Source organism: Podarcis bocagei (assembly GCF_964188305.1).
Source record: "Podarcis bocagei genome assembly, chromosome: Z".
In the NCBI taxonomy this organism is placed as follows: Eukaryota; Metazoa; Chordata; class Lepidosauria; order Squamata; family Lacertidae; genus Podarcis; species Podarcis bocagei.
The window spans coordinates 41,313,163-41,427,932 of NC_138140.1; the positions used below are offsets into that span (position 1 = coordinate 41,313,163).

The window sequence follows — 114,770 nt, forward strand, 5'->3', positions numbered from 1 at the left end:
CAGTTTGCTTAGTAAAGTTTTATCGGGACTTTTCTATCTGAACTCAGTTTGCATTACTAAAATCTTTGCTGTGAGTGCATATATTTATATACACATTTGATCAGATTAATGTGTTACTGGTTTTTTAGGTGTACCCTGCTGGATCACATCAAGTATCCACACAATCCAGGGATCAAGAATCTAGTCACCCTTCAAAAGTTACTGGGCTACATTTCCCATAATCTTTTGACTGTTCACCATGCTTGCTTTGGTTGATGACAGCTGAAGTCCACCAATATCTACATTCATGGGTTTCCCTCCCAGATCTAACCCCACCACTAAACCATTATATGTTTCCAAGAAGCCCACAAACATGGAAGGAATATACTTCCATCATCATTTTCTCCACCACCAAATTGTTACTCAGTGGTGGAGGCTGGTCCTTTAGGGTGAGTGAGGCACCAACCTAAGTCTTCTCTCAACTGACTACCTGGACATGGCCTTGCCTGCCAGCTCCCTCTTCCTTAGTCTCAGTGTTGCCTTTGCAGATTTTAGCAGGGAGGAGGATGGTGTCAAAACTAGAATGAATTGGCTCTGCCTAACATTGCCTTTAGATCCACCTACTGTTGCTCTCTCTGCTTTCTGTCCAACTAGTTCCAATGGACACCAGCCACCAGTGGTAGTGTAGCATCTCAGAATGCAACACTCCTACCTCATAAATGTGTCCAATACCCTTGTAAAGACATCCGGGCTCCCTTTAAATATACGGGATTGTATCCAATGTCATTGACACTCAGATTCCAGAAAAGTCAGTAGGGTTAAGCAAGTCAAGATCCCTTGTTTTCAGTGTGTCTCCTCTCCTCTCCTCTCCTCTCCTCTCCTCTCCTCTCCTCTACTCTACAGGAAGCTCCTGCAGCTAATCGGAAGCTGCATCAGACGTTCAGGTTCCAAACTACGTTTGCAAACTGGAACAGTCACTTCCGGGTTTGCGGCGTTCGGGAGCCAAAATGTTTGACTCACAAGGCGTTCAGGATCTAAGATACGACTGTACTCTTATATAAGGTCTCAGACAACAAGTGTCTCTTAACTGTTTTACAGTGGACTTTTTGACCCCATTATCTTTTTTTTAAAAGAGAGAAGTACAAATGTCTCATTTTCAGTTTTCCTAGTAATCAGGGTGCCCTGAATTACATGTGCACCAAATTTCAGCTTTCTGGGTCATGTGGAAGTTCCCTAACAACTGCGATGCTCCAGGGATTGAACCATCTTTCTATGTATAGTGATATGAACTTGCTGGAGAAATGCAAAGCACTTACAATGTGGGATCAAAGTATATTATTCCATCACCATCACCGTATTCACAGAAATGCCTGGTTTATTGGTTTGTTTTTAAAGGTGGGGTTGACCTGTAGATGAATGACCTGTGGCCCTCCACACTCTGTTGGACCCCATCAACCCCTTGGCAGTGGTAAAGGGTGTTCATCGCTAGAGTCCAGCAACATCTGGAGGACCACAGGTTCCTCACTCCTGCCTCGAGAAAGCAGAAACTGTCAAGTGCCTAAATAATGGATGTGGCTGTGAATTTGCCTCCCAAGCATATTACATGCTCCTACGGCATATTTGACTCATTTTGAGTTTCCTGAGAATTGCCATGTCACCCATCACATATTCCCTGTCAGCTTCCCTCTCTGGCAAGCAATTACATTTTTCATAAATGAGTTCCCTATCCTCATGCACCATTTGCCTGTTACTTGGGGATATTGTGTCCGCATAGCTTGATTTATGATTGAATATTGGAGTTGATTGGTGCATACAATCCCCTTCTCTATTTCCAGCCAATTCCCTATATCCAAGTTGTCTTTTGTTTGAGAGATGACTTCTTTGAGAGAGAGAGAGAGAGAGAGAGAGAGAGAGAGAGAGAACATGTTATTCCTCAGCAACAATATTTTTTAGAGAAGCCCGTGGGAGCTGTGAAAATCATCTTGGCTGTTTGCTAATGTTGCCGGTCTTTGAATTAGCCCCCCCCTCCATTTCCCCGAATAACTTGTTAGGTAGAGAATGACATATTACTCTCTCTTTTGTTTGATATCCTGAATCAGAGCTCATGGAACATGTTGCTTTCAAGAATGTAACAATGGCAGCCATATAGGAGGTCTCCAGCAAGGTGGCTTAGAATCGACTTTGCAGGTGTCAGTTGGTGGAATGACAAAATAGAAAGATAATGTGCCTCGCACGGTGGAGTGAGATGGGGGGGGGAATCCCCTTGCAAATATGATACATCTTGGTTTTGCAGCCTCGGCTCCTTTTTAATTCCTATGGAATGTCCTCCAGTATTTCATACATGAAAATAGGGACAAGTGTTTAACACAAACACAGATTTCTCATGCCAAGGATTACTATCCAGATCACATTATCATTGCTGAAAGGTTTGCTCTGACTGACTTGTGCTGTGCGTGGAAGTTTATGGAAGCATCAAACTGGAAGGGACCATGGAGATCAATTAGACCAACTTGATACAGGGTCTCCAAGGCAATATGAAACTATAGCGTCCCTGACGGATGGCTTTCCAGCCTCTCAGATGCCTACTGTGAAGGAGAGCTCACCACCAACCAAAACTCTAGATTAAGGTGCCATCTGCACTATCCAATTAAAGCAGTATCGTACCACTTTGAGCAGTCATAACTTTCCCCAAAGAATCCTGGGAGCTGTAGTTTGTTAAGGATGCTGATAGTTTTTAGGAGAACCCTATTCCCCTCAAAGAGCCAAATCTTCTGGAGTTCCCTGGGAAGTGAAATAAACTACTCTGAGAATTGTAACTCTGAAGTTTCTGAAAACTTATGGCAGGAATGTATGAACAGGACTCTAAAACTGGGTCTGGGTCCATATAATCTGCAGCATTATATTCTTCCACAATGGGGTGACATTAGTGAAATGCCTATCAATTAAAAGGCACCTCCATTTTCCATCCTGGCCTCAGTGCCACAACCTTCCTCAAAACTTGTCAAAACTAGTAACAATATTGAGTATATTTTAAGCTATGTAGAAAGGCTCTGACATTCTCCTAAACAGAGTTACCAATAGTGCTTGGCATTCATCACTGTGGATCTTCATCAAATAGCATCTTTGAGCCCTGACAGAATAAGTGCACGTGCCTAAGGTCAGTCTCAGCTATGTCTTTCTTTTTCTTTATCTCAGAGGTGTTCAGTCCACTGTCAGAGTAAATAAGTCCCTCACCCAAAGGATGAAGCAATTACCAACCTCTAGCAAATGTCAGCTCCGGATGTTGCTTATGAAAGATGGGTTTTTTCCTCCTCTCTCTCTCTCCAAATCTTGGTGTAACCTGAGTAGGAATGAGGCCCAGTAAGTAACCCACTGCCATGGCAGCATTTGAACTCAGGTGTGTTTATTGCAATGCAAAGGACCTTAGCTCAGTGACGGAACACCAGCTTTACATTCAAAAGATCCCAGGTTCAGTCTCTGGTGTCTCAGGTAAGGTTGGGGAAGGACTTCTGCCTGAAGCCATCGATAGCTGCTGCCAGTCAGTGTAAGCAACACTAGGTAGATCATTGGTCTGAGCCAATATAAGGTAGTTTTCTATGACTACTCAGAGCCATGAAGACTGGAATCACTTTAGTTTTAGGTGAACGGTCATAGTTACTTGCAGAGTGCCTCATTTGCATGCCAAAGGTATCGGGTTCAATCTCTGGCATCTGCAGGTAGGACTGGGCTGAGAAAGATTCTCTGCCTGAAACCCTGGGCAGCTGGCACTAGGCAGTGTCAGCAATACTGAGGTAGATGACCCAATGATCTGACTTGGTATAAGGCAGCTTCCTATGTTCCTACAGATGTCTCTATGACCCCATCTGCACTTTACCATTTAAAGCAGTATCACACCACACTGGACAGCCATGGCTCTTTCCCCCGCCCCTGAGAGTCCCAGGAAGCATAGTTTGTTAAGGGTGCTGAGAGTTGCTAGGCAGCACCTGTCCCCTTCACAGACCTACAGTTCCCAGAGTTCATTGAGGAAAGAGTTTGATTGTTAAACCACTCTGGGAAATGTAGCTCTGTGTGGAGAATAGGGGTCTCTTAAGAACTCTTAGCACTTTCAACAAACTACAGTTCCCAGGATTGTTTGGGGGAAGCCAGTTTAAAGTGGTGTGATTCTGCTTTAAATGTATAGTGCAGATGGGGCCGTAGAGTGTACGGAAGGACCCAAGATTTTCCAAACTGTTTGGAAGAACCCAAAGTTTCAGTGCCTATCAGCAACAAATATTTTCTTCTTCTTCTGCAGGATTATCTTTTATTTGCTGGATGAGGGTTCATGTGGTGTTTTTGTCTGATTCATCCTCATCCGGTTTAAGCTTTCAGACCTATCAGGCACATAATGAAAAATAATGTTTTGGCAAAATGTGCCATTTACACTGAAAGAGATGGCAAGCTTACCTTTTCTTTTTTAATCTCAGTGTACAGGATTTAGAATTTCTCTAGCACAAATAAATTGTTCTCTTCAAAACAAATATTTTCGTCATTTAAATTCATCACAGGTTGAGTATGTTCCCAATTGCTCTTGACTGCGCAACTTGGCAACCAGAGGGCATATAAAGAGATTGTCATTCACGTCAGCAGGCCTTGTGTGGGTGGCTGTTGCCATAGCCCTGGAGCAGTTTGAATTTACCCAGGTCAGGGTCACCTCAATCTAGCAAATATTTGTTGGGAATAAAACAGCAGAGATCATTCAGTGTATGACTTAAAAGTTAATCCTTTTATCAGTAAGTCGGTTAGCCAAGAGGGGGACAGTGGAAGTGTTTCTTAGAACCCAGGCAGAGTGGCATGTTCTTCAGTGAGGTAGCTCATGCTCTATTGGCTGCAAAGTTTTGAGGGAGTTTTTCTGCTTTATCTGTTAGTTAAATGTCTTTCTGCTATGAGCAAAACCTCTCAGTGAGGGGAACAGGGGTCTCCTAACAACACTCAGCACCTTTAAGAAACTACAGCCCCCAACGTTCTTAGGGCAAGTCAAGACTATTTCAAGTGGTATGATCATGCTTTAAATGCACAGCGCAGATGGAACCTGTGTTACATTCTGGGTGTTTTACCAGCAGCAAGGTCCAACTAATAACATCTGTGTTCTTCCCAGCATCCTCAATATCAACCCCAAGGGTTTACCCAAATGAAAAAGGGAATATATTTTGATGGGACACTGAGATCAGACAGCGTTGCTCATTCCCACTTTGTTCAACAGCCTCTATGAGATGACCCCACCTGAGTCATCTTCAGTCAGCAACATTTATTTCACTGGTCCTACACCCTTCATTTCTTGGGATCATTGTACCTGTTCTGCAATTTATTTATAAACATTAGTTTTATCATCAGTTTCTGGAGTTAACTGTGAAAACATTAATGTCATTGATTCTTCGTTAATCAGGAATTTATATAGCCCTTGTGTATTATCCCCAGTTTATTCTTCTCCGCTGTCATAAATCTGTTGCATTTCAGGCTTCAGTAGATGCTCCCCAATTCATAAATCATTCCAGACATCTATTATTTCTTAATTACTTTATGAGGAATGCCTTTTTGCAGAGGTTATGCAGTAATTCAAGGTGACAGTGACTTAAAGCTTCAGGTGCATCTTCTTCTTCTCCACCACCAATCTGGCCCAACATAATCAGGATAACATAACAGCAAGTCAGTAATTCTGGGTCACATATTGAGACATTTATTATTGCCAATTAAAATTCTGGAATACTTAAAAGCATTGCTAGTATTGCAATGATGGGTGTGTGCTAGTGTATATTCTGGGTCGTATCCATTCCCAGTCCTACTCAGAGTAAATCCATGGTTCTTTCAAGGGTTCTGCTCTGCATAGAACATGGTTGGATACAGCCCTCTGTCAATAATTGGTTGTGTAAGTCCGCCTAGAATAATCTATTTTATTAATTTTTAATCACTTGGAGTTTTGTTTAACCTGTGTATTTTATTCTTACTTGGCCTGTGAAGTCAGCGGTCAGGGTGCTATTTGACTTGGCTTGACTTAAGCTGACTCTTTAAATATGTCTGTTTGTAAGTAATGGCCAGTGCTGGATTTACGTATAAGCTAAACAAGCTATAGCTTAGGGCCCCACTCTCTTGGGGGGCCCCAAAAAAATTAAAGGGGAAAAAACTGGATGTACATTTCCAAAATATAAGATAAAAAACAAATAAAATAAAACCTACATACAGCAACAGTGTTTTGTGTTGTGTAGGCAACACAAATGGCTTTAGATATCTATTAGGTCCATAAATTACCAAAAACATGTATTCAACACAAAAAACAGCGACAATTTGTTGTTGACAAAGGACAGCTGGACATATAAAGGGCCCCATTACCTTCAGTAGCTTAGGGCCTCATCAAACCTAAATCTGGCCCTGGTAATGGCATATATTTTCCATTTCATATTAACATCCAACCTAGTGTCTTTGCTATAATAACAAAAATACAAAGCAAGGGAACTATTAATTAAAAAACAAAAAGTAGTAGCCTAGTGATTTGTTATTAAATATTCTACTGCCATTTTACAATTTTCTAATATGCAAAGTAGTTCTATACAGGACCGGTCCACCCATGAAACAAGAGGAGACAACTGCTTCAGGTGGCAGGATCTACAGGGGCAACAGATCCAACCTCCTAGGAATGCATTGCTTGCTGCTTCTGCTGACAGCTGCAGCACACTCCTTGGAAGAAAGATCTATTGGCCCCTCAGCCTCCCACCTCTGTAATGGCCTCTTGGCAAATAGGAGGCACGGCTAGTCTTATCTCATCCCTAGGGATAGGCAGAGACCAGCAACAGTAGCAGCAGCACCTATTTGCTGAGAGCCCACTGGGCAATGCTGCCTCCACAGTGGCTTCTCAGTGAATAGGAGGCGCTGTTGGTCTCTTCCCCATCCCCTCTTGAGTCTCCTGGACTCTGCACCTACCCAGTGGAGGTGGTCCATTTCCCCCCTGTAACAGCCTTTGATTCCTACTTCAACCATCAGGTAAGGCTGATTTGATTCTCGCCCTTGTTCCCAACGTAGATCTTTATTCCCGCCCCCTGCCACCACCCCACTCATTCCTGATTTAAATCTTCAATCACTCCTTCTTCCCAGGCAAGAAGGCACCATTTTAAGATTCACCTTAGGAGCAAAAATGTCTTCAGCTGGCCCTGGTTCTATATGACTGGGAATATCACCTCCCCACTTGTTTTGCTCTCCCAATTTTGAGAAAAAAATGCATTCCAGGGAGTCACCCATAAGTTATTGTAATACAACAGTTTAAACACTGCAATGCCACATTGCTTGTTCCCATATATGTAAAGGTGGTAACTGATGACTTTCCCAGTGCTTAGCAGAGGCAGCCTGATTTGATCTGACCATCAATTTAGATCAGTGTTGGGGAGTGGGGGTTGGCAGGGACACCTTTTTTTTAACTCTCAGAGGAAACCATAGGCAAAAGGTGAGTGTGTCAATGGATGTGACTTTTCTTTTCTTTTTTAAACTCTGGACAGTGAGCTACCTTCTACGCAAAGTCATACTTGTCTGCAGCTGCACCCGCATCTCTCTACAAATCCTGACACAATTGCTCCAAAAAGTTGCCCTTTGGGGGGGGACAATCCATAGTTTTTGAGCTTTATTAGGGTGACTGGCAGTGGTGGATGACAGGGTGGCAAGTGGACTCCTGAAATTGTCATCTAGGAGGCTACAAGGAAGCAATCGCTGCATAGCGCTTCTGCTTCTTCCGAGGAGCAGACAAAATCCTGGACATTTACTATTAAATTGAAAGTTCTCACTGGGTGCCAATTTAGCCCCCACCCCCGGACATTACTGGAATTTTCCAGTATATATGGCGACCCTAAATTATCAGAGTTCAAGGATGCACTCCAGCCAGGTAAACTGGACAAGCAAAAGCAGTCAAGAGAGCATGGTGCAAGGCCATTGAGAGGTGTGGCCTTGGAGGGGGTGTGGCCAAGTGAGAAGGGGCTGCATTCAGGATGTTTATCTGCTGTGTCTTTATTCTCACAGAATATATTCTTCCCTCTTTTTTTCTCAATGAAGACAGGCAGTGTGAGTAGAATAATGGGAGGAAATGCATGAATGGCATTCTCTGCTGATGATCTCAGCATATGCTGATCTACTCTAGAAGCAAACTGAACCAGGGCCTCTTAAAGAACATGTAGCCCTCAATCCTCATTCATTGTATACAATACCCTTGCCTTCCTTTTACAACATCCCACAGCTTGTATATGAAGGGATATTTGGGGGGAAATGGGGGGGGGTTGATTCCAAAAGTGCTTATGCTTCTATAAGTTATCTAACACGTATGTTTGCATAAATTGTCTAATTAATGTGAAACACTACAATACACACATGTAATTAAAATAATAGAGGACAGCACCCATGAAGGCCTGCTGTAAGTGCTACCGGGGTGGTTAAATAAATAACGAATTGTTGATCTCAATTCAGCAATCTCAAGCACAGGGTGTGGTTTAGCCTAGAACACCCGAAACAAAAAATCTGGATGTCTGCAAAAGTTCAAGAAAACCACCCTATAACAAGTCAAGCTGCTCGCAATAAATAAACAATAAGATACCCCTATTCTAAATACCCTAAAAAATATTCCCAAGAAAGCTTATTTAGGGGACTTACTCTCCTTTTATCCTGCAATAACCCTGTGAGATAGACTTGGTTGCGAAAGAGTGAGATGATCCAGCGAGCTTTGTGGCTCAGTGAGATATTTGAACGTTTGACTCCCTGGTCCTAACCTACCACTCTCACCTTTGTGCTACAGTGGCAGGAAAGTTCTTGTTCCTTTTCTCTTTGATGTCACCATGTATACAACCCCCGCTCCTCTCCCCGCTCCCTTTCTTCTGAGTCATGCTGCTAAAATAGAGGACAAAAGTGTCTAGGAGGCAAAAAGTGACAGTTTGCAACACTGCATTTTAAGGAACCTAGCCATGATGTCCTGTGTCCTAAGAGGCATCAGCACTGTGTCAAAAATAGATCAGTCAATACTGGTTTGTATCAATGAATGTGAGACAGAGATGGGATAGGTCCTCGAGATATATATATATATATCTTCCTGACATTGTTGCTCTGTTTGCCAGTTGGATAATGCCCTGAAAATCACTTCTGAAATGGCATTGACTAGGACTGATGTGCAGTTTCCTGGTGGCTTCTAGGAAGAGTGTTTCAGGATGTAGCAAGACTACCCCTTTCCTCCACTTAATGGGACAGAAAACATGGGGAAAGTGATGTAGCTCAATGCATACAAAATACCCCAGATTAACACAGAAAGCCAGTGTGGTATAGCAGTTAAGAGTCTTGGACCAGGCAGATCAGGGCTGTTTCTGGGGGACAGTAGAGACAGAAGTCTCTCAGCAGAAGTTATTGAATAGGTCTGCTTACCTTCTCACCCTAGTTCTGCAGTGTTGGTCTAATAATGGGAATGCTTTAGGAATATCAGACCATTATTTGAAAACATCTGACTTATATCTGACCATCCAAATGACAGCTTTGTTATTTGTTTGTTTGTTTGTTTGTTTGTTTGTTTGTACCAGTCATCTGCCCAACCCTACTCTGTAGCTTCCCCACAACTACACACCCAAGAGGAGGAGGATGGTTCAAGAGGAGGCCAACTAAAGCTAATCTAGTGGCCATCATTGTCTCTTGTGGGAACATATCCCATGGTTTGGCAAGGTACTGTGTGAAAAAGTGCTTGCCTTCTTTTCTGTCCTGAATCTTACAACGTTCAGCTTCATTGGAAGCCCATGAGTTCTAATGTTATGAGGGGGACAAAATAATAATAATTCTCTCTTCACTTCCTGCTTGCTGTGCATAATTCTGCTCTCTTCTCTCTTATCTCCTCTTACTCACCTAAAAAGACATCCCTTGCTGCAACCTTTCCTTTCCTTTCCTTTCCTTTCCTTTCCTTTCCTTTCCTTTCCTTTCCTTTCCTTTCCTTTCCTTTCCTTTCCTTTCCTTTCCTTTCCTTCCCCTCCATCAAGCAGCACAATGTAGCAACAAGGGCACCCCCATGTTCTCTTCTTAAATCTTCAATTTAACAACAGAAAAATACAGGATACCTCTTTTCCAGATAACACTGTTTGTCTCAAATGCCCACCTCTAGACTAAACACCATCATGCAGACATTCAGTCAGCAACACATACTGATCACAGCACTCTTGGAGGAGTTGCCCAGTGTGGAACATCAATGAACCAGGGAGCTTGACAGAACTCCATGGCAACCTCTTTGCGTACTTAAACCTGGAAAACCTGTGCTCCAAATTTAATTCCCCCAGGAGAATATTTTTCACTGCTAATTTCCACTAAGGAAGGAAAGGAGTTTCAAGGCACAGTAAAGCACAGAACAAGAACTAAGAGCTGAAGCATCTTCAAGGTATGTAGCATAGGTTGAGGGTTTACTAGGGGTGGCTAACCTTGGTGAAATCAAGTCCCACATAGTTTTGCTACAATCCTTCTGGGTAAAAAAGGTAAAGGACCCCTGGACGGTTAAGTCCAGTCAAAGGCGACTATGGGGTGCGGTGCTCATCTCGCTTTCAGGCTGAGGGAACCAGCGTTTGTCCACAGACAGCTTTCCAGGTCATGTGGCCAACATGACTAAACTGCTTCTGGTGCAATGGGACACCTTGACAAGTGCCAGAGCGCACGGAAATGCCATTTACCTTCCCGCCGCAGCAGTACCTATTTATCTACTTGCACCGGTGTGCTTTCGAACTGCTAGGTTGGCAGGAGCTAGAACAGAGCAATGGGAGCTCACCCCTTCATATGTATTTGAACCACCAACCTTCCTATCAGCAAGCCCAAGAGGCTCAGTGGTTTAGACCACAGCACCACCTGTGTCCCTTCTGGATGCCACATATCAGCAGTGGGTATGGTCAAAAAAGGGCATGGTCACCCCACACTTTTACGCACATGTGTGGGCACCACACAAACACAACACAACTAACTGCAGGCAAGCAGACATACCCATGCAACCACAAGCAGAGAGAAACAAATACAGATCACCCCCCTCCTGAACTTTACAAATAAACCCACTGCTTATCCATTCTCTCTTCCCTTCTTCCCTTTCTCTTCAATTGCAGGGATTTCTAAAATGACTTCCTGTTTCTTGGTGATCCATAATTTGCCATTACCTTAGTGACACTTTGGTTGCACAAACCATAGGTTGCCCAGACACCAGAATCTGGAAGCACAGAGTGTGAACTGGGTCTGGTACGCCTCCAGGTTCCTTCAGAACAGTGGTACTTATCAATTTGGCTCTTAAGACAGGGGTAGCCAATGTGGTACCCTGCAGATGCTTTTGGATTTCAGTTTCCTTCAGCCTCAGCTAGCACAGCCAGTGGTCAGGGTGCAATAACATCTGCAGGGTACCACATTGGTGACCCCATCATAAGGACTCCCTTTTAGCTTGCATTTCTGCCTGATCACTGAGGTCTTCAGGAGATTCGCTATTGCTCAGACCTATGGCTTGCATCAAGCTGGATGTTGTTTGCATCCATCTGTCGAGAGAGGGGGGGGGGAGCATCTGGGTGGAGGCCCAGATGACAAGACCCTTCCTGGCCTCACTGTTGTGGTCAAAAGGAAAGCAGAGCAATACATTTGGCACCAGCTGGCTGCAGAAGTTGCTGGAAGGTTCCACCCAACTGTTTTAGGAAATCCAGATTTTTGTAGGGTTTACTCCTTAGCCTTTTCTTTCCTGAAAGGTATCTTGCAAGGCATCTGCAACCATGCATTCGGCATTGTAGGACTGATTATTTGGCTCTCCCTCCTGGCTGATATCAGATAAGCCCCATCTCTGTTGAATTTCTGGTGCTTGGATGAGACATCTTTTTGTTTCAGCTGCCATTTCAAATACCTTTTTTCTGATTTCATGGTTAATTCTACCTGATTTTATTATGCATGCTGTACCCCTATTAGACACTGCTTAGAAATGAAGGTAATTATATACCACATTGCTCTGCATATAGGCCATACTTTTCTCCCTTTTATAAAACCAGAGTGCAGCCTATACTCAGATTCTTATGGATGGAGAAGCCGTCATTTAAGAGATCTCATTTTAGGGGCACAGACTACATTTGGGTTCAGCTGGTATTCAGACCAATAGAGTAAATTATTAAGACAAATGCTTTAGAAAAACAATGTAGATGAATTTATAATAGTCACTCATGTTTTCACCTGTATGGAAGATAAATCATCTCCAAGTGGCCACACTGTTAGGTTTTAAACAAGTAAAAGGGGGTGGGAATGCCTGGGGGTGGTGGCAGGGGGTTGTGGCCTATATTTAGAGCAATATCTACTGAGCCACACTTAGGGATGTACTGTTTTATTTTTCATTGTGCTTTGTATCCTGAGCATGTATATTTTTACACCACAAACATATTTATATACTGAGTGGCATAGAAGTTCTGAACAAATAAACACTGTTTGCTGGAACTCAGTAGCACATTTTGGATGGGAAACTGCATTTCCTCAGAATATGATGTCATCCAGATAATATCAGCTGCCTTTTTCCTTTTAAATTTTACACTCTGGTTTAATTTCCCTGCTGTGTAGATCGCTAGTAAGGGCAGGATCGTCCATGTTTAATTAATGGTGTGTGTTGCCGTGTTTCTTTCTTTACGATCCTCTTCCTGTTTAAGAGACAAATTTTGGGACTGTGATTTCACAGCACTTGTGCCCCTTTTTTTGTTTTTTTAGCAAGATGCTCATGTCTTATTTGCTTGGTGTATAGTTGCATGCCACTTTTGTGTTACCTTACAGTAACCATTAGTACCTTACAGTAACCTTACAGTAACAGTAAGGTCTGTTGACTGAATCAATAAAGTGGTCTGTTGCTTTAAATCAGGGATGAGGAACTGTACGCCCAGGAACCAAACACATCCCTTCTGGCTCTTTAATCAACCCTCAGAACTCTCACCAGCCCACACCCCCTGGCCTTGCATGGCTGGACTGCATCCTTGAATGCTGATAATCCTTCTTGGTGGAGGATGCAGAGGAAGGTGTGCGTATGTGCAGAAACTAGTCTGCTGTACAAAGATAAAATCAGAATTTGTGCTCCACCCAGTTTTGCCTTTGGACCCACCCACAACTACTGGCATTTGGCCCTTGGAAACCTGCCCAAAGGGAAGTGCAGCCCTTTGGCCAGAGAAGAGTCCTCACTCCTGCCTTAAATTGAAAAACAGTAGACAAAGTTGACAGAAAGGCAAAACAGGCAGTTTCCTGAGCTACATGGATTGCTGGGAAGTAGATCCCACCAGTGAAGTAATACAGATGTCTGTCCAAAGGTTTAAGGAGAGAGAGAGGGAGAGGGGGGAGAGAGAGAGGGAGAAATTTGGAGATAAGGAATTAAAAAGAGAGGCCTCCCCCACTTCACACAAACATAATGTGAGCCCGAGTGTCTCTTGTTTTCAGGGTTCTATTCAGTACCGCTTATTATTGTGCTGCGTAATTCTGGTGGACAATGATAAAAATAAAAACTTAACTGAAAGAACTTGATTTGTTAAAATAGTAGCATTTTTTATTAGTATGATAGTCAACAATTGCTTCCCACTCTCTTTTCATTTCACTAACCAGCTTGGTAAAATAAGAATAATCATCCAAATGGAGAAATATCGTAACTTCTCTCAGAATTATTATTTTTTGTTCTCAAAGACAGATTTGTCCAAATCAGAATAAGCCTAGGTTAGGGGTAGCAGTTGGCATTGTCTTCTCCAGGTGGTTTTGGGTTACAAATGCCATTGGCCCCAGCCAACATGGTCAGTGTTTTGGGATGATGAGAGTTGTAGTCCAACAACATCTGGAAGGAACCACATGGGTTACCCCTGCTCTGGGCTCTATGACACTTTCATTCATTGGTACAGGATCTTAGTAGGTACTAGTAATGCAACTTGTACATCCTGGTTTAACATGTTCAAATACTACAAGATTATCTTGGTCAAATTGCTTGCTACCCATTGAGATTAACTCTTACCTTACTGAGGTTTAATCCGGTGACAACATTTGTTTTGGATGTCTGATTAGTCGGTGCTCCATTTCAGGGTTTACTGATGAAGTGCCATCCAAATGTTGAACTCCAGCCCCCATGATTCCTGACTATTGGCTTTGCTGGCTGGGGCTGATGGGAATTAGAGTCCAGCAACCCTGGAGGGCACCACATTGGGTACCCCTGTTTCATATTTATGTTTGTTTTTTTTTTGTGGAGCAGAAGAACTGGGGACCTTAGAGGTTATCTTTTCAAATGTCCCATTCATGTATCAGTCAAAAACAAAACGCTCTCCCAGCCACAATTAAGCAAGGAATTTTGGTTGATCTTCAAAATCAACTGTTTTTTTAGCTAACAAATAGCAAGAAGTATGACTCTTACACTTTTGTATTATTGCATGTTTCTTTGATGAGGCAATTGATTGGTTGTCAGTTGCTGCCAAGATTGCTGTAATGATAACTACATTTGAGTTTTGTTTTGTTTTCCTTTGTTTTCATCATGGCCTCTGGTAAGGTTGCCATATTTCAAAAGGTAAAAGTCCAGACACAGAAATTGTTGAGCCTTTTTTGGCAAAGTTGTTGGGTTTTTTTGGTGTTTTTTTTGCAAAATCTATGTTTAAAAGGGACGTTTTTCAGCTACGTTTAAGGAAATTCACCAAAATTGATTCTCCCAGACATTTCTACGATTTTCGCCCAGACACAGCTTTTGACTATATGCTGCCTTTCCACAGTTCACACAATGCTCAAGGTGGCTTATAACATGAACGAAATGCATTACTGCAACATAACAAAGGTAGTCATAAACAATAAATAAAGCATTACAAAATACAAAACCAAACAGAACAATTTCCACATAAAGCACAACAAAATATAAAATCAATGGAAAATACCATCAGCAACAACAGCAACAGCCTCCCATGTGCCAACAAAAAGAAAACACCAAACAACACAATGAGCAATGGTTATTTTACTCACCGTAGTAAATGAGGCTGAAAGGTTATAAATGACATTGTAGTTATTTTAGCATCCTTGGCATTTCATTGTACTGATGTAGAACCATGAATCAGGCTGAGTCACAACATTGAACCAAGACAAAGGGCCGTTGCACTATTTTGCTTTGATAAGTCAACCCCAGAATCAAGAAACTGGTGTGTCATGGACTGCCCATCCTCCCCAAATACAAGGTCTTTCTGCACTTACCATTAATAGTGAGGGTTATCACAGGATGCGGGCAGAGAGTCGGGTGGGGTCAAGAGGAAGAGTTTGAGAGATTTTTTGTGCCAGCAGAGTTCGCAGAGAGCAGGGGGGGGGTTGCAGTGCGTGGGCCTGCTATGGTGGAGTCTCAGCTTTTGCACAGGTGGGTGAGTGGGTCGGAGAGTGAGAGGGGGGTTGCATGGCCCTGGTGGAGATCGGGGGGAGGAGGAGAGTTTTTGTGCAGGCAGAGGTAGGGGTGGGGGTTGGAGATGGCAACTCAAAGTCATTGTAATGGATTGCTTTCAAAGTAATTTTTAGCCCCCCAATTCCTGCCAACCTGTTCCATATTTTGCCCAACGAAATGTAGTGTCTAACTAGATACCTGACAGGGAGGTTTAGATTCTGCTAGAACTTCCTAACATGCAAGTAGAGTTGGCAGGCAAAGGGAAGGGATTGGTCTTTTGGCTCCTGGTGTCACAGCAGCCTTTAAACTGGCACCGAGAGAACCTTTTTCTTATGGCTTCACGTAGGGGTGCGAGCAGTTTGTGGAGAGGAAGTCTCTTCCTCTTGAAAGAGTACAGCAGATTTTCCCCCAACATAGATGGTTACTTTCCTCTCCTCTTCAGTTTCTGGACGTCAGTTCAGGAGGAGGAGTTGAGCACATCCTTCAACTTGCAGACATCAAGAGATGGGCTCCCATTTGCAGAAAGGTCCATTGATCTACTCTTACCTCTTGCTTTAAAAAAAGCTCTGTTGAAGAGGCACACTTAGAAATGCCATAGCTGCCTGTTCAGTTTAATTAAAGTGTCTTTGTTTGGTTTTAATTGCTGTGTTATATTTAACTGGGGGGGGGGTGAGGGGTGGAGATGTTCTGGGGTTAATATACTGAAATGCTTATTCTTACTGAAATTAATTCTCCTCCAACTGTACTATCTCAGCAGGCTATTTTTGAAAGCCAAGTAAACAAGCCTGGGACAGAACTGCATATATTATCAGCCTGTGTGACTTGGCTCTTCAAGTGTAACATTTCAAATTAGCTGCCCCCTAAAATCCGTTCCTTCTCTCCCCCCCCCCCCAATTTCCCTTCAGAATACAGTATCACTTATTTGAGTTCTCACACAGGTGCATGTTAGCAGCAGGTGGTGCAGTAGGAAAGACACACAACATAGAGAGAGAAATCTTAGTGAGAGAAATCAGGCCACAACATTACTGATAGAGAGGAGGCAAGCAGGGTTGGCACAGCAATCATGCAACGATTCCAACCAATTCCATTTTGGGCCCTTGCTGCTGGAATGGTATTACATTTGATGGGAGACACCCAGCTCTCTGGGGGAATTGGCCAGTGCTGAATTCTGGTGTGGCACAGTCCAAAGATCCAGGGTTTCTGCTGGGCAATCAGTCAAGCAGAGGGCCTTCTTGGTGGCTGCTCCCCAAACTCCCTCCCTTAGAGAAGCTAGACTGGCTGCCTCCTTGTTGTCCTTCCACCAGCAAGTCAAGACTATTTATTCTGCCCAGCTTTGTGGAATTGACTGTTCTGTTAAGGAAATTACTTTTAAGGGGTGCTGTGCTCTTTTTAATATCTGTGTTTTAGCATTCAGGTCGGTAGCCATGGTGGTCTGACGCAGTCGAAATAAATTGTCCAGTAGCACCTTAGAGACCAACTAAGTTTGTTCTGGGTATAAGCTTTTGTGTGCATGCACACTGTGTATCTGAAGAAGTGTGCATGCACACGAAAGCTTATACCCAGAACAAACTTAGTTGGTCTCTAAGGTGCTACTGGACAATTTTTTTATTTATTTTGACTGTGTTTTAGCAGATCTCTTTTTACATTGTATTAATCCTATTATAGTTTATAATAGAGATGGGGCAGGGGTGGACATTGAGGTCTCAAATCAGTGGTGCCCTGTGCAACACCAAAATTTGGTCTCCCACCTCTCTCATTCCATTCTGTATAATAGTTGTGGCATCTGTTACAGCACCCCTGTCTCATCACCCACTGGTCACACTCCCCTAAATCCACATTTGGATGGGGGGGGGGATTCTATTCAGTCCACATTTAAAGATGAGGCTATCTATTTACACGTGAACCCAAACACAACGTTGAATTTTGCGATTCATTTTCCTCAGAGAAATAATGTGTACAAACCAGGCATATATTGGGGTAAAGTGTACATAAACATTTTAGCAAATAACTTACAAAACTGGATGCCAAATTTGAGAATGTTGTGTTGGCAAAGTTGCATTTGAAAATGTGTGTATTAGGAGAAATCTGAACAAAAATGATGAATTCTCATGAGGAGAAGTGAGATGTGATATGGAAACTGAACATAAGATTGGAAGAATGAGAAACTGAAATTGATAGATTCACACATCCCTACTCTGAGATGTAAGAATGTAGCCTAAAGGGATTTTTGGACCACTTATCTAAGTGATTGATTGATTGATTGATTGATTGATTGAAATTTTCAGTTCTGCTTATAACACAGACTGTTTCTGCCTTACTTGCTTGAACTTCACTTGCAACATAAATCATTTCTCTTTCCTGCCCTCGCAGCCAGGCTTCTTGATTGCCCAGAAGAGTTTTGCAGGTGCATCAGTGCTGTTCAAATGTATTGGGAGCTTAGCGGAGCAGCAAGTTGGGGCGAGGGCAAGGTTGCCACAACAATCTTTTTAAAGGCAAAGTAGAGAACGCTGTGCTGTTTTAAAGACTGGCCATGCAATCTCTTCTAATCCACATATCAATGCTCTGCTGTGGATCAAGTGGCAGGGGGCTTGCTAATGCTGGTGTTATGCCAGGAGTTACCTTGGCAACAAGTCCCATTCTCCTTTCTGCCAGTCTTCTGATATGAGGTGCAAAAGCCGGTCTCCAACCAAGGCATTTAGCTCGACTGCCTCAAAAGTTCCGCAAGCTGTAGCTTCGCCTTCTTGGTAATCCTGACTTACAAGTAACCTTTCACATCTTTGCCTTTGAAAGCTGGCATTCTCATAGCAGGTCAGATGTTCCTGCTTCCTTTCTTCATTGCCTATTATAGAGATTTGTGGAGCAGACTTCCTTGAGAAGTGGTGTGAGCTCTCTTTCACTGGCATCATTTAAGCAGAGTGCAGACGTCAGTCTGACAGAGATGTAGTAGTTGTGCCCTGAACTGAAGGTCCTACTCAAGGCACGTGGTTTGGACTGGATGGCCTCCAAGGTCCCTTCCAACTCCATGGGTTGGCACTAACTCAAAGTCATTTATCACTATACATGTTCTGCTGATGAAATGTGTTGTGCCAACAGAACACTGTTGAGCAAGACAATGTCCTGACTTCCATCCAAGACATGCAGACAGGTGCTCTTACTTGGAAGTAAGACACAGATCTTTATTCAGGGAAGCAATGGGACAGGCTTGGCAGCAAACACAGTGCTTAGGAGTCATGAACCAGAAGCTCAAGAACAGGGCAAGAAGTTCAGAACTGGACAGAAGCAATGAAGAGGTCCCAATAGGTTTCCCTGTCCTTCTCACCATGATTTTCATGATGGGATGTGTCATGATCACTCAAACTTGTTCAGCCTCCTTCATTGACTGATCAGAACATTACCCAGCCTCCCCTGAGGCATCATGCTCTGCAGAGAGGTTGGAGAAGAGAACCACCCTCCCTACTCTCTCTTCCAAAGCGACTGAATTTGAGGTGGAGAGTTCTCTCCCCCTCCAACCTGCTGAAAAGGGGTACATAAATGCTTGCAATAAATAAATAAAAGTATGTGGTATTTAACAATTGAAGCAAACAAACAAATAAAAATAAGGAGGCAGCCGCTTTCGGGTTGCTTTTAATGCAACAACTCTGGGCGTGTGTGTGTGTGTGTTTATATTGGATGGGTTGCTGTCTCTGAGCAAACACCCCCGAGTCTTACTATACTGTTTTTTTTAACATCCATAAAAGATACACACTCTGAATTAATCCTAATGAAGTCAGCTGAGGCTATTAGTGCATCCCTTAATCAACTTCTCTCTGAATGGATGCTAAAGTTGACTTCAGGAAGTCGGTCAATGGTAATATGGTTGAATTCTCTCCTGGGTTGTATTACTCCTCCCACACCCTTTTCCACACTCCCCTCCCCCATACAGTTGACACCATTTTGTCTATCTCTTGGTCACTTATTGAATCCCGTTTGCTTTCCTAAGGCTGGGGGGGAGGGTGACTACCCCACCACCATTCAGAAATAAAAGTCCTTGTCCATTGCTGTGAGCAATTGCTGTCATTTGACATTAGATGTGTGTTGCTTGTGTTTTCTGTTTTTTTCCTAGAGGGACAAATTTGTTCTGTTTCAGTTCTTAAGATTGTTTACTTTTTAAAATGTAATTGGCTCCATCAATTGTTAAGAATATGGAGAAGTGGGGAGACAGAAAGCCCTCAAGATTGTTGCTATGAAGCTTCCCAGGCTAATTCGCATGCTAAGTCTTCTAAAACCTCTCCCCCCCCTTCTCTCTACTTCATTTTTATGATATATATTTTTGCCTTCCCCTCCAGATTCCATGGCATTTGCTTAGATGTCCTTGTCTCTTTCTAGCAGAGGCTGAAAACCTCTGGAAAAGAACATCATGTACAGAAATGCTGCAATATCTGAAGTTTCGAAATTAGTCACTAAGGAGCTGAGAACAAGGTTTTGAAAATCTGAACAATAGGTGCAAGGCTGCCAGAGATGTCACACTCTACTGCAATGGATAAAAATATCCTCCTCTCAAAAAGAAAATGAAAAGGTTTGGGTTGGATCAAAGATATGGGGTCCCCCCCCCCATCTCTTACTTTTTAAGATCAGGTCTACAACACAGTTTGCTTCCGGCATCTCAGATCTCAAGATCACAAACTTGCTGTGTGCTTTGGATGCCCCCAAGAAGAAGTCCTGGAGTTAGGTCCAAACTTAGATGTGATGGTGCCAGATTCATCTAAGCCTGCGCTGGACAAAAAAAGGCTGCCCCAGTTTTGGATAAGCCATTCATGGGCCATGAAAATGGCAAAGGCATAGGAAGCTGCCTTATAACTAGCCAGACAATTGCATCCCCTCCAACATCCTACTGATCAAAATCATAATACTTGGGGGGGGGTCCCAAGCTCTCGCAGGAGTCAGCTGACTTGTGCCTGAGTACCAGACCAAAAAAACAGGACATTCTGGGATCCAATCAGAAGCCAGGATGGTTTCTGGAATTCCAGGATATTCCTCTCCAGATGAGAGATATTGGCTCTTCCCAGGATATCCCTCTCAACAGAAAGGGCTATTGGCACTTCCTACTTATCACTGGTGGGACATGGGTGGCGCTGTGGGTTAAATGACAGAATCTAGGACTTGCCAATCAGAAGTTCGGCGGTTCGAATCCCCGCCACAGGGTGAGCTCCTGTTGCTCGTTTCCTGCTCCTGCCAACCTAGCAGTTTGAAAGCACGTCAAAGTGCAAGTAGATAAATAGGGAAGGTAAATGTGTTTCCGTGCGCTGCTCTGGTTCGCCAGAAGCGGCTTAGTCATGCTGGCCACATGACCCGGAAGCTGTACACCGGCTCCCTCGGCCAACAAAGCGAGATGAGCGCTGCAACCCCAGAGTCAGCCACGACTGGACCTAATGGTCAGGGGTCCCTTTACCTTTACCTTTACTTATCACTGGCAGCAGTTGCAGTTCCAGGGTTTTAGACACAAGCCTCTCCCAGCTCTACTGGAGAGGCCAATGACCAAAACTGGGATCTTCAGCAGCACAGTGGTGGAGGAACCCTCTCCGGCACCTGAGGCAGGATGCTGAGGGGTGAGGCAAACCACCCAGTGGCGCACGTGTGACATCCATACGTACTCTCCAGGTGTGGCATCCCATGCACAAGAGTAGCAGCCCATACAGCCCATACAGGAATATACGATAACAACAAGAAGAGAAAGAAAGTAATAAAGGACTATCTGGATTGAACTGGATAGAACTGTCTAATTAAAGCAGTAATATAAATGATGTTTGGACTCGTGCGGAGTTTTGGACTCATGCGGAGCTTGATGTATGGGTACCCCCAACAAAATTTAAAATTTGGCTGTATAATTTGGAACTAATGTGATTTGGATAATGTGATGTGATTGGCCTGTTAATAAAAATTATTTTTTTAAAAAAAGAAGCTATAACCCAGGACTATAACCTGCATGTAAGACAGATGCTGTATCACTGAGCTTTGGCCTTTACCCCATTTTGACTGATTTGTGGAGTAGGGCAGAATTTCTGAGGGCATTGTGATGTTGTGGGGTATTCTAAAGGAATGAAAAGTGGTTCAAGCAGCTGGCTGGAGCCAAAGGAGGTCCAGTGAGTTATATCCCCCGCTCTTAAGATTCACTCACCTGGTATGTGAAAGCAGTTTTAACCCTTCTGATGCTCAAGTCTTTTTCTTCCCCCGCCCAATAATTCAGTTGAAAGCTTTCATCTGAGAAGCCTATATCTGCTCCAGTCACATATTTCCCATCATTGCTCATGTACTGTAGAATTCCCTTCCCTCTGTCACAGATAAAAGAGCATGAAATGTCTTGTGGAGTCAGATCGTTTGGCCCAGGCTTCCCGTGACCAGTGGATTGGATGCTGTTATTATTGAATTTCTCCTTTTATCTGCTTTTAAAATCTGAATTACCTGCCCAAGAGCAAACTGGCCTCTCAACTCTCCGCACTCTTTTCCCTTTGGTTAGAATAAACCCTGCTGCAAGCCTGTATTAAGCACCCTACCTGTAAGTTGCATATACCCATTCAATATACCTGTTAGTTACTGAAACCTGAATGGAGCCTGAATTAGACTACAGAAAAGCATGGGAACAACCTCTGCTTGGAAAGACTGGAGAGCTTCAGGCAGCCTAAACAGGGCTAGAGATAGACCGCTGCTCTTGCTATAGAAGGCAAATCCTACTGTTCATTATACCCATTCCTGTTTCTTGCACCAAAGAGTGGGTGCTTTGTGTCATTTATAAAGGGACATGGCCCATTGCTGCCAAGAAAATGGAAGGGGTGTGTGGGTATGGGTGTACTGCTCTGAGGTAGCAACAGAGAGCAGTCTCCTGGGAAGTGTGGGTGCCTTCTTTAGTATATAAGCACTGGACTTTAGAGATGAACATAAGCCTATGGCATGTTTGCTTTGCAACCACATTGAAGGGTAGTGTGCAGGTATACTCTAGTAGCATCAACAGTGTGCAGCATGCTCCTTCTGTTCCCCCTCAGAGCAGCACCCATCAATGCATATGCAAACACGTGCCCTCCTTTTCTCAGGTGCTCCTAGGGGGCACGGCCCCTTCTCTCCCTCTTCTCCACAACTTGACTGGGAAATGGTCCTTTTTGTGTGTGTTTTTTGTGCCAGGTTAAGTTTCCAGTGAAAGAATATACACCCTAAGAAGGCGAGCAGAGTGGCTTTGCACACTCTGGCTGTTTAATCACGAGATCTCATTACTGAAGATAAACAGTGGTTATTAATAGCTAGCCCACTGATTTCGTAGCCAATCTATTATTCTAGCAGCAGAGTGTTTTCGCTTCCAGATTCTAGGAAAAGTAATTCAAATTCAGAAGGTACCGGTAATTAGAGTTCAACAAACCCTTATTGTTGTTGTTGTTATTCAGCAGCATATGATGAGATTGGAATATCCAGAAGTTCAGTGGGAAATATAAACTTCAAAGCGAGGTCCAGAAAACTCCCTGAAATCCCTTCCAGGGGCCATATCCTAGGGTAGAGGGGTAAAAGACAAAAGTAGGTAATGAATGCACATTTTAACCTTTTTATAGGAGGTTACTGCACACACACCTCTCTAACCTCCATCCAGGCACCACCAGAATTCAAAGACCCATTCCAACCAGCCAAAAACACTCAAGGGTCATGTCGACACCATACAGTCATACCTCATGTTACGTTTGCATCAGGTTGAGCGTTTTCAGGTTGCGTCCCGCGGCAACCCGGAATTACCGGAACTGGTTACTTCGAGGTTTTGTCACTCACACATGCACAGATGTGCAAAATGACGTCACATGCATGCGCAGAAGCGGCGAATCACGACCTGCATGTGCGCAGACATGCAGATGTGGGTTGCGTTCTTTTCAGGTTATGAACGGGCCTCTGGAACGGATCCCGTTCGCAACCAGATGTACCACTGTACATTTAAAGCACTTTCACAGCTATGGCATCCCCCAAAGCTACCATTCCCAGCACCCTAAACACACTTCAATCCCAGGATTATTTGGGGGAACCCATGTGCTTAAAATGTGTTTAAGGTATGGATGTGACCAAGGTGCATATGAAGGAGGGCTGGTCAGTTGGTCTGGAGAGAAGGTGTGTGGCCTGGGGAGAGTCATACATAGACACCGGGAAGGGGGGGGACACACATTGGATAGGCTTGAGGTGCCCCACTCCTGTTTTACACTGGTTTTGAATTGATGGCAGTGGTGACAAGGAGAGGATTTATTGAGGGTCACCTGCTTGCCTCCACCATTTTAAAAATCCAGGATCCATATACCGTATTTTTCGCCCTATAGGATGCACTTTTCCCCCTCCAAAAATGAAGGGGAAATGTGTGTGCGTCCTATGGGGCGAATGCAGGCTTTCACTGAAGCATGGAGAGCGAGAGGGGTCGGTGCGCACCGACCCCTCTCGCTCTCTAGGCTTCAGGAAGCTATCAGAAAGCCTGGGGAGCTTGCGGGAGTTCCCGCAGGGCTCCCTAGGCCTGCCGCCCGGAGCGTGGGGCGAGCTGAAGCAGAGCGCCCCGCGCTTTGGGCAGACATCCGCAGCCTAGGGAGCCCTGCGGGAGTTCCCACAAGGCTCCCTAGGCTGCGGATAGCAGCCTGCTTGCCCGGTGTGCTGAAGCAGAGCGCCCCGCGCTTTGGGCAGATATCCACGGCTGGGGGGGGGGAATATATTTTTTTCCTTTATTCCCCCCCCCAAAAAAAACCCTAGGTGCGTCCTATGGGCCGGTGCGTCCAATAGGGCGAAAAATACGGTATACAGCATCACATAGTGTCACTCGTAGATGGATTCCAGTTTGTGTTTTTAAATGTGGTCACCTTGCTGACTCCTGCTTCTATAATCTCCCCCTACCACCTGAAAATCTGCTCATGCTGCCCAATGATTTTGCTGCCCGTGAGTGATGAAGTGAAATGGAGAAGACTCTAGACAACATTCTCACCATCATAGAATATTTGGAATTGAAAATATCTTTAGAGGCCGTCTGATGCAACCCCCCTGTGTTCATTGTAGGGCTTGCAATGCAGGGAACAACCCCAAAAAGGATAAGAGGAGCCCTGCTAGATCAAGACTATGGCTCATCTAGTCCAGCGTCTCCTGTTCTCATTGTGGTCAACCAGATGCCTTCCAAACTGAGCTATAGTAACTCTTGCCACCTCTGGAAGGGGCATAACACTGTGGTCTAGCATCTGCTTTGCATGCAGAAGGTCCCAGTTTCAATCCTTGACATCTTCAGTTTGGCCTAGGAAGGATTCTGGTCTGAAACCCCAGAGAGCTGCTACCAGTCCATGTAGACAATACTGAGAAAGCACTTTGCCCCACTTTGGTCTGTGCGTATCCTGCCTACCAAACTAATGGCTGTGGTCCTTCTCCTTGGCTATGCTTGAATGTGAATGTCTCTATTGTTGGATAACCGTTTCTCATGTGTGATTTAGTTGAGATTCCTGCATTGCAGGGGGTTGGGCCAGATGGCCCCCAGGGTCCCGTCCAACTCTACAATTCTATGATTCTATAAATAGTCTAATAATGTAGTTTCCTGTTTTCTGGTGTTCACTAACCTATTAATGCTCTGTTGGGCAAATCTGTATTCTCCTCCATAAGAAGATTAAGCAAAGCCAGTTGCGGGGGTTTTGAGCTATTGAGTAGCTCAAACAGTAAAGGACATTTATCTTAATGTTTCCCTGAAAAGAAGCTTCCCCTGTAACTGACATCCATTAGTTCTAATCCTGCCCTTGGAGCAACAGAGGAGAAGTCCGTCCCATCTTCCACATAACTCTCATGCTCCCATCCAAAAATACAACATCAGTGACTTTTACTTGAGAGTAAGGAATATATATTGGGGTTAATAATGGTGCGGGTCCAGAAGCAGGCACTGCATCCAGAAGTCAATTATTTGAAGGTACATATGCAAGGCAAAGAGATTCAGAATTGAACAGAAGCAATGAAGATGTCCCACCAGTTGTCACACCCCTCCCACCCAACTTTTGCAGACGAGGCAGAGCAAGCTCACTTGCAAGACATTCTTGACTTTCAAGACCTCACCCCATCTATTGAGGAAATGGTTTTTGTTAGTTAGTCGAACATGCACTCAATATACAAAAGCACATCTCACACAAAAGGAAGTATTTGCGGTTCTAAGTCACCACAATATTGATACAGTGGATGCTTGGGTTGTGAACGTGATCCGTGCGGGATGCACGTTCACACCCCGCAGTGTCTGCAACCCGCAGCGGTGTACCTGCGCACGCGTGGGTTGCAATTCGGCGCTTCTGCGCATGCACAAAGCGTGATTTAGCACTTCTGCGCATGCGTGACCGATGAAACCTGGAAATAACCCGTTCCATTACTTCCAGGTTTCAGCAGTCTGCAACCTGAAAAAACACAACCTGAAGAGTATGTAACCCGAAGTATGACTGTACAGGATTGAAGGTGGTGTCACTCTATATGTCAAAGAGGACACAGAGTCCAACAAACTAGAAATCCCTAAAAGCCTAGACCCCTTCACAGAGTCAATGTGCAACAACAATGGGTCCCAAGAGTAATTTAGTACTGGGGATGTATTATTGCTCCCTCCCACGTATTAAAAATTCATTTTTTAAATGGCTGCCCAATCAATCAGGGGCATAATTTTAATCAGTCAAAAGGTTTAATTGGATTTGAAAAAAATTAATCACCCAAACTTTTCAGTCCTAATTGTAGCTCAAGTTTCAGATGAAATAATGTACATGGATGGTTCTATATGAGTCATACAATAATAGAAATAGCTATGCTGAATTCATGGTCCAGCCATTGACTAGCACTGGCACCATCAGTTCTCATTTTTCATTTTCTCTGCAGGATATAGCATTTCAAATTGCCAAAACTAACACCACTTCTCATGAATTGCAAATTTGCTCCATCAGAACGTTACTTACCTGAATAACTATCTGTAGATTGTGCTGTAAGCATTCCCACCATTCAGGGTAAAATTGTCCAGACATTCTGTATACTAATTATTCATTGTCTGCATGTGTGGGGAGTGCAGCTTACCTTTCAGAATACTAAATAGCAGAGGGGAAGGAAATGGCCGTTATCACCATTATTCTTTGGAAATTTGTATCCTCTTTCTTGTCCCCTTTATTCACTACATTGTTAGAAATGTAGGCATCTCCATTTCCTTCCTTTAGTTTCACCTGTAATTCAATGACCCTCTGAGACCTTAGCAAAGCATTGAAACCATGAGAAGAGTCGGCATATTCAGTTTTTCCAATCTTAAATTAAGTTTCCCATTTTCCCATTCCTCAATTCAGTTCTCCACATTAGTCTGTGGTTGTTATTTTTTTTTAAAGTCCTCATGAAAATTCATCAGTATTTTAGTGTGAATTTCACGTAATATACACATTTTAATGTGATCGTTGCCAAATATGCACGTTCTTACAAGCTGTGGTACGTAATACAGCGCATTTTTGTGTTATTTTTGCTAGTAGTGTATTTTGAGGCACACTTGACCTGCATAGATGCATTTTTGTACAAATTACCTGACTGAAGAACTGCATCACAAAATTCAGGAAACATCTTCAGGCCCCAAGGATGATGGGAGAGCCACGTCTTCCGCTCAGGGTAGTATAGAAGTGGGTGCTGAGGCCTTGCTCTTGAGCTGCTGGATGATGCGTCAACCAAATCAGAGTCCTCCTCAAGGTCAACACAAGGACCTTGAGGCAGGGGGCATAGCAGCAGCTAGCTTTTGTGCAACACTTCAAAATAAAAATAAGTAAATATATAAATAAAGGACCTACCCACATGATGCTGACACAAAACCCCTGCACAAACACTATGAAATAGAATGAAATATTATTATCCCCCCATCTCTCTCCTGCCCCCTCTTTTCCACTCTCTTTCCCTCCAACCATATGATGTCTATGACAACTGTGTCTCATACCAAATGTAAATGAACTATGAAAAAGACACCATGAATCATTATCTTGTTTATTTGTTTGTTCAATAAAATCTTTAATTAAAAACTATTTATATATCTATATCTAGATAGATAGATAGATAGATAGATAGATAGATAGATAGATGATAGATGATAGATAGATAGATAGATAGATAGATAGATAGATAGATAGATACGCTGCCAAATTTGTTTCTCCCTGCTGGCATATTTATTTTATTTATACTTCTTCTTATTTTTAAACGCTCTACGTGGGGCTACCTTTGAAGGTGACCTGGAAACTGCAATTAATCCAGAATGGTGACTGGGAGTGGCTGCCGAGACCACATAACACCAGTCCTGAGAGATCTTTATTGGCTCCCAGTACATTTCCAAGCTCAATGCAAAGTGTTGGTACTGACCTTTAAAGCCCTAAACGGCCTTGGTCCTGTATACCTGAAGGAGCGTCTCCACCCCCATCGTTCAGCCCGGACGCCGAGGGCCTTCTGGCAGTTCCCTCATTGTGAGAATTGAGGTTACAGGGAACCAAACAGAGGGCCTTCTCGGTTGTGGCACCCACCCTGTGGAACGCCCTCCCTTCATGTGAAGGAAATAAGCAGCTATCTTATCTTTAAAAGACATCTGAAGGCAGCCCTGTTTAGGGAAGTTTTTAATATTTAATGCTGTATTGTTTTTAACACTCGATTGGGAGCCGCCCAGAGTGTCTGGAGACACTCAGCCAGATGGGCGGGGTATAAATAATAAATTATTATAATATTATTATTATATATCCCCTCTTTCATTCCAGGAGTTCAAGATGGTTTGCATGGCTTTCCCTCACCTGCTCCCCCCCCCCCACATTTTATCCTGAGAGGCAGGTTAGACTGAGAGACAGTGTCTGGCCCAAGGTCATCTAGCAATCTTCCTGGCTGAGTTAGGATTTGAACTCTGATCTCCACTTCAACCATTACACCACACTGCCTCTCATCATCTAGCCCTTTATGTCTGTGGTTGGCAGAAAATACTGACTTTTCTTTCTTTCTTTCTTTCTTTCTTTCTTTCTTTCTTTCTTTCTTTCTTTCTTTCTTTCTTTCTTTGTTTTAACCAAGATGGAAATTCACCATCTTCACCATCACCCCTTGGTTGCCCTTGTGCCACTGTCTGCTCCCTCCCTCTGATAGGAAATAACCTCTGAAATCTGGACTGCATCACCAGCTGCTAGGGACCAAGAGAGGGTGCTCACACACGCACACAAACAATGGTGCCCCGCAAGACGAATGCCTCGCAAGACGGAAAACTCGCTAGACGAAAGAGTTTTCCGTTTTGGAGGTGCTTCGCAAAACGAATCTCCTATGGGCTTGCTTCGCAAGACGACAATGTCTTGCGAGTTCCTGCTGGTTTTTTTTCCTCCCCCCCCCTTTTCTAAGCCGCTAAGCCACTTATCAGCTGATCCAATAAGCCGATAAGCCACTAATAGCCGCTAAAAGCCGCTAATAGCGCTAATAGCGCTAATCCGCTAATCCGTCAATGGGCTTGCTTCGCAAGACGAAAAAACCGCTAGACGAAGAGAATCACAGAACGGATTCTTTTCGTCTTGCGAGGCACCACTGTACATATACAGCAATGCATTATTCTTATGATTTACAATGACCACTCCGCGCACTAAACGGGGGACGCCCTTTGCGTGGACGCGCGCAGCCCCTGGACCCGGTGCGGCTCCATCAGCACAGGCTTGGCTTCGCCTTCCCCCAGGTAGGATACCTGGAGGTCTCTGCCTACCTCAGTCAGTTGTCCAATCCCGCCTGGGGGAAGCGTTGCCAAGGAGACCAGGCCAGGTAGGGGAGGGATTACCTGCCCGCACAATAGAGGGAGGATCTATCTTCTTGAATGGGGGGGGGCATGCAGCCTCCTTCCTCTTTGCAGTGGCAATACCAGGGTTCCCTGTTAAAGGGGTTTCTGAGGGGAGGCTTTGACTGTACACCGAGAGGTCGCCATTGCTCTCCCCTGCAACGGTGGCATAACGGGGGCGGCTATCTCTGCTTGAACATATGTTCTCCAGAGCCGGCCCATCCCCCCCACACACACACACTGGATAACCCTGATGTTCCCTTGATCCCTGGCTGGGGACTGGGGAGGGATAACGCCCAATGCCTGAGCCAAGGTTTACCCACATCTGAACTATAATAAAGTTGTGGCCAATTTAATCCCATAGCACGTTATCTTGAGTTGTTATTCCACATGAGGTTGGGGGGCTCTGCCTGTCCACGCAATTTATAAGCAGTTTAAAATGTACTAACTGCTGAGCATAGATGGGGGGGGGGACATGAAAATCCTGGCCGAAAGCCTTATGAGCCAAAAGGATATGACACAAAGGGAAAAGGAAGGGGAGGGAAGAGAAAATCATGCAAGCTTGGGCACCAGTTCTTAGTTGCATTTATTGTCTATGACATTTATGCCCCACCTTTCCTCCAATGAGGTCAAGGTGGTGCCTGTGGTTCCCTCCCAATGTCACACAGTAAACATTATCACAGTACGAAAACACACATTCCAGCCTGGCATAAAGCAAGGAGTGGTGCTAGGGGAGAGGTGCTGAGGGCCAGGCACAGTGGAATGGAGGGCCTCATTTGCCCCTAGGCTTGAGGTTCCACACCCCTTATGTACAAGGACTGAGGCCTCCTCCCGACGATCTGGTTTGGTCCTCCGTCGTGCCATCTGTGCATCTGTTGAGATGAACACAAGATGCTTCAATGTACCTCTGGACTACTTTTTTCCCTTCCCCTCCTTGTTGATCCAGCTTGCAGACCCTAGAAAGTGACGGCGACTGCTTCCTGCCAGCTTGTTTTCGGCATTTTCCCTACTTCCTCTCTTTTCTTTCTCAGGACCTTGTTAGAACTATTTTGTTTAGGTGATCATGGAAACACAATGAGATTTCACCCTGCCGAGCACATTTTACAGAGCAATACATTGTTACTTCTGCTATATAAATAAGCAGGTCTGTTATCAAAAGGTAACTTTGCTGACATTTCTTTTAATGTGCCAGGTTTGGGGGAGGTATTTTTAAAGCAAACCAGAAGACATTTATTGTTCCCAGATGAGTAAAAGTTAATTGAAATCACATATTTAAAACCGTGAATGGGCTGGGGTCCAGGAAACTGCAGGTGTGCAGCTTAGTGCCACCCTCCTTAAGAACATGCCTAGCAGCTTGGGCACAGGCTTTCTTAAGCATTTCAGTGGAGATTGGTCCATTGGGATGAATGGGCCACTACCCTACCAAGCTGAACCAGTCCATACTGACTTACTTGCATACTGTTCATTGAGTGGCACTGGCTGTCAGCTTCCTCCTCATTAAGAACATAATGAGAGCCCTGAAGGATCAGGCCAATGGCCAATCTACTTCAGCTTCCTATTGCCACAGTGGCCAATCAGATGCCCATAAGTAGTTTGCAAGCTGGATGTAAAAGCAGCAGCCCTCTGCCCGCCTGCAGTTCCCAACAATGCTACTGACAGAACATAGCCATTGTGGCTGGCAGGCACTCATAGCCTGGCCATCTGCAGATTTGGCAAATCCTCTTTTAAAGCCATCCAAGCTGGTGACCCTCACTATATCCTGTGGCAATGAGTTCCATAGTTGAACCATGTGCTGTGTGAACAAGGCTTTAGTACACATATGGCAGCCGCTGTAGGTTAACCATGAAAAATTAGCTTTAGTGATGGGATGGAGGAGAAATTTGGTTTTGTTTGTTTGTTTGTTTGTTTGTTGTTTGTTTGTATACCACCATATCATAAAAGCAGAGGGCAGTGTACAGTGGAGAGGCACAAAACACTAAAGCAATACAAGAAATCGTTATTGTGCCCAGCTCATTTTTATTTTATTTTAAGAAAACTGCAAAGACCTGTCAGCATGAAATATTCTTCAAGAGATGTCTGAAAGTATGAAACATACCTTGTAGATATTTATCCACATTTTTTATGCTATTTTTGTAATATACAAATGATTTGAGAAAACCTGGTATACTTATCTGTATAATATTATTCTTGTTTATTAAACCCAGTTTTTTAAAAAATAAAAAAATGAGGATGCCTGCCAGAACCGGCTTTGACTCACCTGACAATAGGGCATAGGGATCACCTAAAGTGGGGAAGAATACTGCCCTTTTCCCTCCCCTCTCATAATACTAAAGGAACCCAGCATCTTCTAATGAACTGAAATTGTGGAAGATCCGGGACAGTCCAAAGGGAACACTTGTTCACATAGTGATGATATGCAGATGGAAGGAAGATGAAGGGTGGTGTTTCATGACTGCCTCTAGCTTTTAAAGAGAGAATGGTTCTTCCATGGCTCTTACAAGTCACAGTGCTGTTTAAAGGGGTTTAACAGAACCATGCCTCTATTTCTGTGGCTGTTTACTAGTTCGTTTTCTTAGGAGCAAGAATGTTGACCACATTTGTGGTAAAGTGTGTGGTGTTTTCTTAGAAAGCCCATTTCCTTCTTATGCATGTGAGTATGGAAGATACTGCCAGACAGCCTTCAACGTATAGCAAGAGTGCTGGAGTCCTGTCTAGTCATGTTATATGGGATCAGTTCCAATCTGTTACCTCTGAGGATGTGGACAGGCTGCTTGGATGAGTGAAACCGACCACCTGTATCCTTGAACCTTGCCCATCCTGGCTTATAAAAGCTAGCTGGGAAGGGCTGGGCAATGGACTCTGCAGGGTGGTGAATGCTTCTCTCTGTGAAGGAGCCTTCCCAGACCCACTGAAAGAGGTGGTTATCAAACCGCTTCTTAAAAAACCATCTTTAGATGCGGCCATTACGGTCAACTATCGCCCAGTCTCAAATATTCCTTTCTTGGGCAAGGTGATTGAGTGAGTGGTTGCTGAACAACAGAACAAAACTAACAGACTTTTATAAGACATCTGAAGGCAGCCCTGCTTAGGGAAGCTTTTAACGTTTGACCAACTACTGTATTTTAATATTTTGTTGGAACCTGCCCAGAGTGGCTGGGAAACCCAGCCAGATGGGCAGGGTATAAATAAATTATTATTATTATTATTATTATTATTATTATTATTATTATTATTATTATTATTTATCCCTTCAGATGGGGCAGCTGTTATTGCCTATTTTATCTGATTCTACTAATAGAATAATAATAATAATAATAATAATAATAATAATAATAATAATAATAAATTTATTATTTATATCCCCATCTGGCTGAGTTTCCCCAGCCACTCTGGGCGGTTCCCAATCAAATGTTAAAAAGAGTACAGCATTTTAAAACAGTACAGCATGTGTGTGCATGTGTCTGTGCACACACCTATAAATTAGATAGATAGAGATTAAATAGATATATTTATTGACATATGTAGTAATTATGTTAAAGGCCCCTGGCACAAAAATCCTTGCACCTCTTTGTCTGAAAATGGGCAGGCTTTATTCCTTCTGAAGCGGCTACTGCACAGTTGACTGTAGGCATAAGGTCCAATCCTGTTAATGTGGGACTTTGGTCCAAACCACATGTTCCTACCGAAGAGCTCTGTTGCTGACCATGTCGTTTGGCCCTTAGGTGAACCCATCTTCTGTTCATTTTAACAGCTACACACTCATGACCTTGGATGATACAGAGATGGCGATTTAGGAACGTTTTATGTTCTGGAAAATCTCATTGCACTGTTCTCTTTCCATTGTCAACAAAGATCACCAGCTTCCATTGTTTGATTGTGTTATTTCAGGGATGTGACCATGAAAGTGGTATTCCTATACATACATTGGAAGAGTCCTGTCATAGCCAACAACCAGTTTAGCGGCTGGTTGTGATTAGGAGAGTGAGGAGGCTTCATTCTCTCTCTCACTCTCACTCACTCTCTCTCTCTCTCTCTCTCTCTGTGTGTGTGTGTGTGTGTGTGTGTGTAGTCTTATAAAAAGAATGTATGCCTCAACATGTTTACAAGAGCAATCCCTTTACTTACTTCCCTCCCCCAGCTCCTGGGCTGAGCAGTGATGTGTGTGAATATGGTAGCTCAGTATCACAACCCCTTTCCCATGGTTAAGAGTAGGGATGGGGGAGAAACTCAGTTCTGTTGTTGTTGTTGTTGCTGCTGCTGCTGCTGCTGCTGCTGTTGTTGTTTAGTCATGTCCGACTCTTCATGACCCCATGGACCAAAGCATGCCAGGAACTCCTGTTTTCCACTGCCTCTCACAGTTTGATCAAACTCATGCTGGTAGCTTTGAGAACACTATCCAACCATCTCGTCCTCTGTCGTCCCCTTCTCCTTGTGCCCTCAATCTTTCCCAACATCAGGGTCTTTTCCAGGGAGTCTTCTCTTCTCAGAAACTCAGTTCAGTTGCAGTTAAAGGTGAACCTACATGATTTGCACTTTCCCAAACAATACAAGAGCCAATACACAGCCATCCTTTGAATTTTGTGCAATTCAGTTCTCTGGCCCCAAACACATTGTGTTAGGGGGCAGTTGCTCTGCAAGAAAGTGTATATTAAGCAATATTGCATGCAAACATGTGGATGTTGGGAGAAACTCACAGAAAACTGCTGTAGAATTTTAATGAGGACTTAAATCATCATCATCATCACAACAACAAACAGATGTGGAGATTGAGAAGTTTGTTCATCTGTGCTAAGGAGTTCCTCTTGTGCCCATGACAGCCAGTGTGGTGTTTTGGGAAGAGCATCTCACTAGAACAGGATCACTTGGGTTCAAATCCCCACTCAGCCATCAAACGTGGTGGGTGAGCTTGGGCCAGTCCCTGATTCCCAGCCTAACCTACCTGCAAAGTTCTTGTGAGGATTAAATGAGGAGAGGGAAAACTATGCATGACACCTTGAGCTCCTTAGAGGGAAAGGGTGAGATATAAATAAACAAATAAATGTGGTGCTGCTTTGGCTGCATAAACAACAGTACTCATAGCCTGAACATCATAAACAGTAGGAATGATTCCTTCCCACAGATGCAACTGGCATGGTGTGCAATTCAACCATCTGGAAAAGCTGCCCACGCTGCTTCAGTGAAAAATTACTGATCCCTTTAAGGCTTTCTGGGAGATGATTTATAATGAAATGAAAAGGGTATTTAAATATACCTTTCTGAAGAAACCAGAGGCCTTTCTCCTGGGCATAGTTGGCCAATTGGTGCTAAAGAAAGATAGAACTTTCTTTATGTATGCTACAACAGCAGCAAGAATACTTATTGCAAAGTATTGGAAGACACAAGATTTACCCACTCTGGAAGAATGGCAGATGAAGGTGATGGACTATATGGAACTGGCGGAAATGACTGGCAGAATCCGAGACCAGGGAGAAGAGTCGGTGGAAGAAGATTGGAAGAAATTTAAAGACTATTTACAGAAATACTGCAAAATTAATGAATGTTAGAATGATGTTGGATTGAAGTTAAGTGGTTTTTAGCAGCAATGTTAAAAGGAATATGTAAAAATGGATTGTTAACAGGTGAAAATTTAAAGTTATTATATTTTAAGATAAGAGATTAAGATAAAATCAAAGAGGGAAAGGATTTGCTGAACTAACTAATTTGAACTGGAATACAAAAAGGGAGGTGTGAGGAGGTCGGGGAAACAAGCAAATGAAAGATAAGACATGGAAAAACTAATCTGTTTTTTTTTATTGTTTTTATCTTGTATTTTCATTTTCTATTTTTTCTCTTTCTTTCTTTTTTCTTTTTTTGCATATTTTGTAATATGTTGAAACTTTAATAAATATCTTTTTTAAAAAAGAAAAAGAAAAATTACTGATCCTTTCCCCTTATTTTGCTCATCCAAAAGTTCCGACTTCCTCTCTCCCCTTTAGAAGGGTTTTAGATTCAAATGAATTGTAGAGTTTAGATTGACACAAAACATAGTCATACGCAAAGCCAGAGGCAGCACTTCTAAAATCAAGAAGATGTTTTTCACTAAGGAAAAGGAAGCCAAAACAAAATGATTTTGCAGCCTTCGGGGCGTTGTCAAGTTGTACTTGCTATTTTGAAATGATTGTTGGGGGAAACAGAACTGGTATCTTCATACTGTTGCAGGAAGGCACTGAGATGCTACAGCTTACAGTATGGTTTATCGATGGTTGTAACCCAGCATTTGTCAAATTTTAAGCTTATAGGAAATGCTATAGGTGATTAAGTTTGCCTTTAAAAGTGAATCTACCTAATTCACACTTTCTAAAACTATATGTGAACTACAACACAGCAAACCTTCAAAATTCGCAGGTCTCCTAATTTTGCAATGCAGCTCTCCAGCAAAGTAGTTTGTACAAAATTGTGCATACGAAGTAAAAGTGTGCATATATTAGTGAAAATAACATACAAAAAATGCATTGTATTAGGAGAATGTGCTTCAGAAATATATATATGTTATTCAACATTGCATTCGACTCTGTTTATATATATATATCAGGATAAATTTGTACTAAGATGCTAATGAATCCTCATGACAACTTTCCAATAAAACTGAATGAATGAATGAATGAATGAATGAATGAATGAATGAATGAAACAGCAAACTTATGTGGAAAGATGAGAAACCGAAATTGACAGGTTCACCCATCCCGAGGTTGAAGGTGTGCATATGAAAACAGTTTTTCATTTTTTCATGGATTTTTTCTTAGATTTCCCCCCTAAATTGAATTTTTGAATTCTGAATTTATTGCTATTCACGTTTTATGCTGTTTTCTGTTGCATCAATTAAGTGTTTTAAATTTGTTGTTAGCCGCCCTGAGCCTGGTTTTCTGAAACGGGAAGGGCAGGGTATAAATAAAAATTTATTATTATGTTATTATCAGCCCAAATGTAAGTAACCCACCTTTTGCAGCCACCATGGGAAATTATTCATATCCTACTTTTCCTTTCACAAAAGACTACTGTCTCGTGCAAGTAGTGTCTGCAAAGGCTTATGGAATTTAAAAGCACATCACTGATAAGCGATTGCATGTCCTCACACTTCTCCGTGACAGATTGTATCAGAGCTTTTTCTAGCCGGCTTCCTGTTTCCTTTGCCCTGAGTGTGCTGAGCCATATTTGTATTCCCCATAAAACACACATCTTCCTCTTGGGGTAGAAATTCCTGTTGAACTTCCCTCTCAAACTACATTAAACAATAGTTTCCTGAGGTCTTTCTTCTTCTTCTTCCTTTTCTTCTCCCTTTTTAAGTAACACATCGTACCATTAATAAATCATCATGCCTGTTCATTGCCAACCATTTAGCATGGCAGGTCTTTATCCAGTCTTACATCTTTAAGTTCTAGGTCTTTGAGTTTTGTGTTTGTTTTGTGTTTTTAATTTACCCAAACAGTGACAGTAATTTCTGGTGCATATTTCAGGAAAATATGGATTTTGAGCAGGAAATCAATGCAAACCGAGTTGCGTGCATGAAGCTTTCACACATATGAGCACTGTTCATTCAGATGCATGTGGAACAGAGTTTGTACTGATGAAGCCTTATACCTCTAGTAATACTGGTTGGGGCTGATATTATATATATGGTACTCTTCCTCCCAAATTTTTCCTCACACCAACCCTGTGAGGTAGGTTAGACTGAGAGATGGTGATTGTTTCAAGGTCACCCAGTGAGTTCATGGGTAAATACAGATCTGAACCCTGATCTCCCAGGCCAACACTCTAACTACTACACCACACTGGCTCTTACTATCATATGCAGTTTGTGAACAGGTTACCTGAGAGACTTTTTTTTCACCTACATCAGCCTGCTTGCACACTGTGGTTACCTTCAAAATTTTTCTGAGCAAGGACACAGGACAGGGCCTTTTCAGATGTGGCCCACTACTTGTGTAGCAGTGGGTTTTCTGATGAATTATGAAAACATTTTTATTTTTGCCCAGCTTGTGGATTTTGCTAGGATTTTATTATTTTCATCTCAGCAAGAGATTGTGTTAGCTCTTTTTAGCTCCCCATTTTTAATTGTACAATTGGTAATGTTTGGATAGCTAATGGCCTGATTCAATGCACATCTGAGCATGCTAACACACACACACCCAACCTTCTTCTCCAGTGTTCCTAGAAAACAAACTTCCGTCCTTCCTTTTTCTTTTCCTTTCCTTTCTTTCCTTCTTTCTTAGCTTCTGCTGCAATTTTTCAGCTAACTGAAGTTTGTTTTATCCAGTTCAGGATCTTCGCCATAACGAGGGTTTTCATTTGAGTTTCTTCCTGCTAAATAGTTCTGAATCTGCAGGTAACAATGATACATTCAAACAGGCCAGGATCAAAAACTGTGATCTGAAGTTTGTCCTACAAAATTGAGCTAAAACTAACCACTGTATGTCTTGGTTCTAACAAACTTTCAGCTGTAGTTAGCTGAAAACTAAAGATGATTCCTCTTATCTGCTCTTTGTGGCTGTGATGTAGGAGGGAAGAGGAGAGCCAGAAGTTTGTTCGCTAAACTATGCTTATGTGACGGGGTTGCTAACATAGCTGACATCTGTGGACACTAGTGTGCTAGCCATTACCTCCATGGAAGGGCTCAACAAATATCCCCTCAAAAGCTAAGTATGCTTCACAAAGCAGCCTGACTCATCCCTGATCTTTTATGTTCCATTTCCTGGAATTAATTATTCTTCCTGTGCCTATAAACACTAACCTCATAACATCTTCAGATGAGTTACATATTCATCCCTTTCGGTCTGAATCAATATTAACCATATAAGAGTAGCTCTTTCTGTTAAATGGAACTCTTAATGCCAAGACAAACAACACTGGTTTAAGCCTCTGTACACGTGCGTGAAATTTTCCTCTAATCAATGTGTGCAGAATTCTAGCGTTATATGATGAGCTACTAGAACAAAATATATGGCACTGCCTTATACTCCCACTGATCCATCTCACTCAGTTCTATCCACTCTTTGTTGCATCCCATAAAACTTAACACCCAATCCAGCAGGACAGCTCTACCTCCACAGTCATTACCACCAGGATGGAACTTCTGCATGCAGCCTTGCACACAGAGACAATCAAAAGGACCATTTCCTGAACCCCACCACCAGTACCACTAGAATATCAGCACCCTGTTTTGGCCAATACACATTGCTATCTGCAAGCATTCCATCTCTAGAGGCTGGCTCACTTGCACTCCCCTCTGTGCAAGTGACTGGGTTGGACCGGGAGGTAAGTGCTATCTCGTCTGGCCCCTGCTAGATTTAGCTCTCCAGGGTCTCAACTAGGCTACTTATAATCCAGACCCTGTGGCAGCACCTGGTGAGTGCCAGGGTAGATGTACCCCCACTGAAACCAGGACTTTGGCTCTGCCAGTCAGCAGCAACACTCCCCCAATTGCTGATTGGCAGTCAGGCATATGTCAACATTCCGGGGGAGGGGCATATCTCGTGGGAACCAAAAAACACTCAGCACCAGGAGGCTGCCATTTTTACTATTGCAAACCACCCCAATCTCCAAGCAATGTGAGATCCCAGGGGTTCCAGGCACTTGCCAAGAGTTCAGATTCCTCAAAATGAGGGACAGCAAAGACTGTGGTGTATTTAGGTTCATTTACTCATATATCCATATTGCCTGAGCCTAGGATGTAGGGGCTCACAGCATTAACACCCTAAGAAGGCCTTGCTTCTCCCATGGCCGCAAGCTTGGATCCCAACAGAAATCAAGCATGTCTGTCTGTCTGTCTGTCTGTCTCTCTCTCTCTCTCTCTCTGGCTTCTGCCTGTGTCTAGCTTCTAGCTCTCTCATATAACTCTGACCTTTTGTCTTTCTAACTACCAGATTGTTGAGGGAGCAGGGCTCACCCATTTGCTTTCTAGCACAGAACCACTTCCTTTGTTACCTTAACAACCCATACTTAGGCCACTGCCAAGAAACTGGCCTGGCTATTCCAGAAGTTGGATTCTTGTTGGAGCCAGGAATCAGAAGGGACTCAGGAAGACAGCCTTTCCTGCCCCGTCCGCTGCCCCCCTCAACATTACTTTCCCACCATGCATTGCTGGAGAGCATCTGGCCTAGCATTGCAACATTGGGCATTCTGCAGCGCTGCATTGAGGTTGCAGGTTCAGTCCCTGTATGGGACAGCTACATATTTCAGGGGGGTTGGAATAGATGGTTCTCAGGGTCCCTTTCACCTCTACAATTCCATGAAATCTAGTCCCTCCTCTGCAAGTACGTGTTGAGGTATGTGAGTCTGAAATATTTATGAAATGGGGGAACACAACACCTCCCTCCCAAGATGAAAAAATGCCACCATGCTGTCATATAATAAAAATTATTATTCATTTCAGTGTGCTGTTTTCTTTCCCTTTTTTTGTTGCTGCTTTCCTTGACTCAGAGATATTTTATTTCTGGTGGTTCAGTTCTTCATTCATTTTTCTCTAAGGACTTGTAAGTATTTGCATTCTGCATTGCCCAACCCAGTGCCCTATCTACAAGCTCAGGTGAAGAAGAAAAAAAGGATAATGTGGTGTTCAAAAAAAGGGTAACCTAAACAGTCAAGGGGATGGAGCGGCTGCCCTGTGAAGAAGTGTTGCAGCATCTGGGGCTTTTAAGTTTAAAGAAAAGATGAGGAAGAGGCAGCATGGTAGAAGCTTATAAAATTATCCCTCAACCTATGGGTCCACATGGCTAGGGTGTTCAGAACATTTGCAAAGCATTTGTCCATGATGGCCTACTCAGTGGTGGAGCTTCATGCTCCGACACTGGGGGGGGCAGAGAGCAGGCGGGGGGCTGATGCGCATCCCAGGGGTGTGGCACCCAGCGTGGGGGGGCAGCCACGATAGCACCCCACCGGGATTGCGCTGCCGGGGGTGGTGCGCTCCCCCTGCACTCCTCTTCCTCCGCCAGTGGGCCTACCGTCATCGTAGAGGGATCCCCATAACCCTGTAAAGCCAATCAGATACCCTGTTTTGACTCATGTCCTCCTTTCCCCTTTCCCCAATTGGCTAGAGAGTTCAAAACCTTTCCCTATTGGTCCATGATGGCCTACCGTCATGATAGAGGGGGTCACATGACCTGGTAAAGCCAATTGAATAGCCTGTTTGGCTGAGGGTTCAAAACCTTTCCGTACTGGTCCACATGGCTACGGGTTTCAAACTTCATCCTATTGATCCACGATGGTCTACTGTCATCGCAGAGCAGTCCTGTGGTGCTGTAAAGCCAATCAGATACCCCATTTTGGTCCTGAGGTGCTAAAGTTCTATGCACACTTACAGTGCAGTAAACCTCAATTAACACAGCTGCCGTTTACTGCTAAGTAAACATGGATCAGATCGGTTTCTCATTACGAAATGAAAGTTCTCTCTCCTCTCCCTGACAAGAGCTCTAACATGACTCAAGCTCTTAAGAATATGGCACTTATGGGGAAGACTCTGAGCCATGCCCTCCCTTAGAGATGGAGATTATGACAATGGACTTGTGCATTTGAATGGCAGAACAATGTTTACAAATGTAATATGTAATTGCATATGCCACATGAAATAATATATCATTTATACAAACTCTTGTGTTTGGATTTACCTTTTCTCTGTGTCCAGTCGCAACTATACTGTCTGAGATGTTTTAGTTGTATTACAGTAGACCTGCAGCTTGTGCGCATTTAACTTGTGCACATTCAGCTTTATGCGATTGGCAATTTAAAAAAAAAAATTAAAAGGGGGCAGAAAGTGGGTGGGCAAACAGGAAAAGAGACTTTGGTGACCCCAGTCACAGTGAGACTGCAGCATGAAACCTTCAATAGGTCCGTTGCTTTCACTTATGACTCAGAAGGGATTAATAGTGGGTTGAACTGTGGCTATGATTTTGTTTTGTTTTAATTTAACCACACTCAATATGTTAATGGGCTTACCAATGCCAGGATGTCTGTGCTATGAATGACCAGCCATAAGACCCTTTGGGGCAGGCATCCCCAAACTCAGCCCACCAGCTGTTTTGGAACTACAACTCCCATCATACCTAGCTAACAGGACCAGTGGTCAGGGATGATGGGAATTGTAGTCCCAAAACAGCTGGAGGGCCAAGTTTGGCCATGCCTGCTTTGGGGTGTTTGTAATGCTAATCCTACTCAGAGTAGACCTATTGAAGTTAATGGACATCTCTGACATAATTACTGAGTAGGAGTAGCATTAGATACAACCCTTTGTTGTTTTTGCTGCAGAAGACTAGCTGGAAATTTCCTCTGGAAAGTACAAATACTTGAAAGATTTTAATCATTCAGAATGGTTCTAAAGTCATACTATTCAGGGGTTTTTTTTTAACTCATGTATGCCCTCTGCTGGTTAACTAGAGAAAGATTCATTTAAAAAAATAATATCTTCAATTTCTATCGAGCAGGATTGGGAAATACATTGCTCTCCAGATGTTGATCCCAGCAGGGACCGAGAGAATTGTATTCCAGGCAACATCTGGAGGACTGAAGTGTTTCCCCCTCTGCCTTACAAAAACTGATTTTTTTATTTAAAAAAATACTATATGGAACAATGGTAAAGGTAAAGGGGCCCCTAACCATTAAGTCCAGTCACGGATGACTCTGGGGTTGCAGCGCTCATCTCGCTTTACTGGCCAAGGGAGCCGACATTTGTCTGCAGACAGTTTTTCCTGGTCATGTGGCCAGCATGACTAAGCCGCTTCTGACAAAACCAGAGCAGTGCACAGAAACACCGTTTACCTTCCCGCCGGAGTGGTACCTAGTTATCTACTTGCACTTTGACGTGCTTTCGAACTGCTAGGTTGGCAGGAGCTGGGACTGAGCAACGGGAGCTCACCCCTTCACAGGGATTCAAACTGCCAACCTTCTGATCGGCATGCCCTAGGCTCTGTGGTTTAGACCACAGCACCACCCACGTCTCATAGAACAGGTGTGCTAATTGTTGCACTCCTTTAAAATCTGTGCAGGTGATGGGAAAACCAACACTTAACAGACTTTATGGAGCAAGGGTTAGTGACCTCTGGAAAACCTCCAGCTGTTGTTGCACCAGAACTCCCATTATCCTATACACCTTGGGGCTGGGATACCTGAAAGATTGCCCCTTATATAACTAATGAACAGTGGTGTAGCATGGGTTGCAAGCGCCCGGCAAGTTAAGTATTGTGTGGGCCGTTAGCATTCCCTGAGTCCTTTCCACCAGTCCAGTATGGAACCCCTTATCCCATCAACACACATGTATTGTATCTCCAGTAAGTGTGCTTGGGATCCTAGCCTTCAACATGGAAAGGTGTACATGGGGCAACAATCAGGTGTTTACGAAGCCAGCATACAGTCCTCAGGTATGGCTAGTGGCGGCTCCCTGTTGAGTGTTGCCCAGGCAATTGCTCTGTGGGTGAGAAGCTCCTGCAGATGTCATGTTAGGAGGAGGTCCATTCCATACAATGTAGGAATTTAGTGTCTTGGTACCGACCCATTGGAAATCCCTCCTATTAAATCTTAGGCTGCTGCCATCTGTTTTCTTTTTGTGTGTGTCTGCCTACTGAAGACCTTTCCCAGACTGCATGTGTACTGGACCTGCTTTTAGATATTTTACTTGGTTTATTGCCTGCGTGATTGCCTCCTTTGGGAAGAAGGGTGCGATAGAAATTTAATAAACAAACAAACACCCCTGCCTTGCAGCATCTTAAGGGCCATTGGTTGGTCACCCCTGGTCTACACTGGCAGTGGCTCTCTTTTGTATACAAAGAAGAAGAAGAAATAAAATCATGTGCTTGCCCATTCCTCAAACGAAAGATCCTGTTTCAAAAAGACATGGTGCCAGATATGGGTCAGGGGAAATAAGCCGGTTATTAAAACGGCAACAGGAAACGAAAGTTTTCCTCTGCCAGCCTTAGTATTTAGCAGCATTCTCCACATGAATAGAGCCATCACACACAGGAAGCTTGCCTGCACCTGCTCACAGCTGGTCCACCTGCAGGATGCACAGTGGCAGATCTGGGTTGCAAGGAGTGTTTATTATTATTATTATTATTATTATTATTATTATTATTATTATTATTATTATTATTATTATTAAAATGTCTATACTGCTCTTCATCCAAAGAGCGCAGGGCAGTTTGCATTATAAAACATACCATAATAACAAACAAAAACAAAAATACACAGACCCAAACACAGTTTAAAAGTCCACAGATTGTTAAATCAGCCAAAGACCTGGGAGGAAACAGGAATGTCTTCACCTGGCACCTAAAGATATGTAATGAAAGTGCCAAGCAAGCCTCCCTGGGGAGAGCATTTCACAAACAGGGAGCCACTGCAGAAAAGACCCGTTCTCATGTGCTTCCAGACCTCTCATAGGGTAGTTCATATGGGGAAAGGTGGTCCTTGAAGTTTTGCGATTCTGAAATGTTTAAGGCTTTATAGGTAAAAACCAACACTTTGAATTGGACAGGGACACTAATTGGCAGCCAGTGCAGCCAGGCCAAGATTGGTGTTATATGTTTAAACCATCTTGCCTTGGTGAACAATTGGGCTGCCAAATTCTGCACCAGCTGAAGTTTCCAACTATCTCCAAAGTCAACCCCATATATAACATGTTGCACTAATCTAACCTAGAGGTTACCAGAGCATAAAGAGCAGTAGTTAGGTCTCCCTGTTCAGATAGGGGCACAGCTGGGCCACCAACCAAAGTTGATAAAAAGCATTCTACTCCATTGTGGCCACCAGAGCCTCATGAAACAGCAAATGATCCAGAAAGATTCTTAAGCTATTATGTACAGTGGTGCCCCGCAAGACGAATGCCTCGCAAGACAGAAAAAACCGCTAGACGAAAGGGTTTTCCGTTTTTGAGCTGCTTCGCAAGACGATTTTCCCTATGGGCTTGCTTTGCAAGACAAAAACGTCTTGCGAGTGTTCTGATTTTTTTTTGCTTCCCCCCCTTTTTCTAAGCCGCTAAGCCGCTAATAGCCTTTTAGCCGCTAAGCCGCTAAGCCTTTAATAGCCACTAAACCGCTAAGCCGCTAATAGCGCTAATCTGCTAAACCGCTAATAGGGTTGCTTCGCAAGACGAAAAAACCGCTAGACAAAGAGATTCGCGGAACGGATTATTTTTGTCTTGTGAGGCACCACTGTACCTGCTCCTTCAGAGGAAGTGTAACCCCATCAAGAGCAGACATCATCCCAGCCATCTGGTCTAGGGAACCACCCACTAACAGTGCCCCAGTTTATCTGGATTGAGCTTCAGTTTGTTGACGCTCATCCAGTCCATTACTAAACGGTCCTTCATATCCATCGTCACACCTGAAGATGTAAAGGAGAAGTAGAGCTGTGTGTCATCGGCATATTGCTGACAATGTACTCCAAAAACTCTGGATGTCCCTACTCAGCAGTTCCACATAGATGTTAAACAACATAGGGGGCAATATCAAACCCTGAGAAAGCCCATGTTGAAAGTTCCATGGGACCGAACACTCCCCAAGCATTACCCTCTGGAAGTGAACATCCAAGTAGGACTGGGACCACCACAAAGTGGTAGTACCTACGCCTAACTCAGGCAGCCACTCCAGAAAGCTATCAAGGTTAATGGTATCAAAAGTCAAGAATTAACAGGGACACATGTCTCTCCTGACAGGGGTCATTATAAAGAACGACCAAAGCAGGTTCTGTCCCTAAAATCCAATTGAAATGCATCTATAAAATTGGCTTCATCCAACAGAGCCTGGATCTGGTCCATGACCACCTGCTTAAGAACCTTGCCAGAAATTGCTTAGATTTTCCAAATACAGGGAGGGTTTCCTAAGGAGTGGTCTTATCGCTGCATCCTTCAAGCAAGCAGGAACCACCTCCTCTCACAAGAAAACATTAATCACCTCCCTGGCCCAGCCAGCTGTCTCCTCCCCACTAGTTTTTATCAGCCAAGAGGGCAAAGGGTTCAGAACACAAGCGGTCACTCTGACCGATCCAAGCGCTATGTTTGTGTCCTTGGGCCTTACTGAAATTCATCCAACAGGACAAAGTAGTGCCACGTAACCCCCTCTGCATAACATCAGAGATAAGGTCTCACCAGATGCAAGTGATTTAGTCTTCAAAATGCTTTGTCAACAAGTTACAGTGAGCTACCATTGGTTTTGCTGCTTCCTTTGGGCCAGACCATAAATGGCCCCATGCTACCCAGAAATCTCTGCAGGGTGGCCAGAAGTGCCGAGTTCCACGAGACATTGGGGAGGCTAGTCACATGCATCTGATGTCAAATGTACAACACATACATGTGACTTCACATGTGTCAGGAGGAGGCAGTGAGGCCTGGCAAGGCCTGCCGCCGCCACTGTAGGGAGGCCTAGCATGACCCAGTCCCTCAAGATTTGGGGCATGGACATAGCCTAAGGTGGAGCAGCGACAGCTGCCCCACCCCAATAAAGTAAATCAATAAAAATACTTAACTGAGTTTCTGCCCCCACTAACATAAAGCCTGGCTATGTCCATGAATGGAGGCACTAAAGCATGTCTTCTTTGCTGCCTTCATTGCCACTAAGTAGGCTTGATCACAAACCCTCATCAGCGTTCAAATCATTTGACCCTTCTTTTGCTTTGTAGCTGGTGTTGCAGCTAGGAGGTGCAGGTACAGGTCACAAGACTGCTGCTTCTCTCAGCTGCTAGGGCTGGCTTGAAAGGCTCAACAGGTGCAAGGCCAGCAGGAGTGAGTGGGTAGCTGTGGGTGGTGAGAATATTTCTCCTCTTGCCCCCCCCCCCCGATTCTTGCCCAAAACAGCAGTCAGTCTCTTGGTTCCGGGGTTGCCTCACCACCTCTCACGAAACTGGTGCTGCAGTTGGAGCGACTACTGTAGCCAAAGCCACTGCGGGGCGCTCTAGGTTTACTCGCTGTTTTTGGAGAGTTAGAATCTGAAGCGCGCACACCCACTGCCCCGCTCCTAGCTCCTGCCAGCACCAGGGGCTTTTGTGAGCGAGAGAAAGCTCGCCAAGGGGCTGGGGCTCGTGCGCTTTCGTGGGTTCCTGTTGCTGGAGCCTGGGAAAAGCAGCTGTGGAAGGTACAGCAATGCCTTGGAGAAACACTGAGAAGGCGTTTAGGTGCGCGGGGGCTATGTGTGCGTGCAGGTGAAGTAGAAGTAGGGCCATCCCTAGCTTAGGGATTATGCACACATTTCCCCCTCCCTATTTCCAGGCAGAACTTTAACGCTCCTTGTCGGAGCGCAAAAAGTCCCGCTCTTTAAATCTGAATAAGAGCAAACGTCAGTGCAAGAGAAGGGGCGATTTGTCACCACCTGGGCAGTATGTGCACTCTCCCTTTCTCGCTGGCTTGGAAAGTTGCTTTTTCTTCCCCCTCTCCTGCCTTGTGGGCTTCTCCTCGCTGCTCTGATTGGCTCTCTCAATGCTCAGTGGGGCTTGCTTCGGAGCGGGGGGGGGGGGCGGATGGGGACAGGCGAAGATCGACCTAACCCAGTTGCGCCGACCTGCAGTTTCAAAGGAACCAAGTTTATGCAATAGCATAAACCAGTCAATCGCAGAACCAGTCAAGCAGAGAAGAACGCGTGGCAGTTTCTGAGCGGAGCGTTGTGGGGAGGGAGGAAAAGACGCATCCGATTCCATTCATTTATTGGTGATTTGAGGGCACGATCCACGGGCAGTTCTCGGGTCCTCCGAGGCGTTTGCGCAGGAGAATTTCCCAAGAACACACCTTTTCAGTGGAGGTTTTTATTAACTCACGGCAATTGGAAAAATAAATAAATCACCGCCTGTGCGATTCCACGTCCAACAACTGACCATTTCTGTGTGGTGGTGGTGGTGCGGTTTAGAGTGTTGGAATAGGATCAGGGTTCGAATCCCCACTCCGCCATGAAGCTTACGGGGTGACCTTAGGCTAGTCATTTCCTCTCAGCCCAACCACCTACCTTTGTGGAAAAAGAGAGCAATGCGCCATCTTGAGCTCAGGTGGGATAGAAACGCAACAAATAAATCTCTAAGGCGTGTTTAAAAAACACCTCCTTGTATAACATCATTAAAGTTGGCTTTCAGAGCTCCAAAGGATTCTGGGGCGCTGCTCCCTGATGTGGGGCTTACCCTATTCAGGATGTCTGGGGGTTTTGGCTGGGTGGTCTTCCGTATCACCCCAGACTATTAAATAAACTGCCACCATCGATGTTTTTTACAAAGCATATGTGCTCTCGCTGCCTGGGTAACACTGACCAGCCAGGTCTACTCGGAAGCAACCCTTCCTCGCTGCAATGAGGCGGGCTTCCTAGCCAGCGCGCTTGCTGGGGATAGCAGCCCCTTCATATCCTACGTTTCGGTTACGTACTTTTGTTTTTAAAGCACAAATAAGAAAAAGTTTCACTTCCCTATTGGAAATCGGGGACGAACGCTGAGCATCGGATCGCTTCGGGAGAGGAACTTGGGGGAGAGTCAGCCTCCTCGCTACCTGGGGTTTTGTTTTTGGATCCGCTAAATCAGTGGGCAAAGAGCAGTTTTGTGGCTGCAGAACTAGATCTCTCCTCCCCATCCGCACCCCCCCCCCCAGCCTTGAACTAAAAGCAGCATGCGCGCGCACACAGCATTTTAAATAACACATCTTTCTGCTCTCCCCATCCTGCTTTTCCTAAGCGTCAGAATTATGGACTATTCTCCGATTCTCCCCTGCAGTAGTTAGAAATATATTCCCCCCCCCCTTTTTTTTAATCATTACTGACGACTTGGGTGCCAGGATTTAACGTTTATCAAAGGCTGTTTCATTTAACGTGATGTTGTATATGCCATGTGAATTCATGGTTGTGAAGCGAAAGCCAAGAACTGTTTAAAATGTTTCAGTTTGAAAAAAAATTTCCTCCTCAGCCAATTCGGTCCTTTTCCAATCCAGCATGGGAACATGCAACTGGCATGTGATTAAATGTTCTTTTTAGTATGGTTTTTATTAACTATCTGTGTTATGGAGTGGTTGGAATTCAGGTGTCACTTGACAGCACCTTCCTATGCATCTCTACGCAGAAGTCCTGCTGAGTTCAATGGGACTTACTCCCAGGTAAATTGCCGTAGGACTGCAGCCTAACCTATTTACTATTACATGTCCCTGCTTTGCCAAGTGCACTTTACAGATATGGCCCACAAAAGACTGTGGCACAATGCATTTGCTAAATTTTAAAATGCCACCAGGATCTTTGCCACTTTATTAAAGAAGTAACAACGCAGTTCTAGCTGTGCTTACTCAGAAGTAAAGGAAGTTAACGGGGCTTGCTTCCACATAAACTGGGCTAGGACTGCAGCCTTGAATGGGGAGGAGTTGTGCTCATGTAAACATTTACAAACTGACTGCTTGTAGAGAAGGTAGCAATCATGTACTCGCTTATTCAGGGAGGGCATAATGGCTGTGAATTTGTAAGTTTTCCGTTTAGAAGTAATGAAATAAGTAATGAAAACAGATTTTGGGAAGCTGCTCTGGTTTATTGTTTTACTCATATATGGCAGGGTTTTCTATGTTATTTATAGAGACTGCAAGTGCTGTTTAAAATTTGAGTTAAATGCTGATGAGGGCTGAGATTTTCCGAGCTCTCACTCTTAGAGGGACAACCTGCAAATTACTGTGATGGATTCCCCAAAACTGTTGCTGGACAACTCCTGTAGTCCCTGCCTATTGGCCCTGGCTGGGATTCATGTGTCTAAATGTCCAACAATTTCTGGAGATCCAGACTAGCCACCACCAATCTAACCCAGCATAGTTTATTGCAAGAAGCAGTGGTTTTCCAGAGTCTCAGAGTGGTCTTTAGACTCCTTTTCCTAAGCAGAGATGTGAACAGGATGGACACAGTGGAATTCAGTGTCTCAGAATGTAGTGGTCACCAGCTTAGACTTCAAGAGTTGACAAGCTCAGTGGGTAGAGCATGACTCAGGGTTGTGAGTACAAACTCCATGTTGAGCAGAAGATTCCTGCATTGCAGGGAGTTGGACTAAATGACCCTTATGGTCCCTTCCAACTCCACAATTTTAAGATTCTATGGTTAAGGCTATCAAACACTAGTCATGAAGGCTATGTGCTACTGTCAAGGGGGCAAGGCAGTGAGTGTTGGATTGGTCCTGCTGGTGTGCCTGCACCATGCCAGCCACTCCACTGGCTGCTGCCTCTAGGCATGTAGCAATCTTCTTCACAGTGGCATTCTTGTGTCTGCCTTGTTTGCAAGGACCATGCAAATTTGCCAAAAGTGACTCAGTATGTTGGTGGGGCTGTGGAGAAGGCAGGAGGCAAAGAGGTGATTCTTCCCTGTTGTTTTCATTGTATTAAAAAGCACCCATAAGTAACAACGGGAGAGGCACCATTCTCCCTCAGTGGTAAAATATCTTGCACCTGCTGGAGGCTGTCAGTAACATGCAAGTGGAAAACGTACTGCAGGAATGCTGACCCCCAACTCCACAATGTGCAGCCAGTGAATTGAGAATTGGCACATCAAGAGAAACTTGCCATTACTTCATTGCAGAAGAGAATCTCTACATGCAGAGTGTTAAGCTGGGCCACTAAAACTACATATGCATCACACCCAGTAGTTTTGGTATGCTTTCTGCAAATAGGGCAGCTATGACAGGACACTAGACATGTTTTGTATAGAAGCTGCTTGAGGTGTCAAATGGAATCACAGGATTCTAGAGTTGGAAGTGATCCTGAGAGTAATCTAGTTCAACCCACTGCAATGCAGGAATCTCAGGTAAATCATATATGAAAAATGAGGTGTGTACCAAATTCTGGGAAACTGGCACTGAAATCAGAACTGCAGGTGGATTACGTTAATTCAGAAAGTACAGTGGTGCCCCGCAAGACGAAAAACCCGCTAGACGAAAGGGTTTTCCGTTTTTCGATGCACTTCGCAAGACGAATTTCCCTATGGGCTTGCTTCGCAAGACGAAAACATCTTGCGAGTCTTGCATTTTTTTCCCTCCCCCCTTTTTCTAAGCCGCTAATAGCCTTTTAGCCGCTAATCCGCTAAGCCTTTAATAACCACTAAACCGCTAATAGCGCTAATCCGCTAATAGGGTTGCTTCGCAAGACGAAAAAACCGCTAGACGAAGAGACTCGCAGAACAGATTATTTTCGTCTTGCGAGGCACCACTGTACATTTATGTGACTCCATCCAAGTAAAGAGTAAAATCATTTGGAAATTTGTAACCTGTCAAATCCTGTAGTGTGAAGAAGTTTCCCCCCAGTCTTGATATAGAAGAGCAACTTGTTACAAACTCCGAAAGCTCTCAGGCTAGCTATCCAAGGTGAAAAACAGGTGGAACAAGTCTGAGACCATTTTGTCTTCCGAGCCTTTTCGACTTGGCTTGGGAGGGAAAAGGCCTGACTACAACTACAAAAACTGAGGCTGCTGAACAGACTCTTGGGCTGGGGTGTTTTTTGGGGATAGGGGGTGTTGCCGTTGTTCTTAGTGCCTTTATTTTACATCTTGTGATTTAGCTGGAAATTGCTCAGCTTGGTTGTGTATTTTTTGATGTCTTTTTATTGTTTATGACCACTTTTGCCATGTTGCAGTTATGTATTTTTTTAGGTTGTAAGCAGTCTTGAATATGGAACTATGGAAAGGCGGCATACAATATTATACACGTATATGTGTATATATGTGATTCATCTTGTGTCATGTATTATGGATAGAAGTCAATTACACAAGGTCTCACTGGAAACAATGGAAACTTAAATCCCACTGATTTCAATGGATAGTACCTATACATTCTTAGAAATCTTTGCTATTGGTTCTTATTTTCAAGTAAGTGTGCATCAGAATGCAACATCGATCATTATTAAGTTTTGATAAGATTGTATGCATATGCCCACAATTACAGTAGCAACACAGAATCAGAACAGTTTAAATCAGACCAACTTAATACAGGTGCTAGGGCTTCTGCAGAGCTTGGACTTTCAACAACTTTAATGAACACCAGTGAACAGCTTATATCCCTAAATTTTTTTTTCTCTTGATGAGCTTGATAAATACAATTACAATTCGGGCAGGTAGGAGAATGGGGGGTGGGGAGAAGACACAAACTTATCTTCAGTTAAAGAAATGTTTACACCAATCATCATTGCATAACATCTCTACTTTAAATTATTAACCCAATTAGTGCTTTATTCACATTTTAAAAACTTGTACAATTTATTACAAATATAAAACAGTGCATTTTCCATACATTATCCCAATTCTGAGACAAAAACGCAAAAGACATGGAAAAAGCTTTAATTTTTATAAACATAACATTTGCACCATTCATACTCTTTTTTATTTTCTCCTCTACCCTTGATTCAAAAAGATCAAACTTACAACATACTGTAGGTTTATTTTTATTCAAAAAGTTACTTGTCTCAAGACATAAATACAAATCAGAAAACAGTACAATTAGGACAATAGAATGTGGAGGACAACAGGTTAAGGTAAATATATAAAACATTTTTAGTTTGAAAACATAAAGCTGTAAGAACTGCTTTCACAAAGAAACACTCCTTCAAGAGTAGGAAAAAAATCAGCTTAAGTTTAAATCATATATACAGTCCTTTCAGCAGTTCTATTTAAATGCAGTGGTGTGGAGAAGGGGGGGAAATATAGGCAGTACGTTTTTAGACATGATAGTATGAAGCTAGGCAGATTGGCTCCGTGTGTTCATTAACCCATGATTTTTCAAAATAATTATGTCATCACGATACTTTAGAAAACCTATGGTTTATGGCTACCACAGCCCACAATTTGATTTTTTGAGTGAATAAGAGGCCTTTTTAAAAATATTTGCTTATCTGAGGAAGTTATTGTATTGCAAGCATTTTAAGGCGCATGGAATGATTAGAAATTATATACCTCAAGAGCTGAGAGACAACTGACAAAAAATATACATATGTAATATAAGTTAACATTTCCTTTAAAGTGATGTGTAGCTGCCTAAGCCTTGCAGTGAGTTGATGTCAAAATGGCATAGATCCATGTTTTTATTTAGAATGGTTAAATTTAATTGTGAAAAAGTCATGAAATGAAATTTAAAGCTTAGCTTTCAAAGAATATTATGGGGGGAATTGATGAATTCTATTATCCAATTTAATTTACATACAGAGGAAATGTACTGTAACCTGTTAGAAGTATTAACCTGAAGACTGCTTGCAAAGACAGAGATAGATAAACCAATATAAAATACAAAATTAAAAATCATTTTTAAAGCATGAGTTTTCATGCTCATCTATTTTTAAACATTGTTAAACTTTCAATATATTTCTGAAACCTCATAATTTTTAAGTTGGAATTTAAAAGTAAGAAAAAACTAAACAAACTGCGCAATTATAAAATCAGCACCAATTTATATATATATATATATATATATGTATATTTATATATATATATTTATTTTATTTAGAATTTAGACCCCTATTCCCACACTCTAATAAGCTGTATATTTTTTGTTTAGATTTTTTTTTCTGCAAACATACTACAATAAGCTTCTTTATTTGGAGACAAAATACAGTGGCACTACTGGAAGGAATTTCACAACATTACATTTTTCTTAAAGGACAAGCAAACTCTCAGGGTCATAAATGGGTAAGCAGGATTGATCTCAGTGCTTTCTGGCAGTTTATGGTTTCTGAATATTTCATGAATATGCAATAAGCAAGTTTTGGGAGGCTTGGGCATTTTAGGTCCTAAAATAGCTTTTGAGTAAAACAATCAGCTTGTAAGTTTATTTCTCTCTATGATTATTGTAAGTTAACCAATGCTTCTGTTGACCAAAATTTATAGCATTTCGCTGAAAATGCTTCAAGTCCCTTCCAACAATTCAATAATTCTCGGAACCATCCCATCATTTCAGCTCATAATTTCAACAGTAATCTAGAATAAGTCATGATTATTTGAATTCTATCAGAAAAATCATAAAGAGGAGGGCTTGAAAATGCACCAAGCCCCTATCCAACAGCTACGAATTTAAAAAAAGTGATTATTTACTATGATTTGGAAATAAACTAATATTACATAAATAAAATACTGGTTTGCCAACAGAAACTGTAGCTTATCCTCAAGTTGTTTACTTGTCCTTTATATTTCAGGCAAACAAAACTGCCTCTTAAATGTACTGGATCTTGTAAGCACATCATTCTCCTTAGAGAAAAAATCTTATTTAGAATATCGCTGTATCTACCACATTTTTTTTATTTTAAAAATCTCTTCCACATTAGAAAACAACTTCAGCATGGTGTTATCGGTTGTACTGGAATTAAAACATTGATACCCCAAGAACCTAGAAGAGAGGGGGGAAATGTATGAAGTTGAGATCAGGTTGTAATTTTTTTTTCACCAGTGTCTACAGCAGTTAATATCTATAAACAGAAAATACTTTTAGTGTATACACCAGCAGTGTGAAGCTGTCTGCCAGGCCTCTTATCATACAACATCCACTGAGAAAGGGGAGCCCAAGTGTAGATGCTAAATCGCTGCTTGCCCTATCTGGGGAACTCTTTCTCAGTGCAAGCCAATCAGAGTGGAAAGAGAGAATGGGGTTGAGTTTGTGTGTACATTTTGGCCTTGGGACACTTTGGGCGCTGGTCTCACCTGCTTTGGGCATGATGCCCCCAACCCCTTTCCCCTGAGGGAGATTAGCCTGAAGCAGGGAGTCCCACATCCCAGTAATACTAAGTAGAAAATAGAGCATTGCAACTTTTTCTCTTTTCCTCATGATGAAATTGGGTTAGTGGAAATATATAAAGAACTGCAAATCCAGAAGGTAATGCAGCTTATTCATATTTAAGCTACAACATATTTCAGCAACATGCAGAAGAAATGTAATGCAAATAATTTCAATTGGGTTGAGAACACCAAGACAATATTTAACATGAATCTGTAGAATACAGAAAGCAGGTCACTAGAAGTGACGACTTTTCATTTTTTCCAACTGTGGTTACATTAGAATTATTAGAACTGTACTAAAAATATTTATGTTTAGAGAAAGCAAGGGTAAACTTTGAATCAATGTGCATTTCTTTATATACACATTTCCGTATCTACCAGTTGTTTCCCTTTCAGGTGCCTATGCTAGAAGAACAATGAAATAGAACTTATGGCTTGGAGGGAAAAGTAAAAAGAAGTCTAGTAAAGGTTATTGTTTACTTCTGAAATTAAAAGCCAAAGTCTGTCTATTTCTAAATACTATGTATTCACATTCAAGTAGGTAGCCGTGTTGGTCTGACACAATCAAAATATATAAAAAAATTGTCCTGTAGCACCTTAGAGACCAACTAAGTTTGTTTTTGGTATAAGCTTTGTGTGCATGCACACTTCTTCAGAAGCTGTACTTACAGCTACCACAAGACTTTTTGATCAAATAATTTAGTATCTACTGCCATCTTGTGGTGCAATTGATAAAATGCTGCTACTTTTCCAATTCAAGCAAAAGGAACTGACTGATTTACCGTATTTTTCGCCCCATAAGACGCACCGGCCCATAAGACGCACCTAGTTTTTTGGGGGGGAAATAAAGGGGGGAAAAATTTATTTCCCCCCCAGGTGCGCTCCGCTAATCCCGAAGCTTGGGGCGTGCAGAGCTCAGCGCGCCCCAAGCTTCTGGGTGCGCACAAGCAGTCCGCTAGCCCTGGGAGAGCCGCGGAGCTCTCCCAGGGCTAGCGGACCGCTGCGCTAATACAGAAGCTTGGGGCGTGCTGAGCTCAGCGCGCCCCAAGCTTCTGGGTGCCGGCAAGCAGTCCGCTAGCCCTGGGAGAGCCGCGGAGCTCTCCCAGGGCTAGCGGACCGCTGCACTAATACAGAAGCTTGGGGCGTGCTGAGGTCAGCGCGCCCCAAGCTTCTGGGTGCCGGCAAGCAGTCCGCTAGCCCTGGGAGAGCCGCGGGGCTCTCCCAGGGCTAGCGGACCGCTGCGCTAATACAGAAGCTTGGGGCGTGCTGAGGTCAGCGCGCCCCAAGCTTCTGAGTGCGCGCAAGCAGTCCGCTAGCCCTGGGAGAGCCGCGGGGCTCTCCCAGGGCTAGCGGATCACTGCGCTACACCAGAAGCTTGGGGCGTGCGGAGCTCAGCGCGCCCCAAGCTTCTGGGTGCGCGCAAGCAGTCCGCTAGCCGTGGGAGATCTGCGCGGCTCTCCCATGGCTAGCGGAGCGCTGCACTAATCCCGAAGCTTGGGGCGTGCGGAGCTCAGCGCGCTCCAAGCTTCTGGGTGCAGGCACGCTCTCCGCTAGCCCTGGGAGAGCTGGGTCTCCCACAGCTAGCGGATAGCTTCCTGAAGCCTGGAGAGCGAGAGGGGTCGGTGCGCACCGACCCCCCTCGCTCTCCAGGCTTCAGCGAAAGCCTGCATTCGCCCCATAAGACGCACCTACATTTCCCCTTCATTTTTGGAGGGGAAAAAGTGCGTCTTATAGGGCGAAAAATACGGTACTCTAGGCCAGCATTCCTTGGTGCACCTTCCACTTTGTCACCAATCCGCTGTGACACCAATCCACCCCTGCTGCTGTTCCCTCAATCCTACCTATCCCCATGCTCCCCAGAATGGAAGGCAATGGCACTTTGGTAAGAAAGATGTTCATTTGCCATACGCAGCAGGTCGCTGCTATCTTAAACTCCTCAAATGCATGGTGTTGACTTTAAGCAGTGCATTTGGGGGACCCAAGATTACAGCTGCCTACAAAAAAATCTTCCGTTACTTCCGGGTCACCGTAGAGCACAACCCGAAAATACTTATCCTGAAGCGTATTTATTCCGAGGTATGACTGTAATACATTTGTTTTTACATTGGAAAGATACTCTCTAGGAGAAAGGTTCTGTGGTGTTTAGTCTCTTATTTTTTATTGTAACTTTTTTTCTATTTTAATGGGTCCATTTTAATGAGTAGTCAAAATTTGTGATTCTGTGCATCATCTCACTATGAGCTTCAGAGGCACTAGAACTGTAACTAGAGGTCAGGAACAATTCCCCTACTAGCTACAAACTCAGGAGGAAGGGGCAGCCCATTTCATGGCAACCTTCAGGCTCAACTGGGAGTACTTCTGGAATGAATGCAGAATTTAGGTGCTAACACCTTCCAAGCTCTGAGCCAAGGAGAAGGTCCTTATCACAGCTGCCAAGGAGGAAGTGATGTTTGCCCTGACAAACTAATTTGTAGATCATCAAATATTGCAATTAAATACATTACCCAGCTTGTCATATCACACTTACAGATTCATCCATGATTGAAGCAGGATCAAAGAAATCTGGCTTTAGCTCTGTTCTCTCTCTCCTGTTCTTTGATGGTGGCTGAAAAGCAAACCAAGTATCATCATATTTGGATGTTTATTTATGCAATCTGCTTAGACCGTCTAAAATTAATACACATACTTCTACGAGTTTTATTTAAAATGTGTCAGCCAGTGAATAAAATCTAGAGATCTGTTAACATTTAATTTAGTTGACGTACTAGACAAAGAAATAGTGCATCCAGATTTAGTTAGCACAAAAGCAACATTTGCAGCAGAGTCCTAAAACCTGCTGTGGCAGAATCAGTGCAATGCTATAGCCATCTTACGAAGACAGATACAGCAGCGGAAAAGCTTTAAGATAGCAGTAATTGATTTTTCTTACTAAATCTATGTCCATGGTATCGAAATCCATGCCTTCATTGAGATCTTCAATGCGCCCTTCTGATGACATCATCACATCTTCCACAATTGGCTCCTCGTCATCCTCCATTAGACTTGTGCCACGTCGACTGATATTTAAATATTAATACAGAATTTTAACTTAGTCGTGTAATACATATAAGTGTTATATAAAAAATCCATTGGCATTTGCCATCAAGTTACTTACAGAAAGTAAGCACTGGAAATAAAAACTCTTGACTATTGAAAGCTCTCAGAAGTTTATCTCAAAAAAAAGTCACTCAGAGAATGAAACAACTAAAAATGTAATAAATAAATGTGTGAACAATGCCTAGCCTTTCACCAATATGTATGTTTGAAACATAAATTAAGAACAATCTCAAATATACAGTTTGCATCAAGACCCAACACTAGCAGTTTCTAAAGAGTAAGCGACTTCAGAAAGCATCAGGAGTGCTAGTGCTTCGCCCTCCTTATATGCAGGCACATAATTTAACTAACTATGAGAAGGGATTCAGCAACTCTTTTAAGATGATGGCTGCATTCAAAGGCTTGCACCACATGAAATGACTGCCCAGGGTTCCAGCCAAAGACAAATATTCCTTAAGCACAGTCCACATTGTATTCTCATTTGTCTTCCCATCTATATCCTGCTATGGCTCTGCAACTGCAATTCCTCCTTATTCCCCCACCCCATCCCCTGGCAAGCTAGCTAGTTCTGTTGATATAAATTTATGTACAATGTGGCAAACACTGCACCCCTTGCTTATCATTCAGGTACGCAGGGCAGAATGAATGGGTTGAGAACAGCTGTTCCAAAAGAATGAAACATTTTAAACATTTGATGTTTACTGTGATTTTATGCAACCCAGTCAGATGGGTGGCATTAATAATAATAATAATAATTTTTGTTGTTGTTGTACTAGAAACTCCACCAATTTCAAAGGCGCTTTGCTGTGTGGTATTGGGAAAGTTCATGTGAGAAACTTGAGACTAAACCCCCAAAGTAAGCTAGTTTCAGAGTTCTATAGATCTTGGCCAGATGTATCAAGGCACATGGACTACAATTAAGAGATAAATAATGTAAACCCAAGGACAAAACATACTAGTGAAGAATAAGAAACATTATATATAGGCAACTGTTGCTTGAGCTTACATGGCATGCTGCAGGTTGGTTCTCAGCTTCACGTAGTTCATGGCTGCTCTCTCCTGCTGCTGTCTCGCTACTTCTTCCTGCTGCCTTTGAGCTAACATCCATGTTACCTGCGTACTTGGAAGAAGAATAAACAAGATTTTAAAAGAAGGGCAGACCAAATATTTCAGTAGTAGCAGCAAAGCACAAAGGAGAGAAGCGTGTATATACTTGTAATCGAGTGGAGGTTGGTGGTGTTCAGGCTGCATTGGATAGACACCCATGTAGCTTTCTTCAGGCCGCAATCTTTTGGGCTCCCTCATGATGGTGGAAGTGAGTTGCGGCGTCTGCATCATGACAGGTGTGTGCATTGTCTGCTCCCTGTTCATCCACATGCTGTCGCTACTGCTGCTTTCCTCAGCTAGAGAGATAAAACAGGTTTAGAACTCAAAACCCTTAACTAAAACAACTAAACAAAACTGCAGTGATATAGGTCATGTCTCTAAGAGTACAGTGCACTGATAAAATACCCTGGCAAGAAACTATCATTTTGTACAAAGCAAAGCAAACTACTTTCACGTTAATGACCACCTTTCTCAGATAGGGTACTTCCCTCAAGGATGCTTATTAATATATTTTATATATCTCGGAATCTCTTGCCCAGTCTTTGAGTCTTAACTGTCCTGAGGCACAGCTGCTTAAACTCTTCTGTGACTGGGTGCTTGCTATGGACTCCCCAGATGAGCCCCCCGCTGCTGCCACTGTGATTGACCTGTGTGAAGCCATTGGACCCAGAGCACACTCTTTAGGATGTAGAGAAAGCAGCTGGGTCCTTCCTGCAGCTGGTATGCTACAGGGCTGCTCAGCAAAACAATCTGCCAAATTCAGAGTAAAGGCCTGGTTAATCATGGGTGAGTGAGACAATCTGTGCTAGCCACTCCCAGCTTCTGACCTACTGCTGTCCAATCCTGGATTGGCACAACTTCCCTGATGAATGCAGGGAAACCTCATTTCAGGAGGCTTTGGGTCATCAGGAACAAATGCCAGGGGACAGATTGATTGGCAGGAATAGGCCTACCACATTAGCTGCTCAACGCTTTGCTTTCTGTAGCTCTGAGCGCTTCCCTCCTTTGCCCCTGCCTCCCTCCAAAAAGACTTCTGGGCTGGAAGCACTGTACTTGCTAGGCAGTGCTGCCTGTACTGGTTACCTCCAAAAGAAAAAGTCTTTGTCTTTTTATTGAGTTCCTTTCTTCTTTTTTAAGTGTCCCCCTTGTCAGTAACCCCAAGAAAGGAAAGTCAAAGGAAGAAAAAGAGCTAGTGTGGTTGCACAGACTGGGAAGTAGACCTCAACACAAATAACAGCAACATCTCATTCCCACTTAGTAGGCACACTAGCTCCACCTGACTACTGGAGCAACTCACTGGATGGTCCCCTCCTGTACTGCAGGAAAAAAGAATCAACAGGCATAGACTCAATGCAGAAAATCCAATTACCACTTCCTAAAATTATATGGCTCCAATTACCACTCCCTAAAATTATATGGCTATCAGGAATGTGGCATAGAGTCATTCATCCCCACCACCACTGATAGGTGGTTCCCTCCCTTTCCTTGTTTACTACAGGGAAACTATGTTTCGTGCTAACCCAGCCTTGCCTGCAAAACATGCATCTGCAAAACCGCTTCAACTCATGGAAATCCCTTTCTGGCCCTAACAAAAGTTTGCCCAAGATCTGTCAGAAGTCACAAAACAGCAACTATGGTTTCAGAAAACCACGAAGGGAGGCAGGATCACAAAAGTCAGTGGTTTGGAGTACAATAAATATATTGTTTTCACTAAGACTAAATTAAGCTGAAGGCTTTCTTATTAACAGTGGGCTACAAATAGCTAGGGTTTTGTGAGAGGCCTTCACATTAAATGAAATCAGGAACTGTACTACAGTTTACATTTTAGCACTTCTCAAGTTGAAAGCCAAACATGCTGGAATGGAAAAATTAAAAATACAAACCTTCTGGTAGTTTCCGCTTCCCTGTAGCTGGTTTTGTTTTTTTGTTCCTTACTGTAGACCCTCGATTACTGATTCCACTAATGACTGACATAGTATCGTCATCACCCCCAGCTAGCAAAGAGTTCCTGTAAGACATGAGTGGAAGCCACACATCTTCTCTTCGGAGAGACATCTGAAAAGTCATGAACTTCTCCAGATATACATACCTTTAAGAAGGAACAATAAATTATTACTAAAACACACTGGATATATATTTAACATAAGAATATCAAAAGTAATGGCACAGTTCTCTAAAGCTTTTAAATTCAAAGGTCTAAAGACAGAAATAGCATTTAAGCAGCAATTCTCCCTGCAATAACAAAACAGCTAGCAGCCATTTCCATGTATTGCTTTTGTCAACACAAACTCTAGCCATTCTTACATCTGCTCATTTTGTTTTTGGGTTATTATGTATTTTGTGTTCTCATTTGGTATTTTTATGTTATGAGCCACACTGTGATCTTTGGATCAAGGGTTGTATACAAATTTAATAATAATAATTGTAATATTAATTGTAATAATAATTCTGCACCCCACTAGCAGACTGCATCAAGTTAGAAAAGACTGTTGAGTTGGCCCTAATCTGGAATGTAATAGCAAACAGACCTATAGAGCTAGAATGGAATGGAATGGAATGTTGGCTCTGGAACTACTATCAAATTCTCCTCTGGAATTTTTGGTAAAAGCTATTCTTGTTCCATACATCATGGACAAGCTACATGTATATTTTGTCCTAATTCTAGTGTCTCAAACAGCAACAAGAAGACTTAGGCACTACGCCCCAGTGCTAAACTTTGTCCACCCACAACATTCTGAAACAATTCTATTTACTTTAATTAATTAATTCCACATTAAGGCACAGCTATTCTCAGAGAAATATATTACAGAACAAATTTATTAAAAGAACAAATGATGATACTTAAAAGACATCCATGTAGCTTGTAAGAAAATCCAAATATAAAGAATGTACTTACACTGTTTTTTTGTCTTGCCTGAGAAGTTTGGATGAGAACTCACTCAATATATCAAGAAATGCCAGATTTAATGGTGGATGGCTCTCACCTTGAGGGTTAGGCTCTTTAAAAGCAAACTCTATGCCGTCCCTGAAAACAATTAAGGATTTAAGTGAGCGCTTATAAATAAGTTTTCACAAAGGGCAAAAAAATGAAAAACATACAGTAAGATTTCCCTTTGAGATGAAAAGGCTCCAAAACAATTGATGCTAGAAAAATATTTCAAAAGGGTAAACAGTATTTTTTACATTTCAAATATTGCAAATCATGTATTTTACAACTGTGAATGAAACATTGTTCTCAATTAAAATTAAACATTTTAAATGAAGCTAAAAGGATTTTTCCTATTTGTTTTTGTATTCTCATGGAATACAGGAAATGCAAAGTATGACACTTTTCTTTTTGGTGTTGTGTGCACATATGAAAGTGCTTTATTAAAGTCTACCCACTGCCTGATGCCCAACTCTGAAAAACAAAGGTGATGCTAGGTCTTGAACCTCAGAGCTTCTTCATGCAAAACAGGTGCTCTGCCACTAAACTACAGCCTTAACATCATAAAAAAGCTTCAGAAATATCATGGTCTACTTTCTGATATGCCCAGCTAGGCTAGAAGAAAGCAAGCTATTGTGCAGCAGATGGAGTAAAATGCACAGACCTCCAAGGGGTTTGTGTGATAGCACTGCTGAAATTACAGGAAGTTACATAGATGGTGAATCTTTCAAACTGAGGTTCACATATGCCTGGAGAGTTATATTTGGCCTCTGCGCCACAGGTTCTACCCCTACCACAAAGACTGAATTGGCTAGAATTGAATATACGATTTATTTTAGACCTTCCACCTGCTAGAAATGGTGAGACTGATCACACATTAAATTCACAAAAAGCTAAATAGTAATTCAAAACTTCAGATGCATTTGTGTTTTCCGAAACAAAAACAACAAAAACAACAAAATGGGAGCAATTACTTGTGTAGCATAGCAATGGCTTCTCTTGTTTTCAGTTGATCGAGACCAAATGTTAAAGCAAAACGTCGAGCTAACTCCTTAATGCCACTGAAAGTTGGTGATGATCTGTCAAAGTTATACCCATTTTCTTGAATCATCTCATTGAAAAGCTGCATAAAGAAAGCATTTTTCAGTCTTAATAAACTTTTGTGTAATTTAATGCATAATCTGACTATTTCCCCAAATCTTACAAAATGAGCGTCTTCTACCAACTTTAACCAAAACCATCTTAAGAGCTAGTCTTTCAACATAAAAGAATAACTTTGCTTACACTCCAGCAAGATATAAGTTTATAAAGAGGGAAGTATTTCTTATAACAATACAATGAAGTGTACAGAGCATTCTGTCTGCTAAATTCCATCCCCCAAAACTTGACTGAAGCTTACAATGTGCGTACCCGTATGTCAACTTATTTTCGGTAAACCTTTTGCAATGTGGTGTTAGAACTAGTTCTAAAATATATGCAAGGTGAAGAAGAGCATAGAAGAAATGTGCTTAATGAATTGGGACATTATGACCTTGGGCATTAATATTAATTAATAAGGATTTATTAAAGTATTTCAGAATGCAAGTTGACATATTATTCAACCCATTAATTTACAGACTGAGGGAAACATATGGGAAACCCTGTTCCTTCAGGTGAAGGTAGTCCAACAAATGGCCCATGCACACTCGCATACATTTAAGTGACTGAATTTCTCTTTGAGAGAAATCACAAACATATGAAATGTGATTTGTTCCCAGAAATTTCCTAATTGTCAATGCTCATTAAAGTTAGCATTAAGTATCACAGAACTTCATGGGCATAACAATGGGCTCAGATATAAATAGAATTGCTCCTATAACTTGAGTTGCACTAATTTATTTTAAAAAGGTCTGTTTTTAGCAACCACTGGGATCAGGTACTTTAATTGAGTAAGTACTTACCTGTTGTAAACTAAGAATCAGAGTCTTTGCACACTGGATTTTATCTATTTGCCTTGTTTTACTCATTGTTTCTTTGATTATATCTCCATAATCATTGTAATACTATAAGGGAGAGAAAACACACAGAACAGCTTGACTTGCTGACAGCAAACAGTCACTTCTTAACAGTGTCAAGAAGTCAATTGAAGAGATACTAAAAAGGGACTTTAAAATATTTCATTTAACTACAATTTAACAAGACATTCCGAGGGCCCAGGCAAGACATGCATTCTATCAATACAAGACAGAAGGAAAACAAATGTATTCTAATATGAATCAAGTATATGAACTGTTTATGGTCTAACAGCCACACATAAAAAGGAAATATAAAATACTTGAAAAATGAGAACATGCTAGCTGACAGCAACCAGTTAACATGAAAGCCCCACCCCACCATTTTCAGAAGATAAGAAATGCTGAATTACCTTCATATATTGCTTAAAAATATCTGCAGCAGTATTCATTTCCACCACTGTATATACAATAAGTTTACAAAAAGCTGCAAGCAAATTTCTTCTTTTGTGCAAAGCTTCAATCTTACTGGCTTCATCATCCTGCTGTCCATCTAAGAAATGAAATAAGGTGCACAGCATTAAAAAATCAATTCTCATCAACTGGACCTTTATTAACAACTGCTGAAAATGTTGTTGAAAATAACCTATGACAGCAGGAAAAAAGAAGTGACTACCAAATGCTTTGCCAGCTACACTGTATTAACAAGGCAATCTTTAAAAAGAAAATAAAACTTTAAGTACACCGTAGCACAGAATAGTTTTGGTAGTTGATTTAAGTTCTCTTTATTCATTTCTTGTATGATCCCTTTCCAACTTTTTTACAAGAATTTACACTTAGACTGGTATTTCATGGAATCATAGAGCTATCTTTTAAAGGTAACTGAAAGCAGGACACAATGCAAGGCCACAAAGTTCTAACTGTTGTAAATGACATATTCTAAGCTAACGTGAGTTACTACAACTTAGACTGCAATGATGAAAATATGGTGAAAGCCACAGCCTAATTCCCACTCAAGTGATAAACATGTGTCTTCACTGTACCACTTCAGACTGCAGCTGAGAACTCATGTGATAAGAAAAGAAAATAGGCAAGCTATTCTGAGGAAGCCAGTGATTTAGTAGATTAAGGAAGAACCCAAGTCTTTTGGGTCATATTCAGATTCTGTCAATATGATTAGAAGATGATTTCACAGCCTTATACCTGCACTGTTGTTATCATCATCCTGGTCAATGAAGACATGATCGAGAATAAAACTCAACATTTCAGCTTGCAATGAAGAGTCAGGAGTATAAACTAGCGGTTCTAAGATGTCACGACCTCCTGACATAATCTGATGACTGAAGATCATTAATACGTCACACAAAATTGTAAAGGCCTGCAAAAAATGATAAGAACCATAATTATATATATATATATATATTTCTGTTGCAGGCTGTTAGATGTGGAATTCCCACCTCATCATTACATTGTGTCTGTCATATTATGAAGACCCTGACCTTTGACACCTGAGATGTTTTAGGACCCACCTTATTCTTCCGATTTTAAGCATTAACAGATTTTAGTATGATTGTATTATTGTGGCAAGGAATCCAATAAACAGTTATAGTCATCATCAAGCAGAGATATGATATGCTAAACTTGTAAAGTAAGGATCCAACTAAGTTTCCCATTTATCTAAATATTAACCTTTCAAACACCAAAAGAATGACATCCAATAAAATAAAACAAAAACCTAACGAAACAGTCCCCTCCCCCAGCTTACCTTTTATTCTGAGGAGCTCTACTAAATCTAGTGAGAGAGCTATGTATTTTAGCACATGTATATTTCACCTTTCTAAAGGCAGTACCTGAGTAATTTCCAGTCCATCTACCATCCAGGCCCAGTGCACCTAGAAGCATTCTGGGTTGAAAATAGCTGAAAGTCCCTTTTTAAAATAAAAAAATCAATTTTCTTAACTGATTGTTGGGCAAGGCGGTGGAACTAATGTAGGTGTTCTGGGGTACCAGGTTGCCATTGAGCACTGCAATGGCAACCCCAGGGCTAGAAATTATTCAACTAAAATATCAAACAAAAGTGTGTTTTCATATGCCATATGCTGAAACAATCTAAAGATACTGCCTTTCCAATATTCTAAACGTTAGCATCCTAACAATTTGCACTATTACACAATTGAGGAAAATGAAGATTTGCTTAAAATTATATATGTGTGTGTGTGTGTGTGTGTGTGTGTGTTTCTTCAATCACTTACATGCAAAGGGGCCAAGTAGTAAAACAGTGACTAACCTGTTCTTTAACAGCAGTATTTACGTTGGTAAGGTAGTGCTGGCAGATTTGACAAAATACCCTCATCTGTTTCTTTAAGCGTAGAAGATCCTCCTTTGAAACAGAATGTTAAATAATATGCAATGCTTTAAATTATACTTGCTTGTTAAACAAAAAATGTATGTTAACTAAGAACTTGTCATAAAATAGAAATGATCTAAGAAAAGAAACAAAAACCATGTAGTATAATTGCAACTTATTTGACCCTTGGAATTATATCCTATGCAAGTTTCAAGCAGGTTTCTGGATCACACATTGCATTCCTCTGTTCTCCTCATTACGGATAGAAATAAGCAGCTGAAAAGAGATGTCCCATTTATGTCATTTAAATGAGAGACCTCCCTCCCTCAGCTCAATAAATCCACCCTGCCCTTCAGAGGTCAGAAGGGTTACCAGCTGTCCTACTCTCCCCGCCCCCCATCATACTGACAGGCACTTCAAGTAGCTTGACCTGGTGACACACTGCTATTACACATTTCATTCTATGAAACTATAAGTTGCCACCATCATCATAACAAGGCTTACCTTTGTAGAACTGCTGTCAGTAATTTTTGCTAGCTGCCAAAGGATTACATAGTGAGTACACTGCAGAGCATGAATAACAATCTGTGTTTAAAACACAAGATAAAATGGTTATTAAAAAAGGACTGTGATTTTTGTTTTCTTAGATGTATTTTTCCTATTACTGCTTTTTTAAATATACAAACCTGTTCAGGCATATCTCCATTCTCAATGCCTGTTTTTAATAACTTGTAGTTACAACCAAATAAATCCCATCTTGACAGATCATGAGCACTGAAATAGAAAGAAAATGAACAGTTCAATTTCATCACACCTTCTCTCCCACTTTGCAATGCACTGATTACTGTATTCCTTGCAATACAGTGCAAGCAGCACAGTGCAACTACCCTTAGGCATTAGTTGAATTACTCTCCTTATAACAGATCTAGACATGTTATCACCACAGAAGAGGAAACCTTAGGTGGTCCTCATACCTCTCTAGGCCACACCTATTGCAGCCCCAACTTTTGCCTCTGACTCTGCCCACAACAGTCATGTGGCCCCCAGAAGGTTCCCCATAATGGAATACAACCCTTGATATGAATAAATATCCCCACTTCTGCTACAGAGTTCCAGTGTGCTTTGCACAGCACCAAGTCATGGAGGATGCAATGTGCCTGATTTTCCCTCCTTGCCCCTTCCCCTGGATTGGAAGAGGAAGGAAACAGGGGTGCCAATCTGTAAATAGCTTTTTACTGTAGAATAGATTGTGGCATCAGCACAGTTGGTATCATTCAATATAAAATATATTCCTAAATGAACTTTCCAGATCTTGGTCTAGTTCTTATCTCAAATTTGTCCTGGAAAGCACTGAGCAACCATCCTAACCTCCTAAGACTATTTATGTAATGTACTGCAGAAATAATCTGGTTACCAGCAAAATTTAATCAACATCTCCTGTAAAGGAATGTGTCCCACACAGTCAACAGTAAGATAACCTGAAGACTCAGGAAGCAATTGACTTCAAGCAAGTAATGAAACTTTTGGGAATACCGTAGTTAAGGATTCTTTTACTCTTTAGATAAAAATATGTTAAGTGTTATAAGATTTGTTGCCTAATTATTTTAAAATTTTGCTGTCTGAAGCAGCATCCATATATTCGGTCTTTTTCATTTCATGTAGTAAGACAATATTTCTTTATTCTCTTACTTATGAATTTCCTGTGGGTATAAGAATAAGGGTAAACTCATTCATATATATATTTTTTTAAAAAACCCCCACACTGTAACTCTAGCAAAAAAGATGCTGAACCTTCCCTCAGCTTAATATTGGGAGTGTACATAGAAGACACGTAGGTAGTGGACACATATACAGGTTTTTAATGCCCACCTTCAAGCAAGACAAGACAGATTCATGCACAGCTTTCCCTAAGTAAGTAGTTCTAAACAAAGAGCTAACATGAAGGCTAACCGGTGGTACTCTCTCTCTCTCTAGTATTAAAAGAGTGAATGCCTCTTTACACAAACATGAAATGTAGTAATGTTGATAGGGGAAAAGACCAGCAGGAACAGAAGTTGGGCATATTGAGAAGAAAGTAGTCAAATGCCTGCATAATACATGGCTGCTAAAATGATCACAGCACTACTGTCAATTATTTTATAAATTATTTTTTGAAATAAATAGTTTAATTTTAGCACTTTTAAAACTTCTCAGTGATTAGAATTTAAATTTCTTATTAAAACAAAGAGTTGAGAGTTGCAAGAAGCGGACAGGCTGTTCCTGTACTTACTTATGAAAAGCAGTGATTCGCTTTAATGTTGATAGGACCTGATAAGCGTCGTCTTCATCAGGCTCTTCACCCTGTTAAAAATGATACGGTTGCAGTAAAAGTAAGTATCTTCAATAAATGGTAAAGTAATATTTTAAGAGTAGCTCAAATGAAAAGCACTCACAAAATCAACAACTATCAATGCTTTCTATTTCAGGCCATATATGAAGTACTTGCAATTGTTGAGGTTTTTTGTTATTACAAGGAGCGATGAGAAACAAATATATCTTATATTGCCTCTTGTAATATGTAACAAGAGAACCTTGTAAATAAACACAATTGTTGGGGTTTTGTACCTTGTGAGAAGCTTTTTGCTATCTGGCCATGCTAGCTTGAATGCTAAAGCATGAAATACACACACACACACACACACACACACACACACACACTAAAACAAGATACATGCCTCTTGCAGAAAATCTTCAAGAAGTCTATTGAATTTGTCAGCCAGTTCATCCATTAGCTGACTTCTTGCAATGTCCACTCTGTTAAATATTGTGAACTCTTCATTACAGAGTGCATGGTACGTTTTAGAGCAAGCTTCCAAAACATCTGTGTCGGTGTGCTTTTCAACAATATCCCGGATCTGTCGCAATAAGGCATCCAAATGCTACAAAAGACAAATCAAAATTATCAAGTAAGCACAGCAAACATATTTTTTCTGGTTATTTGATCAAGTAGAACAAACAAACAAACAAAAACAAACCAACAAACAAACCCAAAAGGAATTTCTTTAAAACTACTTATTTCAAAAGAGGTAGGTATTGGACCTGTTACAAGAGTTGCATTCTCTTGAAGCTATCTGCTCTATAGTCAAGCCTGCAATAGCCCCCACTATGGAATGCTGCTAACCCCCAATATACAATTATCTGTTTAATAGCAGGATTTGTTCAGTTTTTATTCCCTTTATTCTTCTATACTTGCAAATTTGCTTACCTTTTCTAATCTCCCTGTTGTGTAGATTTCCAAATCAAAATATTGTGGTAACTGTAACAAGTTGGTGACTTTCTCTGCATCTACAGAATACTGTAGAAATTGATAAAGAAAACAAAGCTCAAATATTTTAAAAGAAAACAAAAGTGCCCCACATAATCATGTATTTGTTAAATTTTAATGCCAGCTTTCTACCAAATTATGCATTCTACAATTCCAGACATGAGTTTCACCAGGAAATCAAAAATATTCCTTATTAATCAACAGTGTTAACTTCATTAACCAAGTAACTTCTCCAAATGCAATCTTTCTGTATGCCTCTTCAAGTGCTGGGACCAGTGGAAAATTGCACAAGAAGGGCAAAGCACATTATTTGCATGCAAAAGGTCCCAAGTTCAATCCCTGGCTTCTCTACGTAGGACTGAGAAAGTTACTCCTGTATGAAATCCTGGAGAGCCGCTGCCAGTCAGTGTAAACAATACTGAGATTGATTGACCAATAGTCTGACACTGTATAGGCAGCTTCCTATGTAATTGTGGTCTTAAAAAGAGAGAGAAATAAATCACTCACTTTTGCTAACAGCTGAGGGAGTGCCACAGCAAAAAGTTCTGTGATCCTTGTCCTGTCATCCAACTGTGCTTTTTTCTCCTTTGCCGTAAGTACCTACATTGAAAGTGCGAGGATAGTTATAACTAAATAAGTGATCATATCAACAATTTCAACAGTTGTTTAGTGCAACAAGTAACTTACTAAGTTAAAAAAATGTAACTCATAGTAGACCCAAGAGCCTGCTGCGCCAGACCAAAGGCCAATATAGTCCAGCATCCTGTTTTCCACAGTGGCAAACCACATGCCCCTGGGAAACCCAAAAGCAGGACACAAGAACAATAGCTCTATCCCACTGTTGTTCTCCAGCAATTGTTATTCAAAGACATGCTATTCTGCACTACTTTCTGGAGTTAATATATAAAATAAAGAACAGGCGTGGCTCAGATGTGCAGCAGCTGCGCCAGAATCCCCACCCATCCGTGTGCTCATGCATGCCCAGTGACAATTATTCGTGGGGAATTTGGTACAGATGCCACATGTATGAACAGATTCATATAAAGGAGCAAACTAAAATTTATTGTTTACATTTATTAGTTGCTTATTAACTGAATCCTCTAACCAATGTACAACCAAAGTTAAGCAATGGGTATAGAATCATGTTTTCAACAGCCACACAATTTACACTACATAAAGTTATTGCATTGTAGAATTAATAAGTGCTAATGCTACAAAAATGTGCCACAATTTATGACCAAATTTCAGTATTGGAACTTGGATTGCTTTACTCTGGTCTTTGAGACAAAAGATAATTTAGTTAAAGTTAAAATACTTTCACTAATATGTACACTAGGCATGAGTTCATCTTCCAATCAACACATCTTACTTCTGATTTAACGTAATAATCCAATGAAAGTTAAAAGGCTTTTGGGACACAACTATAGGGTCTTTTGATACGTATTTTAACAATGTAACATTACTGACATTGTACTGCATCCATCTGTCACAACATATGTGAAGAATTACCAACACAGTTTTTCATTTGCTAGAAAGCCTTATTATTAAAATCAAATATGAGAATGAATTCAGCACTACTGCCATACTATAAGTTTACAAAAACAAAACCATACCCGCTTTCCTGAGCCTCTTCCTACAGGCGGATGACATTCAGCTGCTTGTCTAATTGTACACAGCATTATTTCAATTAGTGCACTTTCCTGTTTGTCTGTTAAAGCTGAAATTATAAAAAAGATCAAAATATTTCAACTCATTTTTCCTAAGAACATACCTGCTTATGAAGCCTTAGATATAAGTAATAAAGGTTTTCCACTGGAATTATGTTAATAGCTTAAACTTGCAACTGGGGCATCAAGATTAAGTAGAAAACAACAAATGTGTACAATTATGAGTTTGAATTCAGGTTTGGAAGTAATAGTAATGTTTTACAGTTTCTGTACTACATTCAAGGCTCTATTTGCATTTTAATGCTTTCTTTAAGAAGACAGCAGTATTATTTTTACAGAATAAAGTAAATGGGAGATTCACATGATAAGAACAAAGCAGGAGCAAGGGTACTGATCTGCAGAATTAACTCAAGGTACTGATTTAGCATTAAAATGATTTCAAATGTTTAATAAAATTGTCAGGGATGATGTTTCAGTATAAATCTGCAAGACAGCATTATTCCTACAACCACAATACCTATACAGAAAAACTGAGGAGCAACCAGACATCTGTTTGTTTATTAAAACACATTTGCTGGTTTGACTATGAAATAGGGGAGGGGGTTAACTTTGTATACTAAAAAATCATGGTGAGAGACCAAGGGAAAGCGGATTTCGCTCCTCATCACTGCAAGATCCACTCTATAGTTCTCTGGAGAACTTGTTTATTAAACATATACATATTTCATTTGATCCCCAAGTTGAAGACAACAACAAAAATTCAACAGATTTAGGCTACAAACTATGCTTCATAAAGAGTATGCCCAATCCAAGAGTACATTCCAAGGAAATATGCATAGAACCAAACTGACCTATGGACTGCAAGACATATGGACTATTTGCTAACCAATGGTTGCAATCCAGATTTCTGTACACAAAAGAGCTTCCTTTTCTCTTCCATGAGAAAGGAAACCTCTCCAAGCTCAAAACCCCTTCCCAACCAGACTATAAAGTCTTCTTATGAAAAAGTTTGATGCTGAAGAATACAGTGAAATCTTACGTTCTTCTCCATTGAGTGGCTCCTCCAACAGAAGACTATTCATACATTCCCAGTCCTTCAAGAGGTCAGTGGCACAATCCCACATGCTGTCCACCAAGTAAGCAGCATGCTCATGTAACTAAAAAAGATTCAACTGTATTTAACATTTTGTCTCAGGAAAACTAGTTAATATGTATACCCCAATGGTTAGGAAAAGCCCTACTGTTGTTGAAGCTGTGAAAGAGCTAATACTAATTCCTGTTATTTATAATTTCAAAGGGAAGTGTTAATATTGAACAGAATTATGGGCAATTAACCAGGAAAATGTTTTGTTACTTGTTTGCAGTTACTATGATGACCCCTTGAAACAAGTGTATTTAAGCATCCTGAATTGGTTTACTTATTCAGAAATGTGTGCTGCATTTTAATTGACAGTGACAGTCATGGTTATTTGAAAGATCTAATCACAGCAAAACACTCAAAGAACCTCAAATCAGACAACTCTTCTTCTCCCCTCATGCTTCTATTATCAAAACTGTCAGTGCTAAACAGTGTCAGCAATAATCATAAAGGGAGAGATTTGGAGGTGCACAGAAGAGCAAAGGAAATGTGGCCTATGAGTTCAATCTTCCTGGCCATATTGTTTATATTCATACTCTTAACAGAGTAGCCAAAACTTTTCATGAACTCATTTTCCACTAATTAGTGTAGCCAAAAAAATATAGGCCTCGGCCTCACTCTAGGCAGCTGTTTAATCATCAAAAACTACCTCTACAGTAAAATAAATAATCCCTTTAATAACAGATTTGTAAAGACATCCTAGTTTAAAAAAATGTTCAACAGATACAGTGGTACCTCAGGCTACAAACTTAATTTGTTCTGGAGGTCCATTCTTAACCCGAAACTGTTCTTAACCTGAGGCGCGCTTTCACTAATGGGGCCTCTAGCTGCCACCACCGCACTGCAATTTCCATTCTCATCCTGGGGCAAAGTTCGCAACCTGGAGCAACTGCTTCTGGGTTAGCAGAGTTTGTAACCCGAAGCACTTGTAACCCAAGGCACCACTGTATATAAAATGAACTGGGGCAAAACTATTTTACTGCTCTTTTAAGCAAATTGCTATACTTGGGTGAGACACTTCTTACTATTCAGAAAGTCTTGAATGCCTGGTATGCTCTTCTGGAAGAAATCACCATAAAAATCAAGCATTTATCTTAACTATAGTTCTATAAAATGAACAAGTTACTCATAAACATACCTCACTTTCCAAAAAGAAAAATACTAAAGTCTTGACAAGGTTAGCATTTGGACCTTGTCTCCCCCGTCTTTTAAGAATTCCATCCTCTTCAGGGTCTCTACGACTAAAAAGCCTTTCAAAGCAAGGGAACAAAAAAACAAGCACCAGACATTTATTGCTATATCAAAAATTGCTGTATATGCATTTACTAGACAGATGATGTTTTCAAGAGCAACAGTTAACTATTATTAACAGGTAAAAGTTTGCTCTTTTATAGACAATATCCAATTGTTGCACCCTACTGATGCAGTGAACTTCCACTTGCACATGTGATACATTTTATTTCTCATTTTCCTTGCTGTCACCCATGCACCCCAAAATCTGCTCCAGTGGGTTGAGGGACCCTCTGAGATAAGATGCGGGGGGGAGATGTAGGGGGCAGAAGAGGAAGGGGAATTCCCACTGTGTACACTGGCACTATGTGGGATCTCATCCTCTATCACTATGGAAGGGTTGCCTATAATAGGGTTGCCACATTTTGAAGAACAAAAAAGGGGGCACATTTTCCAACTTCTACTTTCTGTTCTGTCAGGCAAACGCTGAGGCACTTTCTTGCATATTCACCTCTGGCGACTGAACACTCAGTGGCCTAGTTTAAAGATGTGTGTGTTGGGTTAGGATAGCAGGAATGCAAATACTTGCATACTTAGAATCATAGAATTGTGGAGATAGAAGGAACCCTGAGGATCATCTAGTCCAACCCTGCAATGCAGGAATGTGCAGCTGTCCCATATGGGGACTGAACATGCAACCTTGGCCTTATCATCACCATGCTCTAACCAAAGCAGGGAGTTGAACCAAGGTCCTTCTGGGTGCAAAGATGTTCTTGGCACTGAGCCATAGTCCCGCTGAAACAGAAACAAAGGAAGGAGCCTTATACCAAGTCTGACTCAATGCTCTGTCTACCTCAGTACTGCCTAAATCCAAAGTTCATTTCAGGACCTAATCCGGCCTGTCAGATTTTATCTGGCTCCTGTGGCAGTTTCCTTCCTGGGGTAAAATCCTAAAAAAAAAGCTCAACAACTTCAACCCTAAAAAAACCCTTCATTTCCGGCCCTCTTTTTAAAAAGTTTGCACACCACTGGCCTACGCAGTTGCTTTGGAACGTCTCAGGGCAGCAGTATTACCACACACACACACAAATGGCTTTAGTCATTAAGGTCCCCAATCCATGCATGTTTTACTTGGGAGGAAACCCCACTAAACTTCTGGAATTTACTTCCAAGTAAAACACTGCCTCCAGATCAGGAATGGAAACAACCCTTTCCCCCAAATGATGCCCAAATTGCTTCTTTTGTTTATTACACATTGTATTTTATTGTATTATGCTTTGAATTCCATAAAACTATACTCATCTTAAGTCTGCATAATACCTCCTGCACTCCACTAACCATAGTTAGTGGAAACTAGTTTGCAAATCCTGGTTTATGATCATCCAATTTGCTAATCAACCATAAATTGTTATTTGTCAAGTCAGATATCACACCAAAAAACCTTAAGTCATTAACTGAACTGAACCATAAATACAAAAACCACCAGGATTTTCAAGCTGTCCATTTACTAGAGCTGTGGCATGCAGTGAAAGGCACATGATGTCCACAGAGTGTGAGCAGGCATACTTTCCCTAAACTGTATGAGACTTTTAAAGGTCAAAACGAGCACTTCAAATGGGGTCCAGAAACAAACTTTAGCCCCTTTAACATTATCAAGCCCCATTTGGTTGGAACTGACTCTGACATAGGCCTGTATATAGAACAGTACTGAGATTTCCTGCTCAGGTGGAACTAGAGAAATAAAACTTAGTTGTGATATTTGTATGTGTAACTTCCTACAGTCTGAAGCAACTATACTGCATTCGATTATTGCTTCCCTCATGAGGAGCGACTTTGTTTAAAACATATCCATAGTATGCTAATTACAGAAAACATTAACCATTTCATAAGTGGTACTTATACAAAAACATTATCCTGCCTTACTTTTTATAAAGAAATTCTCCTGCTGCTACAGCTACTGGACGATGGGCAGAGTAAACCAGGTGGTAGACATTTTCACAGTCTTCTGCAGTCAGGACTTCTTCACTACTCCTAGAAATGAAAATAAAAAATATATATCCCAAAATCTTAAGGAAGAACGAAGAGATTCAAAGTTGATGTTAACATTAAAATAAAAAAAGGAGCAAAGTGACTAATATTTCGATGTAGGCAAAAATAAAAGTACAGAAACAATAACCACAAAGCCAATGGAGCCACAAAGCACAAAAATACATATCACAGTAACAAATGAAAACACTATGCATGCACTCCACAGTTTAAAAGGCCATAGATAGTTTAATTAGCCAAAGGACTGGTAGAAGAGGAATGTTTTTGCTTGGTGCCTAAAGTTATGGAACAAAGGTGTCAGGTGAGCATCTCAGGGGAGAGCATTCCACAAGCAGGGAGCCAACCCAGAAAATCCATTATGGTTTTGCTACCCTCCAGACCTCTCACAGAGAAGGCACACAAAGAAGGCCCCAGATGATGACTGCAAGGTCGACTGATTCATATGGGGGGAGGTGGTCCATGAGGTATTGCAGTCCAAAGCCATGTACACCAACCGCTCAGGGGTTGCATAACTAGTTTCATTTTACTGAGTTTCATTAGCTGCTTATTAAATTTGTGAACAGCTGTATAAAAAAAGTTAAGTGATCTGAGATAAATGCTGACAGCTAAGTTATCTTTGCCGCCAACAGTTGACATGTCCCATAGCTACCAGAATTGGTTATGAATGGAGGGCTGGTCAAGTACTACAGCAGTTTTATATGTAATATTATTTGCACTGTGGGAAATGGGCCAAATTCTCTCCGACATTTTTATTCAAGTATAATGAAATGTAATTGGCAATAAAATGATATATTGGAGACAGGGTGAATCCGGTTGATTGCTAAGTAGTTGATAGCTGCAGCTGCTTGGAAACTGGGAGAAGATGCTGTAGGAATTCTTACACCACCTACAAATAACTTCCATGAAATCAGTGGACTTTTAAAATTACCACAGCAGAACAGGTGACCTCACTAAGTCAGTTTATGCTGTCCTGCTGCTCACTGTGGACATGAACAAAAAACCCACCAAAGAATTTGGGCTCTCAAATATATCAAGGAATCATGACATTTTCTGGCACAAATGGCTGTTGAGAACTACTTAAAAACCTGCTCAGAGTATCCCAGCATGATAAAAACTGACCCCCCCCCAAAAAAAAAGATCTTTCAGCCCCATAAGCAACATACTAAAAGTGACAGTGCAAAACAGATATTCTATGTTCAAAGCTTTGTCAAAGTGCACGTAAACAAAATGTACAAATTAACTCCACATGTTTATATTACACACTGGCCTGAAATACTTACTGTAAAACAAGAGTAAGTAGTTTTATTGCTTGCACTGCCACATCATATTCTTTGTCTAGAGTCATAGACACAATTCTATCCTGATGGGGGGGAAACAAAGTTTTAAAATGACATGTGTTAAAAATGGAAAGTCTGGAATGCTAGCTTAAATGAAAGAGAAAATGCTAGCTTAAATGAAAGAGTAAAAATACGAACCTTGAATCGACTGGTGAAGAGCTCCAATTTGGAATTCAGTTCTTTATTATAATAAAGCCCTTGCAAAGCTGTAAGACATTTGAGTCTTACCTCCCCTTGCTAAGAAAAAAATCAAACACATGGAGGCTTTAAATATCATTTTTCAACATGACATGCTGCATTCATTGATTGAACAGCTCTACATCTATTCTAAAGCAAAGTTAAATGCTGCAGGTCTTTACTGTTCTTGGTTTGTTGCTGTCATATTAATAACCAAGCACTCTCCTGATCAAACAGGCAATATTCCCAAAAACAACATAATCTTCCTCACTATGATTGTGACTGGGATCCAAACAACTACTGGCTGCATTCTAACATGGTAATCCATAAACATGGCTTACTGTGAATGAACAGCACGCTACTGCGTGCTGGCAAATTGCTCCAGCTGCTCTCATTCCTGAGTGAGGGCAACAAGCTATAATCCAAACCAGAGCTTGTAGTTTGTGTTTCCCAAACAAACCACAAATTGGGAAAGAAAGAGCCTTAGTTTCACAGATTGTAGTTTGTAGAGAAAGAAAACCATGAGCTGGTTCAGACATTGATAGAAACTAAGGTTCCTGGTTGATTGCTCCTGCTCACACTAGGAGAGAAGTGCAGCAGGAGCGATTTGACAGTGTGTGCTAGCATATTCCTCATTCACAATAAGCCATAGTTTATGGCTTACCATACATTTTAAAACATTTAAGTAGGCACCAGACAGCCTTCCTAAAAAGCATTCCAGGGTTATGGCACCACTACTGACAAGGCACACTGTAAAGAGCCTGACGAACATGTGTATGCAGGCACTTTGGTCCCAAGCAATACCCAACAACTTGTGAAACGCTTTTGACTCAAAGACCTCTTGGAATGTAATTCATATAACTTAACTTTTGTACTTCTCCATTTTGCTTAAAACCAGCAGATAATATATATTTAAAATGTTGTACCTGTACTGAAACTAACTTTGTTTGGTTTTGCTGCTTTATTCTCAATAATTAATTCTGAAAACCTTGAAAACGGACAAATGGTACACAGCACCTTACCTTGTCATGCATTGTCCATCCCACATATTTTAAATAGCTGTCATTGAGAAAGGCATCACTATACATTTTCATCCAAATCCCAATTTCTTCAATACAGATTGCTCTTATTTCAGCTATTGCATCCCTGGAAGAGAATTGAAAAGTAAGTAAAATATGATAAATAAAATAATCACAAGCAAAGCTTAGCCCGTTCTATAGCACAGAGCAACTGAACTCACCTGTATCTATGAACAAATACACCTTTAAAAATTGCATTCATCATATTCTCTATTTCATCCTGATTTTCTTGGAGCTGAAAAATACATTAAATGCCAAATGAAGAAACTGTAGTTTTAAGAGATATGCTGACACAATACATGTCTATAAAACTGAAATAATTCTCAAAAAAGATTACGGGACAGGTGAATTTGTTTAAATAATTGCATATTAACAAATAATTTTCAGTGTGTGAACATTACTGCATGCCATACTGGTGTGGGAAACTTTTGGCCCTCTAGATGTTGCTGTATTACAACTGCCATTCACCAGGCTTCCTGGGGCTGATGGGAGTTGTAGCTGCAACAAAAGCTGGAGGGTCAAATGTTCCCCACATGCCATACAGTAGGATAGCAACATGAATAAAATATCCGTAAGTTTAAAATTATACTAATGAAACAATGAAGCTTGAAGATACGCTTACAAGAGTGCACACAATTAGGGGGTGAGGTGGAGTGCTTCTTTTAGAGAAAGCAATTTATGAGCATTGATGAACTGTTGCCCCACCATGCTTTCAATCAACTCACTTTTACCTTTTGCAGAGAACCTAATCATCTAGAGACATCTAAGACCAGAGAGTGGAAGGAAGTGATTCAATGTTGGGCACCATCCCATAAAAGAAAGCAGAAGTTCTCTTAAGAGCAACGTAGGGAGATTAAATGGCACTAAGTTCAGTTAAGAGGCTCTCTGAGCTCAGCTCCCCAGTTTGGAAAAAAATGCTTCCTTGGCCTCCACTTGTTCTCAGGTATGGTGCACATGTTGGGAGAAGAGTCACTTTGACTCTGCCCAATAGTTCTTTAGCCAAAGTGAGGTTATCCATGGAAAGGGAGAAGATAGAATGCATAGGAAAAGAAATATATCCTCTACATCCATCCGTTGTACCCAGATGACATCCATGTTGACTATTTACACTATTCACACTACAGGAACTTTGAAACTAAAACTACAGCCATTGTACTTCAATATTTCAATACTTCAATACTAGAAGACATCTGAAGGCAGCCCTGTTTAGGGAAGCTTTTGATGTTTGATGCACTATTGTATTTTAATATTTTGTTGGAAGCCGCCCAGAGTGGCTGGGGAAACCCAGCCGGATAGGCTATTATAATATTTATATTGTGTCTTAGGCACAGTAAGATCATTGTCAGCTAGGATCCAAATCCTGTGAAGACTCATGACACAGTAGCTAAATTCTGGAGGTAAGAATTTCATAGAAAAACTAATGCTCAGTGCCACCTAGCAGAAAAGTTTGAGGACCCACAGTAAACAAGACTAAAAACTCAATTTTTGGAGAAGGGGTAAAAAGGAAACTCCATTGTATATAATGTTCCACACAGCACAAATCCAGCTGGTGGGAGTCAACATAGTCTTTTAAAGGGCTGTCTTGGTTAGCTTTCATTGAAACAAGCCTACACCCATGGATAGAATAATCATAGAAATAGCTGATATTTTGCCTATACAGAGAAAGAGTCTGTCACCTTTTAAGATCTTCATTTATTTCTGTGCTTATTTTGTTATAGTTGTGATCTGTGCCACCAAACTCTTCAATATTTTATTGGGCTGATTTTTAAATGAAATCCAAAGTATTTATAAAAGGTGTTTGTCACTTGAGCTTTCAGATTTACAGTATTCCGAAAATAAATGATTTAGTAGTATTAATCTAGTAACCAGATGCTTCTCCAAAAGTGTACAGTAAGTTCCATGTATTTTGTATTGATGTGTTATTCTCTTTCGCGTAGAGACATTATGAACTCTTGCAAGCCAGGAAGAGATCATGAACACCTTTGACATGTGGCACACTGCAATCTTAGTAGCTTTGACAAGTGATTATTAATAAAAACTTCTAACATTAGGTCAACCCACTCTTTAAATATGCTACTGAGATTCACTTATTGAAGGGTTCTTGCTAGAAAGGGTCATTCAGGCCTAACAAAGGCTTTTTCCGCAATTGCTTACACTTAATTAATTTGATACAATCAGGTTTGATCTGAATTAACATATTTATTTATAATATTATTCAAACGCTTAGCAGCTATGGAAGACCCTATCTTGGCATACTGGTTTACTATATGATTGGGGTGATTTAGGGTCCTTGCCTTGTTCTTCATACAGTACATAGGCAAACAATGGAACTCACTCTTTAAGGAGGCAGTGATGGCCACCTACTTGGATAGCTTTTAACAGAGGATTAGACAAATGCATGGAGAGCCCACCTCTCCCATGTAGGTCACTGGGTGACCTTGGGCATGCCATTCTATTTGAATCTTTTGCACACTTGGTCGTTGTGTTGGATGTGTTAAAACTTTAAAAGAAGAGGGTGTCAATGGCTACTAGCCATGATTTCTATGCTCTACCTCCAAAGTCGGAGGCAACAATGCTTCCAAATACCAGTTGCTGGAAACTGAAGGAGAAGAGAGTGCTCATGCACTCATGTTCTGCTCCCTGGTTTTCCACAGGCATCTGGTTGGCCATTATGAGAGCAGCATGCTGGACTAGAAGGCTCATTGGCCTGATCTAGCAGGCTATTCTTATGTTCCAATAACTAAGCAATGGCAAGATAAATTTCACAATCAACTGACAGCACACCTCATTTTGCATCAACATCTTTAGAAATTAAAATAATTGACAAAGGCTCTAACCTCTTTCCTTTTTTGTAGCAAGAGCTCCAGTCTATCATTAGCTCGTTTTACAATTATTTTATTTCGTTCTGCTTCATACTGTCGTTGTGTATTGTCCATGTTAATGCTCAGATTTAATGCCACATTCACTAATGCAGTCATCAGTTTCATAGCTAAAAAGTATGAAAGATAAAATCACTTAACGTGCATGTGTTTTAAAAAAATAAATAAAGACATTATCAAGACTGCCAAATGAAACATAGAGGCAAAATCACTATAGTACATTTAAATTAGACTGCTCAATGTAAACAAGGCTGCAATCTTAACACACTTACTTGGCAATAAGTCCCACTGAACTCAAGGGGACTTACTTCTTAGTGGACTTGTACAGGAATGCACCATTTGAATGATTCATTCAGAAATGGAAAGGATGGTTACATGCAACCTAGATAATATTGATCTTAATGAACTACTATCTTGATTTGCCTCTGTATCTTTATTTTCTTATTGGAGGAGATATCAAAACAGGCCCATTAGAATGAATACAGTACAAACATATGAATAATTTATTTTATTTTTCTAAATTAAATTACAATCAACACATGCACACATACATTTCTATGTGTGCATTTGTATGTAAGTTTATAAAACAAAAACTAGCATAAATAAGAAACGTCTTCATTTATATAACAACAGGAATATATTTTCTACAACAGTATAGTATCTTATTCCATAACCATTTGAAATAACCCCAAACTTTTCAAAAATGCATTTCATTACATATGTTTTATTCAGAGACTCTATCCTATTTTTTGTGGATGGGTAGCAATCAAATTCCATGTCTTTGCCTGGTACCAAAAAGCTTTCCCGGGGCAGAACCCAGGGCAGATATTCTCAACCATAGCCATATTCTCAAGGACATTTTTCCAGTTGCATCTGCTTTATTTCAGAAGGCAGAGACAACAAAGCATCCACATGCTAACATTCAGTAATAAAGGAGGAAGTCCAGTGAGGATGATCTCAGTTTTTGGATATAGCCCAAAATATATTTTATTTTACTGTGATTATTCCCACTTTAAAGGAAGGCAAATAGATATCTCCTTGTTCTGTTTTATCAAACTATGTTTTTCTCTTTGGCTTACTGCAGATTTCTGAACCATTCATCGCAAATTCAATAAAATATGGGAGAAATCATTATTCAGGATGCCTTTTAAGACTTAAAAAGATAATACACAAAATCATCCTAAGACTGCTTACCTGCCAGTGTGCTAGTATGTCGAAATGCCCTGACTTGAGAGTCTGATAGTCCTGTAAGTAGTGAAATGACTGTGTCCATCATATATTCATCATATATGATACTATACTGACACTGCCGGACCAATACTCCAATAAACTCACAAAAGCTTGACTTAAATTTCTTCCATTGAGGACCAGCCATGGTAAGTGGATAATCTCCACTATCCTACAATAGGAAACAAATATATGTTAATGATATTTCATATTATTGTTTGTTAAAATATAAGACGACTTGAGGAACTAAAACAGCAGAAGTAAATGCTGTAAATGTCAGCATTCTTCAAGACCCAAGAAATGCTCCTCACAAAAAGGATTGTCATTGTTTTCTTTAGTACATAAGATATTCTAAGTTTTGTTTTGCTTTCCAAAGTGGAACCAAGATTTCTGCTCACCACAAAAACATAACAATTTTTTGCAGAACCAAAACTCTCAAGGCAGCAGGTGCATTTGAACATGCAAGAATAATAATAATCACTCTGGAATAGCCTTGGGGAAAGAAGTTATTTTAAGAAAACTACATAAACTGTGATGCCAACAAGCAGTTTTCAAAACAACACAGGGATTTCAAAAGAAACCAATGATAAGCAATCTGTAAGACATCCAGTTTACTGTTGAAGTCAACTGTCCTTTTTAGCTCTTGAAAATACACACTTTTGGAGAGGAGCTCCCTTATTAAGGCATAAACTGATAACCTCTTCAGAGCAGAATATGTATGGCTCTTGTGCAGTTTATTACCATTGTGCTAAGAAATACAGCTAAACCCTTTTAGATGAATAGTTGGAAGCAGTCTTGGAAAAAAACATATTGAAACAGTATTTCAAGGTTAAACAGTAGAATGATATTTGTGTAGGAGCATGTACATACATATGTAATACTTATCAAATATTCCACGTCTTTATTACATATCATATTGTTTCTAAACTTAAATACAATATTAAATCTAACAATGCCAATAATATGAATATGGCTGTTTAACAGTGCCCTGGGTTAATATCGTTTAATTTATCCCACGCAAAAATTCTCAAAACTCCACTGTCCATTGTTTTCATTACTGTTACAAGCCATTATTAAACATTGGAAATGTATATTCTTTTTAAATGTCTTGCTTCCAATAACTTCTTTGGGATACCTATCTCTATTCATGCTTGGTATTTCATCGCTCCCCTTAAAACAGGGCTGGAGAAGCTTCTTTAGCTGAAAAGCTGTAGGCTCACATGGGCAGCCCTCTGTGGATTACATGCCCGTGGTGAGTGGGGCCAGGGACATGTGGGCGGAGCCACACGATTCCTACTTTTGTACAGTAGGCTACATTCCAGACATGCAAAAGCCAGGCAGAGGATTACATACACAAACACTTCCACACACAACAGGCATTATGCACTAGAGCAGAGACAGGTGTGGCACAGAGAAAATCTTGAGGGCTCAATAGAGGCCTGGAGGGTCATATTCAGCCTCTGGGCCAGAGGTTCCCCACCCTATCCTGAAAACCAGTGTTCAAAATTCACTGGTCGCCAGTCACATTTTGCAACTCACAACCATCTACTTGGTGACTGACATCACCATCTGGCTGGCTGGCACATAGTAGCATTTCTTGCTGCATACCAGCCAGCCAAGCTGGAGAGATGTCAGAATCACCAGCAACTCTTGACATCTCCACAAGTCGGCAGCGTCTTTTACTGTCACTGTCACACTACCACAAAAGTCAGCTAACTCGTGTAGTAGCATGGCAGCAAAAGACGCCACAATGCTCCAAACAACCCATCTGTGGAGATTTTTGTTGCTGGCAACTCTGGGTGGAGAGGGCGAGAAATTAAGACAATGGAGCCAGGAGGAGAACAGAAGCTGCTTTATTAGGGTGATGGTGGCTGAACCATAGAGCTGTCCGGAACACACAAGAACACACTTTCCTTGAACTCTGTTCATCCTATCAGAAGGATACACGAGCGTGGCCCCAACAGAATTATCTGCACATTGTTAATACCCTGCCTTCCTGAACACCTGCATGGATTAAACACCACTGATTATTTTTGTCATTTAATATCGCCACCAATGACACTTGGAGGCCAAAGCTGCATGGTGTTCATCTTTTTATTCCATAAACATGCAACCTAACATCGCAATAAACTAAGTTTCCAAGGTTTATTTTTTAATGAGCTACAGAATCTCAGGGCTGCAAAGGATGTTTGCAAAACAGGTGAACTTTCATACTCCAGAATGAAGCTCAGAAGGATTTTTAACGTTTAGTGAATAGGATTTCAGAATTGTGGGTTCTAGTCAAAGCTAATCCTACTCAAAGTAAATCCATTTAAGTTACAAGGCATAGCTAACAGGGTCATTACAATAAATGGGTCTACTCTAAGCAGAACTATTTGGCTACAACCCACTGTCTGGCTAGGTATTTTTCTCTTAAGACAACTCTTTGGTCCCTAGTGGTTCTCTGGACTCTCTTTTACTTCCGTGTGTGTGTGTGTGTGTGTGTGTATCCTTTGACTCTCGTCCACTGTTATCACTGCTATCCTTTCTTTTAGGACCAATTGACACAACAGTACTTCACACTGAAGTGGGGTGGCAGGAATTCAGACAAGGCCATCAGCCTTATGAACGCCTCTTAACTCACATGGTGTGGCTTGCTACTTTCTGGAAAGTCTTTGAAAGATGGCTTGAGCAACGTTAAAAATGGTTGTGCTAATCAGCCATTTAGAAGCACAGGAAAATTTTGAAAAGGAAAATGGTTATAAAAATGATAGTTAATATATAGTTATTTGTGGACTTAAACCATATCGTGAAATTTTGTGCCTTCATGGCACAGGACCTACATTTCTTTTTCACAAAATGCATATACCAATGCTCAAGGTCTCCTCTAAGTACTCACATTCATTTTTATCATTCCAGTTCCAAGAATACGCAGTAGACCTGGTTCCCACCACTTTTGCTTAGTGTTATAGTTTTGTAATGCAATCATATGAAAGTTTATTCAGAAGTAATCTCCAGTGAATTCAATGGGACTTACTTCCAGATAGGTGTACATAGAGAATTTTCAGCCTTACACCCCAGAGAAGTGGGGTTAAGACCTTAGTTTATTTATCACCCAGTGCCAACTGGGTGGGAATCCATTAAATAGCCCTGTCAATGGAAGCCCTGCAGAGTCAGTGTGTTGGACTATGACCTGGGAGACCAGGGTTTGAATCCTCACTCATCCATGAAGCTCACTGGGTGACTTTGGACCAGTCACCATCTCTTAGCATACCCTACCTCACAGGGTTGTTGTGAGGATGAAATGGAGATGAGGAGAACCATGTACACTACTTTGAGCTCCTTGGAAAATAAATGTGGGATATAAATACAATAAGTGAAATAAAGGATTTCTGCTTCTGTAATGGGGCTTTATTCCCTTCCTCCACAAGCCACCCCCCAAAATGGCTTGGGGGGATTGGAGTAGCCACTACCACAGCGCACAGGGGCAAAAGAGAGGGGTCTGTTCCATCCGGCAAGTCAAAAAGCTTGCCCTGACAGAATGATTGCCTTAGTGTGATGCTGAATTCCAATCCTTTAAAAATCAGTGAGGCTGTTTATTTTTTGAGGTGATTTTTATTACAATGGAGACTCAAACATTCCACTGTGGTGATCGTAACTTAGGTTTAAAGTGCCATTTGGTGGCTAGCTTACATATCTGAGTTTCTAGCACTGCTTAAAACATTCCTTCAAAAGAGATGCCATCATTATTATCTGCATGTTTTAACTGTAAGTTCATTTCCACTGCTTTTACTTATTAACTTTCCACCCTGCCACTATCCTTTGTTATGCAATGTATTACATAAAACATTTATATCCTGCGACACAATAGTTCATTTCATAAATGCATGACAAATTTTCTAGAAATATGTCTAAAATTTACCTCATCAAATTCTTCAGTCATTTTCCGAATAATTTCTGAGTTTTGCATATGTCGAAACATCTCTGCTGTTACAACCCCTACAAGTAACAAATAGTGATTTAAAATCACATCATACAGTATCACAGACCTTAACTTCTGTGGGGGGGAAAAACGTTATGCAGGAACATACTAAACTGAAATGTCATTTAATGTTTGGACAATAAGCACTGTTTGTGTATACAAACAATTACAAATTCAGGCAAGGTCTGCTTTATAAGCTGCTAACATGCAAGTTTTTATACAGTTGGCTGCTAGAATTTTCTAAAACATGTTATATGCTATATTGTATGCCACCTCAATCTCTGGCAAGCCACTACAGAAATATTGCTAATAAATTAATCCTGAAATATTATGATTCACAAACATGAAATCCTAGTTGGCAGCCTAAGATCAATCCACAATGTCTTCAATTTTTACAAGCAAGAGAACCGAGGAGGAGGAGAGAGATAATAATAATAATAATAATAATAACAATAATAATTTTATTTATTCCCCAGCCACCCTGGGCGGCTTGCAGCACATATAAAACATAGTAAAATATCAAACATTAAAAACTTCCCGATATAGGGCTGCCTACAGATGCCTTTTAAAAGTTATGTAGTCCTTTATTTCCTTATGGTACAGGGCTTGTTCTCAAGCTAATAAAACATAGTTTATTAGACTGAGAAAGTGACATCTGAACCGAGTCTTGCTCTCCAACAACAAGAACTGAAAATACTGCAAACTATGCTATTTCTTCTACCTCCTCACTCACTGCAATGTTTGTTTTTTTAAGTGTTTATTGAAGAAGATTTCTCAAATCTTTAAAGAAGAGGCAGCTAACCCATTCGAGTGAATACATTGTTTCCTCTCTACGTGACCATTGAGTTGTGAAATTTAGACATCCTATCAACTCAAGCCATCATTTGCAAGCCTACTTCAAACAGTGATTTCCAGTTCTGATTTGCTGGCTGGTAACAAAACTCGGGTTATAAATTCAGATGCCAAGACAAACCATAGTTGTGCTTCCTTAGCCATACTTGGGCATCATGTCTGAACTGAGCTACTCTGTGACAGGCAAGTCTAATGGAAACATGTCTAGCCAGCTGTGCTTAAGAGAGAGAGTGGTGGCAGGCATTTGCAAGCCAAGCCCCCACATTTAAGTTGAATAGTTAATTGAAAAAAGGGTGGGATTCGAATTTTTTTTTAAGTCTGTAAGGAAGTAAACGCTACTTCCAAATACACTTCTTACCTTTACAGCCTGAACATTGAATAAAGAAGTTGATGAGATCAAGAAGTGCTATATCCCTGTCATGTTTGTAGGATTCTATCCAGTCATCTACCACAGACTAGGGAAAAATAAATAAAGCCACCATTAAATACACTGTAACTACCTTTTCAAGATGCAGCTCCCACCCACCCCAAAAAAGCCACCAATCAAAAAATTATAATAAGCTCATAAAGTTCCCTGAACCAGTTCTTCTAAACAGCAAACTAAGTTGCTTATTTCTTTACTTTCTTTCATTTCTCAAAGTATTAGGCTATATGCATTCACTAGCAGAATGTTCTTCTGCTCACACAAAACAACTTTCCACTCTACCAGTCCTGCTCCAGTTATGTGAAACAGAGAAGTCTAAATTGTGGTGAACAAAGTATTTTGCTTGTAAGCAGCTTCTACTGGTGAAAGAGGTAAAATGTTTTAATCAAGCAAGACAGTCCTCAGTTAAAACTATAGCTTGCAGATTGATGACAATGAGACAAAAGAGTTAGATACACTGATTTTAATCCAAAGGTGCCTTTCAACTCAGATGCTGCCCCCTATGAGCAGAAGGGTACCTTTGGATCAAACTATTTTTATGTTTGTATCTAGATACAAACAAATGATTCCATTAACCAAAATAATTTAGAAGTATTAAATAAACCTGCACTAATAATGCACACTAACTCTTAAGATTTGGGATTTAGAAAGTACGTCATTCTGCCAATACTGGTAGAATTACCTTCATAAATTAATTTCTGAATACGTAAAGTTAAAGGACCCCTGGACAATGAAGTCCAGTCAAAGGCAACTATGGGGTGTGGTGCTCATCTCGCTTTCAGGCCAAGGGAGCTGGCATTTGTCCACAGACAGCTTTCAGGGTCATGTGGCCAGCATGGCTAAACCACTACTGGCGCACAGAGTTTTGGGATTATGTTCTCCCCCTCTGAAGGAGAACTTTGGAAGTTTCACTTAATAACAGCATATCTTGTTATAAATATTTGGGCAAAATGTGGTCAGCCTTAACTATGGTTTGCTGAAACAAGCAAGTTTTATCAAGTTGCCTTCACAGTCAAAAATCGCACATGTGTTAAACTGCTGTTAATATTGTTCAATAGAAATTTCTGCCTTCCTCCTCATAGCTGCACCAGAGGAGAAGGAGAAAGGATTTTATGAGCCCAGGGCTTTACTGGAACTTAAAATGCTAAAACATTATTTAGTTTATGTTCAAACATAGCCAATATGATTATATGTTCTTTTATTAATTTCTTCATGAGGTCATGCTCAGTTTATAGCCAGAGTGGGGAACTGAGGGACAGATTTGAGTTTGGACAACTTTCCAGGGGTTCATTCCAACGGTTAGACAAACAAACAAACAAAAACAAAGAGAATAATGCTAGTATCTCTCCCCCTCCCCATAGTTGTCTCGCTGTTAAAAAATTTATGTTTTAAAATATAACATCAAGGATGTGCATAAGAGCCCAACTCTTTAGACAGTTTCAATTTTATAGAGTGCTTTATTTACACTGCTTGAATATTCACTTTAAGACCCCCTAAAAAGACTTACCTGCATAGCACTCTTGCCCATTTTAACAACTTCAAACAGCATCATGTTTTCCACACCATTCTGCTGGTGATGCCCATTCATTCGATTTGGACCACCAGGCTTCCCTGCTCCGTTTCCAACTTTCCCCTTCTCTCCTGTACCTTTTTTCCCCTTTTTACAGGTCTGTATAAATATCAAAAGCAAATCTATTTATTAGTAAAAGTATAACTGAACTATTTCAGGCATTATTATGTGTTACCAGAGGTTTAAGATTTTGGAATCTTTATTTACTATAAACCACTATTAGCACCCGTTGTGTTCTGCCAGTTTATATTTGCTGAAACAAAAGTTTTCAACACAAAGACCAGGATATAAAGGGTTGCATGTACACAGTGACTTTCTGGCCTGCTCATTCTAGTAGCAACCTATCCCTGGTAAACCTGCCCCCCAAAATGTGTGAACACTCTGGAACACATTCCATGAGAAGAACAGCTTCAACTTGAAGAGAAATCTGCAACCTCCCCACACACTATTACATCAACATTATTCAGATTCAAACAAGCACTTAAGTCACCATTACTGCATGGATAAAATTTCATTCAAAAATTATATAAAATATAAAACAGCTTTATTACATTGCCACCAGTCTATATGACTGAGAATGCCAGATACACATACCTTTCCTTTTCCTGGTTTCTGATTTTTTCCTTCAATATCTTCAAAGTCAGTATCTGAAGAAAAATGTGTTTCAGACTCCCTAAAAAGACATATTTTATATTCTTGGTAAGTATGCCTTTATTTTGAAAGTATTTTATTTACCATGTCTATTATCTGGATGCAAAATAGTTTGCCCTGGCTGAACAGGGTTTCAATATGAACAGGTTTCAATACGAACAGGAAGGTACATGTCAGAAGCGAGCCAGTCCATGACAGTACAGGAGTGGTATCAGCATATGATACACACCATGCCAATTCAGAGAGGTGGAAGGATGAGAGCAGAAGCTAGGAAACCTTGAGTTAATATGTGGATAAAGAATATTTCCTACCCATCATCTGAAAAAATTAAATGGTGACAAGAATACTGCACACATAACAATGAAATTTGCATGCATCCATATCAGTTTATCTTCCTGATGCAAGCAGATACTTCACTTAAGCTGCAACTCAAAATAAACTTACTACAGTGTAAGCCCTACTAAGCTCAATGGGCAAAACTTTGAATAAACTCCCAGCATGATTTGCAGGAAGCAGCAAACCAACAGACTGTGCGCAATTAACATCAGGTGAAGAAATAAAATTTAGACAGCACACGATTTAAAGGGGAAAAACAATGCAGTCAGAGTAACACTCATTTCTTTGCTCATCCTTAGCAAGTAATACTTTTGTAGTATCTTAAAAAGAGCACACTCAGCAGCCCTGTTTGAGCCAGTTGTGAAGTAGTTCATTACCTACACCACTGGTCTTCCACTAGTGGGTCTGGAATCACTAGTGGGTTGCAGCTTGATCCAAGGTGAGTTGCAACAACAGCACTACCTTCATGTGAATATATGCTAAAAGATTAAGAAAGTGGGTCTTGGGTCTGAAAAGGTGGAAAACACCTCACATACACTACCCCAAATCTGCAAGAAACACCTCCAACACCTCCTTGATCATTGAACTTATATGGTTTAAAAAGCCATTACATCTGAAGAAGTCACAAGACAAATATTTATGGCAGGTACCCTTTGATAGTGGCTAAATTGTTCAAGCAATCTTTTTAAGTAACATCACATAATTCTTTGATGATGAAATGATGCTAGGACTACTGACTTAATATAAGCCATAATTTTAAGGCATATATATAATAGTATATATCATTGCTGTTGAGGGGGGGGGGAGGAAGATGCTTTGTGGGTTTATCATTTAACATTGCTATTTTAAGGTACTTACTGAAGCAGAGCAAAATTAGTTGTTGCTTCTTGAGCTGCTATCATTGCTTTATCATCTTCTGGAGCACTACTGTATTAAAAATGCATTCAAAAAGCAGCTGTAGTTTGCAAAAGTAATTGTTTATCACTTTATTCTCTTGTTGCAGTAGCCTATACCTGTTAAAAAACAAACAAAAGGTTAACTCAATTTACATAGCAGCTTGTGGTTTTAGTTGCTCTCATCAAATATATATTGTTGCTTCTTTAAAAATAGCCCCCAAAGATAAAATAAATAAAAGTTTTAACTTTTTTTCAAGAAGCAAGATATACTTGGGATTAGTATATATGCACGTGAAATATCAATCTCAGACTTGTCTCACTGTGCTCCTGGGAATATAAATGCCTTCGAGAACAGAACAGATCAAAGGTTCACTGGATCTAGCATCCTGTTTTCATAAAAAAATCAACAAGATACTTCAAGAAACAGAGAAGGCAAACTGCAATCTTCCCTACTGTTTTTCCCTGTAAACAATAGCTTTTAAGGAGAAAATCATATTCTAACATGAAAGTTCCATTTAGTTCTCTCATAGTTAACAGTCAGTGAGAGACCTACAAATTTGTCTAGTCTCCCTTTAAGATCATGTAAGAAGTCCATGTAAGTTATTACATCTTGTAGTAGCAAATTTCAGATTAACTGTGCCCTTAGAGAAGAACTTTCTTCTGTTTCCCCCAAGTTTATTAATGTTTATGCATTTCAACAAGTAGCCCTGAATTCTGTATTATGAGAGAGAAAATTATCTCACTCATCCAGTTTCTCAACACCATTCATACTTTATATGTATCAATCATTTCACTCCTATGAAAGTACTCCAATCCCTTGAACATTTTGGTTTACCTTTTCCCAGTCTTTTCCAGCTCTGTAATACCTTATTATAGGCAGATGATCAGAACTATACAGAGAATTCCAAATGTGGCTATATCAGTGATGGAGAACCTTTTAGAGACCGAGTGCCCAAACTGCAACCCAAAACCCACTTATTTATCGCAAAGCGCCAACAATGCAATTTAACCTGAATACTGAGGTTTTAGTTTAGAAGGGGAAGTTGGCACATCCATGTGGAGACACAGTGGAGTAATAAAGTGGTATCTCAGTTTTTGAACGGCTTAGTTCTCGAACTACTTGGAACCCGAACACTTCAAACCCGGAAATGAGTGTTCTGGTTTTCAAACTTTTTTCAGAAGCAGAACGTGCTCTGTTCTGAGTATAACTTCCATTTTGAGTGCCACACTTCCATTTTCAGAATGAGGAAAGGTGGGCTGGGCGGCAAGCGAGCAGGCACCTGCTGCCCTCCAGCACTTCGTCCCTCCGCCATCGCAGCCACAACAGCAACCACCCCCTCTTCCAGCTCCGGAGGCGCTGAGTGAGGGAAGGCTGGGCTGGGGGAGCAAGTGAGCAGGCAAGTAGGAGTGGGATCGGGCTGCTCTGAGCTGGATCGGGGCTGCTGAGCTGGGGAGGTGCAGGCTACGTCACACTTTCCATTGAGGAGTTCGCGGCTGCACTCCCCTCAAGGGAGAAGTTTAAAGGAGCCCCCACCTATGCATCAGATCCCCTGCAACCCTGTGAAGACAGCCAACCTGAATAGTTGATGAGATTGGGGACAGTGGGGGCAGCCGGGAAGCTGCATCTGAGAGCCCCTGCAGGCAGCCCCTGAAGGCAGCCAGGTGATCCTCAGCTGAGCTGCCCGCTCCCGCTCCTAGGGGATCTCTCAGAAGTGGAGGCTTCATGCTTCCCAGCTGAGAGATCTCCACCCTGCTCCTGCTTGCACACAAGTAGGAGTGGGAGCAGGCAGCTCAGCTGGGGAGCACGAAGCATCCACTCCACTTCTGACTCCGCTCCTATTGGCCCTGGCCAGAGGGTGTGTAAAGCCTCAACCTCACAGCAGCAGGAGAAAGGCGGCTGCTCGGAACTCTCTGCAGCCCACCAACACGTCAGTGCACTTCTGAGCGTGTGCACAGAGCTGCGCCCCGCCCTCCAGCGGTGGCTCCCCAAGGGAAACCGCGTGCCCTGGAGGTTATGGCTCCATTTTGCGCGCACATACCCTGGCGCCCCATCCGAGGTGCTTCTACTCACTTGACAACTCAACGCACTGCCCTCGCCTTCTGCCGGCTCTGTGCTGGGGCAATGGCGCGCGTGCCCACAGAGAGGGCTCTGAGTGCCCCCTCTGGCACATGTGCCATAGGTTCGCCACCACTGGGCTATACCATAGATTAATATAATGGAAATACAATACTGGCCATTTTATGTTCCATCACATCCCTAACAATCCCTATTATTTGAGAAAATTTCTACTCTGCATTTCTTACCTCAAAAGCATTCCCAGATTTTAAAAAAGAATTCTCCTTAATGTTGGCAGACAGAGACCTAAAGGTGGCAAGTGGACCAGATCTTAAGCCATTGAGAATCTTTCAATTTACCAATAGGGTCAGTCTCTCACAGCAATTCAAAGTAGCAAGTGGAATGGACTGGGGCTGTATGCTACACACTGGGAATTACTTTGCAGTTGCACAGTACACATTACCACTGTATTAAGCAAAATGCTTGCTCACCAAAGACACAGCAATGCATTTTCATTAACTGCAACTATGGTAGCCAACCTGCTATCAGTGGTGACACGCTTGTCCAATTCCTGACAGTGGTTTTTAACATGTTTAAAATACTGTAAGCAATAGCTAATTACCAGATGGTTCAAGTGCCTCTTGCGAGGTTTCAAGTTGAAAACAAATGACAAAATTGAAGACCATATACAAACATTTCAGTTGTCTAAGCTTTAAATCCAATTAATCAAATTTAAATATTATCAAATGCAACTGAACACTATATTCTTTTAATTTTACACCAAAGTCTTGAAATGTAATTTCCTGGCAGGAATAAAAGGTTAAAATTCATACTGCCACTAAGTGATGCTAAAACACAATCAGCTTACTTTAAAAAAAAATGTATCATGCTGGAAGATCACTTGGTGGAGCTCTAGCCCAAAGCTAAATAAGACAGGTCACCCAGAGGTTGACCTAGCTATTTCTTGACAGGAAGTTTAAACTGTAACAGCTAAGGCAGAACAATATTATAATGAGTTAGAATTTATATTTTGCAGCTCACTAAATAAAATTACGTACATAAGGTACTCCCTCACTTTAATCATGCAGAGCTTAAAAAACCCCAACAACAACTATAACAAACAAACCCCAAACCTGCTGCAACAATGAGGAAGGTAGTGATTTTACAGAGTTTTGCATTGTGATTAAACTCATCACATTAATATATTTGAATATTTGTTATATTAGTTAATTTTCTAGGTGACAGCGTGTTTTCAGTTGTAAGCTAAAGATTCTGCCACAAATGAACAATCTGATTTTAGAGCGTTGCTCCATTAAGAATTATGCAGATAAATGTCCACTGAAAATGAGAATTGCAAATAGAATGAGCCAAAATTGATCAAACCTCAGGGACAAAAATATCTATATCACCTCACACAAAATGTGGCTCTCAGCCAAATGTTTGGAATGTTCCCATTGAAAAGTAGAATGACTGTGAACTGACACTGAGCAAGATGAAAACACTGCAGTGAATAATCCAAGATGGGCTCAGTCACACATGCAATTCATCACATGATATGACTACAGCCTATGTGAACCAGGCCCATCTGGATTTAAAACTATTATTATTGCATATTTCCCACGAGGGCTTGATAATGAAGCCTACATATGGAGCAAATATTACTGTTCAAGAAAAGTACACTCCTGAAGGTCCAAGGTTTAAAAAAAAAAAATTTATGGTCTGATGCAGATACTGTATAGCATTGCCAAGCACTGCTAATCTTTTAACCAAATGCAATTTTCAATAACAACAACAACAATAACAACCACCTGCCCTTCACCCTAAGGTCACAACCATCACCACCACCTGCCCTTCACCCTAAGGTCCCAGGGTGGGTTACAACAATAATAAACACAACATTATAAACAGTTGAAACTACATATAATCACAAAAATAGGGTGTGTCATAAAAATATGCATCTCTGGTGTCAAAAGCCAGAATAAAGAGGTCACTGAAAACGATATACTAAAGTTGCTGGACACACTTCTGTAGACAGGGAGTTCCATGTTAGGGGCTGCCACAGAGAATGTCCTATTGCAGGCCAGCAGAACCCCCAAACTATGAGTCTGCTCCTTCCAGGGGAGGGCAACCCCATCCAGGACAGGCCATCTCCCCACCTCCTAAATACATTACATATCTTGTCTATTCAGCTTCAATTTATTGACCAACATCCAGCTCGTCATCAGCTCCAAGTGCCTCAACTGCTTCTCCTAATTCATATAGAACAGAGAGCCACGGCTGAGTGTCACCTTTGTACTGATGACACCTTGCTCCAAATCTCCTGGCAACAGCTTCCACTGGCTTCATATAGATGTTAAATAGCATAGGAAACAAAGTGCCTCACAAAGTTGTCACTGTAGACCTCAAGGGTGCATGAACAATGATCTCTTGGCCAGATGACAAAGGCCCATTCAACACTCAGAAAAGCTCTACCAGACAGCTACTTGCTGCCACAATGGTGGCAGAGAAATAAGTTTTCTTTGTGGTCATCACATGGAAGGCACAATGGTGCAGTCCCACCTGGGTTCTGTCAGGTTCATACCAAGCTTTAAGCTACCTGCAGTCAAGATACTGACCTTCCTGGTACAGCATTACTAGCTGGCAGTAACCTTAATGGAGGTTTGCAAACAATTATGGTTAAAAATCCAATTCAGGGTTATTGCTGTGTTATGGTTATGACAAGGAAACCATGACAATTCATATGGGAGAAGGAAAGGTATCAGAGGTTGATGTGTGTAAGCCTGCAACCTACACAAAGCAGAAGCTGGGCAGCATTTTTTACACTATGAGGGATTGAACCAGTTGTACATATAATTTTTCTCCCTCACCCTTAAAGTGGAAAATGTGTACACCTGTACACAAATGGCAACAGTTAGCAGCACTTATATTAGCACAGTATCTAATTATTCATAGGAAACCTTTGTCACTCTCACAGTCACACAGTAGGCATGGTCCCATTGTTTCACTTGTGCTAGGCTGACTTCACAACACATCTTTCTCCACTTGTGCTCTAGCCATCATTCAGCCTGTTTCACCAAGGTGCATGGAGGGTTCAACAATGCCTGAGAGCATACTTAGGGACAACTGTGTCAAGAGCCCAACAAGTCTTGGTGTTCCACAGCATGACAAGGGCTACAACAGGATCACCTGCTCTATCTATGAGAAATTCCCCCAGAGCATTCAGGAATCCATTGGATTCCATTAGTCTCCCAAGACAGATCATCTCAATCTGTCCACCATCCTGAGTGGGAAGATTGAAGCTATAAGTCCAAAGTTTACCATGAAGTGATCTAACTATGATAGCAGGGTGGCATCCACCATCCCCAGACCATCCCTTCCTCCATCTGGAGCAAAAATCCAAACTAGGGTGTCCTCTGCCCTATGTGCTAGACCAACTTGAGACAGACCAGTAGTTGGCATGGGGCTGCCTCAGCACTGTAATTCTGGGTTATTCTAACATCGCACGCAAGACCATCTTTGCCAGCTCGGTCAGAAAAGATACTGGGCAGCAGGGTGGATGATACACCAACAGCAGCTCTTGTCTACTGTCTCCTTGGTCCGAAACCACTAGCTCTGAAACTGAGGGTTTTCCTGGAAATGGACATTATATGGAACACGGCAACTCCTCATTCCCATACTGCAGCCTGTGCTGATGCTGCACCAACTATCCAGGTGGGCACAGCTGGACAAGATCAACTCTTCCCAGCTCAACTACCCACCTCATCCATGATCAAATCATGGATAAATGTGGTTTTATTCTGTACTGATCTAGCATTAAACAGCAGGCACAGATGATGAGTAATCAGCAACCCAACACTGGAAGGGATGGGGTGAGAAAGAAAGAGTAAATAGCCCCATCTTCAACTTGCATGGTAACCTGTCACCTCCCCATGGATGTATCTCCTTCTACCAATGATCAGTGAAATTGTGGTGGCATCACCTACATCCCTCTTTTCCCAAACACATTATGCAAACAACAGCAGCCCACCAAAAAAAATCTGCCACCACCGATTATTCCACAAAGTAGCTGACATAATTGAGAACAATGTTAGTGAAGGGTACAGAACCCACCCAGTCACTATCACACTAGAGCCCATCTAATAAATCCCATAGGACTTAAAACCAGCATCTATATACAGGTCTGAAGCCTAAGTATGGGAGTACAGGAACATGTGCACTGCAAAATTCTATCTTCCATTCGTCCTTCAAGCGTTTCCTTCTGCTTCATTTAATACAGTCCCACTCTCACAAAAATAGTAGCAAACGAAAATGAAGTGCCCATGACCAATAGTTCAAAACAGGGATGGTTGTTATTGGACATACTGCAGCAATTTACTTTCATCAGGTAAAACATGAAATGCCTATGTTTTGTAGGTGGCATGTAAATATTCCTATTTAGGAAATGTTCAGATTGGTTTTTCATTTGAATAGCAAAGCCTCTTTTATATGTCTTTAGCAGCAGGCATTGATTTAGTTTTGAGATGAATTGTAGATCTAACACAGCCTTGTAAATAAGCTGTGAGAAGTTACTAGCCTGGCTTAGTGCTGACAAGGAGGGATTTAGAATTGCATTTCTATGCTTGTTACAGAGAGATTGTTCACTTCATTTGTCTTCTGCTAGCTTGCTTACACACCTGTGTGGAATTCTTGATCACATGTGGCTACTTGGCTACTTCTTAAATACAAGGGTAGGCTATCAAGCTTTAATGTCCCAAAAAGTTTGGGGGTAGGCGGGAAGGAAAACGGTGTTTCCGTGCGCTGCTCTGGTTTCACCAGAAGCAGCTTAGTCATGCTGGCCACATGACCCGGAAAAACTGTCTGCGGAAGCAGACAAAGGTCTGCTCCCTCGGCCTGTAAAGTGAGATGAGCGCCGCAACCCGAGTCGTTCACGACTCGACTTAATTGACAGGGGTCCCTTTACCTTTTTAACTTACACTAGCTTAAGTGCAGTACAGAGTACAAGGGATAAATCCAGACATCCATTCATGTGCAAGCAAGACCACTTGTTTACTCAATTAAATGTGTACTCAGCAATCCAGGCATGTGTACTGTATGCAAACACAAGAACCTCCAGATGTTATACACATGCACTATAGATTGTGCCTTGCTTTTACTACACTGCCAACCCTTTCTGTGCCCCCCGGACTTAACCCCAATGATTTGCACAATTTCTCTGCAACTTTCTTTACCAAATACAAAGCTTTAAAGAACAATTCCCCAGCAGTAGAGCTTTACTGACTGATTGATACAAGAAAATTATTTCATTTTGCTGTAAGGTAACTTCTCTCTCAAGTTGCCATGTAGGAAATTCACCCTTTGAATGAAGGGGAGGGGGAGGGGGGAAGTTAGGTATGAGCAAATTAATTATATGACCAGAAGAGTTTTATCTTGGTTAGATGTGTTGTTTGTTTGTTTTTGCATTTATATCACACCTTTTCTCCAAGCAACCCAAGGTTGCATACATGGTTCCCATCCCCATCTCATTTAATTTCAACTACACCCCTGTAAGGTAGGTTATGCTGTGACGCTGTAAGTGGCCCAGGGTCACTTGGTGAGCTTCACAGCTGAGTGGGAATTTAAAGCCTGGTTTCCCAGGTCTTAGCACTGCACTGCCTTCTCATTTAAAATACAGGTCATTCTGACTGTGTCACCTTAAAACAGATCAGACATGGGAAATATTCTAATCAACACTAGCCTAGAAGGCAAAAACTGGAATTATAGTAAGTGAAGATATAGCAAGCTGGTGGGCAGTTAAAAGAACCAATTTATTACCGTATTTTTTGCACCATAACACTCACTTTTTTCCTCCTAGAAAGTAAGGGGAAATGTCTGTGCGTGTTATGGAGGAAATGCCTACGGGTGGCATGCCTACGGATTTTCCTCCTCTAAAAACTACGTGCGTGTTATGGTCGGATGCGCTATAGAGCGAAAAATACGGTAACTCAAGCATTCTCTACTGAGACAAAAGTCCCCAAATATTCAGTCTACGAAAATTGACAGCAACCAAACTTGACTGCATTTTTACTGCTACACTAGAAAGAGTTACTGACTGTTACAGTCAGTAGTTAAAGTTTGTGATTTGCATCAACTGGCTGAGATGAATGGGCTCTTCAAAATAAAGAAGTAGACTTAAGGCACTGGCAAGTGGGACCTGTAACTAAATTTTGTAATGTATCCTTATTCTAACAGCTATGCTCCTCTTCCAACAAGTCAGCCGTGCCCTCTAGGATTCTGTAAGCTGCAAGGGACACATTTTTACCTCTCTTCTCCAACTGGATCTCAATATTTTTGTGGCTCCTGAAGGCAACTGAGTATGCTCACGTAATATTGTGCAATTCTTCTGTTATTTACTGAGCCCTGGGTGCTCACTGGAAGGACAGATCGTGAAGCTGAGGCTCCAATACTTTGGCCACCTCATGAGAAGAGAAGACTCCCTGGAAAAGACCCTAATGTTGGGAAAGATTGAGGGCACAAGGAGAAGGGAATGACAGAGGACGAGATGGCTGGACAGTGTTTTCGAAGCTACCAGCATGAGTTTGACCAAACTGCAGGAGGCAGTGAAAGACAGGAGTGCCTGGCATGCTCTGGTCCATGGGGTCATAAAGAGTCGGACACGACTAAACAACAACAACATTCTATTCATTTAGCAGCATTTGGGGTGATCAGCTTTATTCTGGCCTTGCCCTTTCCCAAGACTCAAGGTCCCCAAAGTTTATGGACAATGATTGGCCTGGTCAAAATTAATGGGTTTAACTTAACTGAAGGGAAGGACCTGGTGTTGGGTTCTCTGATAGTGAAGGAAAAGACAAGCTGCACTCAAATATTCCCTCCCTTCTCATGGTCCTTAAGCCAACAATGTATGCCTAATACATAGGCTGGGGGTGTAGTTTCTTGTTTCAAATCTTCAGCAGCATTGTTACATGGAACTGGAGTGGCAATCTGTCTAATGGTTGTGCTGAATCCACTCAGAGACTTCCTATTTACTCAGCACTTTTTTATGACTGTGCTTGGATGCTGTTTATTGCTTCTTCCCTGACTGTAAGTTTCCCTCAGTTGTCACAGATGGATTTTTATATTCCAGCCCACAAAGATCTTGGGCTTCTCTGGGCTGACTGTCAAGCTGAAAATGACTTCTTGGTCTTGCACCTGCTCACCCTGAACTGGTACAGTGTCATGTCACATTATTCCTTCTGAAGTACCGCCAGTGCTTAAGCATAGCTGTCAATGTTTCCCTTTTTTAAAGGGAAATTCCCTTATTTCGAATAGGATTCCTTGCAAGAAAAGGGAAAAGTTGACAGCTATGTGCTTAAGCCTCTCTAACAGTTCACCAGCTGGAAACAGGAACAATATACTCTAGTACATGGGGCTAGCATGAACGATTCATTAGTGTACCTTATCTGACTTATCCAGTATGATATTATTTTTTATATAATTTTTAAATGTTTCCATTAGACCCTTTCTCCAATATAGTGCCCAGAGCGACTTAGAAGATAAGTAAAATGTCATTTTAAAACCAACAAATACAATAACATTCAATATTCAGCAGTGTTTATAACGTATTCTAGAACCATACACATAGAAAAAAATCCTTTGGGATCCAAATGCCCAAATAAAAATGTATTCACTTTTCTTAAATATTTCCATCATAGGTACAAATCAAATGCCAGGTGGGGGTGGAAGTGAGAGCTGCAATTTGGAGCTTGCAGATGGTAGCTCCGCATCATAAGGTTCCATGTTATCTTACAGACATATTCACACAGCTACATCTTACCAACGAATTTTATTGCTTGATACAGTAGCAAGTACGGCAGCTAAACAATGTGACTCCTGGTCCAATCTCTACACCTCGTAATTCCTCTGACCCTTTCACATATGGGTTGTCTGCTTGCAGTTGTCTTCCACTAGTGCAGGGGTCTGCAACCCGCGGCTCCGGAGCCGCATGTGGCTCTTTTACACCTTTGCCGTGGCTCTGGGGTGGATACTAGCGAGGGGAGGAGGCGCATTGTGCACCCCGACACTCCCCACTGTGGCGGGCGCTGTACTGGCTGTGACGTCGCATGGGGGCGGTGCGTGCGTTAGTCACGCACCATCCTGACGTCACCTTCCCGCCCACCTGCCCGCTACATTGTAAGGGGCATGTACGCTGGTCACTGCATTGAAAGGGGGCATGTACGCTGGTCACTGTTTTGAAGGGGAGTGAAGAACACACACACACACACACAAAAAGGTAACTTGTTAATTTAACGTTTATTTCTATGAGGAGGAGTAATTCTGAGGGGTCAAAAAAGAAATAATAAAAAAGTGACAAAAAAGTTATTTTTATAATGACAAGTTTTGCGGCTCCCGGTTTTTTTTCTTCGGAAACAGGTCCAAGTGGCTCTTTTTGTCTTAAAGGTTGCAGACCCCTGCACTAGTGTATGAATAGCTAATGTGGTGCCCTCCATATATTGGTGGTCTGTCATGTGTGTCAACTGGTCACGCTGGCTAGGGCTGATGGGAGATGGCAGAATAATATAATGACCAATGTAAGCACATCCTCCATCACAATAAATGATTATACAGGGTGGTGGTGGTAAGTTAACTTTATTATCATGTTCTTGTCAACTTCTCTGGGCTTTCTGGTTGGCTGATATTGGAAGACAAAGCTGTGCTAGATAAATCTTAATATTGATGTTTTTGTGGAGATACTGACTGAGCATTAAGTTGCTGGCAACCAGATCTGGAGAACCTTGTTAACTACAGTACCTGGATGTTACATATATTAAAGGAGGAGCAAATGATGCTCAGTGGGCATTTCAGTTTTTCTTTTGCTATACAAAGTCAGTCTTCACCCAGAGTTTGCATGAATACGGGTATCTAAAGGAAAACTTATGGGAGGAAAACTATGTGTTCAGTCCCTGTAGACTACATATTTTTGCTTGGCTTACTAGCCAGCCATTATTTATGGCCGTCTTCCTTCCCATAGTTATATGATACATGCAGAGGGGCAGCAAGAGTATTTCCACTGTACTGATGTATGGAGAAGGTAAGAACCAGCAGAAATATATCCCACTGTTTGGAAGAGTTTCTGTTGTTTCTCAAGACCTCCAAGTTGCAGAACAAAAGGGAGCTCTGGAGAGGAAATCTGTGTGCTATGTGACAGATTGCCAGGAGTAATTGCTTTCGTTGGGCTAATGAGTGCATTGTGGATACCTGCACAAGTCTGAATTTTGTGGACTACTTGGGAGTGAAGAAGGAATTCACAGTGGTGGTTATTGGGTCTTCCTTTTCCAAACATAACCTTCAGTACAAATTGTACCATAAGCATGAACTCCTTTGATTTTTGCTATTTTACTGTTAGTCTTTTGTCAAATTTTAACTATACAGTAATACTTTAATTTGAAATGAACTTCTTTCTATTTTTGCTGTTCTTTCTGTAAAATTATATAAATTTTATTTTTCAGTTTTTGAAATATTTTCTAGAAAAACAAATCCAATATTTTCCCAATAAATATGTATATTTTGACTTCCCCTCACCCCTTTTGCTGTTTCATATATTTATATAGTTCATAACACTGCTTTGTTATCCTTTTATTCTAATTATTAATTAATCCCTAGTTTTCCTTTCACATTAATTTTAATTGCTTGACTTTAAACTAATCCTGATAGAGAACTTATATGTGTCCACAAATGCAGATAGTCCCAGTCTTTGATAAAGGTATTTTCCTCTTGGTTTCTTATTATAGTTAGAATAATTCCAACAAAAATATATAAAAAGTCTTTACCAATTGTGCTTGCATATTTAGTAAATTCATAAACAAAAGCTTGTCTAAGGTGTGCAGCTAATACTCTGATTTTGTGAACTTGGCACACTATGCAAAGGTTCACCTTTTTGGATGATATACTACATCCAAATAACTGATAGTTAAATAACTGATGATTATTACTCTATACTGCAAGTATTCTTATGACATACAACTTAAAGAGTTCCTAGATGTATGCTGGTATTATGAAGCTAAGAATTACAATTTTTTCTTCTTCAGATGATAAACTCTGGAAGATATGTTTTTGCACACACCTCATTACATGACATTTTGCATTTTCTACATAAGAAGGCATTAATATTGCTAACTGAAAATGTAATGTGTTGAAGCACAAAACAGTAGCATTTATTACGTTTTGAATTTTAAGCCATGATCATGCATAACCTTGTAATCATAGGTGACAAAGAACAACATGCTGGTGACTTTGAGAAGTCTGCTGGAAGAGGGATGGACTACTCCATCTGTCCTCTGCACCCACCCCAGAAACCAAGTGGGCTGCCCCCTTGGTTTCAGCAGACTGTTGGAGAAGATAATAACCTCTTCTTCCCTCCTCTGCCAGTCTCCAACTAGTATTTGTTGCTGCTCCTGCTGCTGCTGCCATCCAGCACCTTAACTAAAAACTTTTGTGGACCTACTGAGCAAGGCTGGAAATGCATTAAAATGCAAATCTTAAATTCAACTTTATGTAAGTAAGGCTTGGTCTAAGTCAGTGGCAGTCAACACAGTATCCTGAAGGTGCTGGACTCGCAAATCCCATCAACCTCAGTCAGCATTGTATGTATTTCTTTTAACCTAATGGGTAGCTTTTACTTAAAATTGCCAAAGAGCAATGGGGTCTTAGAGGACCAGAAGTTAACACATCCAGCACAGTTGGGGCTTCAGGAAAGAAGTGGTCTCCAATTGGAGATGGTCAGAAAGAGAAAGTGTAGAAATGTAAATCCCTTTGTGCTTCTGTAGTATTATCCTGTAATTCTAGGAGTACACAGTACAGCCAAGGTTTTGGGAAAGACTTTGCACAAAAGACAGCACATCTTCACAGAACTTGGAAGAAAGGAAACCTCTATCTCTATGCTCCAGTTAACACAGAGATGCATTAATTACACCCAAGAGGTAGCATCATGTACAGCTTTGTGAATTACTTGTGTCACTCTAGTTATTTGGTGCAGCAGTACATTGGCAGAGCTGCACTGATAACATGCTGTGACTGATCTTTCTTCCTCGGTTACTGTATAAAGAAGTTCTAGACAAATGGCGAAGAAATGGGAATAACTCTGCACAAACTCTGTTTGTCTCAAACAAATGTTAAATTTTATATTGATATAGATTTTTATTCAGTTCTTTAGTGAAGAGTGCTAGAAAATGTTCTATTTTATACTAAACTTCCTCTCACCTTATTTAAAAGCATAGCATTGGGAAAAGATTTCAACCTTTATTTGTTGGCATCACAGTAAATGGGACTTAAATGTCTGCCACTCACAAGTAAATGAAGAATGGCATTGTTGGCCATAATGAAAAATCCAAATTAGAGCTGTACATGTTCTAGTTAATCAAAACCTTAAGCTTTTGACTTATTTAGAACTTTTATCATCTTGATGGTAAACTTGGAAAAGATCAATTTTAGCTGTTCAACAGTGAAAACCTAAACAGAAGGAATATTTATATCATCTAAGATTGGGGGGGGGGGTTATTCTCTGAATAAACATGTTCTTTTAACTGTTAGGTAAAATTACTTAATATGGCCTCTATTGACTTTTTTGCTTAGAATACCTCCTAAAATTAATTCTGAATTCTGTTACCATTATGACAGCCTAGATTCTCTTAATTTATATTCTCTATCTATCAACGGAAGTGAGTGCTTTGCTTAAGGATTGAGGCAGATCTGAATAAAAGAAAGTTTTTATATATCTGGAGTTGAGGAATATGGAGCTGGTACAGCCTCATACCTGCATTGCATCGAAAAGAGCTTTATTTAAAAGTCTATTTTCTCACACATCTGGTCTTACAGCTCTTAAGAGGGAACATACTCATGGTGTTGGGTGTAATAGTTTATTCCATCCCCAGCCCCTTTGTTTATCATCTGGCCAGAAGTGCTATTCAACAACTTGGAATGCTATTTTGTCTTACGTTGGTTAGCTTAATATGGAAATTTTGGATTTTGTTCACCATAATATATCTATATTCTTTCTGTTTGGAGCTTAAATGGCTTGGTTTCTGCATTCCTCTGAGAATGCTACCACTCCATTTCACTGTCAAGGGCCATGGTTTCAGCCATAAAAACTTAAGAGCTCTGCTGGATTAGGCCATAGGCCTATTTAATCCAATATCCTATTTTCCACAATGGCCAACCAGATGCCTTCAAGCACAACACAAGAGTAATAAACATCTCCCACTGTTATTCTTTTACAGGCAGTACTGTTATATAGGAACATATTAACTCTGAACCTGGGAGTGTCATATACGCACCATAACTAATAGACATTGATAGCTCCATTTTCATGTCATGTTGTTCAATCAAGGATCAGGGGATGACTGGCTGAGGCAAAGACAAGTCTGCAGCATGCAACAGTAAAGCATAAGATGAGGAAGGATCACAATTTAATGGCAGAACACATGCTTTGTGTGCAGGTCCCAGGTTCAATGCCTGGCATTTCCAGGTGGGGTTGGGAAAGACTCCTATCCTTGGCTAGTGAACTAATGCACTGAAATGATATAGGCAGTTTTTTGTATACCTATGTTAAGCCTCCTTGTTCCTCTGATTAGACACTGTCTGATCAAGAAATATTTATTCTATATATACAAGTTGTGCCTCTCACATTACTTGTTCTGAGCTACTGATGTTCTCATACTAGTTTAATAGCCCATCCTGCAGATCTTCCCTTTACCAGACCTCTGTGGTTCTGGATCCACTGTGGACTTAATTAGTGGTAGGAATGAACCAAGATCTTGGATTATGCTGTCCAGTGCTTCTCTCTTTTTTTGCTACCTAGGAACACTAATCCTCATCTTGCATGTAGCACTATCCAAAATCTAGAGTAACAGGATAGCTCTGCCCCTACAGGACCTTCCTTAACGTTCAAGCATAAATATTTTGGAACAGTTATTGGGGCTTTTATGAAGGTTAAATGTTGAACTATCTGTAGCCATTTGACTAAAACTGTCACCATCCTTGACCAATGGCCATGCTGGCGGGGGTTGATGGGAAGTACGCTGGCTACCCATGTACAGTACTTCACTGTCCGTTGTTACTAGCTTTTCTTTATTTCTACCTTCCACTTGTTGAGTCATTTTTCTGGCTCATGACTCATGTATCCCACTTCCATTTCACACTGTGACCTGATTGGAGATATATGGGAAACTGTCCTTGGTAAAGCTATATCATCATTAATCAGAAAAACTGTACCTGTGACATGAATTTAAGCAACAGTTTCTCACATCAATGCTGTCTCTGTACTATATTTAAGTTCAACAAACAGGTTTTCCTGATAGCTACCCTACAATTTTGTAACTTATTTTCTATAAGGTTTGTCGAAACAGACATTGACTTTCAAAAACATAAAATTGTTCTGTTTAGGCTGGCATCTGGTAGCCACTATCTATGCTATTTGAGAGTTAGAAACATCCAAGCAGGAATTGCTACTATGGAATATAAGTCCGATTTAATTGTATGCATAGCAGAGACTTGCTCTGAAAATCCATGCTTGTGGCTCTCAAGAAATATGCGTACGCTGATAGAAGATCTTATTTAACTTGAAGAAAATTCAGCTGATACTTATTATCATGATTTCTATAGCCAATTTGTTGCAGCCAATTTGCACAGCTTCCCCTTGCCATCTCGTCCTTACAACTAATGGACAGAAAGCAAATTTATTATCTCAACTGATAAAAAAGGTGTGCAGAACACATGGCTTCCTGTTGCACTAGAACTTAAGACACTGAGAGGCAAAAGATAGAAATACTGATCCAACGGAGTGGAGCAGCCAGGGCTGAACGTACAGAACTATTTGAAAGCAGCTAAAATCCTGTGAGGTGGGACACAGATGGCGCTGTGGTCTAAACCACTAAGCCTAGGGCTTGCCGATCGGTTCGAATCCCCGTGACGTTGCTCAGTCCCAGCTCCTGCCAACCGAGCAGTTCGAAAGCACATGAAAGTGCAAATAGATAAATAGGTACTGCTCTGGCAGGAAGATAAATGGTGTTTCCGTGCACTACTCTGGTTTCGCCAGAAGCGGCTTAGTCATGCTGGCCACATGACTCGGAAAAACTGTCTGCGGACAAACATCGGCTCCCTCGGCCAGTTAAGTGAGATGAGTGCCGTAACTCCAGAGTCATTCGCGACTGGACTTAACTGTCAGGGGTCCTTTACCTTTTAAAATCCTGCTAAACTGCTATTTGGGAAGAAAGTGAGCACGCACTTTATCTTGCAGCCCACTCCTTTTCCTTACAAGTGATCTGCAGAATTTTAACATTCCTAGATGCCTATTTGTGCTCATTTCTGATTGTTGGATCATCTAAAGGAAGGTGTGTATGGTTGTTGTTTCTGTCTATGATTCCCCATTCAGTTAGGTCAATGATTATGGAAGCCTACTTCTACCATGGTGCCCCTAGCTAGGTTGAGGTGGCTGAGGTGATGATGTTGTTGGGGGGAGGTTTTGGAAGGAAGACAGAGCACCAAAGTATGTTGATTATAGAAATGTTTAGATAAATCTATGTCAATATTTTAGCGAATTTAATTTAGTTGCCTCCAATGTGCATCATGCCTTTCCTCTAAGGAGCTCAGCGCAACTTCCAAAGTTTGCCCCTTCCCCTTTGTTTGTTCACAGTAAGTGATATGTATAATAAGATATGGCTTAATGTGATGTGTGAACCAGGCTGAAGTGCATGAACATCTGGAGGGCAAAAGCTTGTCTACTCTTGCCCTAAAGCACACATAGTTTAAGAAAACTACCTGAAAATGGCTTAATGTATTTGCTGTGTTTTGCTTTACTATGCAATAGTTTACCTTAAACTGGGATGGGTAACATTTTCGTAGAAAGAGGAACATAATTATATAACCCAAACAGCTAAAAGTATTGAAAACACCCCTAAAAATGGGGTGGGGGGAGAATACACTTCACATATACAATCTCACCATCCACCCAAACTAACTCAAATACAGAACTGCTCATTTATCCCCCCCCCTTTTTTCTTCCCATTATTTCTTCCTATCATTGCTGTGCCCTGAGAGATAACACATAATTTCTCTAACAGCATACTGCTGTTATGCTCCTTCTTTCCCCATTTTTATGTCTCCTCTGTGTATATTGTGCTTGGTTGCATTAACAGACTATTTGGGATAGTGCAAATAGTCAGTGCAGAATTACTGGTTCTTGGGGAAAGATGGGCAGAAATAAGCCTCCTCTTTGATAGTTGCAGAGCTTAATAGGGGCTATAGAGCAACAAGCACTCCATAAGCAAATGAGTAAGGAATTAGAACACTACCACATAGCTTGAAATAATTTTAAAACAATCCTTTCTCATGGTAATATTGGTCCATAAGTGGTGTAAAAGTGGTTGTGATAAGTCTGCCTTGGCTGATGAGAGTTGTCATAAGTACACCAACGATATACAGATTATTTCTTCATAGCACCTGAAATCAGGAGTGGCTGTGCAATCCCTGGATTAGTGCCTGAATGTAGTGGTTAACTGCACGATGGCTAATAAAGTGACTTTGAAATATGTATTTTTTGAAATCCTTCCCTGGACTCAAACAGCTGCTGGGATCAGTAATAAACCACTACCTTGGGAGGATCAAGACAGACAGAAACATGTGGCTAGTTTTGCCATAGCTGTTTGTTTAAAACAAATTCAGATTATTATTTTAGTAAAATGAGTTCTTTTTCACATGACAACTTGAGTGGTGCAAGATAAAGGGTATACAAAATCAACAATTTATATTGCTATATATAATAGCATTGTTTTGAGACACAGAATATCACAATTCCAGAAACACAGCTTCAGCTAAACATATTATCTGAGGAAGGCATTTCTATACAATCTGTGTGTGCCCTAAGATGGTGCCCACCACCAAAAACTGCTTGAGCAAAAAACTGACTTTATTTTTTATAGATGAATGCAACTGCCCATGTGTTCAAATCAGAACAGACTCACAACCATGTGAGTAATCATTTCAACTTTTCATAACCTGGAATGGCACTCTACAACATTACCAACCTTCAACTATTCTACTCTATCGGGAATGACCACTGGCTGAATCAGCAACTTCCCACCCCCACCCCGCTTGCAAACACAACTAATATGAAAAGCCAGTACTGTACAGTATTGGATAGTAATTAGAGCGCTGGTCTTAGACCAGGGAGATCTGGTTCAAACACCTATCCACATGACTTTGAGCTATTCACTAACGTCTCAAAAACTCACATTGCCAAGTAAACCATCAAACGCTATACTTTACTCTCACACATGAAAAATACATTTCCCTTCACACACATTCAGCACATGGTAAATATGTGATCTGCCAACAAATGTATAGGGTGTATTTTCCTAAAAATTCAGCAGAATTGCACAGGAATTGAGGCTATCAGACATTATCTTCCATCAGGACAACTATATATGGTACATCGGGTTAAGAACTTAATTCGTTCTGGAGGTCCGTTCTTAACCTGAAACTGTTCTTAGGCTGAGGTACCACTTTAGGTAATGCGGCCTCCCGCTGCCACTGCACGATTTCTGTTCTCATCCTGAAGCAAAGTTCTTAACCTGCAACGTCTGTAACCTGAAGCATCTGTAACACAAGGTACCACTGTATTATGAGAAAACAAAAGGACAGTAATTTACTGAGTGTGCACCAACTGTTATAAAGTTCATAGTCAGAAGCATTTGACAAATTTGAGCATAAATTTGACATCAGCCTCCAGGTCCGGGGAAGGTGATCTTGTGTGTATGGAAAGGGGGCGGGGACTGGCAGAAGAATGTGGTATTAGGGAAGTGGTGGTCTTGAGCAAAGTAATCCTAAGCAAGCCAATCATCATTTTATTTGAATGTTCCCTTTCCATAGATAAAACTATGCTGAAAGTGCCTGACAATAGAAAAAGAATTTCAAAATTACAGACATAAAAATAGTCAGAAATAAATAAAGCATATTAAGAAGTATATAACCAAATTGAGAAAGTTCCACATAAATGAGATTTTAAAATGATGATACCAAAAAATTATATCAACAACAGTAACAAAATCCCACAAGCAATCACCCAACACAAGAGTCTACTCAGCCACCTCAGCTTTTGTAGCTAGAGTCCGTCAGGGCACTGCCCACCCAGGCAAAGTAGGAAAGGGTTACAAAGACAGGGAGCAGGTCTTCCAGACTCACAGCCAAGATGCTCTTATGGCAATGTAAGCTACATTCCAGGTGCTTCAGGCAGGGTATGTGGTGCCAGGCTGTGTGGGGTGGGAAGCATAAAGTGTTATTTTCTGCCCTTTGGTTGACTCTTATGGGATGATTTTAGTTTTACCTGCAGTTTTAGTAGTGTATCTTTCGCAGAGTTCTGCTAGTGAAATCAGCTAGGATCAGCATTACTTTGTTTATTCCTCTCTCCACTCCAGCAAACCCATTTCCCATTCTTGACACACACCCTTTTTTGCCCTCTACACCAGTGTAACTTCTATCACCTTAATTTATGCCAAGAGAGCTTTGGCTGCTATAAGTTATTTATACTAATTCAAGGCCAGTTCAGTGCATTGGAATATACACAATACACCCTAACCTTTCCTACTCAGCATAGCACTGTTTTGAATTGCACTGTGAATTCTGCTCCTGGGGTGCACCAGAGAAAATCTATGTCTCAGGAATGTATATATTTGCCTATCCAAGTTCTAAAGCAAGAGCCATGGAAACTAGAAAACTATCAAGAAGCTGTTCTTCCACAACCCCCAAACTCAGAAAAATGCCATTGGTTTGATCAACCTATGGGCACCCTACAGTTTTGTCTCACAAAATTCGAAAGGGTAGCCACGTTAGTCTGTTCCACTAGGAGCAACTAAGAATATAGTGGCACTCTACAGACTAACCCATTTATTGTGGCATAAGCTTTTGCGGGAAGACAGAAGTGCCTGGCATGCTCTGGTCCATGGGGTCACAAAGAGTCGGACACGACTAAACAACAACAACAACAAGCTTTTGCGGACTAAATCTCACTTTGCCAGATCTCTTATACAGTAAAGGCAAGCTCTGGTTCAGAAAGCTAATGCCACAATAAGGTACCAACCAGACTCTTAGTTGTTTTTACTCACAAAATAGCAACTAAATACTAAGCACTCTATGATTACAGAGCTGTTAATAACTTTTCAGCACTTTGTACAAACATATCTGACACCACAGCTCGGCCCAAGTGTTACATAATGTCAAAAATGTCCCTGGTTTGAGGTGGTAAGGGAGCACTCATAAAATAGGCTAGTGACACATGTAGATCATATCCAACTGAATGTGAATTGCAAGAGCAGCAGCAATTTATGATTTTAAGTTGTTTTGAACTATTTTTAATATTGTGTTTCAATTGCTGTAGCCCACTTTGAGACCCTAGGGTGAAGGGCAGGATTAAGACAAGGAAATAAGAAAGGAATGGCAAGGAGTTGAGTTGGAAGAGAGAGCCAAAGAGGAGAAAATGAAAAGAATACAGTATAATCTTAAAAGTGGGTCACCTTTTGAGGTTGGGCTAAGACAGGCTCTAGGTTATGAAACCATGAAACATTATTAATCTATGGTAGTAAAAATACTGACCATCACCTCGTAGCTTGCTGAGAAACTTTAGGCTGTTTGTAAACAATGCACTGCAGAGCGCAGTGTCCTTTTATTCCAAAATATCATACCCCATGTTGAAGAGACACCACGTGGAAAGTAATATATATCCACTGCAAAACACCCCAAATCTATAAGCATCGTACACCACTGAGAACAGTCTTAACTTACAAAGATTCTGTTGTGTCCTTAAGCAGAGGCGTAAGCTTTGGTTGAAATTCAGGACAGATGCTGTATCTGCAAGACTCCAGACGATGTTTCTGATGGCAGCCCCAAGGTGTGGATTGAAATACCTTTCTTTCTACAGCGCACTTTCAGGGAGTAGGCCTTAGCACTTTCAGGGAGTAGGTCTTAAATCATGCACTACTTTGTCCACAAACTCAAATGATTTGCTTTCAGAAACACACGCGTGTTCAGATGTTTACAAATCCAGCCTTTCCTCAAGTGCACTTAAACCCACTTGCCAAGAATAGAAGATTCGGTGTCTTCTAGCGAGGCTGACGAAAGCGAGAATGCAGGGAGAGGGTGGGCGGGGGTGATTTCTGCGAACAGCGGAGCACAAGCCGGCTGAGGAGTAGGCCCCATCAACAAGGACTGTGTGTGACGCACTTCGGTAACCCGACTCCCCGCCCTCCCCCATGATGCTGAGAAAAAAGAAAACTACCCTCCTTCCCTAAGAGGAGGAGGAGGACGACAACAACAGATAATTTTGTTCGGCAGGTTTCCTCCTCTTAACCCGTCGGCGTCGAGAGAACGGAGCTAAGCCGGCATCTCCATGGGGAAAGGGGACGAGCCGAGCCGAGCCTCGGCTAGAATGAAACAAACATGGGGTGTGGCAGCCAAAAGCACCTCCTCCCTCACCGCAGGAAGGGAACTACCGAATAAGGGCTACAAGCCGCGGTGTGGAAAGCCTCGAGGGCAGCAGCGCCCGGGGAGACCCCCAGTTGCTTAGGTCGACTGGCATGTTGATCAATACCCTGCCCCATATATACATACATGTGCTGAAAGTGGACACAAAGAGGTTCAAAACGGAGCTTAACAAGTCAACGGAAAATGGAAAAACAGGCGGTAAAACTAACACATTTCAAAATCCAAGGGCGGCAAGTTCACGCTAGACACCGCACACCACCAAAAATCGGGAGTGGGAAGAATCTCACAAGGTTTCACCCACTTTGGGTCGTTTCGCCGCCGCCCTATTTTCAGGGACGGACGGACACGCACACAAACACACACACACAAACACCCAAGATACAAAAATACCAGATCCGCAGACGGAAGGAGAGGTTTACGTCTAAGAAAGTGAGACCAGTTCATACCTGGAGAGTAATCAGCTCAATTTCTAAGAGTGTGGAGAGAACGGGAAAAGAGCGACAAGCAAGTACTGTATCTAAAACAAAAGTGGCGCCAAAATAAAAAAAAACCCCAAAGCTATTAAACAGCCTCCTTCCGCCTCTTCCTCCCCTCCCACCCGGCAGCGACCCAGCGGGGTTTCCAGCAGCACAAGCACACCAAAAAGTCACTTTGAACAGGGGTTTGGTTCCCCCACCATCACCACTAACAGTTCAAAGCGGCCACCATAAAACATAAAAGGCCGGGGGTGGGGGTGGGAAACGACATGTCTAAGGTTACAATCCTTGGGGGTTTTACTGTTGAGTAAAGGCTGTCTGAACACAGTGCAAATTCCTTCTACGTAAACATGTTCAGGACACCGAGCTGTACATTCCTCACACTTTCAAAATGCGTCGAGATGGAAGTGGGCAAGAAGCAAATCCCACGATTTCCCAACAGCTCACTTTAAAAATCATTATCGGTGTGGAGAAACAACTCGCGCAAAAGTTCCTGCCCGAACAGAGAGAAAGACAGGAGTGTTCACTCCTCCCTGTACATCCCTTTCCCATGATATACTGTCCCTCTGCCAAAGTCACAAGAGGACAAGAAAAGTTGAGGGTTTTCCGTCCAGCTCGAGGCATACGCCCGCTCGCAAGTTTTTAATTCCCCAATATGCAAAACAATTTTAAAAATAATAAAACGTATGTCATTTTCATTCTCATCGCTTTGAAGTGGAGGAGGGTGTGGGAGGGAAACGGGGGTGCTGGGGGGGGGTAGAGAAGGATCGGAAGGCAGAAACACCACTAATCGTTTTTAAAACACCCTTCCTGATTTCTCTGCCACCAAGCGTGTCTTACAAGCGCCCCCGTAGCTTCCTCCCACGGAGAACCGAGAAGTCCGACTCGCCTTCTCCCGGCTTGGGGAGTTGAAAGAATTATCATCATTATTATTTGTTACGATGTGTATACCGCCCTTCACGCGCAGATCTTAGGGCGGTTCACAACGTTAAGAGGTTAGGCATTTGTGCTGTTGTGGTGATGGTGGTGGTGTTTTTTTTAAAAAAAAACAACCCAACATATCCAACGAAGTGCCCTTTTCTAACACACACACACTACACACCCCTTTCCATCCCCTCCAAAAATAATCTGCTGGAAATCCTCCATCTTGCCAGCCGTAGCTCTTAATAGTAGACAACACAGGCTCGCATTCTCTCCTTCTTACCTACCCTGGCAGCCTCCCCATTCAACACAATAACCCCTGGATCGGGTTTTTTTTCGGGGGAGAGGGGGCACAGAGGAACGGATAGGGGCGAGTCTCCATTTTTTTGCGCCCGAAGGAGGCGGGCTAGGCCTTTTTCCTCTCCGGTTGAAAGGAGGTTGGTTGGAGAAGGGGGGAATGGAGTCAGAGAAAGAGAAGAAAAACAGCAATTTTAAGACTGGTGCGATTCTTTTTTTTTTTAATTTAGGGGGTTATTTCCGTCTTGAGGCTCGCTCCCTCCCGCCGCCGCGTCCAAGGGAGCGCCGGCAAAAGGGGCGAGCGAATGAGGGGAGGCGGGAGGGCAGGCAGCGTCTGTGGGGCTCCTTCGCCTTCTTCCCCCACCATCTCCTCCTCCCTCCTCGCTCGCTCGGCCCCGCGTCCTCCATCTTGCCTGCGCTTGCGAGTTTCCCCTCAGACTCGGGCTGTTCCGAGGCCTGCCCTACATTCCATATTCAAAGAAAGATGGATAGGGACACCGATATTTCCAGATATCTATCTATATATATTACACAACACCGCCGTCACCGCCGTTGTTGTTGTTGCCGCTGGCCGCTTCCCTTTCTCCCCCCCCCCACCTCCGCCCGCTGCCTCCTTCTCCGTTCACCCCCCCTCCGCCGCCGCTCAAAAAATAAATAATAATCATTTTTTATTTTTTTTAAAAAAACACAAACCCGCAAACACACGCGCGCTCCCCTCCCCTCGCGGCGATTTGATTTCAAACAAACAACTTCCCCCCTCGAAATTTTCCCTCCTCAGAAAAATAAACTTCCAGAAGCTTCTACGCCACGGTCGAACTTACCTCACCCGGCAGGCCTGGCTGGACTGGCGGTGACGGGGCTCCTCGGGCCCTGCGCGCCTTCCCCCCCCCCCTGTCCTCTCTCTCGCTCGCTCTCCTCTTCCAAGTAATTATTGCAGTTCGCTTCTCTCCTCTCTGCTTTCCCTCCCTCGCTCTCACTTCCAAGGCCAAACAACTCGGGTCAGGTCGACCCCTTACCTTCAAAGGCCCCCGCAGCGGGGGAGGGGGGGTGGAAAGTGGGGCCTAGTAGGAAGGCCGAGAAGGGGGGGCCCTCGAGCGGGGCGTTGTGGGAGGGGGGGTTTGAAGGGAGCGAAACGGGCGGATTATTTAATTTGGCGGTGGCGGCGGCGCTGGGGATTGTTTGGGGTGTTCGCAGCTCGGCGGCAGGAGAGCGAATGGAGAGCGCAGGCGCCACCTGGCGGCCACCGAGCACGCTCTCCGCTGCTGGGCCTAGAGCGGCATCTGCCGGGAGGACTCGGGAATGCAAGGGAGGGGGAGGGGGGGTAAAGGACAGCATATAAGACACATTCTGGATAAGAACGGGGTAAACAAGGTGCTGCGCCTGCGCGACTCGTGCAGCCCTTTTTCTCCGCCCCCCACCTCCCCGCGCACCCCG

At 41.7% G+C, this 114,770-nt stretch overlaps 1 protein-coding gene across 5 annotated transcripts; it reads right to left on the bottom strand.

Annotated features, from left to right (window-relative positions):
* Positions 1-51,086: 51,086 nt before the first annotated feature.
* STAG2 (STAG2 cohesin complex component) lies at positions 51,087-114,547 on the bottom strand. 5 transcript variants are annotated; one of them, XM_081180247.1, is made up of 34 exons: positions 114,353-114,547; positions 90,046-90,200; positions 88,795-88,873; positions 88,138-88,299; positions 86,565-86,661; positions 85,295-85,371; positions 81,361-81,565; positions 80,125-80,276; positions 77,449-77,522; positions 77,231-77,354; positions 76,170-76,268; positions 75,975-76,054; positions 74,572-74,679; positions 72,557-72,668; positions 71,320-71,437; positions 70,227-70,330; positions 69,121-69,213; positions 68,554-68,643; positions 68,024-68,227; positions 67,579-67,649; positions 65,996-66,083; positions 65,814-65,894; positions 65,250-65,342; positions 64,166-64,340; positions 63,376-63,515; positions 62,912-63,013; positions 61,946-62,094; positions 60,942-61,070; positions 59,929-60,134; positions 58,152-58,341; positions 57,945-58,058; positions 56,772-56,898; positions 56,370-56,447; positions 51,087-53,456 (listed from the first exon to the last, which is right to left on the bottom strand). In XM_081180247.1, the coding sequence occupies exons 2-34, from the start codon at positions 90,087-90,089 to the stop codon at positions 53,433-53,435; spliced, it is 3,789 nt and encodes a 1,262-aa protein (XP_081036373.1). In that variant the 5' UTR covers positions 90,090-90,200; positions 114,353-114,547; the 3' UTR covers positions 51,087-53,432. The 5 variants fall into 5 exon arrangements, with proteins under 5 accessions (XP_081036373.1, XP_081036371.1, XP_081036374.1 ...); XM_081180245.1 differs by having other exon boundaries at positions 114,158-114,547; XM_081180248.1 differs by lacking the exon at positions 114,353-114,547 and adding an exon at positions 112,089-112,209.
* Between the last annotated feature and the right edge of the window lie 223 nt (positions 114,548-114,770).

What these genes read in the sequence shown, in the direction of transcription:
- STAG2 (XM_081180247.1), bottom strand. Translation starts at nt 90,089, where the DNA reads ATGATAGCAGCTCAAGAAGCAACAACTAATTTTGCTCTGCTTCA. An exon ending in GATGGACAATGCATGACAAG is followed by an intron (nt 76,269 to 77,230) that starts GTAAGGTGCTGT and finishes TTTTTTTCTTAG; the next exon opens with CAAGGGGAGGTAAGACTCAA. An exon ending in TCCCTCAGCTGTTAGCAAAA is followed by an intron (nt 68,644 to 69,120) that starts GTGAGTGATTTA and finishes CAATTTCTACAG; the next exon opens with TATTCTGTAGATGCAGAGAA.